The sequence below is a fragment of the Muntiacus reevesi genome, chromosome 16, assembly GCF_963930625.1.
Source record: "Muntiacus reevesi chromosome 16, mMunRee1.1, whole genome shotgun sequence".
Taxonomy (NCBI): Eukaryota; Metazoa; Chordata; class Mammalia; order Artiodactyla; family Cervidae; genus Muntiacus; species Muntiacus reevesi.
The window spans coordinates 285,826-420,920 of NC_089264.1; the positions used below are offsets into that span (position 1 = coordinate 285,826).

Below are 135,095 nucleotides of genomic sequence, written 5' to 3' on the forward strand. Positions count from 1 at the left end.
GCTCAGGTCCTGTGGACCCCAGGCTCCCAGGCGCGGGCTCGTGTGCTGCATCTCCCAGGGTCCGAGGGGCCGTCTCGGGAGCTGCCTCCCCCAGGTTCAAAGGCAACCAGGCGCGGGCTCGGGTGCTGCTGAAAACCAGTCTACGGGCTCACGTGCGTTTGCTCGGGAGCTGAACGCCCCAGTCTCCCAGGTTCCCAGGCTCCTAGGCGCGGCTCGGGTGCTGCCGACACCTGGGTCCCAGGCGCGGGCCGTGAGCTGCATCTCCCAGGCTCCGAGCGGTTGCCTTTGAACCTGGGGGAGGCAGCTCCCGAGCCTGCCCCTCGGAGCCTGGGAGATGCAGCCCAGGAGCCCGCGCCTGGGAGCCTGGGAGCCTGAGAGCCTGGGGCCCTCAGCTCCCGAGCAAACGCCCGGGAGCCCGGAGACTGGTTTACAGCAGCTCTCGTGTCTTCGCCTAGGAGCCTGGGAGTCTGGGGCCCCAGCTCCCGAGCCCGCGCCTGTTTGCCTTTGAACCTGTGGGAGGCAGCTCCCGAGCCTGCCCCTCGGAGCCTGGGAGATGCAGCTCACGAGCCCGCGCCTGGGAGCCTGGGGTCCGCAGCACCCGAGCCCGCGCCTGGGAACCTGGGGCCCCAGCTTCCGAACCCGCGCCTGGGTGCCTTTGAACCTGGGGGAGGCAGCTCCCGAGCCTGCCCCTCGGAGCCTGGGAGATGCAGCTCTCGAGCCCGCGCCTGGGACCGTGGGGTCCGCAGCACCTGAGCCCGCGCCTGGGAGCCTGGGAGCCTGGTGCCATCAGCTCCCGAGCAAACGCCCGGGAGCCCAGAGACTGGTTTACAGCAGCTCTCGTGTCTTCGCCTGGGAGCCTGGGAGCCTGGGGACCCAGCTCCCGAGCAAACGCACGGAGCCCGGAGACTGGTTTACAGCAGCTCTCGTGTCTTCGCCTGGGAGCCTGGGAGTCTGGGGCCCCAGCTCCCGAGCCCGCGCCTGGTAGCCTGTGAGCATGGGGACCCCAGCTTCCGAGCCCTCTCCAGGTAGCCTGTGAGCCTTGGGGTCCTAGCTCCCGAGCCCGCGCCTGGGAGCCTGGAAGCCTGGGAGTCTGGGGCCCACAGCACCCGAGCCCGCGCCTGGGAGCCTGGGAGTCTGGGGCCCCAGCTTCCGAGCCCGCGCCTGGTAGCCTGTGAGCACCAGTTCCCGAACCCGCGCCTTGTAGCGTGTGAGCCTGGGGGCCCCAGCTCCGGAGCCCGCGCCTGTTAGCCTGTGAGCCTGGGGGCCCCAGCTCCTGAGCCCACGCCTGGAAGCCTCTGAGCCTTAGGGTCCCAGCTCCCAAGCCCGCGCCTGATAACCTGTGAGCCTTGGGTCCCAGCTCACGAGCCCGCGCTTGGGAGCCTTGTGTCCGCATCACCCAAGCCGGCGCCTGTGTGCCTAGGAGACGGGGAGCCTGGAACCTGGTAGCCTGGGAGCCTGGGGCCCGCAGCTCCCGAGCCCGTGCCTGGGAGCCTGTGAGCCTGGGAGACCCAGCTCACGAGCCCGCGCCTGGGAGCCTGTGAGGCCCAGCTCCCGAGCCCGCGCCTGGTAGCCTGTGAGCCTTGGGGTCCCAGCTCACGAGCCCGCGCCTGGGAGCCTGGTGTGCGCAACACACGAGCACGCCCCTGGGAGCCTGTGAGCCTGGGGGCACAATCTCCCGAGAACGCACCTGTTACCCTATGAGCCTTGGGGTTCCCAGCTCACGAGCACGGGCTTGGGAGCCTGGGGCACGCATCTGCCGAGCAAACACCCAGGAGGCCGGATACTGGTTTTCAGCTGCTTTGTATCTTCGCCAAGGAGCCTGGGGCCCCCATCTCCCGAGGAAACGCACGGAGCCCGGAGACTGGTTTACAGCAGCTCTCGTGTCTTCGCCTGGGAGCCCGGGAGTCTGGGGCCCCAGCTCCCGAGCCCGTGCCTGGTAGCCTGTGAGCATGGGGACCCCAGCTTCCGAGCCCGCTCCAGGTAGCCTGTGAGCCTTGGGGTCCTAGCTCCCGAGCCCGCGCCTGGGAGCCTGGGAGCCTGGGGCCCTCAGCTCACGAGCCCGCGCCTGGGGCCTGGGAGTCTGGGGCCCCAGCTCCCGGGCCCGCGACCGGGAGCCTGTGAGCCTGGGGGCCCCAGGTCCCGAGCCCGCGCCTGGAAGCCTCTGAGCCTTAGGGTCCCAGCTCCCAAGCCCGCGCCTGATAACCTGTGAGCCTTGGGTCCCAGCTCACGAGCCCACGCTTGGGAGCCTTGTGTCCGCATCACCCAAGCCCGCGCCTGTGTGCCTAGGAGACGGGGAGCCTGGAACCTGGTAGCCTGGGAGCCTGGGGCCCGCAGCTCCCGAGCCCGCGCCCGGGAGCCTGGAAGCATGGGGCCCCAGCTCCCGAGCAAACGCCCGGGAGCCCGGAGACTGGTTTACAGCAGCTCTCGTGTCTTCGCCTGGGAGCCCGGGAGTCTGGGGCCCCAGCTCCCGAGCCCGCGCCTGGTAGCCTGTGAGCACCAGTTCCCGAGCCCGCGTCTTGTAGCGTGTGAGCCTGGGGGCCCAGCTCCGGAGCCCGCGCCTGGTAGCCTGTGAGCATGGGGACCCCAGCTTCCGAGCCCGCTCCAGGTAGCCTGTGAGCCTTGGGGTCCTAGCTCCCGAGCCCGCGCCTGGGAGCCTGGGGCCCCAGCTCCCGGGCCCGCGACCGGGAGCCTGTGAGCCTGGGGGCCCCAGGTCCCGAGCCCGCGCCTGGTTGCCTGTGGGCCTTCGGGTCCCAGCTTACGAGCCCACGCCTGGGAGCCTGCTGTCCGCAGCACCTGAGCCCGCGCCTGTGAACCTGGGAGCATGGGGGCCCCAGCTCCTGAACCCGCACCTGGTTGCCTTTGAACCTGGGGGAGGCAGCTCCCGAGCCTGCCCCTCGGAGCCTGGGAGATGCAGCCCAGGAGCCCGCGCCAGGGAGCCTGGGAGTCTGGGGCCCCAGCTCCCGAGCCCGCGTCTGGGAGCCTGTGAGCCTGGGAGCCCCAGCTCACGAGCCCGCGCCTGGGAGCCTGTGAGGCCCAGCTCCCGAGCCCGCGCCTGGGAGCCTGGGGTGCCCAGCACACGAGCACGCGCCTGGGAGCCTGTGAACCTGGGGGCACAATCTCCCGAGAACGCACTTGTTAGCCTATGAGCCTTGGGGTCCCAGCTCACGAGCACGCGCTTGGGAGCCTGGTGCACGCATCTGCCGAGCAAACGCCCGGGAGGCCGGATACTTGTTTTCAGCTGCTTTCGATCTTCGCCTGGGAGCCTGGGAGCCTGGGGCCCCCATCTCCCGAGCAAACGCTCGGGAGCCCGGAGACTGGTTTACAGCAGCTCTCGTGTCTTCGCCTGGGAGCCTGGGAGTCTGGGGCCCAAGCTCCCGAGCCCGCGCCTGGGAGCCTGGGAGTCTGGGGCCCCAGCTTCCGAGCCCGCGCCTGGGAGCCTGGGAGCCTGGGGCCCACAGCACCCGAGCCCGCGCCAGGGAGCCTGGGAGTCTGGGGCCCCAGCTTCCGAGCCCGCGCCTGGTAGCCTGTGAGCACCAGTTCCCGAGCCCGCGTCTTGTAGCGTGTGAGCCTGGGGGCCCAGCTCCGGAGCCCGCGCCTGGTAGCCTGTGAGCATGGGGACCCCAGCTTCCGAGCCCGCTCCAGGTAGCCTGTGAGCCTTGGGGTCCTAGCTCCCGAGCCCGCGCATGGGAGCCTGGGGCCCTCAGCTCACGAGCCCGCGCCTGTGAGCCTGGGAGTCTGGGGCCCCAGCTCCCGGGCCCGCGACCGGGAGCCTGTGAGCCTGGGGGCCCCAGGTCCCGAGCCCGCGCCTGGTTGCCTGTGGGCCTTGGGGTCCCAGCTTACGAGCCCGCGCCTGGTAGCCTGTGAGCCTTGGGGTCCCAGCTCACGAGCCCGCGCCTGGGAGTCTGGGGCCCCAGCTCCTGAGCCCGCGCCTGGGAGCCTGGGAGCCTGGGAGCCTGGGTCCCTCAGCTCCCGAGCAAACGCCCGGGAGCCTGGAGATGGTTTACAGCAGGTCTCGTGTCTGCGCCTGGGAGCCTGGGGGTCTGGGGTCCCAGCTCCCGAGCCCGCGCCTAGTAGCCAGTGATCCTGGTGGCCCCAGCTCCCGAACCCGCGCCTGGTTGCCTTTTAACCTGGGGGAGGCAGCTCCCGAGCCTGCCCCTTGGAGCCTGGGAGAAGCAGCTCACGAGGCCGTGCCTGGAGCCTGGGGTCCGCAGCACCCGAGCCCACGCCTGGGAGCCTGGGGCGTCAGCTCCCGAGAAAACGCCCGGGAGCCCGGAGACTGGTTTACAGCAGCTCTCGTGTCTTCGCCAGGGAGCCTGAGAGCCTGGGGCCCTGAACTCCCGAGCAAACGCCCGGGAGCCCGGAGACTGGTTTACAGCAGCTCTCGTGTCTTCGACTGCGAGCCTGGTAGCCTGGGAGTCTGGGGTCCGCAGCACCCGAGCCTGCGCCTGGAAGCTTGGGAGACTGGGAACTTGGGAGCCTGGGGCCCTCAGCTCCCGAGCAAACGCCCGGGAGCCCGGAGACTGGTTTACAGCAGCTCTCGTGTCTTTGCCTGGAAGCATGGGAGTCTGGGGCCCCAGCTCCCTAGCCCGCGCCTGGGAGCCTGTGAGCCTGGGGGCCCCAGCTCCCGAACCCGCGCCTGGTTGCCTTTGAACCTGGGGGTGGAAGCTCCCGAGCCTGCACCTCGGAGCCTGGGAGATGCAGCTCACGTGCCCGCGCCTTCGAGCCTGAGGTCCCCAGCACCCGAGCCCGCACCTGGGAGCCTGGGAGCCTGGGAGCCTGGGGCCCGCAGCTCCCGAGCAAACGCCCGGGAGCCCGGAGACTGGTTTACAGCAGCTCTCGTGTCTTCGCCTGGGAGCCTGGGAGTCTGGGGCCCCAGCTCCCGAGCCCGCCCCTGGTAGCCTGTGATCCTGGTGGCCCCAGCTCCCGAACCCGCGCCTGGTTGCCTTTGAACCTGGGGAAGGCAGCTCCCGAGCCTGCCCCTCGGAGCCTGGGAGATGCCGCTCACGAGCCCGCACCTGGGAGCCTGGGAGCCTGGGAGCCTGGGAGCCTGGGGCCCTCAGCTCCCGAGCAAACGCCCGGGAGCCCGGAGACTGGTTTACAGCAGCTCTCGTGTCTTCGCCTGGGAGCCTGGGAGTCTGGGGCCCCAGCTCCCGAGCCCGCGCCCGGGAGCCTGGGAACCGCCACTCCCGAGCCTGCGCCCGGGAGCCCGGGGGTCGCAGCTCACGAGCCCGCGCCTGGGATCCTGGGGGCCGCAGCTCCCGAGCTCGCGCCGGGGAGCACGGAATGAGAAGTTTGGATGATAAGGCAATTCATCAAGGCTTTTGTGTTTTTACGTGACTATCTGATCTCATAGCAGTAACGCCCAGAATTTTCACGGCTTACTTTACTTTCGATATGTTATAAAGCATAGTCAATACATACTCTGCTATCTAATGTGCTCAAGTGAAATGAACTGCGCTGATTGGTCATTTGGATTTGTCAATGTTTTAAAAATTAGTAACATAATTCTAAATTAAAAAAGACATAACGTTGGCAGTCTGATTAAAATGAAGGGTGAGACAAACCAACCTAGTGAATAGATTACTGGTGTTATGAGTAAGAAACAGGACCCAGTTCATATCTAGTTTTCAGGTTCAGTGAATGAGGTTCTTTCCCAGGTCATTTAGCAGAATTTGTTGAAGATGTCTAAGATATTAACCTTATTAACATTTCTCAGAAGGCTGGTTGAGGCTTGAAGCCTTCTTCTCTGCTTTGCCTCACAGGATTTGGAAAGGCTGATGAAACAACATTAGCAAGTTTCTAAGGACTTTGTGGGTAATGGCTTCGCAGACAAAGGCCTGGAGAGACTTCCTCTGTCCTGGGAAGACGCAGGTGCGCCTGCCCGGTGGGTGACTGGGTCAGGGTGAGGAACGGACCCCAGTGAGGTGTTGTCATCTTTCGGCCCAAGGATGTTGCTCCATTTCATCCACTCACCCTGGAGAGCAGAGTCTGATTGCTCAACCGTTGCTCAGAAATGCCTCGTTGATCCATTTCTTCTTAAAATTGAATGCTTATTAGCACCGTGCTAAACATTTTACAAACACCATCTGATTTAATCCTTACAATGAACCTATGAGAGAAGCACTACTCTTTCCCTTTTACAAATTAGGATCCTGAGGCCCAGAACTAACTTACCTGCACAAGATCAGACAGCCCGAGAGAGGCAGGGTGTGAGGCCTGTGCTAACTTCAGAGTCTGAACTCTCAGCTCAGGTTACACTGTTAACTGATCTTCACGGGTGCTGCCCAATGGGTGGGTGGCAGCAACTCAATGATGCATGTCTCAATTCCTTGACTTTATCAGACTACAGATACATCTAACTCCTCTGAGCTATTACAACACTGTCTGTATCATTCATTTGGCAAATACCATTTATTGTCTTATACAGTTTATTTGATTCTGTGTATAAACATATTTTAGTTTGCATTAATTGGGGATCTTCGGTTGCAAGCTACAGAAACTAACTTCAACTAACTTAAGGGCTCCCTACTACTCCCCGACTGCAATATGGGAAGAATATCGGGTGATTCACAAAATCAGAAGAAAAAAGAACCACTTCATCTTGGGAAGATCACAAACAAGGGCAACTTTGGAGATCTTTATAGAAGACATTTATGGGTGTTCTCTTTTGGTGTGAAACGGGGAGGATTTAACTCTAAGTACCTTCATTCAAGCAGTGTCGCCTGCCCAAGATTCACACTCCCGGCAGAGATGGAGAGCCTGATTGGCCCAGTTAGACCAATCATCTGCCTAGTCTTTGCAGAGCATGGGGACTGTGATGGATAATCTTTCAGGATCCAAATGATCCTACTGTGATATGGGAAGAGACACAATCCATGTCTAGATTATTGTGATTAATTTTATATCCCCTGATGCAATACTATAATTTTTCAGGCAGAAAAGACAATCTATGGTACAAAGACAAGGCTAAGAGGCAGGAAATTATTAAGACAAAGGACCCAGAGAATAAGCAGAGAAATCACAATTCTTAGAATGATGATGCCCTAGGAAGAGGCACATAATTTCAGCCTCCATCAGTAAAAGTTAAAGTATTCATCTATTATACTCTTAGCTGTACCTCTGCTCTCTTCTACTTTCAGAACTGTTCCCTGTGATAAATTTTATGGTTTGAGCAATCTTACAGGAGATTATTCCTCCTGAATAAACAAATATGGAAATGAATTTTTATGAACACAAGTTAGATGTAGTTCATTTCATTTATAGCTGTAGCTAAATAAACTTGGCTTTAAAAAAGCTAAGTAAAATTATAATGAGTGAATTTTAATACAAACCACTTCAAGATATTTTTTTTTTTCAAATTTAAATTTTGGTTGGGCCTACAAACTGCCTTAGGAAAGCAGGTGGTGTTTTGGATTAAATTTTGTATTATTCCACTACGTAGAAATCCTTTTAGAAAGTTCTATTTTCCCTAAGTGCTACAGTATTGACTGGTCAACCTGACTTCAAAGTAGTTGCAGAGGATCAATGTTGGCTTAGCTACAGCTTGGCAAAGACTGGGAGGTAAGATAAGAGCTGTTGGTCCAGAAAAACAACCCATGATAAAGCGTTCTTTTAAACTATAGCAAATGCATATATTCTAACAAAACAATACAAAATTTCTTCCAAACAACTCTCAGATCTCTCTGCACGTATTTTAAAATCATCTGCAAAACCATAAGGATCATGGTTGTGTGATGAAAATTCAATAGAAACCTCTAAAGATTAATAGTAACATATGGATAATCATTAAAGAAATTACATTCAATACCCTAAATTTTCAAACACTTGCACCTACTCTGTTTATATACATATTTTTTTGACATGCTTGCATGTTTTAATACACATATATCATTGCATGCTTTACCTTTTTCTTTGATGGCTCTGGTAATCCTACTTCATGATCACAGCAGCCATGGCTCTCATCTCCTATCACAACATACCAAGAAGGAAGAAGATATAGAGGCTAAAGACCCTGTATGTCTTATGAACTTTCTTTTTTTTTCAGGATGGACAATCTCTTTCGAGATCTCTTAGCAGACTTCCTCCTAGATCTCACTGACTAGAGCTGGGTTTACACAAATATGTACTCCTCAATCAAACCTAGGCAAAGGAGAGCTGGACTGTCATGGCCTGCTGAGAACAGGCCAAGCATGCTGCCCATTATGGTTTGGGAGGCTTGTAAGAACCTGGGCCTCATCTTCAGAGATTCATATTTATTTGGCTAGAGTAGGGTGCAGATATCAGGAGTTTTAAACATTTCCACAACTCTAATATGCAGCAGGTCGGGATCCAAGAGTCTATGCCAGCTTTGGTGTTTCACTTTTGTCTGGCCTGTTCCTACTCTGTAAAAAGCAGAGCTCTGTTAGCAGGAGGAGCAGGCAGACCCCACAGCTCACAGTGTCTACCAGAGGAGCTGACAGTAGATCAGGTACACGGCCTCCCTAAGAGAGCATATCTGAAATCTACAGAAGACATTGTTCATTTAGGCCCTTCATGAATTTAATTCGTCAGTCTTTATAGAATGTATACCACTGTGGAGACCCTGTATATGTATAAGGTAAAAACTGGGAGCAGAGTATACTTTATCTTGTAAGTCCAATTTCCTTGTAACAACCTTCACTCAGCACCTAGAATGAGATCCACATTCTAGTTACATTAGGTGCTAGGTTCAAGCAGAGAACAGAGATTCTGCCCTAATGCAACTTACTTTCAAGAATACAGTTGTGCTCTAAACATTGAAGAGAATTGTAAAGAAATTCATGCAATGGTTTCCTCCTTCCATGAGTTAACAATTCAAGGCTGCCTGTTCACTTTCTACTGTTTAAACTCAATATTTAAGTACGTACATGTTCTAGACAGATACTGTTACACAAAATAATCCTAGTCATAAAGACTGCAGGCTTAGATATAGGGGAGATATACTAAAGAAGTAGTATATTATAGTTAAGTGCCATGAAGGAAAAGAATAGGCTCTTATGAGAGAGTTACAGGGCAACATAATTGAAATGAAAGGAGATCCAGAAAGGCTAACTGTTTAAAGTGAGATGGAGACAAATTTAAATTCAGATTAAAGCACATTCCTTCCATTTCTTAATTTCTGTTTTACTACCTTCTCTTCTAGCTGACTACCTGGAACTTCTTGAAAGACTCACCATCTTGCCAGTGAAATTGATCGAGATGTTATCTCAGAGAAGCTGCTTTCTCAAGATTTTTTGGGCAAGACATGTGCTCATAGACTCATGTTTGTCTTGCTTGCTATATTCTCCATTGTTTCTTATCACCTGATTTCCCTTTTTTTCATATATTCCTCTCCCACCTTTCATCCGCCCCACTGTCTTTTTTCTTCCTCTTTTCAAAATATGAATTGCTCCTAAATGCACTTAGTACTCGGAGAAGGCAATGGCACCCCACTCCAGTACTCTTGCCTGGAAAATCCCATGGACAGAGGAGCCTGGTAGGCTGCAGTCCATGGGGTCGCTGAGCCGGACACGACTGAGCAACTTCACTTTCACTTTTCACTTTCACGCACCGGAGAAGGAAATGGCAACCCACTCCAGTATTCTTGCCTGGAAAATCCCTTGGACAGAGAAGCCTGGTAGGCTACAGCCCATGGGGTTGCAAAGAGATGGACACAACTCAGGACCTATGCATACCAGCATACCATATCATGGTGCTGCCAAATATTAAAAGCTGAGAACTCTTAAAGCCACAAGCACACATGTGAGCTGTCTTCCAAAAGACAAAACAACAACAACAAGAAACCCCAAATTATGTTAATTTGTTCAGAGGTATGAATGATGTAGCATACACCATTGTAATTGACTAAGCCAAAGCCTTTGACTGTGTGGATAACAATAAACTGTGGAAAATTCTGAAAGAGATGGGAATACCAGACCACCTGACCTGCCTCTTGAAAAATCTGTATGCAGATCAGGAAGCGACAGTTAGAACTGCACATGGAACAACAGACTGGTTCCAAATAGGGAAAGGACTACGTCAAGGCTGTATTTTGTCACTGTGCTTATTAACTTATATGCAGAGTACATCATGAGAATTGCTGGGGTGGATGAAGCACAAGCTGGAATCAAGATTGCTGGGAGAAATATCAATAACCTCAGATATGCAGATGACACCACCCTTATGGCAGAAAGCAGGGAGGAACTAAAAGGCCTCTTGATATAGAAACGAATGAAAATGAAAACACAACAACCCAAAACTTATGGGACACTGTAAAAGCAGTGCTATGGGGAAGGTTCATAGCATTACAAGCTTACCTCAAGAAACAAGAAAAAAGTCAAATAACTAACCTAACTCTACACCTAAAGCAACTAGAGAAGGAAGAAATGAAGAACCCCAGGGTTAGTAGAAGGAAAGAAATCTTAAAACTTAGGGCAGAAATAAATGCAAAAGAAACAAAAGAGACCATAGAAAAAATCAACAAAGCTAAAAGCTGGTTTTTTGAAAAGGTAAACAAAATTGACAAACCGTTAGCCAGACTCATCAAGAAACAAAGGGAGAAGAATCAAATCAACAAAATTAGAAATGAAAATGGAGAGATAAAAAAAAAAAGAAAGAAAATGGAGAGATCACAACAGACAACACTGAAATACAAAGGATCATAAGAGACTAGTACCAGCAGCTCTATGCCAATAAAATGGACAACTTGGAAGAAATGGACAAATTCTTAGAAAAGTATAACTTTCCAAAACTGAACCAGGAAGAAAGAGAAGATCTTAACAGACCAATCACAAGCACGGAAATCGAAACTGTAATCAGAAATCTTCCAGCAAAGAAAAGCCCAGGACCAGATGGCTTCACAGCTGAATTCTACCAAAAATTTAGAGAAGAGCTAACACCCATCTTACTCAAACTCTTCCAGAAAATTGCAGAAGAAGGTAAACTTCCAAACTCATTCTATGAGGCCACCATTACCCTAATTCCAAAACCAGACAAAGATGCCACAAAAAAAGAAAACTACAGGCCAATATCACTGATGAACATAGATGCAAAATCCTTAACAAAATTCTAGCAAACAGAATCCAACAACATATTAAAAAAAATCATACACCATGACCAAGTGGGTTTTATCCCAGGAATGCAAGGATTCTTTAATATCCACAAATCAATCAATGTAATACACCACATTAACAAATTGAAAGATAAAAACCATATGATTATCTCAATAGATGCAGAGAAAGCCTTTGACAAAATTCAACACTCATTTATGATTAAAACTCTCCAGAAAGCAGGAATAGAAGGAACATACCTCAACATAATAAAAGCTATATATGACAAACCCATAGCAAGCATCACCCTCAATGGTGAAAAATTGAAAGCATTTCCCCTAAAATCAGGAACAAGACAAGGGTGCCCACTCTCACCACTACTATTCAACATAGTGTTGGAAGTTTTGGTCACAGCAATCAGAGCAGAAAAGGAAGTAAAAGGAATCCAGATTGGAAAAGAAGAAGTGAAACTCTCACTGTTTGCAGATGACATGATCCTCTACATAGAAAACCCTAAAGACTCTTCCAGAAAATTACTAGAGCTAATCAATGAATATAGTAAAGTTGCAGGATATACAATTAACAACAGAAATCTCTTGCATTCCTATATACTAACAACGAAAAAATACAAAGAGAAATTAAGGAAACAATACCATTCACCATTGCAACAAAAAGAATAAAATACTTAGGAGTATATCTACCTAAAGAAACAAAAGAGATGGACAGGGAGGCCTGGTGTGCTGCAGTCCATGGGGTCGCAGAGTCAGACATGACTGAGCGACTGAATTGAACTGATACCACTGTAAAACTTTGCAATTTCAGCTGTGGGTTATAGGCCTGTAGCACTGATATTACCTGGGATCTTGCTAGAAATGCAGAGTCTTAGATCATACAAAACCTGCATTTCAACAAGATTCCTGGTTGTTTCATACGTACATTAAAACTGGGGACTTGCAGATGCAGAGGATCCTAGAACATAGAGTTATGAGAATTAATAATCTTACTTCCTAGACACCATTGTATATTTAACCTTCCTGGCATAGCCATTTTTGCTTTCTCAGCACTTTTTCATTTCTTTATATTCTCTAAGTTATCATATGTTGCTCTTCTCATTCCATCTGTAGCACAAAATATTACATATCTCTAAGATCTAGAAAATTGTAGCTGATCAGTCATCCACTGCCTTTTCTGTCTTCATTCAAAATATCTTATTTAATTTTGAAAAGCTGTATTAAACTTAGTTTCTAATTCCTTAGAATAAACAGATACTAACACAAATATAAACTGAGACATATTAATTAACCAATGTTTATCTTTAATAGGAATCATGTACATCTTACTTTCTCAAAATTTCTATCCAGTTATTTAGATAATTTTGTTATGTGACGTGCTTACTTTTCTAGATTCTTTTCTAAGAAGTATTTTGCTATCTGCCTTTTCTTTAAATAAGAGCCATAGCACCTCAGGTAAAATTAACCTTGGTCTGTTAACACAAACATTAGACAGTGTTTGGTCTTTAGATGTTTAAATATATTTATATCTGTAACATTCTGGAGAGGGAGGTCACTGTTGTGTGGAATATCAGCTCTGAAAATACTTGGCTTGAACCTCGAGCAATCCAACCAACCTTGGATCTTCTTTGTCTCCAGATCATCTACAAATGTTAAGGTTTTTTCCTATGTCAATAAAGAATATACACACACATATGAGTTTGATTTTGTTTTTAAATTAAACGTGGAGCTAATATAAAATAAGATTTATAAGGTATGTGTAAGGTATCAAGTATCATAGTACAATGAAATCCATGTAGCCACTGCCCAGTTTAAGTAACATAACATACCTTTAAAATCCTGCCCCTGCTAGATACCATAATCTTCCCTTCCTGCTCCCTAATCACTCTAGAATTTTATGATCATTTCCTTGCTTTTTCTCAGTTATACAACACTTGTAACTCTAAATACTGTTTATTTTGAACTTTTATATTAATAGAATCATATGATATATATTCTGTGACTTTTTTTTTTTAAACCTGACATTATTTTCCTGGTATTCATCTGCAGTAATTTTTGTAGATAAAATTCACTTATTCTCACTACTCTATTGGCAAATACTGAATACACCTTAATTTATCCATCTACTACTAATGGAAAGTTGGATTATTTGCAATTTTTTGCTATTACAACTGTACTGAGGGACTTTCCCAGCAGCCTAGTGGCTAAGAATCCGCCTTCCAATGCAGGGAATGCGGGTTGATCCCTAGCCCAGGAACTGGGATCCCATAGGCCATGGGACCTGAGCCTGAGCGCCACAACTAGAGAGAAGCCCACAGGCTGCAGTGAGGATCCTGACGTAACCAAAAGTAAAATAAATGTCAGAAAAGTGAAGCCGCTGCACTGACAGGGTCTTTGTGTTTATGCATTAAGGACACGAGTCTCTTTATGGCAGTGATTCAGTCCTCACTGAGTACCACTGACTGACTATGTTTTACGATAAATGACATGTAATAATTCTTCTGTATTGATTCTATAAGGACTTGCTTTCATACAAATGACAGCACATGATAAATTTAAGAATAATATTACCACATTTCAACTTTTTGGAAAATGTATTTCAGACTGTTACACAGAATCACATGATCCTCAAAATTCAAGTTTACAACTGATCTTCACAAGACCCTTATCCATATACACAATAGTTATTCAGAAGGAAAAATTCGATACAGTATTTTAGTAGTTACGTGATTTGTAACCAATACTGAATTACTGAAAGCCGAAGAACTCTCAATGAATTACATATAGGATAACCATTCTCAAATACAAGAAGCGAGACAATAAAGGAAAATTTTCTGTTCAGTCGTAGAAAAATGATAAAGGCATTTATGATGAGATAAATGCTTTAAGTTAGTACACAACCTACTGGGTGAATAAAACTGCCACACTGGTTGGTAGTTTTCCTCTTGAATATATGTGGTATGGCATCATCCATTTTGGAGAAGAAAACGGCAACCCACTCCAGTATTCTTGCGTGGAAAATTCCATGGACAGAGGAACCTGGTGGGCTACAGTCCATGGGGTTGCAAAGAGTCAGACACAACTGAGCATGCACACATTACCCAATTATCTGACATTAAGTAATACGTAAAATTTCAAGTCGGAGTTCTCAAAACGGTTGCTTGGTATTTTTGAATAGTGTCTGGTGTACTCAGAGTGTTTCTTTTCATTTATCTTTTCTTCTTTTATAAGGTTTAGTGGGACTGTGCAATGCTGGAGCAATAGTCCAGAATGTCCTGAATAGTGAATTCCATTGTAACACCAGATCCAGGATAACAGCGAGCTATCAAACCTTCAAAATGCTTGTACTGGCGAATGAATTCATCCTGCATGGAGTGCCACACCACCTACAAAATGAAAATGAGAGTCGCTAAACTGCAAGAGGAAACAATACATAACAAGAATGTAGAAATACTGTCAAGACATATTCTAAGCATTTAGGATAGCATAATTCACTTTCACACATTGGAGAAGGCAATGGCAACCCACTCCAGTGTTCTTGCCTTGAGATCCCAGGGACGGGGGAGCCTGGTGGGCCGCCGTCTATGGGGTCGCACAGGGTCGGACAGGACTGAAGTGACTTAGCAGCAGGATAGCATAATAGTTAATCACTGTGGATGGTGACTGCAGCCATGAAATTAAAAGATGCTTGCTCCTTGGAAGAAAAGCTATGACAAACCTAGACAACATATTAAACAGCAAAAACTTCACTTTGCTGACAAAGGTCTGTAGAGTCAAAACTATGGTTTTTCCAGTAGTCATGTAGAGATGTGAGACTTGGACCATAAAGAGGGCTGAGTGCCAAAAAACTGATGCTTTCGAACTGTGCTGGGGAAGATTCTTGAGTCCCTTGGACTGCAAGGAGATCCAACCAGTCAGTCCTAAAGGAAATCAACCCTGAATATTCATTGGAAGGATTGATGCTGAAGTTAAAGCTCCAATATTTTGGACACCTGATGTGAAGAGCCGACTCACTGGAAAAGACCCTGATGCTGGGAAAGATTGAAGGTGGGAAGAGGAGAAGGTGGCAGAGGATGAGATGGTTAGGTAACATCATCGACTCAATGGACATGAATGTGAGCAAACTCTGGGCAGTCCATGGGGTCGCAAAGAGTCGGACACGACTGAGCGACGGAGCTGAACTGGGAGAGAGTGAAGGACAGGGAAGCCTGGCGTGCTGCAGTCCACAGGGTCACAGAGTCACGTCTGAACGACTGAACAACAACAGTTAAGAATGTACATCCTGAAGGAAGATTCGTAACTCCTCGAGTGACCTTGAGTATGTTACACCACTCTTCTGTGCCTCAAGGCCCTCCTTATCTGTAAACTGGGTCGTGATAATAATACCTTCCCCACAGGTTCAAATGAGATTAAATGAGTGAATGTATGTAAAGTGCTCAGAACAGTGTTTGACACAGTAATGTTTATTACATTTCAGCTGTTATTGTATCTGTTCCAATAGCCAACACAGATGTGGCTATGCACTACTATGTATGAAATAAGACTAAGGATTAAATGAAACTTCACAGCAGATGAAAGTTTAATTTATCTAAAATTAAGGATGCAAAACACTTCTTGATGACATGGAGAACACCAAGATGAGTCAGACTAATCATGAGCAGTCAAAGGGATCTATAGTCTAGAAGTGGAAACTAAATTGCTGACAGATATAAGCAGAAATCAATACGACACTGTAAATCAACTGTACTTCAGTCAAGAAAAAGTAAACAAATGAACAGTCCCATCAGAAAATAAACCTTAGACAACTATCAAGGCAGAACCTGACACACACACACTGACACGGCAGCGCTGTCAATAGGCTACACTTACTCGACTTGTTTCACATCAGCACAGTGCAAAGGGCTTTATGCACGTATTATTCTATTTAAGTCTCATGACAACCTGGTGAGGGTGGGTACTATGAACGAACACCACTTCTATCTGCCAGTTCAAAGAGTGCCTTCTTCGAGGATTTTTCCTTGTAAATCCTAAATGTCACAAACCTTAAATTCCTAACAGTCAGCTTAAGACTATTTTACTAAACAGCTTTACTTACACTTTTTGCTTCTCATCTTTTAGCTCACAGTATTTCTTCCACTGGGAATGCCACTTCTATTTTATCTGTTAAGTTAGTATCTGACTTCCAGAGACTAACATAAATGCTTTCCTTCATGAAGCCTTCCATGATGCTAAAATCAAGAGTGATTCTTACTCATCTCTAACTGAGGTTTAAACCTGACTCTATCATACATTAGCTATGGGATCGTGGTCACATTACTCTACCTCTCCAAGCTCTGATTTTCACATGTATAAAATGGCAATGGCAATAATATTAGTGCCCACCTAGAGAGTACAGGTATTATTTCTGCTTTTCAAATAAGGAAACTGAGGCTCAGAGAGGTGAACTAACTTGCTCCAAACCAGGCAGTTTTACCTGGAGGCAGATTATGAACCCATATCCAGGCTCCCATGCTCACAATCACTCCACATTCCATTCCCTTACTACCTTCCAAACTAAAACAAAACACAGAAAGTCATGAAAAACCCGTCCCCAAACAAAAGCAAAACAACTTAATGTCTCAAAATGATACCACAGAAATATAAAATACACAGAGATAGCCATATAAACTTGTATAAATATTCCTTTTTTCCTCACAATTTACTAATCTTGTCTGCATTTTATATGGCGCTTTCCTCCTGCACTAAAATTAGAAAATGTATAGCATTTCTAGAGGAATATTTAGGGGAAAATAGATATATAAAAGGATGTGCAATCTAGGTAGGTTAAGAGAACTAAAGCATACCTGAAGTAAGTTCTCCTCTTCACATAAATGTTTATCAACCTTCTCGTAGAGGTTATCGAGACCTTTTTTCACTTCTTTTCCAGGAGACTCTTTAATAACTTTTCGGAGTTCTTGCTTGTTAAACGCAAGTTGATAGCTCACTTCCTCCTCTCTTATACCCTGTGCCACCCGAGCTTCCACACCTTCAAACAAATGCTTCAAGGAAATGAAAAGAAACAACGGCTAAGAACGGCTCTCACTACCACTTAAATTAAAAAAAAAAAAAAAAAATCTGATTATAAACTAGTATATATCCACTGTGTAAAAATCAGACGGTGTGTGAAAATATAAAGGATAAAATAATAATCAGCTATTATCACACTACTCAGAGATAAGTACTGTCAAAAGACTAGAATTCCCTCTAGTCTTTTGATGTGTGAGTATGAAAATGAGATTAATTTTGTATGCTATATTTTCCATTTAATATTTGATATGTTTTTCCCAAAGTATAAATTTTAATGGGTGCATCATGTTCCGTCCAATGACTATACTATGTTTATTCATTCCTTCAGTATTAAGTATTTAATATTTTTTACTTTTTCTCTTGAAGTTGGCAAAATCTACTCATCAAAAACAAAATCTATTATAAATACAGCTATAAATAACTTTCATACATAGGTATTTACCCACATTTTTGATGACTGTCCAGCATAAATTTCTAGGACTATAATTCCTCAGTTGAGGAGTGTAATTGTTAAGCATTCTGAAGACTCTTCATATACACAAATTGCTTCCCAGAAAAGTTCAGTTACTTTATATTTCTGTCAGCAGTATATGACACTATTTAATCTTATCATACTATCATCAGCATTATCATAACTAAAGAAAAATCTTTGTCATTTTGAAAAGTGAAAAAGGGGGACTTTCCTGGCAGTCCAGTGGTTAAGACTCTGCCCTTCCAATGCAGACGGCATGGATTGGATCCCCGGTGGACGGACGGGGATGGGGAACTAAGATCCCACATGCCAAGTGGTGTAGCCAAAAAAAAAAAGTAAGAAAGGTTTATTTGTCATTTTATTTCAATATTCTTCAGCTAGCAATGAAGTTTATCTGCTTTTCATATGCTCAGTAAGTACATTCAGAACCCATACCCATTTATATATTGGGATCCTAGTGCTTTCCTGACTGATTTTAAAAAGATCTTTTATATTTAGCATCCTGACTCTTGTACTGTTATAAATATTCTTCTCAGGCTGCCTTTTAAGTGTAAGTGGTTTTTTAACATGTATATTGGCAAGTCTTTACTTGAGCACAACATGATTTAATACTGACAAGTCAAATCCCCTCTCTACTATTCTCTAAAATTTTCTTAGCAATTATTTATTTATTCTTCATTAAATTACTACATTTTTAATAATAATTTTCTAGACAAATCTGTTCCAGATATTTAAATTTTTTTTCTACACAGATTTTAATTAATGTATTTATTTTTCTACACAGATTTTTAATTGGTTATTATAACATATAGGAAACAAACTGTTTTTTGATATATATATATACCTTGACTAGGTTAAAAAACCTACTTTACTTTACAAGATGAAATAACTCCCACATGTCACACACAGGTGATTGTAAGCCCGAGGGCCTCCCAGGTGGCGCAGTCACAGACTCCGCCTGCCAGCAGGAGACACAAGAGGCCCGGATCTGACCCCTGGGTGGTAGGATTCCGTGGAGAAGGAAATGGCAGTCCATTGCAGTATGATTCTCTTTCCATATGTCTTTATGTTTCGGTCTTACTGCATTGGCTAGAGCTTCTCTAACAATGTTACATAATAAAGGATTTATCAATGTGTCTGCTCTAAATTTGATTTCAAAGGAAGTTCCTTTATGTTGCAGTTACGCATCATGCAGGCTTTAGGTCTGAGACAGACCCTTTACCCTAAAGGAATATCTGCCTGTTCTTCAGTTTACAAGGCACTGGTTCTGCATTTGAATTGCTGACAACAGACAGACAATTTTTATTTGACTCTAACTTCAAAACAAAGATGACGAATCACACTGTGGACCTAATTTGTTAGAAGGGTCCATTTAAGCTTCTACTATGTTGCAAAGTTCTCTAAAACTACCATTTCTCATGTTTAAAGATCAGATTTGCTCTGGGGAATGACAAGTCAAGAAAGGAAGGATAAAGAAAAGGCAATGAATAAAACAATTTTTTATTTTCTTTTTATCTTGATAGAATTTTCAAAATCTTCATCTGAGCTAGGGATAAAGGTTAGCCATTTACGAGGTAAGAAATGGAAGACTGGTATAATGGAAAAGGCTAAATCTATGGTTAATCCCCCTGCTTTGCTACCTGTCAATTACTATAACTTTTTATTTACTTCCAATTTCTTCATTTGTAAAACAAGGATAATGCTATCTTACCCCACATCATCGTTTACAAGAATTAAAAGAAATAATGTATATAAAACATCTAGCAGTGTCTGAGCAGCTTCAATATCTCAGTCCATCCTTCCTTATCCTCCTGCACCCACCAATGAATGAGCAAATTTAAATGTCTGTTGTGTTACTCACATCTAAACACAGGTTCAAAACCAAGAAAAAAATACTGAATGAAAATATGCTGACATTTAGCTTTTCAAGAGGTTGTCCTAAAGAGTATATGACATAAGACTGAAGGTGATCTGTGTTTTTTTGTTTGGCTTCTTTTTTTTTCAGCTTCTAGACATGAGATTTTCAAACGAGAAAGTGTTGCAAAAATATGGTGGAAGTTTTCCATCATGAGGACATCCCTGGGGGTCTTCTGGCTTTCGTTCGCTACTTTCTCCACTAAAACAAAAATGGAAAAAATGTAACGATGACCTGGTATGACTATGACCACATTTAGCTATGGAAAAATTACATGATTTTTTTCATTTATAACTTTAAGAAGTAAGCACATTTCTGGACTTAATCAAATAAAACATACTGTATTGAAGGATCGACCTAAACCTAAATAAAAAATCATTCTAAAACAGTTATATATATATATATATATATATATATATATATATATATATATATATATGGCTAAATTTGGATTCCTATTTCACATCTTTAGCCAACCAAATTCTAAATTGTTCAAGTGCTTAAAATGTCAAAGGCAAATAAATGAATGCAATTGTAAGTACTAAGAAAAATAAACCTAATTAAAGAAATAATTCTGTGGTAGTACGAACTTTCTAAGAATGGCCCAAAACTGAGAAGTCATAAAGAGAAAGATGAATAAACTTAACATATAATTTGGAAGCTCTTACACAGTAAAACATACCATAAGCAAAACTGAATTATATCCTTCTAGGTTAACAAAGGATAACAAGACTGATAATACCGAGAAATACTGGGTCTTGAGGCAGATGTGACAGAAACTTTCACCAAACACTCAAAGGACCAAACTGGTATAATCTTTCTATGTGGTTATTTGGCAGAAACTCAACAGACACAAAACTTCTGACCCAGGAATTATTTCTAATAACTGATCCTAGGGAAATCATTGGACAATATACAGAAATATACAGAAAACTGGAAACAAACCAAATGCCTGTTAACAGAAGATCTGCTAAGTAAACAATGACAGATGGAACTCTATGTAATCATCAGAAGTGACTACGGTTATCTGTATCAGGAGACAAGGACAGACACTAGAATCACAGAGTCTAGCAGGTTCCAAACAGGGTGTAAGGTGTGAGAAACATTTCAAATTACAGAACACACAATATGTGCATGTCTGTCAGGGAGAGAGATATACTGAAAAGTTCACACAGGTAAAAATTAAATGTTAACCTTTGTATGATGAGATTACAAATTACCTTTAGTTTCTTCTTGATTTTTAAAGTCAGTGTGCTGATTTTGGGGGGTATGTAATGAGCATATACTACTTTACAATCAGACAAAGCAAAGCTACTTTGAATTTTAAAAGAAATATCAACCATATAAACATTCAATCATGTAATTTATCATCTTTCCCCTAAACCTGTTTCCACCAAAAATGTATTATCTCTAACTGTTGAGATAATTCTACTTTGGTCATTTTTTTTAGTTTTAAAAATTCCTGAATTGATGCAGTCAGATCATTTATTTCAAATTAAACACATCCACACTGTTTCTGTAACTTAACTGTGTGATCTGACATAGCTAGATGATGAATTACACTATTTTAGCATTAATTTGGGCTTCCCTGGTAGCTCAGCTGGTAAAGAATCGGCCTGCAATGCAGGAGACCCAGATTCAGTAACTGGCTCGGGAAGATCCCCTGGAGAAGGGATAGGCTACCCACTGCAGTATTCTTGACCTTCCCCGGTGGCTCAGATGGTAAAGAAACCACCTGCAATGTGGGAGGCCTGGGTTTGATCCCGGGGTTGGGAAGATCCCCTGGCTGATTGCACGGCAACCCGTGCCAGTATTCTTGCCTGGAGAATCCCATGGACAGAGGAGCCTGGTGGGCTACAGTCCATGGTGTTGCAAAGAGTCGGACATGACTGACTGACTAAGCACACACACATACAGACATCACTGTTGATCAGCTCAAGAAGACTCCTGCTAAAATGCGAATGTAATCCACAAGGTCATTTTTGTGTTTAAAAAATGAATTTCAACTTTGCATACTGATAGCCCATATGAACCCTAAAATATAAGTAGTTCCTGGTAAATACAAAAGGGTTTTACACACTGTTTTTCAAATTTAAGAAATCTTTATTATTATTATTATTTTTAATATATATATATATTTTTATTTACTTGTGCCAGGACTTCATCGCTGCATGTGGGATCTGGTTCCCTGACCAGGGATTGAACCCAGGTTCTCCACATTGGGAGTGTGGAGTCTTAGCCACTGGACCACCAGAGAAGTCCCAAATTTAAGAAATCTTTAATTTCAGAAAACTTAAAAAAGACTAGAGACTATGGAAAATAATGAACACATCTGTCTCCCAACTTCTAACTTAATCAGAAATAATGAAAACAACTGACCAAAAACACCAGAAATAAGGAAAACCACCACCAAAAACTTCTTCATAATGTAACAAAAGTTTACCATTAACAAATACTCCTCTGATAAGTTTAGTATATGCTTTATCTAGATCTCCACGACACTCAGCATTTTTAAAGATTGATTCTGCGAGTCCAGCAAATTCTTCAAATTCAGCAACAAACGGGAGAATTCCTACTTTACTCTTCTTTGAGATCTTTACTTCTTCCATTTGCCTTATTTGGTTACTCTAAAGTTAGGCAGAAAGCAAGGGAGAAAAATAGCTAAGCAACTTAGAAACAACGTACAATTAAAAGTAAATATATATACCACAAAGGCATGATGTAATTTAATACCTAGAACATTTCGGACATTTACTAATCAAAGATTAACACAATATGGATAACTATGAAAAACTATTTCTAGAGATTAAAAAGTACATAGATATCATTGAAGGAACTAAAATCAAGGGGAAAAATCCAAATTATTCAAAACAAAATGCACTCAAAGCTTGTGAACCTCAGGTCTTTGTTTCAAGTAAAAACAACCAATGAACACTTCTATCATTTATAAAAGGTAAGTATATAATGATTGCCCACTTTGGGGCAGAGCAGATACCAGAGCACACACAGGATCTCTCAAGATTATTTCTGGTTGGTGTCTATATAGTCAAGTTGAGAACCACAACCATTTCCAAATCCCATCAGCCTAAAATTTGTTTGGATAGAGAAGTTCTATGTTTTGGGGGTATGAGCACAGAGGAGAACAGGTACTTCTACTGTGGATTTGCATTATATAGTTTTCCATGTACCTATTAGTCATTCACTCTAAATCAGTATAGCAAAGTACTTGTGTAAGATGGATACAAAGTAACAAATAGACATATAGACAGAACATAGACACTTTGGTTCAAAATAATCAATTATGATTCTGTGTACTTCCAGGGGATCTAGTTCTATTCCCAGTAAGAAGTACACTGCCCAAGTGTTGAGTCATTTTCAACTCCTACCTAAAATTTCATTGTGCTGAGATTCTGGGGGTATAACCTGAAAACCATATGACATGTAGAGATTAGAAAAGTAACCGTTCTTTTGTTCAATATGGTATTGGAAGTCCTAGACATAGCAATCAGACAGGAAAAATAAATAAAAGGAATCCAAATTGGACAAATCATTCTAAAACCTGTATGGAAACACAAAAGATCGTAATGCCAAGGCAAGCTCAAGAAAGAAGAACAAAATCAGAGGTATTATGCTCCCTGATTTCAAACTATACTACAAAGTTACAGTCATCAAACAATATGGTACTGGTACAAAAACAGACATGTACATTAACAGAACAGAGCGCCCAGGAATAAACCCATCCTTATACGGTTAATTAATCTATGACAAAGAAGGCAAGAATATACAATGAGGCAGAGACACCCAGATCATACCATTTTCAAAGGTTAAAGGGTACAAAACCACATCACTGTAGTGTGAGGAATCCTGAAAAGCAAAGTAAATGCAGGTAAGAAATGTACTGGAGTGCAGTGTCCAGCTTGGTAGTACTTGATATGTTTCTAATTTTATCCCTAGTTCTTGGCAGGCTAATCTTTTTAGCCCTGTTCCTTGAAGAACACTTTGGGCTTGGCCACCAGATGAAAGTACTAAACTCAGATACCATCTATTCCACTTTCTGCAGTTGTCTGACATTCATTCTTTGGCTCAATACACAGAGAACCATTCACTACTCTTTCAAGGTATGCTTTAGGTCCAGATCTTGTCCCAAGTACCAAAAACATGTAACACTTACTGAGCACACACAACTGACGACACTGTGAAAAGACTTGATTTAAATTAAGAAACAGATTGATGATAACCAACAGAAGGAACCATCCTCTTCCCTTTAGTGACAAGGTCCATCTTTTAGAAATACATGCAATTTAGGGAAAAAACACGACTTTATACCTTTGTCTAGGTTAATTTAACTAAATTTCTTCACTTCCCAGTTTTGAGAGGAACACGAACATTCTTCAGCAAACTATTACTAATTACCACTATTGTTCCCTGGTGACTCAGATGGTAAAGCATCTGCCTACAATGTGGGAAACCTGGGTTCGATCCCTGGGTCGGGATGATCCCCTGGAGAAGGAAATGGCAACCCAGTCCAGTACTCTGGCCTGGAAAATCCCATGGACGGAGGAGCATGGTAGGCTACAGTCCATGGGGTCGCAGAGAGTCGGTCACGACTAAGCGACTTTACTTTCACTTTCATTACTGTCATCATCATCATCATCATCATCACCATTACAAGCAATTAGTTACAAGCTCTTATTCTGTACCAGGCAATGTGCTAAGCACTTCATTTGAACCCATGTCTACATCTCCCTGACACTATTATATCTTACACTTCTAACAATTACATTCAACTGGATTGAGAGGTATTATATTAAAGTTTTATATACTAGCTTTATTCACTGATAAGAGCAAGAAAATCTTCATATTCTAAAAATGTACAGTGTTCTCATGGTTAATGTTCTAGCTATTCTTATTCTATGTCACATAGGACTCATTATCTTAGACTTTGGTAATTCTTTATTTTCTTTTTGGCAATCAGCTTACAATCAGACCTTACAGGTTTATCATCACTTCTGAAGAAAGCTGGGCAGGGAAGAGGATAAGTGGCCAAATTTCATAATATTTCAAATGCCAGTGCAATCATTTGGTGGGGAAGGAGGGTTAACAAGTCTGTTGAGGTGACATTTACGTTTCTACGGATGGCTTTTAAACTTTCAGAAATCAGTAAGCATTATTTTTAAAAAGTATAAAAGATGAAGTGGATTTTAATCACCCTTAATATTTTTATTATTCTCTCATTATTCTATGGGCTTCCCTGGTGGCTCAGCCGGTAAAGAATCTGCCTGCAAAGCGAGAGACCTCGGTTCGATCCCTGGGTTGGGAAGATCCCCTGGAGGGAATGGCTACCCACTCCAGTATTCTTGTCTGGATAATTCCATGGACAGAGGAGTCTGGCAAACTACAGACCATGGGGTCACAAAGACTCAAACATGACTGAGTGACTTTCACTCACTCATTATTCTATGGCTATTCAAGCACTGGATTTAACTTAGAGGTTACATAGTAGAATAATTCAGATGATAAATACCTATTTTTACATATTAATACTAAATATATTCATAAAATGAAACTCTTTTTAGAACCTGGCCCAATCCTCTTCATATCTATAAGCTTACCAAAACCTAACAGAAAAAATAAAGTTAATGATTTTTTTCCCTATTAGGAGAAAAATGATAACTACCAAAAGTTGTCATAAGAACAATTTATTCTTAAAGCAATATGATTAAAGCTATTGAACTGAAAAAAATACTTTAATCAATTAAAATAACCCAAATATTAATTACCCTATTGTGATATATTAAAAGAAGAAAAACAATAAATTCAAGTTTCAGTTGCTTCATTAAATCTATGGTCACTAATTGGTCACCTGGGATTTCAGTTACTTAGTGGATCTCGGGTGTAATCGCTGCTGCCTCTGTGTCAGTCACTCCAGGACTGGCCATGGTTCACAGTGTAGACGGGACACAACTTGGCACTAGCCTGCTCCTGGACACTGCAGCCAATACCCTGCTGCAAGGCGTGGGGACAGGAACAGTAGGTCCCCTGGTGGGAAGCCAGAAGTCTTTGAAACACACACACACACACACACACACACACACACACACACACACACACACACAGATACTCTGCAATGGTTAAGAGTTCTAAGTTACTGAAAAAAAAAATACCCAACTTACAATACATTTGTCAAAGTTCCTTTTGACAGTCACCAAAACATTTCCCAGTGTAGTGCTCAGAAAAGAAGCGGGGTCCACTTTCTGTGCAGTCCACACATGGCGACTCATTTTGACTAGCATGTCAAGGGAGTTAAAGCTATCGATTTTGTCTCCTAATGCAATCAAGTTGTTCAGTTCTGGCTCAATGCAGCGAAATATTTTAATCATCATCTGGCGGATCATATCTTTCCTGTTCAGAAATACAAAACAGAATAGTTAGTACAAGCTTCAGGTGCATTTACCTTTAACTTTAATCCACTCGGTATACACAAATGACTAAAATTTGATATATCAACTAACACTGTCCAAATAGTTAATTATTCTAGAGTGGTTTCCAACATAAACATATTTTTTTGAGGTTGCATTTTTATCACTCAAAATAACGTCCTTTGTAGAACTGGGTCCTGAAATGTGCTTTGTGATTTCTGAGAAATACACTACAATTCAAATGCAACTTCCTACCAGCAAACATCAAAATTGACTGCATTTGTGTGATTACAAGAGCAAAGAAAAGCCAAAGAGCCATAAAGGGGACCAAGTTTACTTCATTGAGAAGCTCTGTAACACACTGGGCACACAGATCGGTGCTCTGAGTGTTGTCAGCTATGGACAGTAATCTGGACTCCTCACTGGGCAGCATTCCTTCCTGCTCAATTGAAAGTTTACTTTTTTTTCACAATAAACAACAGATAGTAACAAACACATACTCAGATGAAACAGGCAGCGGTGGGCCAGCATTATGTTGCCGTGACAAAGTTCCTCCATCTGTGTCCTCTGCTTCAGGCTGCAAAAATTATTCAGATACTTCACATAATAAAAGGCTAACAAATTGAAGAGTTTAGTTTATATAGCAATAGCCTGCTCAGTCTCCAAATTCTTAGGAGAGAATGTATGATGAGAAATAATGATTTTTAAAGGTAGTATTATCAATGAAATTATATAATTTAACATGTTGCTTCAGAATGTTCAGGAGAAGCTTTGTTTTCAGATTTTATCTGAGAATGAGAAGCTGTGTTTGCTTCTGAGCACATTTAGGGGGGGTGGGGCGGGAGAGAAAGGTAGAGGAGACTCAGAGGGAGTGCAGGAACGAGGGGACAATTTAATAAAAAGCTGAAAATATCTAGGGACATGTTCAAGGGAGAATTTTGAAAATTAAAATCATTCTAATAAAATTAATCATCCTAATAAAACTTGAGCATAAAAAATGCTGTCAGAAGTTCTTACAGAAACTAACAAATTTACTAGCAATTACCATCTACAAGAACAAACCCCCTAACCATCTGAAAGACTTAATTTTGAGCACTGTTTTTATATGTTAGTTCTTTTAAAGATCATCTTAATTTTAAAAAAATCACTCGATTTGCATTGTGTTTTTAAGTTCTTTAAAATACTCTAGCAAATGGCTCATTTTATTTTCTTACATTTATGCCACCAGAGAGCCATGTTCAATAGGCATTATTATACCCATTACATAGATGAGGAAAAGTAGGGATTAAATAATTAGTTTATGGTCTTGAAAGGTTGTTGCTGAACGATAAGACGCGGGATTCTTGGCCTCCGGAGGAGACGAATTCAATTCGGGGCCAGAGACGAGGCTGGATCGCTCAGAGCTTTTGTGTAATAAAGTTTTATTAAAGTATAAAGGAGATAGAGAAAGCTTCTGACATAGGCATCAGAAGGGGGCAAAAGAGTACCCCCCTCCTAGTCTTTAGCTGTATGGTATATAGTCACTCACAGTCCGTTAATGAAAAGAAAGGAATGTCATAAAATCTAGAATGGCACCAGATAATTCATCCCAGGCCATAAAACTATTGACTTGCACCTTGTACCAACAAATAGTTTCGTTTACATAGATTAGGGGAACAATACCTGAACAAGTAAGTTAGGCCCTTTGGCGGAACCAACTTGAAGATGGAGTCTGGGGTTCATTAACATAGCTTAAGACAACATTTCCATACGAAAAAGAAATGTATTGGTTAACTCAAGGTTTGGGAGTAGTTAGCTTTAGGTGAGACCAGGTGTCATGGCCACACAGAATGTTAGGAGAAACCTCCTTTTAATTTTGTATAGAGAAGGAAAAACAGATCGCTGGTTTGTTCTTTTCTGCCGGTTAAGAGAGATAAAAATGTCTGGCACTTACAGTCTCATACCTCCATTTGGAGACCCCTGGCCTTCCTGCCTGTTACTCTCTCATTCCCCCCTTTTCTTTTAGGAGAATTATGTTGCCTAGGGAAAAGGGGCGTCGTTTTCATTCCATAACTGCTTCTGAGCTGACAAGGGGCGTTGTCCCTAAATTGGTGAGGCAACATATTCTCCTAATCCTCATAGTGAGGATGTCTGATCCAGGGGCCCCAAATAGTAATCGGAAGAAGCTGCAGTGATAGCAGGAGTTTGAGCAACCATTTGTAACTTAAAAGCTTTCATGCGACTAGAAACAAATCCAGTTACACAGTTACAGATGCAGGGAGCAAAGAGCAAAAACAAAACAATCAGAATTATTGTAATTAAGATAGTTTTCCACCATGGGGAACTAGTTAATGTCTCCCAAAGTGAGGCGATTGAGGCTTCAGGAGTATCCATGGCCCCAATCATCTTGTTCATGTGTTTAGTAAAATGAGTAACATTAGTGCTCATATCAGGTATATATGTACAGCATTGAGTATGAATGATGGCACAAGTTCCTCCTTGTGCAGCAAAATAGTGATTAAACTGAGACAGTGTATAATCAAAATTAAAAGTCACATTATGTCCATAGTTAAGGTACAGAGTATTACACCAGTTCATTCTAGGGTTGTTAGATGTCATCAGACGAAGAAGAGGCATCACATGTGATTGTTGTCGAAGGTATTCGCAGACTTGGAGAAAGTCTTTTCCTTGAAGTGGAGATGTCCACCATGGGAAGCCTTCCACTGATGAAGAGGGGAGTGCTCCGCAGACCCAACAGTTAGACCGATTGTGGAATGCAGCATAGGAGTGAGCCCAGGACAGGAAGGCACTGTCTTGAGGATCAAAGGGCAGACTCAGGATTTCTGGAGTCAGCAGAAGTAGGCTCACATAGATTATCAGGCCCATCTGAAACATACAAAGTCAGAGCATAGAAAGTAAAAACAAAAAATGACATCACTTAGTTCTGGTCAGGGTGCCACCTCTTGACTCGAGTGTGATGTACCCAAGAATCAATTCCTGGCACTTTGACAGCTGTGGGAGAAGAAAGAATAACCTGGTAAGGGCCTTCCCAGAGGGGCTCGAGGGATGAGCCCCCAGATCCCAATGTTTTTGTGAGGACCTCGGTTCCTGGCTCAAATAGAGGCTTGCTGGATTCAGAGGCTGGGTCAGGAGTCGTCTCCCGGAGTTCTGTTAATGCCTGTTGAAAAGCTGAGAGCTGAGTTACATAATTAGTTAGCTCTAAGGCTTCAGGATCTATAACAATGTCTGTGCGTAAGAAAGGCCTTCCATAAATACATTCAAAGGGGGACAGTCCCTCCTTTTTGGGGGCAGTTCCAGCCCTCATTAAAGCTATGGGTTTCTTGAGTTAATTTGCGCAGATGTCTTTTGATAATGTCATTAGCTTTTTCAACCTTTCCTGAGGATTGGGGTCTCCAGGAACAGTGTGAGTGATACTCTATTCCTAGAGCTTTAGACACCCCCTGAGTTACAGCAGCTTTAAAGGCGGAGCCATTGTCACTCTGAAGGCTCCGTGGCAGCCCAAACCTGGGGATGATTTCATGGATTAAAATCTTTATAACTTCCTTAGCTTGTTCACTACGACAGGGGAACGCCTCAATCCATCCAGTAAAAGTATCCACCCAAACTTGTAAGCAAGAATATCCATTAGGTTTTGGCATATGAGTAAAATCAATTTCCCAGTCCTCTCCAGGATACTTTCCCTTTCGTTGTAATCCAGATTTTGCTAGCCTTTCCGTCTTTGGGTTATTTTTCTGACAAACCTCACACCGTTTGATAATGTTTTTTAAAGTTTTCATTATATTTTTACCTTCAAACAAACGAGAAGTCATCTGGCAAGTACTTTCTACACCCAAATGAAAACTCTGATGTAAACCCTTAAGAATTTTCCACTGAGCATTTTCAGGAATTATTAATCGTCCATCCTCGGACTGTAACCATCCTTTATCAGTAATCTTTGCTCCTCTTTTCTCATATCTTTTTAATTCTTCCTCAGTATATTGTGGTTTTTCTTGTTCTACAGGACCTGTCCATATCAAAGGCGTCTGTAGGGAGGGGGTTTCATAAAGTGCCGCTTTTTTGGCTTGAGAGTCTGCTAACAGGTTACCGGTGGCTACTTTACTCCCATCCCTGCTGTGCCCTTTGCAATGCATAACCGCTACTTCTTTAGGACAATAGATAGCAGTTAAAAGTCTCTGGATCTCTCTGAAATGCTTAATAGGTTCCCCTGTTGCTGTTTGAAACTGTCTTTCTTTCCATACTGCAGCATGAGCATGCAAAGTCAAATAAGCATACTTAGAATCAGTGTAGACATTTACTCGCTGCCCTTTGCTTAACTCTAGAGCTCGGGTCAGAGCCACAAGCTCCGCTAACTGGGCGCTGGTTTCCTGGGGGAGAGATTTCGCTTCTAAAACCTGTTCAGCCGTCACCACAGCATAACCTGCTTTACGCTTTCCATCCCGAACAAGAACTGCCATCTGTAAATATTTCCATGTCAGGATTGTCTAATGGGGTATCCATTAGATCTTCCCGAGCTGCATAGTTTAAAGTTAGAAATTGGGAACAATCGTGATCAGGTGTTTCATCTTCCTTCTCAGGAAGGAAAGTAGCAGGATTTAAATTTCTACAAACTTAAAGCTTAGTTACTGGTCCTTCTAACAACAGTGACTGATATTTAAGAAGCCTACTGTCTGTCATCCAAATGTTAACCTTAGAATTTAAGATTCCACTCACATCATGAGAAGTCAGTACAGTAAGGTTTCGTCCAGTAATTATTTTTAAAGCTTCAGGTGCTAATAAAGCAGCTGCCCCAATTACTCTTAGGCAGTGGGGCCACCCACGTGCAATTACATCTAATTCTTTGCTTAGATAAGCAATAGGTAGCTGGTGAGGCCCCCGGGGTTGTGTCAAAACTCCCAAGGCCATACCTTTCCTTTCAGTGACAAACAAGTTAAATTCTGACCCTGTGGGCAAACTCAAAGCTGGAGCTTGCAGGAGAGCAGTCTGAAGAACCTTAAAAGCCTTTTGAGTATCTGGAGACCAAACCAGTTTGTCAGTTTGGGCCTGCTGAGTTTCAGCTATAAGTTTATATAAAGGCCGGGCAAGTTCTCCATAACCCGGAATCCAAATACGACAGTAGCCTGTGATTCCCAAAAATCCTCTCAATTGCCTTAAAGTCATAGGTAGGGGATGGTTTAGTATAGGTTTAATTCTCTCGGGGCCTATGGCCCTAGTCCCTTCTGATATGATTAGGCCCAGATATCTAACAGATTGTTGACAAAGCTGAGCCTTTTCTCTTGATGCCTTGTAACCGCAGCCTGCCAGAAAGTTTAAGAAATCTTCTGAGGCTCGTGAACAAGCTTCCTCTGTCTCAGCACAGAGCAAAATATCATCTACATATTGTAACACTACTGCTTTAGAGCTATTAAAGTTTTGTAGATCCCGTGACAAACTTTGTCCAAATAAGTGGGGACTGTCACGAAATCCCTGGGGCAAAACTGTCCAGGTTAACTGAGAAGCTGGCTGAGTAGGGTCTTCAAAGGCAAATAGAAATTGACTTTCCTCTGCCAAAGGCACTGAAGAGAAGGCATCTTTTAAATCAATTACTGAAAAATATTTGGCTCGTTCAGGAATTTCAGACAGTAGCGTATAAGGATTAGGCACCACGGGGTGTAAAGGAACCACAGCCTCATTTATTATTCGTAAATCTTGAACTAATCTCCACTTATCATTTGATTTTTTTACACCCAAAATAGGAGTGTTGCATGGACTGTTACAGGGAACTAATAGTCCCTGCTCCTTTAAATTTTCAATGATGGGTTTTAACCCTTCCTTAACTTCAGGTTTCAGTGGATACTGCTTCTTATGTGGGAATAAGTGTGGGTCTTTGGAGCTTGACAACTACAGGAATAGCATTTTGTGCTCGACCCACAGATTTTCCATCAGCCCATACTCTAGGATTCACATTTTCTTCAACTAAAGGGAGAGAAAGGGAGGGCTCCATATTCATGAAAACAGAGGCATGGACCTTGCTCAGTATATCTCTCCCCAAAAGGGGTGAGGGTGATTCTGGCACGATAAGAAACTCGTGTGAAAATAGCACAGAATCCCAGTTGCACGATAGAGAATAACTGAAGTAATACCTTTTGGCTCGTCCAGACAGTCCCATTACGGAAGCGGATCGGGAAGAAAGTGGGCCAGGGGCTTCAGTAAGCACGGAGTAAGTTGCCCCAGTATCTAAAAGGAAATTGACGGATTGGCCTCCCACCGTTATCAATACCCGGGGTTCCTCAGGTGTAATTAGGACGGGAGCTTGTGTGGGGACCCCCGGGCACCTTCAGTCCTGATTGTCTTGAGAGTCAGACCCCTGAGACCTACACCTCTGGGGGCAGTCTCTCCTCCAGTGTGGTCCCTTGCAGACCGGACATGGAGCCGGGGGCGGCTCAGACGCCTGAGGGCAATCCCGCTTGAGATGCCCCTCCTTTCCACAGCCATAGCAAGCCCATCCCTTTTCACCTGGGTCCCTCTGGGCATTTTTCTCAGGCTGTTTAAGAACGGTTTTCATAGCCATTGCGAGGGCTTCCGCCTTTTCCTTCGTCTTTCTCTGCCTTTCTTTCTTTTCCTCATATTCCCTACCATAATAGACTGTCTGAGCCAGTTGTAACAGATTATCTACAGACTGATTTGGTCCATACGCCCGTTTTGATAACTTACGGCGAATATCTGGAGCCGACTGAGTGAGAAATCTATCCTTTAAGATCACTTTCCCCTCTTCACTTTCGGGATCAATCTCAGTGAATCTGCGAAGGGCTTCTCTCAGTCTGTCTAGGAATTTACCAGGAGCTTCCTTCTCTTCTTGTTCTATGTCTGCCAGTTTGCCATAGTTTAAAGGCTTAGAACGCGCCTGCCTGAGTCCTTCAAGAATACATCTGACAAAATGACTCTGATCCCATCTTCCTTTAGCAGTGTTAGAGTCCCAGTCTGGTTCTGTAGCTGGGACCGCCTGACTCCCAGTGGGGAGGGCAGTCATCTCGTCCTCCCTCTTTCCCACTGATTCATTACCAAGCCATTCATCTCCATAAGCAACCGCTTTACCCAAAACTCGAGGCTTTGAGTCGGCAGTCAACGTTTGTCCCAAGATATACATCACATCCTTCCAAGTAAGGTCATAATGCAGAGTAACACCTTTAAAAGCTCTAATACACTCTAATATACACTACTTCTACCCAATTCCCTTGCTTTTTACAGAACTGTTTTAATTGTAAAACAGTATTATACTTAAGAGACCCTCCAACTGGCCACCGTTCGCCATCCTCCAGTGGGTACCGCGGCCATGCAGTATCACATAGGAAGACCAGGTGTGTCTTCTTTAAGCCCTGGGGATCAAATCTATCCCAGTTTTGCAGGATACAGTTCAAAGGAGTGAGGCTGGAATTGTTAGCTCCCATCTGTAAGAGAGAAAAAAAGCGACCAGCGCCATTTTTCTACCGGAGGCGTCCCTCCCTGCTCTAGATGGGGGTGTAGACAGACATTACACCAAAAGCTTTTCCTTCCTGGTCGGACTTAGTCTGTCCCTTACCGACGCAGGCGTCACACTCGTCCCTCCCGGTTCTACCACCGAGACGGGGTGGGGATGCACCCAGGGTAGACCTGATGGCATCCCTGACTGACGTCCAGCTCTTCACCTCACTTGCCTCTGATGCCACCCAGGGTGCAATCAGAGTAACCTTCCGGAATGCCTCCCAAGCCAAGACCTCTGGGGGACACATTCGTCACCTGAGTGCCTGTGCACGACCCGGAGTATATTCCTGACCACAATAAGACTGATACAAACATGAAACTGAGATGTTCCTTCCAAGAGTCACCACACCGGTATAAGAGCCTCCTCTGCTCCAGTAAGAGCCAGTGTTACCAAAAGAAAAAAACCATTGCAGTTCCAATCCAAGTAACCTTTAACATCAGAGATGCTCTGGGAGTTAGAGCTCCATCTAGCTTCCAAACTTTCCATGCCTAGCGAGGCTAGGCGCTTCCTAACTACCAATCCAAGTTTGAGACCTAGACCACAGTAGAGTAGCAACATAGGTTACAAGTCTCTTGAAAGCCTAAGATCCGAGAGATAAGGTTAGCACTTTTAATTCCCAAGGAGTTATGAAATGGTCAGAGACCGAAAAGTTTGACCGAGAAAAAAGAGTTCGGTCCACATGCTTTGCCCGTTTCTGGTCGGCTCCCAAAGGGGACACTGGTTGCCTCTTGGCATTGGCAGGTCGGTATAAACCCCCGACAAGTTTCTGCCATAAGCCTTATGAGGTCGCCGAGGAAGCGCAGAGCAGGGCCTTTCATTCATTCACACAAGCACACCTTAGAGTTAGTAAAGAACAGCGGAAAACGTGTTCGCTAGGAGAACAAAGAAGTAGAGCTCCAAGCATCCTTACCTTGTCCTGAAGGATCCCGGACGAGCCCTCAAGATGAAAGGTTGTTGCTGAACGATAAGACGCGGGATTCTTGGCCTCCGGAGGAGACGAATTCAATTCGGGGCCAGAGACGAGGCTGGATCGCTCAGAGCTTTTGTGTAATAAAGTTTTATTAAAGTATAAAGGAGATAGAGAAAGCTTCTGACATAGGCATCAGAAGGGGGCAAAAGAGTACCCCCCTCCTAGTCTTTAGCTGTATGGTATATAGTCACTCACAGTCTGTTAATGAAAAGAAAGGAATGTCATAAAATCTAGAATGGCACCAGATAATTCATCCCAGGCCATAAAACTATTGACTTGCACCTTGTACCAACAAATAGTTTCGTTTACATAGATTAGGGGAACAATACCTGAACAAGTAAGTTAGGCCCTTTGGCGGAACCAACTTGAAGATGGAGTCTGGGGTTCATTAACATAGCTTAAGACAACATTTCCATACGAAAAAGAAATGTATTGGTTAACTCAAGGTTTGGGAGTAGTTAGCTTTAGGTGAGACCAGGTGTCATGGCCACACAGAATGTTAGGAGAAACCTCCTTTTAATTTTGTATAGAGAAGGAAAAACAGATCGCTGGTTTGTTCTTTTCTGCCGGTTAGGAGAGATAAAAATGTCTGGCACTTACAGCCTCATTCCTCCATTTGGAGACCCCTGGCCTTCCCGCCTGTTACTCTCTCAGTCTCATAGTAAGAAAGCCATAAGAAAGATTCTGATTTGAGGCTCTCCATTTTTCTCTTGCTTGCTTTCATTTATTTTTTAAGACCATGGGGGCTTCCCTGGTGGCTCAGCAGGAAAGAAATCTGCCTGCCAATGCAGGAGCCACGGGTTCAATCCCTGGGTTGGGAAGATCCCCTGGTGAAGGAACTGGCAATCCACTCCAGTATTCTTGCCTGGGGAATCCCATGGAGAGAGAAACCTGGTGGGCTACAGTCCACGGGGTTGCAAAGAGTCAGACACGACTTAGTGACTAAATAACAACAAATATACATTAAAACATCATTGTAATTTTTTAATTCTATTTACTTTTTCTTGATCACTAACACAATAAATTTGCTTTTTAAAAATATTTTTTGCCAAGTAAACTCAGACATTTCCCCCACTCATCAATTTGGAGAATGTTTAGGCCTAAGATAGTCTAGAATATTAGATTAGATGCCCAAACACTATCCTTTTTTTTATTATCTTATATGATAAAAATTACTTAAAAAATCCTTACAATGTAAATTCTTTGTTCTGATATTGAAATTATGACAACATAATGATTAGGCTAATTATGATATAGATCACAAATATGAGCTAGTAAATAAATGTCACCCATACCACAGTTCCAGGCATACTCTGATGTCGCTGTAGTTTGAAAAATTTACTTATGAAGTCTTGTTCTGCCAGACACAGGGGCTCCAGTTCACTCAGTACCTGTTCAAAGATCTGAAGAAAACCAAAATGATTCTACAAAGAACTGAACAAAACGCTTAAAATAACATTCCACATTTAATCACTTTTCTGCAGCAACCAGGGAAGCTTTATCTATAATCTTAATAGAATCCCCCAAACAAATACTTCCAAGATTGACAAGACAATGCAGTATTGATGAGGCATAACAGGATCAGAACATACCTAAAACAAAACTGACAACAATTACTCACTTGGAATCTGGAAAGAGGAACAGAGTGATAAAACTTTATTTAAACAATTTAGCTTCATAAAAGTTGTTTCCTCTTTGTAGTCACTCAAATAACTGGATTGACAATGCAAGCTCTTTATGATTTATAACAAATTTTAATAAAGCTGTTATGTCATTTAATTGATGAATCACATTTCAGTTGCCATTTGACCAGTTATTTTTTTTTTTTTTTTTAGATTCAGAAATGGAAAGTAAGACACGGTTAATTAAAAGAGTCAATAGAGCCCAAATCTTTGAACACAATTAAAGCAGTAACAAACTGGTGCTAGAAAACTGACAGTAATGTTTAAGAAACATGCGTCATTTTATCTTACCTTATCAAACCTGGCTCTGTCGGCGACATCGAGATCAGAGGCCGACATGTTTCCCATGTCCAGCAAGGAAGATGACTGAGACCGGTGGTTCCCGGAGCTCTGAACACTGAGCTTATTTAGACTGGAAGTAGACCCGGTTAATTTCCCGGAACTCCCGTGAAGACCTGGGAAATGATAAACCTTTAAAAGCTGTGACCTTCACGAATGAAAGGTTCATGGCATCCATCAGGGCTCCCTTCTGCTGTCCTGCTCTTCTGGGGCTCATATGGGTTAGGGCATAACTCTGCCACATGAAGAGGATGTAGAGTGTCTTCCTCTTTCATTAAGATTTGTGTTCTACTTCTGAGCCTATGTAAAGACAGGTGAAATCATACAGAATCACAGAATAAGACTGAAAGGGATCTTAGAGATCACACTGTGCCCTGCCCAGTCTCATCACAGTTGTCTGATGATTTTTCAAAAGTAGATGAGGAGTTCTTTTCCACTCAGAAGACATGACTATGGATGAAAGTCACTGACCCCCTAGAATACTAGCTAACATAATGATTGTATTTCTAGAAAAAAACTGCCATATTCCAATATTATTTGCCTCTACATTGAATCAACATATTAGGCTGAACCAAATGAAACTACCAACACTCAATTAATCTTGTCCTACTAAAAACGTCAATTACACATGACTCAACTTAATACATTCCTGAACTCAGACATTCCTGTTTTTTCAGCAAGTGAATTGATTAAAGTTCTTTTAAAAACTAAACAAAACGAAAAGAGAAAAACTAACAACAAAAACAAAACCCTGAATATTTGTTGTATTTAAAATACAACTAACATAACACATACATAGTTAACTATATTAATATGGGACATCTGAGTTTAGGTATAAACATAGGTATCTATCATAGCTATGAGGAAAAATGAGAACAATATGTCTGCACAATATCCTACATACACCAAACTATTAAAGGATTCTATTTTTACAAGAAAATGTGATGTTTCTATTCAGAATTAAATTTAAACAGTAAAACATTTTTATTCTTCTTGACTATTTCTCAGCTAAACCTGTATTATTCACTGATGGTCAGAAGGGACAAATAATAAAATAAGTGATAAAAAATATGATATACAAATCATATTTGTATATGTAAAGTAAAAAATAACAACAACAAATATGATATACAGTTAGTTAGAGACAAACTTTGGTTTCATTATGCAAAATCTGACCATACGTACAAGAAATTTTATAGTTTCTAAACACAGCCTGAAAACAAAAGTATAACGGTTAAGACTTTTTATAAGTTTCTGACTACCCACCATACATGTTTAACCATGCCACACATTTCTTGGATGCAGCCATCCCACTTCCTTTCTGTTGGTTTTCTTTCTGGCCAAACCCTGGCAACCCAGAGCAAGCAGTGTTTCTGGCGCAGCTTCTCCAGGATGAACGACTGGCTCCTAGACACACACACGCACTGAGAGCACCTGCTGACACGCCGAGCACGCCCACTCTCGGCTTCCCGTCTGACAGCACTGCCTTTCCAGGCAGTGTGGCTGCGACGGGTTAGGCTGCAAGCGTCACAGACAAAGACAAGTTAGCAAGCTGCAATCTGCACAAACCGCGCACAAGAGGAAGTTAAAGCTCTAGTTGAAAAGACACATGCAAAGAACCAGGAGCATCAAGCAACGAGAGAGGCAACATATGTTTAGTTGGTCAGCTACTGCTTGAGAAATTACATGACAGAAAAACCTTTACTAGTCTTTTAATGTACTATTTAATGCAAATATTCAGGTAAAAATATCTACATGTGTAAACCTCCCCCACACTTTTAAGTCTCCTAAGTTGATGTACTTAAATTTAAAGACTACACTTCCAAGTTCTGATTTCTGAAGAAAACAGAGTTCAAGTAAATAATTTAATACAGTGAAAATTTAATAGAATGAACTTGCACATTTATACATTAAATGCATTAACAATCCTGTATTCACTGAAAGCTCTTGGAAGGAATCTCCACTGTACTAAATAATTTTATACTCCCTCTGATAAAAAAAATTATGAGTGGAGTTTTAAAACCATTTTAGAAATAATAAGCTAAACTGTTTAGTAACTTAGCTGGCTCTGTGAACACTGAGAATAAAACACATGTATCAAAACACTAATTATTGGGAGATGGGTAGGTAGAAGGGTAAAGCTGAGAGACAGGTCTAATGTGGGAATTGGAGTTCTTTCAGGGTCATTTGGCATTTCCTTTATCTAAAACCTCTCTTTAGTATTTGTTCGATCAATTGTAGAGATCGTTTTGTGAAACATTCTAAACCCAAATGAGAATCTAACTTGAATGGCAAAGAAAGAAATTATAGAATAAAACAGAAAATTAATGAATATAACTCTAGAAATATTTAAGAAACGGAAAACAAGGTGTCAACTCCTGCCAAACAGGGATAGTGATAGTTGCTATTGCTAGGCAAAAGCTCGAGTATAAACTAGTAATTTGCCACACCAAAAACATGTCAATCTTCCTAGCCTTGTCTGCCTGAAGTTTAAAGGAATATGAAATGATAAGGCTGGACACACAGCAACCAGGAGCGGGGGATGCACTGGAGCCACTAGCTTGTCAATCTGAACAGTACCTGCTGGCGATCTTAAGGTGTCACTCTACTAAGTTCACCAGTTTCAGAGCAAAGCCTAATTCTGCATATAGTTTTCTTTTTTTAAAGTAGTTAATAAATACTACTAGTGCCCTATTTGGGCTCATAAAAAAGTCTATATTATTTATCAGCAAGAAGTAACAATATTCTGGTAAATTTTAAATATCCTTAAACAATTTCTGCTAGAGTACAAGCACCAAGAGGGTAGGGTCTTTGCTCATTGCTGCATTCTCAGTATCGAGCAGCGATTATCATGTAATAGGTAATTAATAAACATTTACTGAATGAATCATCCACTCAGGACTGAATGTAGTCTTGTGTTCAAGACTCCCTTTGGAGTCAACAAGATTTCTTAATTTCAGTGGACAAACACTGGAAAAAATGTGCTTGGCATATCATTTTTTAAGTTTTGGATTACTAAAGATAAGGAAGTTATTATGTAAATGGACTCAACTAATACTTGTGTGTCTTATCTTAGTAGTAAAAAGAAAAAAAATGGGCAATTAAAAAAATTATTACTAGATATCCTTTGCCTGTCTTTTCATTCAGTACATCTGAGGAATACAGAAGAAAAACAAAACACCAAAGTATCAATCTCGGGAGGACAATCCCACACCTCTGAGAGTATCAGGGTAACCTTCTGACCTTAGAAAGGCAAAGGTTTTATAAAAACCTTACCACAAAGAAAAAGTGCTTTACTGGCATTTTAACATTGTTTTAAATTATCTAAACTAAGTAGATGTTAAAGACTTGAGTAAAGAATGGTTCAAAAAGAGAGAATTCCCCTGAATCTCTATGACTATACACAATTTCCTTTTGTAAAATACATTCAATCTGACTTTCTATTCTTTTTTTTTTTAACCGCCCGCCGCTGACTTTCTATTTTTATTAGTATCTCGGATGCAGCATTTTCAGAGCAAGGAAAAAACAAAACAAATTTAAAATTTTATTCATAATTCCTTAATTTTGATCCATTGAAAATTTACCTTCCCCAAATTTTAGGTTTCTCTTTTAACTGTAATTACTATTAAGAACTGATTTAAACATAATTCGAATCCTTGAAAAGGTATCTTTAAAAAGTTTACATTCTATCTATTTAGAACTTCTGAAGTCATTTGTATTTAACTTGAAATTTATTTTTAAATGTTGACCAACAAGCTACATTTTCAAAGATGAACAAAATAGTTTTTATCCTCTGAATTCTGTTTATTATTTAGTTTTTCCTTTCTTGTAACTGATAACATCAAAGTAATAGAAACTATAATTTTTTGGTTACTCTCCTATTTCTTACTACTTAATGGATACATACGAGAGATGTAATTTTAACCCTGTTTTAAAAGTATCTTCTAAACTTGTCTTAGGTTAATTAAAAATTTTTTAACAAGATAATTTAAGAACTTCAAAAAATAAGAAAAAAAATTAAGGTTTTAGGTTAATGCAATGATACCATTAAGATAGTATTGTATTTGATTTAAATTATATTCCAATTATGTCATTTATCTCAATGAGAATCTTAAGCTTGATAAATTAATATTATGACAGGGGCATTAATAACCTCCCAAGGAGGTAGTTTTAGAAAGATTTCCCTTTTACTGCAGTAGCAAGTGATGACAAATATACTAAATGAAAACATTAAACATGTAACTGTATTAATATGTTGTTTACTAAAAAGAAAAACTGATTTTGTTATAGCCACGCTTTCCGGGAAACAGACTCACTCAGAAGGACAATGCAGATAGTGGAGTGCAGTTTATTACACCGGCGGGCCCAAGGCAGAGTCTCCTCTTAGCCAAGGACCCCGTCCAGCATTTGTGAAAATCTTTTATACCCCATGTGTACGTGTCCAAATCCACCACCTACCCCATGTGTACGTGTCCAAACCCCACCACCTACCCCATGTGTACGTGTCCAAACCCACCACCTCAATTCCGTTGAGACTTACATAAACAAAGGTAGGGTAAATACAACTACAATAACCCCATCATTCAAGTGTTGTGTGTTCAAACAGTCAATAGTCAATAAGCCCGGAGTTACATTCCAACCAGTTAATAATCGATAAGCCTGTGATTACATCCTGATAGATACAGGAAAAGTTTATGACCTGTCCGGAGACAGGGGTGATTACGGTATGCTTCCTCTTAGGCAATGAGCAACCTGGATGTGATCTTCAAGATTCCCCTGTCTGGAGGGGGTCTTATCCTTCCATTGTCGTTCCCACAGGCACTAAGCAGAGAGTTCAGAGTCCACTGGAGAGGCAGCCGAGCACGATCAGCACGGACAGGCCTGAGATGGAGTCCAGGCCCTATGAATTCCTTCTTCAATTTAACATATCCATGGTGAAACATTAACAAGGATATAAACACACCGTTTAAGAACAAGTAACCTTTAGGATGAGTTAGCATTTCTGTTTCCAAAAGCCTATTGTCCCAATATTTTTATCAGTATCTTTACCAAAGTGCAATACACAGATTCAAACCATTTAAAAAATCGGAACTAGTATCACCAATATATTAGTGTTGTATTAAAAACAAAAACAAACCACAAACCAGTGAATCACAAAATAATTACCCACTACTAAAGATAGTCTTCTTTGTCCTAAAGAAAAGAATGGAAAGACGAGCTATCAATTTCAATCAGGGCACAGGCTCCTTTCAACAAGCAAATGCTACACTCATGGTTCTAAAGGGGAGCTATGCAGACACAGAGGACACACTGTAGCCATTTAAGGCCAGGTTCTGACTCCGACAGGCACAGAACTCCATCCAGAAAGTCCAGAGATGGGTACATGCAAGAGCAGAACGTGGCCTCGGCAAATCATTTCCTTGCAACTTGATACTTTCACTGGTTATCCTTTTAAATCAAGTTTTTTGTTTATTTAACATATTTAGAAGCAACAAAAACCCCTCTTGTTTCAAAAATAACTCTTTGGAAAAATAAAGTATAATTACAGGAGAAATTTTGGTGACATTTTTACAGCCCCTTCACAGGGGAGAAAACACTTAGCAACTTTCTTTTTGATTCAAAATAGCCAGTGACAAGTAAGAAGCCAGGCATCACTTCACTTCCCTGTGGAGTGCAATGACTTAAGAGATCACAGACTTGCCTCCAACTGGTACAAAAGGTCTTTTAGGAAATCAGAAACTGAACTTCCAACATCTGTCTCTTAATCTAGTACTTTCTCTCCAGACTGCACTTCATTCTCTGGCCAACTGCTGCTGCTGTGACTATACACAGCTGTCCCTGGTATCTGTGCAGGGTTGGTTCCAGCACCAGTGGTGGACACCAAAATCCATGGATGCTCAAGTCCCATGGTTGGTCCTCCGTATTTACGGGTTCCGCGTCTGCGCTGTACTTTTATTAGACACGGCATGTATATACAATTGCTGTCAAGTTCACATACTGCAGAATTTTAATTAGTAAAAATAAGGCTTTAGAGACATACTTGTTCCATGAAAAACCTATAAATCAAACCAATGCATTAGATTTATTCTTTTACTAATTCTATTGTATCTCCTTCCACCTTGCCTAAAAAGTCTTAAAATTATGTGTCACAGATAAATAATTTTTAGTAGAAGAGAAAACAAGGGGACTGAGGTGCCTAAGCTTACCAAGCTTCTTGCTTTCTTTAGTTGTGCCAGTCATCTTGATCTTTGCAACTTCAAAGACATCTTTAATTTCTCTCTCACAGAGTCATGATAAATAATCCATGCAATTCTTAAAAGTGAAAACAACACATACTCATTAATAAAACAAGTATAACAATTTCCATTTCTCAATCCCCCCATATCCTTTGTGCTTGTTTTCAATTTTGTGGTCTTAAAATATTTGATGCATTTCATAGGACACAAGAAGGCTATTTTCCATCTTTTAAAAAAACTGAACTGGCATCATAATATTAACAGTTTGTAAAAATATGAAGTTGAATAATCACACTCACATTTTCACTTTTATACTTTCAGTTCAGTTCAGTTGCTCAGTCAAGTACGACTCTTTGCAACCCCATGGACTGCAGCATGCCAGGCCTCCCTGTCCATCACCAACTCCCGAAGCCTGCTCAAACTCATGTCCATTGAGTCGGTGATGCCATCCAGCCGTCTCATCTTCTGTTGTCCCCTTCTCCTCCAGTCTTCAATCTTTCCCAGCATCAGGGTCTTTTCAAATGAGTCACTTCTACGCATCAGGTGGCCAAAGTATTGGAGTTTCAGCTTCAATATCAGTTGTTTCAATGAATATTCAGGACTGATTTCCTTTAGGATTGACTGGTTGTATCTCCTTGCTGTACGAGGGACTCTCAAGAATCCTCTCCAACACCACAGTTCAAAGGCATCAATTCTTCGGTGCTCAGCTTTCTTTACAGTCCAACTCTCACACCCATACATAACTACTGGAAAAGTCATAGCCTTGACTAAATGGACCTTTGTTGGCAAAGTAATGTCTCAGTTTTTTAATATGCTGTCTAGGTTGGTCATAGCTTTTCTCCCAAGGAGCAAGCCTCTTTTAATTTCATGGCTGTAATCACCACCTGCAGTGATTTTGGAGCCCCCCAAAATAAAGTCTCTCACTGCTTCCATTGTCTCCCCATTTATTTGCCATGAAGTGATGGGACCAGATGCCATGATCTTAGTTTTCTGAATGTTGAGTTTTAAGCCAACTTTTTCACTCTCCTCTTTCACTTTCATCAAGAGGCTCTTTAGTTCTTCACTTTCTGCCATAAGGCTGGTGTCATCTGCTTATCTGAGGATTTTGATATTTCTCCTGGCAATCCTGATGCCAGTTTGTGCTTCACGAAGCCCAGCATTTCAAACGATGTACTCTGCATATAAGTTAAATAAGCAGGGTGACAGTATACAACCTTGATATACTCCTTTCCTGATTTGGAACCAGTCTGTTGTTCCATGTTCAGTTCTAACCGTTGCTTCCTGACCTGCATACAGATTTCTTGAGAGGCAAATAACGTGGTCTGCTACTCCTATCTTTTGAAAAATTTTTCACAGTTTGGTAATCCACACAGTCAAAGGCTTTGGCGTAGTCAGTAAAGCAGCAGTAGATGTTTTTCTGGAACTCTCTTGCTTTTTCAATGATCCGATGGTAATTTACACATTACCTTTCATGTATTTTAAACATAGCTGCATTCATACGATACTGGGTGTTTGGGGCAGCACAATCACGCTTTTCCAGGTCATATGCTAATGACTGCACAGTATTATGCTCTGCTGATGTTCAGTTTAGTAAACCAACCTCCTAACACAGACTACATAATTGGTTTTGATGTTTTCCTGTGATAGACAATGTTACAACAAGCTTTTCATCTCTAATGAACTGCTTTCTTGGAATAATTTCCTAAGGGTAAAATTACAGTGCTAAAGAATAAGGGAATCTTTTAACTCTTCTTCCATAATACCATGCTGTTTCAAAAATTATTATACCAACAGACAGGATCAATGACACTGAAGCAGGACACTGAGTTTTACCATACCTTGCCAGCATGGGGTAGTAAATTAGCCCCAAATAGGTTACTCTCATAAGAATTTAATTACCACATCTTACAGTTTTCATAATCAAATGATTTCTTTTTAAAAAACAAAATTTATTCTAGTTCAAATGAAAACATCTATTATTTAACATGCAAACTCATTCCCTCATCATCTATGCTTATTATCATACAAAAATATTTTATACCCTGACGAAAGAGTCAACAGTGGGAGGCCATGTATTTTTCCAAATCCTATGTTAAATGCCTTATGTAGAGTTTCACTAAATTTAAATAAATCCGCAGCAGAAAAACTCCTATGCCTAGTTATTCTTTTAAATTTATCATGAAATCTACACTTCAGTTTCAAACACATCCAGTTTTAGAACAGTTTACTTTGCTTTAAACATCAGATGTAACTTTCAAAGGTATATCACTTAAATTATTTGTATACTGACTCATAGTTCATTATTGATTTTTTTAAGTTATTTTATAAGTATATAAAAATATATTAGATATATTTATATATATTTAGATATTTTATTGATAGATACGTCCTTATAAAAAATTTTTGGATGAAACATAATATAGAGCCTTCTTTTTTCCAATTTGCATGCCACATACATTTCCCACAGATTCTCCGTAAGGAAAGTTAAATAGGAAATTTTTTCCTGTGATCTTTGTGTGTAGCTTTAAAAGCAAATCTAAAGCTAAACAGACACTAAAATTATTCCTATTTCGTTCAGCTATTTCACTTTTCAGCATCTCATTCATTGAATTTTAAATTATCACAAAAACACTGATCACTGGAAATCAATGTAAATGGCTGACCAATTTATAATTCATAAAATCTTCATTAGATTTCTACTCAACTCACTCAATATAACAGACTGCATTCCAATACCCAAACTAAGTGCACACTACTACCCAAGCAATTTAAACAGTCGCTATTTCTAAAACAGTGATTTGAGCAGACTACTGAAAATCACCTTCTTTTTCAATACAATTGAAATGACTGAACACCTTCCCCCAGGTGCTCAACAGAACCCACAGGTGGGGAAGCCCACAGACAGGCGTGACTCCCAGCTCATTCACTTACTGAATTCAGAGAGAAGCTTCTCACTGGGAGTATTTCTCTTAGCATCTTGTATACAGCACCTAACTTAAAATCCAACTATCTTGAGCTTAAATACTGTTATCTCAGGCAGTATTTCCAACTTTTTCTTGTGCTCACTTTAGAGTCTTACAGATAACACCATGTTTTATTTTCTATATTTACAAATATAGGACTGAGGCTGAGACAATGTGTGAGCAGTCTTAAAGACTGTCGGCCTCAAGGGGCTATTGGGAGAGGAAAGATTGTTCCTACCTAAACAAGGATAAACCATCTCCCTGCTCAACTGCTCTACATGCTCTACTGCCCCAGCTAGGCAGAAGGGATTCTGGGCAGCCGAGCTTATTACATGCCCAACGCACCTCTATTTTCCTTAGGCTCTAAATTACATACACCCCCAAATCAGGGGTTTGCTTAGATTCAGCCGTAAGTAGAGTTGGGGCAGGGCCTAGTTATTCTTTTCCCTAAAGAAATGAAGACAAGCTTTTCCTGGTCCTGCCAAAAAGTGTGAGCTGGGTACAAATAACCAAGTACAAAGGTGAGTGCTACGTCACTTCAATCAGGTTCAACTCTTTGCAGCCCTACGGACTAGAGCTCACCAGGCTCCTCTGTCCATGGAATTCTCCAGGCAAGAATACTGGAGTGGGTTGCCATTTCCTTCTCCAGGGGACCTTCCTGAGCCAGACACTGAAGCTGAATCTCCTGTCTCCTGCATTGGCAGGCGGGTTCTTTACCACTAGCACACACTACGTGGAAAGGATCAAGTACAAATAGCATCTGGATTTAATTATTATTTCTTACCAAAGAAACACTGATTTGTCAGGTTCCTTTTTTCATTCCTTTCCTTCCATTTCCTTTCATTCCTTTCTTGGTCATATTAATAAGATTCCTATTTTTGAAAACACTTGAGCAACCAAATTAGATTATCAGGCATAAAACTGCATGGTCTGTCACAAGTTCAAACACAAGATAAAGCAAGATTCTTTGGAAATAAGATAATTTCATTTAAAAAAGCACATCAATACTGTCAATTGAAAATATACCATGAGCAGAGAATGATTCCATACTTCAGCACTAGACTGGCTACTGGCTTGCTTCTTCACTTTAAATTACATTCATGAAGCTACATATATATAAAGATACGGCAATAATACTCACTGAGAACACAATCAGGCAAAAAGCTTATTGATTATTTTACTCATTTGAATATTCACTAGGGGACAAAGCACTTGTTGGCACAAAACTCTTAAGATGTAACAATATTTAATCATTCAAAATACAGTATTAATCCTCTTAAAACTTCAGAAGGCAAAGATTCCAGTCATGCAAATATTCTTCTGTAAACTATCTCCAAATCAGAATTCTGCTGACTCAAAACTAATCAGAATACAACACAACAGTAGAGTCCTGAGCCCAAGGGTTCCTGCTACAATGGCCGTTTACTAAATGAGAGCATGTCATTCTGCTACTCAAAGCCCATCAACACCCCTCCCTCATCTCTCTGCAAGTAAAAACCAAATTCCAACACCGGTGCCCAGTCCCTTCCAGATCTGCCCTGCCCCGCCCCCCGCCCCCCACCGCACCTCTCACGCCCGCCCTCCCATCCTGAACCTGACTCGCCGTGCTCCCACCACCACGGCCTGGTTGCTCCTCCAGTGCTCCAGGTTGCTCTTGCCTTGGGGCACTTGTGCTGTGCTGGGAAAGCTTTCCTCGGAAATTCCCACTGCGCACCCCTGCTTATCTTTAAAATTTGTGCTCAAATGTTGCCTTCTCGGACCACCCTTTTTGAAACCGCAACCTTTCTGATGTCCTAGCATTCCCTGCTTTATTTTCTCTAGAGCTCTCAGCAGTACCTTCCAGCAGACTATGAAGTTGACTTTTATGTTGGTCCTTCTCCACTGGAATATGTACTCTGAACAGGCAAGTGTTCGCCTGTCTCCTTCAGCGCCGTTCTCTTTCGTGCATACAACAGTGTCAGCACACAGCAGATGCTCAGCGCGTTTGCTAAGGGAACGTGTGAATGGCTCTTTCTTGTCCAGCTGTGGCCATCCGTGTGTGTGTGTGCTCAGCCACTCAGTCGTGTCCCACTCTGCGACCCCACGGACTGTGGCCACCAGGCTCCTCTCTCCACGGGATTCTCCAGGCAATGGTACTGCAGTCGGTTGCCATTTCCTTCTCCAGGGGATCTTTCCAACCCAGGGATCAAGCCTGCATTTTCTACATTGACAGGTGGATTTTTTTTTTATCATTGCGCCACCTGGGAAGCCCAAGTGGTATTTATCACTGTTTTAATCTCTGCGTCTCACAAGTCTGGCACCATCCTGTCCCTTGTTTTGGGATTCTCTCTTGTGACTTATAATCTCCATTCCTACTATCATCTTCTTCGTCCAAGATTTCATTTCAGTTCATTATTGTATTAGGTTCTTAGTTTCCCCTATCAAGTCTCTTCCTGTGTCTGAAGAATGCTGCTAGGACTCACGACTCAGATTTTTCAACCTAACTTCTCACTCTTCTAGAATATGGAATTTCAGCTTCAGTCAGGCTGGTCTTCTTAAAGTCCCGGGAAAAGAGTCAAGTCCAATGTTTTCTATGAAGTTTTCTCCTGTGGCTACAGGTCATGAATTTCCTTTCTCTAACATGCTATACATTTAAACTCATATCCAGTTCAGCACTTAACTCTGGCCGGCTGCTAAGGATAGTTGCTCTTCCCGGGCAGACCTGACGCTCTCTGGAAGTAGGAGCATGTGTGGGAGCCACTTCTTATTCTTACATATGGATTAGTGAGTACAAAAGAGGCACACAGTGAAAATCTGGTGAGTGACAAAGAAATGTACCATAATATGATAATCCAATTTTTCCAGCTAGTGTGTCCCACAATCAGGAACAGAAATACCCATGTTCCTCTGTGCCTGGAACAGTGGAATGTCTGCTTAATAAAGAGGCACACTGCATGTGCTTAAAAGAACAGATTACAGGTTCTTATAAAGCAAATGCCTCATTGAAAATATAACTTCATACTCTCTAGTTTTTATATTGCACATAAAGCAACTCAGGAAATAATTATTTAACTAACTAAACTAAATGATGCTTCAAGCTACAGTACGGCCTAATACTATACTGAAGTTCAAATTTTAGCTGTTCTCCATCTAAGTACATAAAATAAATGTTCTCCAGAATTTTAGACTCTGTGGGAGAAGGCGAGGGTGGGATGTTCAGAGAGAAGAGCATTGAAACAAGTATACTATCAAGGGTGAAAGAGATCACCAGCCCAGGCTGGATGCATGAGACGGGTGCTCAGGGCTGGTGCACTGGGAAGACCCAGAGGGATGGGATGGAGAGGGAGGCGGGAGGGGGGATCAGGATGGGGAACACATGTAAATCCATGGCTGATTCATGTCAGTGTACGGCAAAAACCACTACAATATTGTAAAGTAATTAGCCTCCAACGAATAAAAATAAATGAAAAAGAAAAAAAATGTTCTCCATAGCTAATGAGCACTAAGAAATTCAACTACTTGCTGCTTTTTTAAGAACATACAACAGTGCTTCAAATGTCACTTGCGGAACTGAACACACGACCTCTCGATTCTAAAAGATAATGCTCTATACTCAGTGAGTAACTGACGTCAAATCCATACCTTTGTTAGTCCCTCATATTTTCGATAATCCGTACTCTCTAGCCACTCCATCAGCTTGGCATATCGGAGTAAGTCTCTATGAAATGCATGATGATTAGGTAAAGTCAGTTCAATAGAGCGCTGAGCAAGAGTTGAACTCTGATCACGACCCTAGAGTGAATAAATAAGGACATAACTATCACTGACAGTATAAAGAAACATTGTTGTAACTAAATATCCTTAATAATGATCAAGCATGGCCAAGCAAAAACAACAGAACATAGAAATATAAGAACTGAGTACTTACTTGTCTTTTTTTAATCATCCTGTGTATACAAACTGAACACCACCACCATAAAATAGTCATAAACACACAAGAATGACTCTCTGATAAATCGACTCATTTTATCTTTTAGAGTAGTTGAGAATGAATAGTTTAATCAACTTTACCTCTCCCATAACATTTTACAATTGACTAAGCAAATAAATATCATGATATAAACTGTTACTAAGAAACACACACCGAACAGGGGAAGTCATTCAAAACAAATTGTCTCCATCTATGATATCTCCATTAGAGTCTACGATATTTAAACAGCAGGTGAAAATGCACAGGACACAGAATGTCAGAACTAGGAAGGACTGCAGATGACTGCTTCCTGGGCTTTCCAGGACAGCGCTCAGTGCTCAGTTGCTGGATCATATCCTATTCTTGGCCAACCCAATAGATTGTCTGTAGCCTGCCGGGCTCCTCTGTCCATGGGAGTTCCCAGCAAGAGTACTGGTGTAGGTTGCCATTTCCTCCTCCAGGGGATCTTCCCCACCCAGGGACTGAACCTATGTCTTCTGCACTGCAGGCGGATTCTTTACCACTGAGCCACCTGGGAAGCCCTTTCCAGGATAACCCCTAATAATAATGTAATTTTAATTTTTCCATTAATTTTCTACAGAAGCAACTATATAATTTTGTTTTTAATCCTTGACATGACTTATATAAATGAGCACGTTTTCAATCAGCCTGAGGCAGACGATGCATCCTGACTTTTGTTCTAGAGTATATGGATCCAGTAGATCAGCTGACCCAACGGAACAAACTGAAATTCAAAGGGCTAAGTGATCCACACAGGCCACACAGGCGGAAGGCTAGAATCTGAACCTCAGCCATGTGAGTCTCACTTCTGTTTTCTTTTAAAAACATGCCAAACAAAACCATTCTAACCAGACTCAAAAACTGCTGAAGGTCATTACAAACATTACATTTCAGAAATGTTTACCACATCAGAAGGATGACTGAGATTCCACTGACTCACAGATATTAGATACTGTACACAGAGAGAGATTAGTTTTAAGTCTGCTAATGTCTCCAAATTGTGCCTTAATTAAGTTACACTAACTAAAAGGAAGGAGTAATTGACAAACTTGTTATTGCTGATAAATGTTTTCCAAATATTTTACCCTTATTAATAATAATATTAGATATATTTCCATTATCCTTCCTCATTAATTTTTTCAATAATTCAAGACTCAAAATCATGGTTTATGTTCTTCTATAGCTGTTTACTCAGGTCACTGCATGTTAAGTTGTACTATTTAATTTAATGTCAGGAAAACTCTTCAATTAAAAACCTTCATCTCTCCTGCAAAATGGAAGAACCAACATTTATAGAGAATTTTACGGTTTACAAAGCTCTTCTACATATATTACTATTCAAAACTTTCTACTGTAAGTAGCATTTCCAGATCATCATCATGTGAAAATTCACTGATATAAAAACATTATTACCTTCAGACTATTAGGATATATTAAATATTGTTAGTGTTAACAGAAAGATTTTAAGAGAAACTGGTTTCAAAATATATAGGAAGGAGAAAAAATACTTAAATTGCTTAATTCAATCAATAATATAGATAACTATCATATCTAGAATTCAATCGTGCTAAGAATTTTACTCTTTATATACTTTAAAAATTAAGACATTGTTTAAAGTTTCTTATTAGAGATAAATAAATTAGTAATGATGACTGAAAACCTTTTGAAAAGGACTGGCCATTCTAGATGCCTTTAAGAACACCATGATTCATGAGAAGAGGTCAAAATATCAACATTAACAGGAGTTTTGGAAGAAGCGGATTCCAACCCTCATGAATGACTTTGAGGGGTATGACTTCAGTACAGGAAGTAACTATAGATGTGGTAGAAAGCAGAACTAGAATTAGAAGTGGAGTCTAAAGATGTGACTGAACTGTTATCATCTCATTTAACAGATATTTAATGGATGAGAAGTTGCTTCTTACGGATGAACAAAGAAACTGGTCTCTTGAAAGAGAATCTACTCCTGATGAAGATGCTGTGAAGGCTACTGAAATGACAACAAAGGATTTAGACTATAATTAATACATAAACTAAGTTGATAAAACAAGTAGCAGGATTTGAGAAGACTGACTCCAATTTTGGAAGAAGTTCTACTGTGGGTAAAATGCTATCAAACAGCATTGCATGCCACAGAGAAATTGTCTGAGAAAGGAAAAGTTGATCATTACAGCAAACTTCACTCTTGTCTTATTTTTAAAAATTGCCATAGCTACCCCAATCTTCAGCAATCACTGCCTTGGTCCTCCAGCACCTTCAACATTGAGGAAAGACCCTCCACCAGCAAAAAGATGATGACTCAGATGGTAGGCTCAGAGGGTGCTTAGCAATTTTTAGCAATGAAGTATTTTTAAAATAAATGTGTACATTCTTCTGTTAGACATAATGCTATTGCACACAATAGGCTACAATACTGTGTAAACATAGCTTTTTTATGCACTGGGAAACCAAAAAATTTGTGTGACTTGCTTTACTGACACATTCACTTCATTGTGGTGTCCCTAAGGTAGCCCCTATACACTGCTGTAGAGTTTTAAGTACATTACCTTTACCACATCCTCACAAGCATCTTGAGGGTAGCAGCCATTTCTTACTCTTACATATGGAGGACAGTGAGTCCTGTCACACAATGTAACACACAAATCAGACACACAATCAAAATTTGATGGTGAACAAAGACATGTAACCCAGTGCAGTAATCGAATCTTCCCAGTGTGTCCCACAACCAGGAACAGAAATCCCCTTGTTTCCCAACTCTTTGCTAGGTGACACGAAGTATTCAATTTAACACACAGAAAATCTCTTTTCTGCACTTGGGACACTGTCTTTCATCTTCATCAGCACATTCCAGGTTGTTGCAACATTCTGGTTTTTAACATGCATTACTCACATGTAACAATGCATATTAGATTTTCAGAACTGGGATGCATTCATTTTAAACAAAGCCATTAGTTTATAAGGCAAGGAAGCAAAAATCACAAATAATAGCATGTTATAACAAACAATTAAGGGTGGAGAAAGGATTATCATTTAATGACTGCTATTTTCCATACCATTTACAAATGTGGACTATAGCCTGTCAACAGGATAATTTAAAAAAACTAGGGAATTGTGTAAAAATAGATATTATTGAAATAATAGTGTAAGAAAAATGTGCATTAGTATTTCCTATGTGATTCCTAGGTTTACTTTTTTCCTGAAGCTTTTCAAGTCAAGTGGAATGTTAAGAGAGTCTTCCCCTGGTTCCCCCTTGCACGGTTAGTTAGCTGATCTTCCTTTACTCCCATGGTACCACCATAACATACACCCTCCCTCAGTCTGTTTGTCGCCCTTCTCTAGATCGTGAGCAACTAGAGCAAAGAATCAGCCTCTCATCTATTCCAATGAAATGTCTGGAATGCATCTTTAATCACTTGGCAAATGACTTCCAAATAAAGGAGTGAGTGAGTGAATGAAAGAATGACAGAAAGAAAAGCAAGCAGAATGAGATTAAATGCCTTTGGATCTAAATAAACTTTCTGTTATGGGACATTAAAAAAACTGCCACAAATATGGTTAACAGGTAGCTCAAATCAGTAAATTATAACTATAAAGATTCTGCTGCTATTAAGCTTAGTAAACCTTACAGGGGAAAAAAAAGAATCGGAGAAGCTGGAGCCAAAGTTGATGTACTCACAGGCACGGAAAGAAAGTAGGACCTGTTATAGAGTTGAAGGAGGGCCTGAGTAAACTAATCAGAAATAAAATAGAGTAAATACAATTGTTTCAGAATACTACAAAGTGAAAACAAAATAAGAACCTGGAATATCAGTCAGCATTTCTTGATGAACAAAATTTCACTCAACTTTTTTTTGGCCCCAAATCCCTATTAAAGAGATCATAAATACACAAAATCTAATTTATGACACCTAATTTATTCAAGAAATATTAAGTCTAATTTATTATTTATTAAAAAAAGCACCTTCTAGTCAAATCCCTCTAAGGTATACTTAACAGCAACATTTATATCATTGCCACAACCTTAATTATAACACCCTTTCCACATAGAAATAGAGATAAAGGTTTTCTATAAGATTAAATCAACTAGAATTTACAATTGAGTTAGTCATTTTTCTCATATTTATAAGTATATGGAGCCAATGAAATACTGAAAACATGGAATCAAGTCCCTGTTCTCACTTGAAAATACTGAAAAATAAAACAGGCCAAACATTAAAAACGTAACAAGTTTGGACTTATTTTTAGAAACAAGATTGTCTAAATGGGGTATATGTAACATGCAAGCACAATTATTTAAAACTTAGGGAATTTTGACTAAAAGGAACTGTCTTCATAGGAGACCACTGAGGCCCCCAAAACATCTATGAGCAAATACATACATATCTAAAAATATTAAAATCAAATAAATATAGAAAGGAACATATTGTGCTCCCAATTAAATACATTAAATTTTTTTTCTGTGACCATTTCATTTCAAGCTACAGGAACATGCCAGTACTATAATAAGATAAAATTACCTGTCGAACAAAAACATTGTTGAGGTGACTGGCCAGTCTCCGGGCAAAATTCTCTCGCAAATCACTGAAACGCTGCTGCTGCTGCTGCTGAACTGCCAGAAGCACATCATGGCCTGAAATCGTGACAGCTTATTCAACGGGTTAAAGAGCTCCCGGATGTCTAAGGAGTGCATTTATAACAGAAGCCGTATTTCAGTTCTGAAGAACTCAACCTTTTGCTGGTTTATGCGTGTGTTTATAAAAGAAAGGTAAGGGGGAAAAACAGTGTAACTCAGCGATCCTCACGCTGCGGTCTTGCCTCAGCCTCACCTGGGAACGGTCAGAAACATGGATTCTAAGGCCTCAGAGCGGACCTACTGCTTCTGAGCTGGCCCCTAGCCGTGATCCCGATGCAAGCTCAAGTTTAGGAACCGCTGGTCTAGCAAAGCCTTACGGCATCTACTTTGTGCTAGGTCCTGTGAACAGCGCTGAAGAAAAATGCTGGTGTTAACGTAGAGTCACTGATGGTCAATCAGAAGGTACCGAAATGAACAAGTTCTTCGTGCCGATATAAATTATGTTTGAGAGTAAGTGAAACTTGTTTCAATAGCTAATAATCTAACCCTAAACCACCTGCCTCATGGACTTCTTGTCAAAAGCTTTACACTAAGTCAGAAGCTTAGTCCCAGGTTCTTGGGCAGATTTTATGGTCATACCTGGTCGAAGAGCTACATTCACGCACTGCAGCAGGGCATCTGCAGCATTGGTGCAGGCCTCAATGCCCCTGGAAGAAGAAAGATCTCCTTCCTGAAGTGCCTTTATATGACCTTTGGCCAGGTCCATGTGGCTCTGGAAAGTAAACAAACACACCATTTGTCTGTGTACTCTTAGGAAGTTTACAGGTAAGATGCTACGCAATCCTATTACTGGGTGTTTGAAACTTCAGTATTTTTAAATCTTGCTCTCCTAAGGAAACTAGAAAATACTTGCAAATGGGCTTTAGAGATCATTAGTTTTGTTTTTTTTTTTTAATTGTTGCTAGTAGTTTATAACCATGCTTACCACAAGAAACTCTATCTCAGACAGGAGTTTTACGTTATTAGTGTTACTGAGATGAATGAGGTGGTTGCTTTCGGAGATCTGATCCATCTGTTCTTTTACACTTTGGAGCATTTCCTCATAACTGCTCAGTTTCAATTCAATCTGATCCACCTCCTTGAGAGGCTCATCCAGTAACTTCATTAGGATGTTGACTTGCTTTTCAGAGGCCATGATAGACTGGATGTTGGCCTACACAGTTAAAAAGAGAAGTAATACTTCATATTCTTCAAATGAAATATCCATAAATCTTTGACAGCAGCGTGACTCAGCAGCAGCGGCAACAAAGGCTGACACACACATCTACACGTCTACTTTAATTGGCTGCTTTGTGTTTACACTCCACTTTTTCACACAGTATTTCAGGGAAGCACACGTCCCCTTATGTGGAGGTTAGGGACCAGATCTCAATACCGCATATTTAGGGCATGCGCCATGATGTATCATCAGCAATGGTGGACTCTCATTAGTGCCGTTAGGTTATACCATCTCTGACGCTGCTTCCAGCTCTATCAACTATAGACATTTTCTATAATCTGCAACATTTATGTAAAACCCTAAACAAAAGCATAATAATCACCTATGCTAATACCTTAGTTAAGAGGGTAGCAGTAGCATGCCAGTCTTTAACAGATACATGGAACTAATTTATAACTGTAGCATGATTTGTACTAATAGGATGTGGAAGAGTCTATTGCCATAAGATAGCTCCTTCTACAATATTCTTTCTTTTCTCTTTCATTTGCAACTACTTTTTTTTTCCAGACAAAGTAGCAACAAACTACCGACCCCTTATTAATATTTTCTAAAGACTCTATTGATTCTCAATTCCCTGAAATATGGAAGCTTTCAAACCCAAAATTAAGCTGCAAAGTAATATGATGACTTGAAACACAGAGGCAACATTAACTAGAAAATACAAACCACAAAGCCACATTAAGAAGGCAGATAACATGATATGAGGAAAAAATTTGGATAAAGAGTTAAAATAATATCATTGTATGGGTGATGCTAAAATTTCACATGTTATTTTATATACTATTCATAATAACTCCCATGGAGGTGCAGCCCAACTGTAAAGCAGCAGAGCTCTGACCCACTGAATCTTAAGCAGCAGAGCTGTGACTTGAACTGATCCAGGACAATTTTCACTTCAACATCTTGAAGTCTCTTCTAGGCTTTACTTCCAGAGAGTTCTACAAATTTGTAAGCTTGGGCTATTGGTGTAATCTCTGGACCTCAGTTCAACCTTACAACTTCTGTACCTTTCATGTATAAAATGCCAACACTCTTTTAAGTCTTAAAAACATTCCTTATTCTCAGAGTTTTTCTTAAATTCATACTTTGCCTAACAAAACGACACCCCCCTCACAAAACACTCTCATTTTAGATTTTTCTCATAAGACAGGTGCTACTTGTAGCTTTTTACTTCCTAAAGATGTACATGTAGGTACAAGCTCAGATATGTGCATACAAATATACAGCATCTATTCCACAGCAGTTCAGAGGAGTCGTCAAACATCCTTTTGCCCTGGCTCTCCTGTTTTCACTACACTATTTTGCTCTCTTTGGGTAAAGGATTCGCTTCTTTCAGCTCACTCTCTCTCCTTCTAACTTGTACCTATTTTTTTCCCCCCAAACCACAAAAATGTTATTCTCTTGCCTTGAACTATTCTGAAGTGTTCCAGAGGCTGGGGGAATCAACCCCCAGGGTGGTTTCAGGTTGGCTACTTTCTACTTCCATCACTTCATATCAAGAACCTCCCCAAATCCAGAACCTCAGCCAACTGCCTTCACTGGCCTAATAGGAATGGTTCTGTCTCTGGACCAAGAACAGTGAAAGACAGAGGGAGGCAGCTGGTGATGCGCTTCTAGGGAAAGACAGCAACGATCCCACCGTCTAGGCTCAAAGGCAGCGGCAGCAGAATATGAACATCACCAGTCTCCTCAGCTTACCACACATCACTAGCCACACGTTACAAGAAAGGCTGACCCCATCTAACACCTGCAGCTCTCTGGACAACCTTTCTGCAAAGGCCTCGGCGCTAGAAATTGCATATTCACAGCCTTCCATCATTATCTCAATATCCCGCTCTTCTCTTGCATTTAACTCTTGGCATTCATCCACTGCCTCTTCCTCACCTCCTGTCACACTCTGATTTTCTCCACTTGGAACAGATTCTTAAAAGAGGGTAAAAATTAAAAATAAAGTAGTAAAAAACTAGGAAGGACAACAGCATTGTACTTACAGGTAAGGTCAGTTATAAGCACAGGTCACATTTAGAGGCTGAAAAATAGGAAAAAAATGATTCAAAATATATGAAAAAAAACTTATTTTATGAAGAACCGCATATGTTAACATGTCTATTATAACAAAAGCATGCAGTCTAATTTATTGACTTGTGTTAAAACAGGCCTTAGTCACACTTTCCCAAAACATAATTAAACTATAAAACAAATATACAACCGGAAACGAAACACGTGTACAAGCCTAACCTTTTTTTTTCTCTACCTGAGATAACTGTTGCTCTAATACAATAATGCTTATAATTCAGGACACATGAGGAACAATTTGCTTTCCTTTTTTTTCCAGGTAACACCTTCTTCTGTTATTTTTGTTCTTTCTATCTTTGTTATGTTTTGTGTTTTCCTCCAAATAACTTTCAATTGAAATTTTAAAAATGCATCTACAATTCATAATTTATTTTGGGCAATGAAAATATTAACTGAACTTTCCATTTCTCTCTGTAAAAATTTTTCACATGTGTTTATAAAATTTCTAAGGATCAGCTAATAGAAACTTTCTCAATATCTGTATAGTAAGAACAACATCATGGCTGTGTAAAACTACAAAAATTTCAGCTGTCTTCCTGCTTCAAAACAAAAGACCAGGAGGTCAGAACTGAGATGCTTTCTAGATAAATGTTTCAGTTCACTTTCTGGAAAGAACAGACTCAGCATATGGGATTTTACATAAATCTTGAGATCGAGAGATAAAATGAAAAAAATAATTTTACCCTTAAATAAACCTCGAAACAAAGTTACTGATTTTCAACAATTCACAGGACACGCTTTAAAACACAAATTCCAAGTGTTTTAGATATTCATTATTTTGTATGAAAATGAGAATCTACATTCAGCATGACTTGACATATGTTAACTTGTCCTTGAACAAAACACACCTAATTCAAAGTAACAAATGATTTACTCTTAAGAATGCTAATTAGCCAGCTTTAGATAACATGCCAGAAAAAAAGAGGGGCTAAAACTTTCGGCACAGGCAATTACAGACTGCAGTACACAAACGCAAGTCCCTTAGAGCGGCGTCTCCCAGCTCTCAGCCCTTTCCAAGTCACTCTGGAAATGTTAAAAGTGTTTTGTGTGCAGCTTTTTAGCCACTAGGGGGCAGGGGATGCCCAGTTCATTCTGCACAGCTCCTTACACAAGTAAACATTTAAAATAAACAAATATTTTAAATGATCATAATTGTTTCAGAAGGCATCTTCTCACATAAGCAAGGTCATGAATCACTGTCAAGTAAAACTGAAGTAGCACCAAATCAATAACAAGAAACATTTTTATGGACTTTGAAACTTTAGAAAGCATTTGTATGTTCATTATCTAATGTAATCCTCAAATAAATTCCATGAAATAGTTATTATTTTCCCATTAGAAATTACCACATACTATGTCCTTAGTGACTGCCCAAGAAAAGCTGAAATCTTGAGTGTTACACCTATTAATGCCAAGGTCCCCGCCCCACCCCATGGGAATGCTGGATGCTAAAACTGACAGGGATTTTCAGCTCAAGATGGCAGACTAGGACACATTTACTTTCTGTTCCTTCTGAAACCATACTTAAATAAAAGTGTAGAAATACCAAAATTAATAAGCCAGTAAAAGCCAAGAGGTTGTGGAAGTCATCAACTACAGAAAGATTTCAACATATTTCGAGAAGGCAAAAAATGAAACCGAGTGATGAATAAAATAACTAAGGAAAGACTGTCCTAAGGAGGGTCTGCACAAAGCCAGTTAGCTTTCAGTGAGTTCTGGTTATAGCAAAGGGCAAGGAAAGAAGAGGAGCTGAAAAACAAGGAAATTAAAGTTATTTTAGGGAAAAAAGTTACTTGTATGAGCTCCAGAGACCACTCAGCCTGCTGCCATATCAATCCATGGATTACAATGGATTGTTGGTAAGCAAGACAAGAAAATAAGGAAGAAACAAAAATGAAGAGATTGTTCCTTACTGAACTCTTCTCAAATGAGATCAAGGAATTATGGTTAAATGCCACAGCTGTAAATCATTTCTGCTCCTAGAGAGGTCAGATAGGGCTTATGATATTTCTCGCTTTTTTCAGACATAATTTAGGTCTGAGAAAAACCTTTTGTGTCCTCCAATCTCAAATCTTCTTGGGGATGGAAGTCCAAATTTACTCTGACATACTATAAAAAGAATCTCAAGAGCAGAGGGCAAACTAATTTATAATATATGAATTATGTCCAGTGTTATTTTAAATAGATTTTAAACTAAAATATATAAATAAAGTTTCACTGATCAATACAATTCTGGGTTCTGAAACCTCTACATGTCACATGCCTGCTGTGTAACACACAATGTCAGCCCAGGAGAAAGAAAACACTCCAATGAAGTAAGCCAAAGAAACAAGATTCAAACTCGATAAAGCCATGTTAGACTAGGAGTTTTCAGTCCTATCCTATTCTTTTGAAGCTTCTACCTTGTGAATAATAACATGTCTCCCTTGTCCTAGACACCCAAGAGTGTGACTTCTCTCCTGGGCATAAGAATCTTTAGAATTATATATGGTAGTAAAGAGTGGACCCAGCTGACATGCTCACAGTGACCAAACTGTACTGACTGACTGAAGCTGACACAGGGCTCCACTATGAACCTGCAATAAGTGATGTGTTTGCTTTCTCAACATGAATGAGCTGCCTTACTGAACACACTCCAGGAAGGCCACAGAAACAGGCTTCTAATCCATACAGAATAATGCACTGGTAAATTTCTTTCAGGAAAGCCCATGATTTATCTAGACTATCATCTTTACATATCTGGATCCTTCAAACTATACCAAAGGGAAAACCTCCGCTGGTGCTATGCTGACAACTGGTGGTCCTTAACCTGCCTCTTCTGAGATCAGAACCCAACGCAGCAGGTGATCAATTCATGAATTGAGCAAAAGAAAACCTACAGGGTAGGATATAGACTCATTATAGGTATGACACTTAGGGCTAAGTGCCATAAGGAGGACAAGAAAAGAGCAGTAACACGTGAAGCATGTATGGCGGAGAGGCACCACAGCCCAGAGCAGGTTTGGGTCACAACCTGGCTAAGCCATTACCATCTGCACACCCTGAAGAACAGTCTAAGATTTAACTGTTGTACCAAATTTCTAAAAAGAAGTGAAGAAAGAGGCTTACCCGCCAGAAAAGGACGTGGTGGGGTGCAGCACCTGGTCAGGTGAGGGCTCTGCATTCCGGCTGGTGATGATGGCAGAGGAGCCGCGGCGGAGAAGCTGCTCCTGGCTCCTGGCCTCGCAGAGAAGCTGGAGAGGTCCCCACAGGTGCTGGACCACCCCCGGGAGGGTGGGTGGCTCCTGCAGTCAGCTTTGCACAGGTCTCTGAGACCCAGGCAGGGAAGGGCCGGCAGATACACACGCAGGCACCAAGGGGGCTGCATGATGAGGAGCTAGATGGGATGAGCTCTGGAGAAGGAGGCCCCCACGGTCCTGAAGAGTCTGCACGGTGGCCCATCTGGTGCCAAACACCTGCCACCCACAGTGGGAGGTCTCAGCGGCTAGAGAGCCCGGGAGGGGTCGTGCACTGGGGCCCGCCCTTTGCCCCGGAATTTGCAGTTTCTCTGTGACACGTATACCATGGACGCGTCACAATTGCCAGGCTGAGTCCTCCTCTCTCCAGGGCGTGTTTGACCGCGAGAGGAGTAAGAACCTAGGGAGACGCTCTCGCAGTTTCACATTCTATTCTCGGGTTATTTGGCGCACAATACGGGCAATTTACTGTGTAAACTTCTTTCTGTGCTCCGCCGCCGGCGCCCGCTGGGCCGGCGCTCGCTGGTTTTGCGCCCTCGGGGTGCCACCACATCTGGCCGGGGTCACCCCGCCGCCCCAGCTCCTGCTTTACAACCTGGTCGCAGGCTGCTCAACCAGGATCCAGTGCCCTCATCGTCCGGGTTTTACAGCATGCCGAAAAGGTGGTACCCAATCCAGCAGGCTGGGTACTCTCCCGTGTGGGCGGGCTACCCCTGGCGAACTTGAGGGAGCGGCCGAAGCAGCAGCCCGTCCTGTCCACTCGTAATTCCATGATGTTCGGACCTTCGAGAACCGTCAGAATTCCTCCACCGGGGCGCAAAATTACTCTCCTGCGTTCACTCCCTGAGCTACCTGTTCAGGTAGCCAAGGCTGGGAAGCCGGTACCAACCAGTCACCGCCCACTTCCTCGCGCAAATGAGAGTAAGGCCATGGTCCAGGAAGATCAAAGGGAAGGCGTGACAGAGGAGGAAGGTCACACAGAGGCCGAAGGAGAGGACAACGGAAAGATGAGTCCGGACCGCAGCGGGGCTATGACAATGACACCTAGGCCCCAGGAGACCGGCGGGCTCCTCCCGCCCCTCCACTGCCCTCCCGAGCCTCCAAACCTCCTTCCGGGGCACCCAGGAGGCAACTTCAGTGAGAAAGCCCAGGTGTCTCGGACGAAGTCTTCCTCCCAAAGCCCCGCCATCTGCTCAGACGGCACTGCTGGAGACGGCCGGCCTCCCTCGCAGCCTGGCCCCCTGGCCACGGTGCTCTCTGCCCCAAGTCCGCGCTGCAGCCTGCTGCCCGAGAGGCCAGGAGAAGTGGTGCTGGGTGAAGACCACCAACCCGGCTGCCCAGAGTCACCGATGTCCGGGAAGGCGCTGCAGCGTGAGCCACCTTCAGACACCCCGCGGAGAAGCTCTTCTCCCCTGGGAGCCGCCGGCAGTGGGCGCCCCCGCAAGAGGACGATGCCCCCGCCGCTTTTTCTGCCACTGCCGCCCCCGCTGCCGCCACTGCCGCCCCCGCTGCCGCTGCTCTGGGGTCGCAGTGACCTTCCCCCGCCTCCGAAGCTTCCAGCCATGACTCGCGCCAAAACCCGGGGCACCCTGAAACAAAACAGGGACCGTCAGAGGAACAGAATCCTGAGGGATCCAAGGCAGGCCATGCGACGCCGCAGCGCCGCCCCGCCTGCCCCAGGGACCACAGGCTCCCTGCCTCCGGTCAGTCACACGTTGCAGGTCCCTCCTACCACCACCAACTTGGCCGACCTGTCCTCCAGATTCCCCAATCTGGCTGGCCTTCCACCTTGCCTGACACCTTATGTGGATCGGGTGGCAAGACACACAGCCCCCGTGGACTCTCATTCTGCTAGTCCTGCAGATGCTCTGCCTCCAGTTTCCAATCCCACTGTGGGAACTGCCCTCAAGGAGGATGCGGGCACTGCGTGTGCAGTCAGAGCAACACCACCTTCTATTTCTGACCTCTCCACACCCCTGAGCACCCCAACCCTCCCCTTCCAGCCACCCTCCGACAAAAATGAATCCCCAACACCCATGTGTGTAGATTCTCCCCCTCCCTCATACTTACTCACCCCTCTTCCAGACCGCCCCATCGCTCCCCCTGCTACAACTTCTACTGGAGTCCCTTTTACCACCACAGTCACAGCATCTCCAAGTGTAACCTTCCTGTCTCCTTCAGATCAGGACGTCACTGACATGGACACTACTCCCCCGGCTCATGCTGTAACCTTTCAGTCTCCCCCAGGTATTGGGGTGGAGCAGACACGCACTGCAGGGAGACCAGACACCACCAGCGCCATTTGTGCCGACGGTCTCCTGCCCTGCTTCAATCTTTAACTATGCCTTTCACTCCCAAACCAACCCTCACCCTACATCTGCAGCCACTGATGGGCAGCAGAGAGCCTCTGTTTTTCCCAAGCCCCCATCTGGGGCTCCGGCTGCTGTCTTCCCCGGGCCCCCACCTGGGGGTCAGGCTGTCGTCTTCCGCGGGCCCCCACCCGGAGGTCAGGCTGCCGCCATTCCCGAGCCCTCATCTGGGGCTCCGGCTGCCGCCTTCCCTGGGCCCCCACATGGTTATCAGGCTGCCGCCTTTCCCAGGCCCTCATCTGGGGCTCCGGCTGCCGTCTTCCCCGGGCCATCACCTGGATATCAGGCTGCCGCCTTTCGGGGGCCCTCATCTGGGGCTCCGACTGCCATCTTCCCCGGGCCCCCACCTGGGGGTCAGGCTGTCGTCTTCCGCGGGCCCACACCCGGAGGTCAGGCTGCCGCCTTTCCCGGGACCCCACCTGGGAGTCAGGCCGTCGTCTTCCCCGGGCCCCCACCTGGGGGTCAGGCTGCCGCCTTTCCCGGGCCCCCATCTGGGGCTCCGGCTGCCGCCTTCCCCGGGCCCCCACCTGGGGGTCAGGCTGCTGCCTTTCCCAGGCCCTCATCTGGGGCTCCGGCTGGCGCCTTCCCCGGGCCCCCACCTGGGGGTCAGGCTGTCGTCTTCCCCGGGCCCCCACTCGGAGTCAGGCTGCCGCCTTTCCCGGGCCCCCACCTGGGGCTCCGGCTGCCGCCTTCCCCGGGCCCCCATTTGGGTATCAGGCTGCTGCCTTTCCCAGGCCCTCATCTGGGGTTCTGGCTGCCGCCTTCCCGGGCCCCCACCTGGGGGTCAGGCTGCTGCCTTTCCCGGGCCCTCATCTGGGGCTCCGGCTGGCGCCTTCCCCGGGCCCCCACTCGGAGTCAGACTGCCGCCTTCCCCGGGCCACCACCTGGGTATCAGGCTGCTGCCTTTCCCGGGCCCCCACCTGGGGGTCAGGCTCTCGTCTTCCCCGGGCCCCCACCTGGGGGTCAGGCTGCTACCTTTCCCGGGCCCTCATCTGGGGCTCCGGCTGGCGCCTTCCCCGGGCCCCCACCTGGGACTCTGGTTAATGTCTCCCTTGGAACCCCATCTACGGCCTTGGGTCCTGTCTTCCCCGGCCCCACTGTGTAGGACTCCAGCCAGTGTCTTCCCCATCCCTCCATCTAGGGTTCTGCCCACTCTCTCCCCTAGCCCCCCATCTACAGCTTTTGGTCCTGTCTTCCCTGGCCCCCTCTCTAGGGCTTTGGCTCTTTCCCTCAGTCCCCAAATTATGGCTTTAGGTCCTGCCTCCCCCAGCCCCCCATCTATTGCTTCAGCTCCTGTTTTCCCCAAACCCCCATCTATGGCTTCGGCTCCTGCCTCCCCCAGCCCCCCACCTATGGCTTCGGCAGTTATCTATGCTTCAGCAGTCAGCATCTCTACAGATGTCAAACCAGTCTTTGACATCAAAGCTATGGATGCACCTCCTCCTCAGACTTTACTTTCTAGTCTACCTCTGACTCCAAGGACAACCACTACTCATACCACATGGCTCTTCCTGGTTCTGAGAACACAGCACCCAGTGGCAGCGATGCCTGGACCCGAGCCTCCACTTATTTACCTGTGGACGTGGTCAACAGAGGTACCCATGTTTCAAGTGAAGCTTGAAACCCAGAACTCACCATTGAACCCACATCTGGGGCCAACAACAGGAAGAAGCCTAACAAGTCTATTCCACTGGGAAACCCATTAGCCCTAGCACAAGATGAAAAGCTAACCTCTTCTGCAGTCCAGCCACCCAGAGGAAGGATAATGGATTCGGGTTTACCAGATCCCCTGTCTTCCACCACCACCATCAACATGCAGCCGCCCTCTGTCTACAGCTCAGGTATTTTCCCCAGGGATGTATCTGCTACTTCTGGTTTTGGAATGGATACCACAGTGCCCAGTCCTGGAGACAGTAGCTTGTTGTCTTGCTAGTACCACATGAGGCCCACTGTTGATGGGGCTGCAGCCTCTATGGCTGGTGGGAGTTTTGGGTTGGTGTGAATGCCCTAGGCCTCACTTATTCAGAAGCATCTGGCCCACCTCACTTTTGCACAGAACTGTGTGGGACACCCAGCACCACCTGTGTTCCTACTGTGGCCAGATCACCTTGGGCTCATCTCATTGCAGCTGGCTGCTGCAGTAGGAACAGCAAGCCCCCATCCCAGCATCCGGGCACATATCTGGTTCCAACTTGAATCCAAACGCCTGGGGTCTCCTTCAGCCAAGTCCAGGTGGTAGAGTCACGGCAGGGGAAACCACCATCCTTATGGTTAGAGGTCGGGGTGTTACCACTTCCCATCACTGCACCCAGGACCCACATGAGTGTAGACAAGCTACAGTTACAAATCCCATCACCATGAAGAAGAAATTTGTGTCAAGGGACAAGTCAATTTCAACTTTTCACTAGAACAACACTGCATCCATTGGATTTGCAACTGTGAGACCCACCCCTGGCTTGAAACCCACTAGAAGTTCCACCTGACTTCCAAACACAAGGGGTCCACCTGTCCAAGATCCAAGTGGTGGTGGTATAGGAGGGAACGTCATCATTCCCAGGAATGGAGGACCTGGTAGCCACACTTCCCATCAGTACAACTGGGACCCACCTGGCCAATACACCATGGGTGAACACATGGAAGGAGCCACATCTCATCTCGGATGGGAGGCCCCAGTGTCAGCACCTGCCACTGGGCTCGGAACTCATATATGCAAAGCACAGAGCGGGTGACGGGGGCCAGCACCTCACCCGCTGTGACTGGGTACACTTCTGCTGTCCCATTCACACAAAGCACCCAGGCCTCCCCAGCCCAAACCCACGTAGTACGATGGGGGATAGCACCATATATATTTAGAGAGGAATGTCTGCACTCAGAACTCCTGGGACCCCAACTCAGGGCACCCCTCTGACTTTGGAGGAGCACGATGTTGCCTTTAGCAGCAATGAGCCAAAGGACCACACGCTCAGCGATATGCACGAGTAGGTGTGTGTTGTATGTGCATGGGTGAGGAAGGTGGGTGTGTGTGTCGTGCAGGCTGAGAAGTATCTGAGCCCAGTTCAGAACTACATACCAGAATTGAGAAGTTCCATGTGGAGGATGGAAAGTAATCTGCATGTATCATCCACTATGCCATCCCTGGTTTGACTGTAAACTTGGCCGACCCAAACTTCTGGATATTTTCCCTACACTTGGAACTGGCAAGTTCTACAGCTGTCTTTAGCTGCTTCCTCTCCCCCTACCCATTTGCCTCAATGGACACTTATCTTTCCCAGCTTTATGGACAAATATGTATATAGGTAATTTATATATAAGTAAAAACTTATTCCTGTTAATCTACTACTGTTTGTGTGTCTTTACCCATTGATATATATGAGTCATGATGTGTTGAGGCAGACTTAAGGTTGCAAAATTTTCTGGGTCCCAGTGACTGGGTTGTGGAGCTAGGCATACATTATGACCATGTGTGCTGACTTCTGAAATCTGCTTTGAGTGTAAGGAGTGACAGTCCAGGAAGAACTAAGGTCCAGAGGAGGCAGAGACAGGGCAGCCCATCCTTACTTCTCTATGTCTCTCTCTCTGCCCCTGCACCACTCGAACCACACCAGAGGCCAGACAATCCCTGATGTGTGAAGACGAAACACACTTGATGGTTTTCGTTTATGAAAACGTTTAAATGTCTCTTTTGTGCATCTTTTGATCCAATTGAAACTTAGGCCAGTCATCTCTGTATGTTCCCACTTCACCCAGAGAGGATGGACTTTGTATCCAGGTTCATGTGTCTGGAGAAACAAAGGAAGAGTCCATGCCTGCTCTGTAATTGTTGAAAATTTAAGTTTACTTCAAGTTGATCATACTGCTTAAAGTATCAGAAAAGATTCTCTTCAATAACTGGCTTGGCTCTGAGATAGGCTGCTAAAATACCAAACATAAGAGGTATAACTGTGTCCAGTTCTTGCAGACCCTAGAGTTTTGCTGGGCCTCCAGGAGGTTCAATAAAGGCAAAACTCCTGACTCTCTGTAGCCTATCCTGTAGTCAGAGGGGAGAACAGAAATCAGTGTAAATTATCTGACAAGCTGGTGGTGTGGTTTAGTTGCTAAGTTGTGTCAGACTCTTTGCAACCCCAGGGACTGTAGCCCACCTGTAGGCTCCTCTGTCCACAGGATTTTCCAGGCAAGGATACTGGAGTGGGTTGCCATTTCCTTCTCCAGGGGGTCTTCCTGACCCAGAGATCGGGCCAGGTCTCCTGCATTACAGGTGGATTCTTTACTGACTGAGCCTCCAGGGAAGCCTAGTAACAAACGCAACAGAGATTGAGCAGTGTATGGGCAGAGAAACAAGGTGTTCCAGTTAAACAGTAGAACAGGATAAGTCTTACTGGGAAGGTGGAGTTTGAACAGTGTAGCGGGAGGGAACTGAGTCAGATATCTGAGGAAAAAGCATTCCAGATAATGGGAATAACCTCTCCAAGGCCCAGAAGAAGGACACCAATGCCCTAAGGGAAAAGCTAGTAAATAATGCGGCTGGAAGAAAGTCAGAAAGTGGGAAGGGAGAAGAGAAGAGGAAAGGAGGGTGGAGAAGATGTGGATTGAATTGTGGCATCATCATTTATTGATTGTGTGATCACAAAGTTAATCCAACCTTCAAACGTTTCAGTGAAATCAGTGATTTTCCTATGGCCAATTTACCTCACACGAGTTTTGGAAGGATAAAATAACACAGGGAAATGAATTATAAGCCACTGTTATTATTCTACACATAAAGACAGATAGACAGACAGATATAGAGAGTTAAGACAATTTTTTTGTCCCCCTCCACAGATTCATATATTGAAGCCCTATCCCCTTATGTGTGATGGAATTAGGAGATGGAGTTTTTAGGAGGTAACTAGGTTTAGAAGAGGCCATGAGGGTAGAGCTGTCATGATAGGATTAGCTCTTATAAGAAACAGAAAAAACACGAAAGCTTTCTCTCTCCACCATGTGAGGAGGACACAGCAAGGAGATGGCCATCTACAAGCCAAAAATGGAGGACTCACCTGGAAGTGTTTCTGCCTTGCTCTTAAGACTTCCCAGAAGTGTGAAATGTCTCTTGTTTAAGCCACTTAGTCTATGCTATTCTGTTATAGCAGCCTGAGCAGACTAATACAGGCAGGTGAGTAGGGAAAGGATAACTGATAGCTACATAGATGGAGATAGAGCATGCGTATGTATGCTTAATGAATTACTTCAAATGTCCTCACCAGGCAATTCAAATAGGAGATTCCCATTTTAAAGGGAGCATAAAAGTGCTTGCTTTCATGAAGTATACAGATGGAAAAATACTGCAGCCTAAAAATGCACAGCACTGAGCCTAATGCAACATTTCTGAGATTAGTCCTGCAAAACAAAGAACACCATCACAGAGAGGCCGACAGCCTCCTCCCGGCACCCTGCCGCCTGATTCATTTACTCCAAGTTGTTCCTCCCGACTCCAGAGGATCAAAGCTCCTGTTGCCTGACTTCAGACACTCTCCTTCCCTACCAGAAGCAGGGCTGAAATACAGTTTGCTTCTAATAGTTCCACACCTTCTCTCGGCCATGCAGGACAACATCACCAGGGACAATTTTTAACTTTTAAAATTTATAATGCTTTTCATTAAAAAACAAAAATCCTTCAAAGCTGAAAACAACAATTCTGATAAGGCAAGCACTTAGCAAATGTATGAGATATAAAGATGATTTTGAATTTCATGTTTTAATGCATTTACACAGTTGAAGCTACATCTAAATAAATGGAAATATTGTTATGAAAATACTATGTGGACATGATAGCATCTCAAATACAGAAATTCAACTTTTCTAACCCCAGTTCCCCTCTCCAGAGACAGTTTTTGGCCACAGGAATGTTGCCCCCATAATTCTAGACATTATGTTTATCTGCTGTATCCATTGTAGATCCATTTTAGCACCCTAGCATGAGGCAGGAAGATAAACTCCTACCCCCACTACTTCTCATCCCTCTTCCCTCCAATACATCATATTCATTTCATCACTTCTGCTGCCTCTCTTCTGTAATGCCATGCAATTTTTGCTGGCTTTTATTGAAGGGAGAAGTAGTAGCCTAGTGGCTAAAAGCCTTGGTTCTGGAGATGGACCACTTGGCTTGGAAGCTTTGTTCTTCAGTATATTAGCTCTGCAATCCTGAGCAATTTACTCAACCTTCCTGGGCCTCTGTTTCCTCACCTGTATGATGAGGAACTGGATGATAACCACCACTGCGTGGAGTTGCTCGTGATGATGCAAATAATAACACATCTGCAGCCTTCAATGTCCAACACACGGAAGCTCTCAAGAAATATTAGCTATAGGACATAGCTACAGTACTCACTTTCACTCTAATCTCATCATTTTCTTTATGCCTGAGACTGCTTGTGCCCCCAGTTCTGTCTTTCCCCTTGTACAGCTCACCTTTGGGCAATAGCATGTTTGCTTTACCTGTGATGATAATATTTATAATTTGTTATGCAAACACAACAAAGTGTCCTGTGTTTTATTTACAGGTTGATGCTATGGGTTGAAAACCAGTAAGTTAAATTAACTAAGTTCTGCTCGGTCCTGGGGACAACAGAATGGTAGAACTGTATTTCCCTCTCTGTAGGCATGATGCTCCTACTTCTGTCTCTATCATCAACTGTTTAAACTCATGCTGTATTTCAGTTTGCTTTTTCCTTCAACTGCTATTTTCTCACAAAATGTCATCACTTCTCCTAAAATCTGACCCACCTTCTTTTGTTCTCTTGAACCATTTCCCCAGAATAAACTATTTTTAAAATGTTCAAAGGCAACACTGTTTCCTTGCCTGGATCCCCTCCTCTTTCAGAACCCTTGCCCCTCCCCCTCCTCAGTTTGAAGCTCTAAGACCAAAGGAAGCATAAGACCCTGAAAGAAAAGAGACCAAATTGCTTTCAGGTTAGACTGGAAATAACCACTAGTTACTGATCATGAAAACGGCATAATTCTGGCCCCATCACTCCTAATTTCCTTGCCTTGTGGGAGAGTTAACAATCTGGATTTCAACCAGTACTTCAGGTCATTATGAGCCAGGTAGTCCTTATTCCATACTGTGCCCAATACTGGTCTAGGCCACGAGTGAGATCTCACCTAGGGCCTCTTACATTTCTTAAGATTAGAAATTTTGTGTGGAACTTCAGGCTAAAACTCTCGTTATTATCAAGCAGGGCATTTTCCCCACATATACCTCTCAAGAATTAGCAGGCGGCTTGTGGAAGATTTGAGAATCCCAGACTCATGAATGCATGTCTTTCTTGTCGCCGATATTTTCTTCTCAGAGATCCAGAAACACCCTTGCCTATGCTGAGCCCACCCAGGCCCTCCCTGGACCGGGCGCTGCCGTCACCCAGGGTGACGAGAGGCGAGGGGCTGCCTGAGCAGCAGCTGACGCCTCACGTGAGACGGAGCCGGGCGCGGTCCCTCAGCAGCCCCGGGACAGGGGTGTCGCCCTCAGACGCTCCTCTCAGGCCTGGAGAACGCCGCGGGTGCTAAGTGTTGAGGCCACAATGTGGACCTCCCGTATTTGCCCAAGGTGGAAAGGCTAGGAGAGACAGAAAAACAAAACAACCTTGAGAAACAGAACCAGGCTTGAAAAGTTCTCTCTCTGAGACAAGTGGCACTTTTGTCTTAAATTCACGCTAAGTTGGAGATCACACACCTTTGGTTTTTAAACTGGCAGATACTTGTTTTACAATGTTGTGTTGGTTTATGCCATACAACAAAGCAAATCAGTCATAATTATATATACATATATAATATATACGTTATATATAATATAAACATATAATTATCTATATCTGTATCTCCCCTTCCTCTTGAGCCTACCTCAGCCCTCCCCTCACTCCCCTCCAGGCCATCACAGAGTACCAGGCTGGGCTCTCCGGGTTATCCGGCAGCTTCCCACTAGTAGCTATTTCACACGTGATAGTGTCTATATGCCAATGCTACTTTGTGGCGACATGGATGAACCGAGACACTTTCTTAGAAGTAGGTTTTCAGAACATGGAGGAAAAATGAAAGCTTATGTCCAAAGAGATGGGGATGTGTGTGGGGGAGGCGGGGGGACAGTGAGATAAAGGGTGCAAAACATAAGCTCTGTCCATTTTTAATTTGCTGCTGGACTAGCCCAGGCTGTTGTACAGAAATCTGAAAACACTAAATGTGGTGAAATAGCCACATGGACAATTGCTCAAAAATACTTTTCTGTTCCCCTTGAAACAGAATGATTTTACTGATTTCATCAAATACATACCTCAAAGTGATGACAGAAAGTTGAGTAAGTTATGTGCTGGGAATTGCACTTATGATTATTAGCAAGCACAATTACAGTGCTTACACTACAACAAGTACTATTTTAAGTGCTTAGCAAGTGCTTAAGCCCATTTAATCCTCACAATTGCAATCTTAGGTAGGTATTATTTATAATACTGACTTATTTTTTTGAAACTGAGGCCCAGAGAGGTTAAAGAGCCTGTCCAATGTCGCACAGTAAGTAGATGGCAAAAACCCAGGATTAAAACAAACCATCTATACTTTCATCACTTTGCTATGTCACCTTATTACAAGTTATGTTTAGGGAAGGGACAAAAATGACAAGACTCAACTAAAAGGAAAAGGGAGAAATGAGAAAATGACTGATCCTAGAAGCTAGGCAGGGTTTAGGCTCAGGAATTTCTGGTGATGAGGTCTGGAAATAAGAATAAGAACTTTTGGGGAATATTAATTTGGGGTAGTATCTGAATCCATTGAGAAATGACTTTGTTTTCTTTAAAATTTATAAAGACCAGTTGGATGAAGAGTCATAAAGGAGAGGAAAAGAAGATGGTGGCTTAAGTAACGTCTTACTTAAGTAACCTCTTCCCTCTCGTTAGGACTTCCTGGGTAGCTCAGTTGGGAAACAGTCTGCCTGCAATGCAGGAGACCCCAGTTCGATTCCCGGGTCAGGAAGATCCCCTGAAGAAGGGAAACTGCCCACTCCAGTACTCTTGGGCTTCCCTCGTGGCTCAGTTGGCAAATAATCCGCCTGCAATGCAGGAGACCTGGGTTCGATCCCTTGGTTGGGAAGATCCCCTGGAGCAAGGTATGGCAACCCACTCCAGTACTCTTGCCTGGAGGCTCCCCATGGACAGAGGAGCCTGGGGGGCTATGGGGTCTCCAAAGAGTTGGACATGACCGAGCAACTTTTACTTTCCTTCTAATTAATAGAGGTGAGAGGACCTGTGGAGAAGGACAGAGCTCTCTCTACTAGCTGTCCAGACATGTTACCAGGATGAACAAGGAGAAAAACGGCAACCACTGTACTGGATCTGATGATCCCGCAAAGCCAAGGATTCAGGTTTTTAAGAATGGCTTATGATGGCAAACCTGCTGCATGCCGCTATTCCACTAAGTGTGCTTCCAGGCACACATCTTAACTGGGGTAATAGTTCCTAAGAGGTGCACATTTGTTCGGTACGGTTGCTGTAATATTACTACAAACTTGGTGGCTTAAAACGAAACACATTTTCTTACGGTTCTGGAAGACAGAGGTCCAAAACCAGTTTCACTGGACTGAAATCAGGAGTTGGTAGGACCATTCATGCCCCCTCTAGAGGCTCTAAGACAGAATCTGTTTTCTTGTCAGCATTCCTTGGTTTCTGGCTGCATCAATCCAAACCTAGCTTCATCATCACTTTCTCTTTGGAGTCAAATCTCCCTCTACCTCTCTCTCGTGAGGACACCAGTGATGACTGAGTACCCATCCAGGTAACCCAGGAGAATCTTCCTATCAATAACCTTAATTTAATCCCATTGGCAAAATCCCTTCTGTCATTTAATGTGACATTCACAGGTTCTGGGCATTAGAATATGGATATTTAGGGACAAGGGTATTATTCAGTACACAACAAGGAAGATACAGTTATGTTTCTCGGTTGCAGGAAATGAAGTTTAGGAGAGCAATTTTTCCCAGGTTTTACAATCTCCAGAGTTGAGGTTTAAATCCTGGCAGTCAGAGTTTAGGACACACTCTAAACAATTTCAATCTGTGTCCTTAACTACTGCATACTACTTGGTTAAGAGTCACACACAGGTATCAAGACCCAATTGAATAAAACATGATGTACTGTCTCATCTTTCACTTGTGTATTTCTGAATCTGGCCCAGCGCAGAAGAGTCCAGAAAATTGTTAAGCAGGGTTACTAAGAGAAAGCATTTCCTGTCTGATCTGCACTGAGTAATGAAAGGTTGCTATTTTTTTTTAATTGAATATGCCACCAAGTAGTGTTATCACCATTTTATATACTCAAACAACCAAACAACAACAAAAAGCTATGGATGCAAAGGTGTCAGGGTCATGTCTAAAGGCATCCTGCTGGAAAAAGAGCTGGGTACCAGATGCCGAGACCCGGATTCAGCCCATCCGTCCTGACTAAGCACCTATTCAGAGATTGTGACTCACCACCCAGCACCTGAGTCTTTATATCCCAGCTTCAAGATGGAAATTAGTTGAGGGATCACAGACACTTGTACTAATCACCAATTCATAATCTGCTAACCCCTTCCTTTGTGGGAGAGAACCTGACATTTCTAAAATCCTTTTCTGCCTGAGAGTGAGCAGAGCTGCCCTTGCTCCTCTGGCCATGACCTACTGTGCTTTGAAAAGGAGATTTGGCAAGTGCAGCTGCACACACATCTCCAATATCACACATCTATGGAAAATTCCAACCAGGTTTTAAGCCCAGTCACATTACATTTTTCTGAGGATCAGTAATGATTTGCTGCCGGGGTCCAGCCTCGGCAGGATCCAGGGGATACCCTCAGGATGAACGGCGTCGGCGAGAGAGAGAGGAGACGTGAGACTAGCATTGATAGGGCCAAGTCTGCGAGAGAGAGAGAGAGAGAGAGAGAGAGAGACAGAGAGAGAGAGAGAGAGAGAGAGAGAGAGAGAGAGAGAGAGAGAGAGAGAGAGAGAGAGAATATGACCAGACGGGGATGCAGAGAGTCTGGAAGAGTCTGGCAATGCTTTATTTTTTACCATAGCTTTTATACCCTAAGTTTGTACATTTCTAAGGGGAAGATAGTTTAACATTACGTCAGCTTGTCCTTCACGAAACCAGGGTGTTTTCTGCATACTTCTTTGTTTATGAGGGTCTTGTACATTATCTTCTGGCCTTGGGGCCTATTGACATTTTATGACCTAGGTGAATGCAAAGCTGTTTTCCGTAATCTATTCTTTAATGAACACAAAGGTCAATCCTTTTGCAGAAGTTATCAGTTAAATTTATCTAAAAGGTTTACCACACAAAGACTCTGCAGCTCCAGTGAGGCAGCCCCTGTTTAGCATTCCTGGTTAAAATTAACAAATTTAAACTCTTATTTTTCTAAATCTTTAACTATAACCACTTTTAGAATAATATTTTTATGTTCTCTCATAGGGCTTCCTCACCCCCGAAGGGCTCTGTGCCTACTAAAGACTTTAGGTGATCAGGTTCTTTATGCTGTTTTATGATTAGGATATTATAAGCAATCATGCATATTAGTACCAAGGACCTAAACGCATTTGCCAAACAAACTAAAATACCAGCAAAGGAGTTTAAATTAAAACACTCCTTTCACCCTAAATAATCTCATAAAATACCACCACCTGGGAAACTTATTGATTAAAATTCTAAATTGATTCTTATTTGGGAAGAGATCGGGGAAGGCCTTCCTGCCTGTGTCAGAGAAATTAGGGAGTAGTCCATTGAGGCAGGCATCAGAAAGACAGATATCATCTTTAAGGTGAGAGCCGGGGGCAGCTTTCCAAAACCCCTGAAAACCTGATTCGCCTTGCCCGTCAGGTTTTCTCCCCTATGGCCTCTTTAGGGGTAGGGTCTCGTGTGTTGGCTCCCGGCAATTTGCTGAGGATCAGTAATGCTCTCCGTATGCTAGCTGACAAGGGCATGATCTCTGTGCTTATTATATTCCATTTGTCAGTTCCTCTCTGACACAGTTGTCCGCAGGATTCCTTAGGAATATTTGAGTTATTTAGGCACTATTTCAGGAGTTGCTCCTGCCTGTATCCTCTCATTTCTTAATCAACAATTCCCAATAAGTAATTCAGCTGAGGTAGGTTATGAGAGGCATTCTTCCCTACTCCATGTGAATCTACACCCTGGACATCTGAATCTTCATGCCCTGTAAGTTTCAGATATGTGACATCTCATCCTCCCCATCATCACTATTTTCAGGAGTCAGGACCACAACGGTGACTGGCAAGTTCATCAACCTTTCCATTTCTTTCCCTCTTGATTGTTTCAGAGTGATTGGCGAGAGACTGTGCGTTTCGATTTTTTGAAAAGCTCAGTGGTCCAGAGACAATACTAGAATTCGGCTCTGGAGAAACACACATTCTGCTCATTGTTCTCTCTCTCTTATAGAACAGAAAAGAGACTCACCCATCACACAGTTACGCAAGGTTTACCTGCGTGCACTGCTAAGGATTTGGATAAGACTGCTAATACTCCGTGTTTCCTACAGGAAGATACTTTGCATTCCATAAAATTAAATCCACACCATATGAGAAATTTAGTCTAACCTCTTATCTATTGATTCATGAGGTTTGGCTCACTGAGATTTCCCCCTCATTCTATGGTGAAAAAAGGGAATTGCTGGCCAAAGACATCATCAAATGTTTATGTTTCCAAGTTTGCCAGTTATCTTTAACTCTATTTGGGTTGCCTTTTGCTATGCAGAATTCTTTCATTTTTCTGAAGTCAAAGCAACTCTCTTTTTTCTTTATATCTCAATTTCACACTCCGCTTAGAGAAAGACTTCCTCATAACAAGATACAAATTCTCATCCTACAGGCCTCTAGGTATTTGTTTCTTACCATGGGACATTACTCAACATATGCTATACAGGCAGTTCTCACTCTGAACAGTTTGCTCATGCATGAATTTCAGTTCAGTTCAGTTCAGTTCAGTCGCTCAGTCATGTCCGATTCTTTGCAATCCCATGGACTGCAGCACGCCAGGCCTCCCTGTCCATCACCAACTCCCAGAGTCCACCCCAACCCATGTCCATCGAGTTGGTGATGCCATCCAACCATCTCATCCTCTGTCGTCCCCTTCTCCTCCTGCCCTCAGTCTTTCCCAGCATCAGGGTCTTTTCAAATGAGTCAGCTCTTCGCATGAGGTGGCCAAAGTATTGGCGTTTCAGCTTCAACATCAGTCCTTCCAAAGGACACCCAGGACTGATCTCCTTTAGGATGGACTGGTTGGATCTCCTTGCAGTCCAAGGGACTCTCAAGAGTCTTCTCCAACACCACAGTTCAAAAGCATCAGTTCTTCTGCACTCAACTTTCTTTACAGTCCAACTCTCACATCCATACATTACAGTTATTTAATTAAATAATGCCTATCCCACAACAGAACAAACAAATTTCAGATACCGGCATGTATTAACTGTGAGGAAGTGCCAAACTTCACAGCTGTTATCAAGTTCACAAACCACCACGGTGATGATAGATGTATATCACAATTAGAGAACAGTCAGGCCCCATCTTTCAAAGTCTCTGGGCTAATTTGGCCTTGGAGTACAGAATGAAACAGGGCAAAGGCTAACAGAGCTTTGCCAAGAGAACACACTGGTCAGAGCAAACACCCTCTTCAAACAACACAAGAGAAGCCTCTACCCATGGACTTCACCAGATGGTCAATACCAAAACCAGACTGATTATATTCTTCACAGCCAAAGATGGAGAAGCTCTATACAGTCAGCAAAAACAAGACCAGCAGCTGACTCTGGCACAGATCATGAACTCCTTATTGCCAAGTTCAGACTGAAATTGGACAAAGTAGGAAAAACCACTAGACCATCCAGGTGTGACCTAAATAAAATCCCTTAGAATTATATAGTGGAAGTGACAAATAGATTCAAGGGATTCGATCTGATAGTGGCTGTAGAACTATGGATAGAGGTCTGTGACATTGCAGGGAAGGCAGTGATCAAGAACATCAACAAGAGAAAAACGCAAAAGGCAAAATGGCTGTCTAGGAAGGCCTTACAAACAGCTATGAAAAGAAGTGAAAGACAAAGGAGAAAAGGAAAGATATCCCCATTTGAATACAGAATTCCAAAGAATAGCAAGGAGAGATAAGAAAACCTTCCTCAGTGATCAATGCAAATAAATAGAGGAAAACAATAGAATGGGAAAGACTAGAGATCTCTTCAAGAAAATTAGAGATATCAAGGGAACTGTTCATGCAAAGATGTTATAAACAGTGACACATCCCAGAAAAGTCAAGTCAGAAGCACTTCTAGAATAGGGATGTGAGGAACTCTGTGGATCCTCTTCCCAATAAAAAACAAATGATCAAAGTATGGAAAACAATTTAAATATGTCTGGAAGCCATCCTAAGGTCATATAACAAATGGAGAAATACTAATTCAAGAAAACCTGCTAACTTTTAGAAGAACAGAGTCAGTGCCATCTGAACCATGCCTTGCCCCCTTCCTTTCCCAGGTATAGTGACAGGAGGTCTAATCTAGGCTTGGGAAGTTAAGAAGATGGAGTAAGTCTTTCATGACAGTCCAAGCCTAGGGTTATGGTATCTGCCAAGAGGAGCAGACCACCTATTTCTCATCCCTTCCTCTCCCAGCTTCATGTGGCTAAAGCTCTATTTCAGGCAAAAATGACTGAGAAGGTAGAGGCTCTCTTCCTCTACCTGGGCCTTGTTGTAGGACAAAAGTTCCACAGCAGCCATGACAGGCTGAGAATACTAGACCTTAAGCATCCTCGTCTTAGTACACGAGTATAGCTGAGGTTCCATGTTAGGAGGAGAAAGCCAAGACGACCATACAGTATCTTTGCCTAGAACTCTGCTCATAGAACATGGGTGTCTCTGCAAGAGAAACAGGGTGCTGTCCTCACCTTAAACTCTGAAGCAGTAGCAGGTACATTCTGCCCGGGAAGAAGAGGAAGCCTAAAAGCACAGAGCACTCCATACTTCTCCTTAAGAGGACTCATCTTATATTGAATGGAGTGTGGAGAAGTTCAAGCCTAAGGACACTGGAATCACCAGTGGTGATTTTGGTGATAAGTAAATTAGTTGGGGCTTATAGCTCTGTAACAGCAATACGAGAAAAGGCAGAACAGCTAGAAGGTTAGTAGAAATAACTGAGGAAAGAAGTAGCAGGGTCCTCCTGGGGGTGGCGGAAGCCTTAAAATGTGACCTCAAAGACAACTCCTACAGAAGTTGTAGAAGCACTGGAATCAGATTGTTTCTGTTCAAGCAGAATCAGATCAGACTTCAGAGTAATTTATTTACCAGGGTGTTGTCAAAACAATAGAGCAATCAGCTAGAAATTAGCATAGGCTAACTGTGGCATCTGATACCAATGCAGATATGTCATCTGCAACTAAAGCAGTATCCTCAAAGGGAGTTCACTGAAAGAGATAATCAAAGAGGACAGAGATAAAACCATTTTAACCCAGTGGGGTAGGAGGAGTCATACTCAAGCCTGCACTCTCTAAGCTCAACATTAAGGGTTGCACATTTGGGGAAAAACTAATTTCACTCAGCTAAAACAAGCGACTAACTAGAAAATAAATGCCAACAAACAAGTAGACTAGTTAACAATCATAGTCCTAGAAATAGGGAGTTAGTATCAGAACTGCTACAATGTATTATCAAATATCCAGTTTGGAACTAAAAAAGTACCAACTATGAGAAAGGCAAATAAACAAGAAAGCATAGTTTCAGGATTTAAAAGAACAGGCAAAGGAAACTGCATTTTAGAGAGCCCAAATGTACTTTGAGGAGAGAAACTCTAAAGTAGCTATTACAAATACCTTCAAAGAACTAAAGAAAGTCACACTTACAGAATTAAAGGAAGATATGATGATAATGTCTCATCTATTAGAAAAGATCAATGAAAAATAGAAATGATAAGTTGAACCAAAAGGAAACTTTGGAGTTCAAAAAGCCCAATAACCAAGCAAAAATTCTGCTTCAGGGGTCAACAGGAAATGGGAGTTAGGAGAAGAATAAACCAGTAAACACGAAGACAGGTTGATAGAGATCACAGAATCTGAGAGCAGAAAAAAAATAAGAATGAGGAACAATGAAGAGAGCCTTGGAGAAATGTAGGACACTATTGAGCATACTAACGTACGGATCCATTCTGCATGGATTCTGCATTTGCAAATTTGACGACTTGCAAAATGTGTTTGTAACCCCCCAAACGGACACTCAGCGCAAGTTCACAGTCATTTACAAACTTATATAAAAAGTAATGAATCATCTGAGTCACCCAAAACATGTTCTAACTGAGGTCAAATCAGGCAACACACTGCCCTGTCATTTCGGCTCTCACACGGAACAAGTTTCTTTTCTGACGTATACTTAGTGTCAAGTTTTTCATGTTCTTGTGCTTTTTTTGTGATTTTGCTATTTTAAATGGCCTCAACTGTAGTGAAGTGCTGTCTACAAGCACAAGACGGCTGTGATGTGCTTTTCAGGAAAAAATGTGTGTTAGATAAGCTTCATTCAAGCATGACTTATAGTGCTGCTCACTATGAGTTCAATGTAACAAATCAACAATACTTTACGTTCAGGAAAAAGAAGAGGGGATTTGTTTTGTATGTGACACTGCTCCATAAAGTGCTAAGGTAATATCCATAGTATGTGATGAAGCTACGGAAAGGTAGAGTTTTACAGATAAACTTTTCAGATAACTTGTAGATTTGTGAGTTGATGAACAATTTTTTAAAAATGCAGTGTACAGATTGCTTTGAGGCTGAATTCCAAAGAATTTTATGGTCAAACAGTTAATGAAAACACGACCAATTCCTTACACAGTCTTCTAAAAAACAGAAGAGGACAGAATACTTCTCAACTCATTCTATTATTTCAATTTACCCTGATGCCAAAACTGGACAAACACAAGAAATACCCATACATAATTTGAGATAATGTGGGTGTGGGATTTGATCTATTCTCAAGAATGAGGACTATTTCTGGCTTAGAAGTGAACCACAGTTCTGATGATAATAATTCATATTAGTATGTGTCTGTGTTGTAGTGCTCAATTGTTTAATCTTCAGTCTTAAATATTGTTTCATGGCTGCAATTCCATCAAACAATATGTATATAATAAATTACCTGCCCCCCAATAGAGAAGAAAATCTTAAACAGCTGCAGTGATTATTATCAGAAACTTTATATGCAGCCATAACATCAAACAGTGCTGCTGGTGTTTAGTCGTTCAATCATGTCCTACTCTTTGTGCCCTGAAGGACCGCAGAATGCTTCCCTGCTCTTCACTATCGCCCAGAGTCTGCTCAGACTCCTTGAACTGGTGACGCCGTTCAACTGTCTCATCCTCTCTGGTCTCCTACTCCTCCGGTACTCAGTCCTTCTCAGCATCAGGGTCTTTCCCAAAGAGCTGGATAGCTCAAACAGTGATACATATATAATTTATCATGTGATCAGATGATAATAGTCTTCTTCAGCCAAAGCTGATAAATCACAAAAACGAAGGACTGAAACCTGATGCCAAAATAATTTTCTCTTCCTGTGTTAAACAATACAGAGACTGAGCAAACTTCCTCTGACTATGTTAAACAATACTGAGAATAAGCAAAGTAAAATTAGGTTTTTGCTCCAGGGAATACTCCCTCCTAGAAGAGAAGGCTGAGCAAATAAGAGCAGTTGACTTGTGGAGACGAGACTTACTTGTCACACCGCACTTCAAAACCCTCACTTCCCTGTACGTGCCAACCCAAAGCAGTTACAGCATAAACTCTGCCCGGTCCCAGCTGGTTCCCTCTCTTGCAAGATTCACCTGAAAATTACTCTCTAAAATTCTAAAACCATGCAACTATTCCCCACCTCCCCGGTTTTCCCCTTCAGAGATGTTACCAAGAGTGTGACAGCTATAGTGTATTTTCCCTTGTTGCAATATGTCAAATAAATTTAGCTTTACTGGATTCAGGATTTTCTGTTGATCTTTAGGGGCTGTTGGCACACCCCTTAAGATTTTTATATTCTATTGGACAGTGAGTTTTTAAAGACAGGCTCTTATACTCTACTCTCCAAGTATATGTCAGAAAGCACCTCCCAAAAGAATGACTGCATTCACCAGGCAGTTAAGAGAAACCTATGAAACTGAAACACTGCCTTTTATTTTAAAAATAACTGTAGTGGAAGAACAAATGCACTACAGTCTCATGCTTTAGAGACTAAAAATAATAGTATGTTTTTCATTGCTTTCTAATTAGTGTAGAAATTATCTAAAATGGAAAAATGAAACTCAGAGGATCATATATCAGCCTAGAGAAGCAGTAAAATTTGCCACATTTTATAAAGACAGCATTTTAAAGAGAAAAACAGAGGAACATGTAGAAGGGCTTTGAACTAAATCATTCATAATATGATAAGTAATCTACTTCTAAAAGAGGTTTAAAGGTATTTGACAGTATGGGAATGTACTTATTTATTCAATAAATATGTTTAAAAAAAATTTTTTTTAATAAATATGTTTTAATAACTACTATAGGTTGAGTCAAGTTTTTGGAACTGGTGCATAATGGTTAACAAAGCGAATGTTCTCTAAGTACATGGGACTTGTATTCTAGTTGTAAGAAGGCAAATCTTTCAGAAGTTAATGCATACATAAATATAGAATTAACCACTTGCGGGAGGAAAAACAAAAGTGAAATTTCAAGTATCTTAGATAATGGAAATAATAGATGACAGGAATGAGATATGTTTCATCGATCTTAAATAAAACAACACACTCGATCTGAGGAGGAAGGACTGAGACCATGTGAAACTCAGCGCTCCACGGGGCCACAGAGAGCTGGACAAAACTGAGCCCACGACGCACAGGAGACACAGCTCAGCGCCCGAAGCTCTGTTTCCACACGGCGTCTCCAGAAGCGTCAGACAGAGTGACTCTGAGAGAAGTTGCAGCTGGGACTGGTTATGGAACCCTAACAGAGACCAGCTACTGCAGGAGACAGCATTCTAACTCACTGACTGCACTGGGCATTTTCAGTAAACACACATCACAATGCTTACCTAGAATGTACAGGACATAACCTGGTCTGCATTAATACATTTAGGTATCTAAACTCCAAAAGAACACACAAGTGGGATAAAAATCACTTAAGCATGAAACATACACATTTACCCCATCATAATTCAGTACTAAATAAAGAGTTTGAGTTGTCTCAAGGCCCTCTGTGCTGAACTAATTCTTAGAAATGCACATTTTCCCAAGTCTGAGTCAGGAAGAAATACAAAATAGGAACAGGCCAATTGCCAGTAATGAAACAGAACAGATAATTTAAAAACTGCACCCAAAACAAAATGCCAAGACTAGATAGCTTTTACAGGTGAATTCTACCAAACAGAGAAAAGTTGTCATCTATACTTTTCAAGTAGACTCAAACACTGTTAGCCCACAGGCCATACTTTGAGCAACAAGTGTGTAGGGACTATAGCGATAGCTATGTGTAAGCCAGTGTCAGTCTCCAAGGAATTTCAATAGCAATCAGCAGGAAATGATTGAGCAGGTCCGCAAATCATTTTCGACTCTTCCTGCAGAGGTCTTAATCTTCACTGGGAACATGCAGGTACCCAGAGTCTCTGTCCTGGTCTAAGTAAGGCAGACCAGAGGAAACAGGCTTTACGTAGCGCAAGCTCAACCACCATAAACGCTGCGGATGAGGTCGGCAAGAGTCGGATTTTTCTGTTTGTTTTCGTTTTATTCATCTATATATGCACAGTCTCTGAAACAGAACCTTCCTTTAATAAGAGTTCAATAAGTGTTTGTTGAATTAGATTGGAAGTAAATGAAATCTTTCTGGTCTTATTTTCTAGTTCACCTTAAATATTAAGACTTCTAGTGACATATGGGCTGATTCTCAAAGAGTGTATTTGCTGGAATTATGCTTTCAGATTCTTGCTGTTCATACAGATAAGAAATGGCTCAATATCTTTACTAACTTGAATTCAGCAGCTTACTCTTACTGGGTTTCTGACATCAGAAATACCTAACTTGACTACTTTTCAAAATCATAACATGGATAAATCTAAAGAGCTTTTCTATTTAGTATATCATGATCATAAAATTCTTGTTGGAAAGATTATTTATTAACAATCCAGCAGCACTCGGTAACCACATTAACACTTCTTAATAAAAAGTATAATTAAAAAAGATTTTAATGATACTAGTATCTCCTTAGAATTTTTAATGTGATAGAAAACTCAGTGCCCTGAGTTTATCATGGAAGCCTAGATTAAAAGCCTAGCTGTCTCATTCTTCAGCAGTGTAGACCCTCTGTAAAATAAGAAACAAATATTATATATATGCATATATATTGGTCAGGGCCCCAGTGTCTGACACAGATCTCTTGGACTTGTAGAGAGAGATACTATCATTACTCTTTGACCCAAGTTCCTGACACAAAGCTCTTGAGACTTTCGTTAATTTACTGAGTGATGGGACCATCTGACACAGAGCTCCTAAGTCCTCTGTGATTTCCTAGGTGATAGGAATATCTTTCTGTTCTCTTGGATGGAGGATGGTCACCAGAAAGAGCAAGCTGGGAGCAGAACTTTGGGACTTTTGGTCCCATCTCCTATTCTCCAGGAGGGGAAAAGGTTGGAAGTGCAGTTTGTGATCATGCTAACATTAGGAATCCTCCATAAAAACCCTAAAAGTACTGGGTTCAGAGTATTTCCCCGTTAGTGAACACACCTACGTGCCTGGAGGACAGCGCATTTCAATTATAAAAGGTAGACTCTTGCACTCAAGACCTTTCCAGACCTCATCCTATGTATCTCTTCATCCAGCTTTTCATTTGTAACCTTTATAAAATATAAAATCAGTGAACTGTTTTCCTGAGCTCTATGAGCTGCTCGATCAAATTACTGAATCCAGGGAGGGTACTGTGGGAACCTCCAATTTGCAGCCAAGTTGGTCAGAAATTTTAGGCAACCCGAGGATCTACTACTAGTGATTAGTATCTGAAGTTAGGGGTTGGGGGAGGGGCAGTCTCACAACCCTTAACCAGCAGCCTCTATGCTACCGCTGGTTAGTGTCAGAACTGAATAAAGGATATCAAGCTGGTGTTGGAGATTCAGCGTGGGAAAAATCCCAGACATCTGGTGTCAGAAATCTTATGAACGAGTTGGCCTCTGCTGCTGTTGTTGCTATTTAGTCGCTAAGTCATGTTGAACTGTTTAGAGATACCACCAGGTTCCTCTGCCCATGGGATTTTTCAGGCAAGTACACTGGATTGTGCTGTCATTTCCTTCTCCAGGAGATCTTCCCGACCCAGGGACTGAACCTTCAGCTCCTGCCGTGTCTCCTGCATTATCAGTGGGTTCTTCACTGCTGGGCCACCAAGGAAGCGCTCAACACCCACATATCAAGTGGAAATCACAGCTCACTTGAGACTCTCATGTCAAGCAAAAATAATCACAAAAGTCATTCTAAAAGTCAACAGATGTGAAGAGTATACCAAACTCACGGGGGTGGCACAGGAGTCAAAGCTTTTTTTTTTTTTTTTAGCTTGCAAAGCACTTTAACATTCCTTATCCTGTTTGAATTACCCTAAGAGCATTTTCTAGTGCCAGTGTAAGGGAAGGAACAATATGAACAACCCTCTTTATTTGTGAATATACAGATACAAGCATACCTCATTTGACTGTGCTTAGTTTATCAAGCTTCACATACATTGTGGTTTTCACATATTGAAGGTTTGTGGCAAGACTGCGTTGTCAAATGATGGTTAGCATTTTTTAGCAATAAAGTATTTTCAACTGAGGTATGTACTTTTTTAGACATAATACTGTTGCACACTAGACTACAGTATAGTGTAAGCATAACTTTTTTGTGCACTCAAGAGACCAAAAAAATTCATGTGACTCACTTTATCATATTTGCTTTACTGCAGTGGTCTGAAACTGAACCTACAGAATCTCTGAGGTATGCCTATATATAAATACACTGAAGCCCTAAAATCCTAAGGCTAAGGGCAGAGGACTTCTCTTTGAGAATTATAGCATTTTGGTGTTTTGAAACATGTGAGCAATGCCTTGTAATTAATTTTCCCACCATCATTATTTTATGTTTAAAAGCTTTAATGTGTGCCCAGATTTCTAAGGTCAATAAACAAATAATATATTCTAAAAAGAAATGGCCCTGAGACAAAAACTGCTTGCCAGTTTGTTTTCTATCATTGATATCTATTGACAAATATGCCAATGGTTGTGCTAATCAATGTCATTTCAAATTTGTATCCTTCCATTCTCAAACACAGACTTGAGTAGACGTTTTATTCATATAAATGGAATCTTTTCAAGTACTTTTAAACTTGAAATCATAGGACTTATAATAGTGAGAAATCTACAGTTTAAGTAATTACAACACAATTCATTGAAAACCTTTTTTGAGAAACTCAATTTTTTGAAATGTTAGTGTGAGAATCATATAAATCAAGCTCCCCTCTCCTGTAGAATTTTGGCCTGGAGTTTTTAATAATTATTTCAGGAAATATGATAAGTGAGAGAAAGTATAAACACATTTCACAGAACTTCTTATATATATGACATTATAGTATATCAAACTAAGAAAACGATTCTGCAACAATAAGCAATAGTCTTATGACTTGAGATATGCTTACAGATCATTTCCGATCAAGTATGTAATATTTAGTATTTTGATAACAAGAATGGTATAAGACCATCTCTGTTCCTCTCTTAAAATGGAAAATAAAATATTATACATGTCTCCTTCTTATTTCTGTATAATGCTTCCCCGGCATGCATTGCGGAGCCAAAACCTGACATGAAAGTTTATGACAGAGTGAGATTGTAAAAATGCATTTTTTATCTGAGACGATTTTGCAATAAAAGCACATTTCAGTCCTTTAAAATAACAGTCGACAAGATTTACTGTATCAAATGTAAGTGTCACACCTCAGTCAGTGGTTAAGATTTCAAACAAACCCCAGCCGCTAAGCTGAAATTGGCTTTTAAAATCTTTAAGTTAGTTTGTTCCCAGATGAACATTTTTTTTTTAAACATGAAAAACCACACTTATCATACAGCTTGCAAATTCTCTGGTTTCCATTTACCCATTTTATTATCTTTTTATTACTGACAGAGACAGGAGCCAAGTCAGAGCTACATTAATCCAGAAACCAAAAGTAAGTAGACGACAATATTGTGAATATTAATGCAAGGTGGCAGCTCTTATTTTTCACCATCCCATCGTATTTTTCCTTGGAACCAATTTGTACAAAATGTATTTAAAAATCAGAAAGTTAAAGACAACCAATTTTCAACTCATTGACCTACAAATTTGTCTGATTGCAGGGGACTTCTGTTGTAGCAGGGAGATTAGGAGTGGGTGCTTGAAACTTCAGGTCCCTTGGGGAGGGTGTAATCACTGCTGACAATGCACCCGAGCTGTTTTATGTCTGGGGTAGAAATTGGAGGACATCTAGCCAGTTTATGAGTCCCAAGAGAGGGGGCAACGGATGTCCATAACCGTAACACCTCACTCTGTGGGGAGCCTGTCTAGTTTGTGGCAAGAATTTTAAGCTTCATTTTTCCTGGATAGCGTTCCCTTCTCTCTTTTTCTTTCACTCTCTTGTCTAAGTAAATAAAAGTAGACCTAAAAGTACATTCATACACACACACACACACACACACACACACACACACACAGAAAAGAAAATTAAATGAAGAAAATCTCAACAAATTCGACCTTAGATTTGTTTCAGCTATTATGAACACTCAGACTTAGCACCCACTTTCTTTGCAAGTTTATCCCTAATAATGACCAATATTTGTGTACTCCCCTTAGGATTACCAAAGGCATTCACAAATGTAACATCTGCACAATTAAAAGTTTCTGCAGCAGGAATATAGCTCCATCACGCAGATTGCAAATTTTAGTCTTGAAGATGGTTTTTTTGAAACAAAGTCCCTGAGATAGAAATTAAATCTACTTTTCCAGAATTCAAAGTCCAATGATCTTTTCTGTATACTAAATTGATATTTTCAACTTTGAAATGTTTATTAATTGTTTTAATATTGTATATAAAGAATAAATTAAAATTAGACTTCCTACATTCAGCATACTCAAAAAGGTAAACCTATACAGAGTATCCAAGGAGTAAAAATACCAAAACACACAGTGTAAAATCAGATAGAAGGTGGATGCCAAGGGTCCTCTGGTTCCCTTTCCTTTAAGAGTCCGACCAGCGAAACGTGAAGGGCTGGGACGCAGGGGAGGCGGCAAGCAGGAGACACTGCGCCCTCTGGTCCTGTCACTTGTGTGCTCCCTTGGGAAAATGTGGGACTCACTGAGTATGATTATTTCCAATAAACCCAAAGTGAAGACTACCCAAGTGCCCGTGAGTAGAAGGATGGATTAACAGATTGTGATTTACACAAACAAGAAGAAAACACAAGCAATGAAAAAGAATCATCTTCACTTCACCCAACAGTGAGGCTTTCTTAAATATGCTAATCAGCCAAAAAAAAAAAAAAAAAACAAGAGCCAGACACCAAAGAATACACACTATATTACCAAATTTATATAAAATGCAATGCAGTCAAACTAGTCTCTAGGTTAAAGGAGGCGAGGAGCTGCTGAAAGGAACTAGTGCAGGGGGTATGGAGGGCTCCGCCTTCATCTGCATGATGGGTGCACAGTTGTGCTTTATTTGTCACAGTCTTTGAAATGAAACATTCATGATATTTGTACTTTCCTCTACATAGAATACACCTCAATAAAACTTGCAAAGGAAGGACATAGTTGGACCTTAAGACTGCATCTGTACCACCATGGATCTCTTGGATTAACTAACTTGTAGGCTTTTTCAGGCTGAAGAACTTTGGAAAAGTGTGGGCTTTGGATCCATTTGCCTGAGTTACAAATCTCCACTGCACTGTGACACTCACTGGCAATGTGTTCTAAGGGAAGTCCCCTAAACCCTCGGTTTCTCCAGTAAAGTTTTTATGGATTTGTGCCCCTCAACTCCCCAGTGGGGACAAACAGCATAAACAGGACAAAAACATAAATGTAAACCATATAAACTGAGAGACTGCAAACAAACTGATGGTATCATTCTTCCTCAGCCCTTAAATATCTTTGAGTTAGTGCTATCACTAGCAAAAAAAAAAAAAAAAAAAAAAAGGAAAGAAAAAAAATCAAATTCTGTATTAGGAAGGTCTGGTAATAATTCAGTACGGCCAGCAACTCTCCACAGTTTAGTGCCTTCACACAACAGATGTTATTTCTGACACTTGAATGGCCAGGTGGGGTTTCCTCATTTAACGGCCTTCAGAAATCCTGTCCTCGGCTCAGTCTTTGGGATCCTCTCACTGTGTATTTGGAGAAAAGAGACCTTAGGAAAGGTGCATCTGTCCTTAACTGCTTTGGCCCTGAAGATGTGTGTGTTGCTCTCATTTACATTCATTTTAGGGGGAAGCAGCCACAGGGCCCCATCTCTCTGCAAACAAGCTCAGGAAAGTATGACTTTTCATTATCAGTCCATTAGCCACATCTGCCACATTGTCCTTATGTTCTCCTACACAAACTACAGGTAATTTCTGAGGCTCTATCAGTTAGGCATTTCACAACAAAGTCACAGAAATCCCAGGATCATTTGATCTACAAACGCATGTAACTTTGTGAAATATATATTCCAACTGGTTGACTTTAAACTCAATCTAAATACCAACGGATCTACTCACATTTCTGAGAGACAGCTTACATTCATTAACAAATGTTAGTTAGCCTGAGTCTCAACACCAAGGTGTCAGATCAGATCAATCTGAATTGAACACACTTTACTTTTTTGATCTTCAAGGTGAGAGATATCTTGGTGTTGTAGAAAGTACCCAGCACTGGTAACTGGGGTCATGATCCACCTTCTAAATTTATAATCAAATGTCAATATAATCAAATCTAGAGGGAATTCTTATATAGGACTTTTAAAAAATCTTCATAAACTTAAACCCACTGTAAATATTGTTCTCTAAAACTTTGGAAATGGAAGTTTTACTTTTACAATAGAAGGCTTATATAAGATACAGGACTTATTCCAAATCACAAACTTGGAACCAAAACTTGAGGCTCTATATTACCAGTCTAATATATATTTTCTTTCTTAGCAAAGCAGGAAAATGTCAAAAGGAAAAATGTAATAATGGTTGCATGTAGGAGACACTAATGATCAAGTTTAAGAAAAAATTTGATAAATCTGATAAGACTGTTTTACTGCCGAAATTCTCCCTGCTCCTTGATAGTTGACCCAAGTAGTACCAGGAACTGCAATTATATCAATAATCATCATAAACTGTATCTATTTCTCACTCTTCAATCTTTTTTTTGTACTTGCAGGCTTAGGATTGCAAAACATAAGGCAAAAGGTATCACTTTGAAGAGTTTTCATCATTATAACCTTTTGGTCCCAGGAAGTGGTTATTTCATTTTAATAGTCCTCTTTCTATATATATAGGTGTCTTATGCCTGAAATGAATTTTCAAGACTGTCTTTATGTGAAGTATTTGGCAATCCAAAAACTACTGTTTCTGAAAATATGTATAGACCAGGAATGAAGTGTTCCATTTTTACAATGAGATGCAGATTTCCCATTAAAAAGTAAAGCTTTCATCTCCAATGCTATCAAGGACAGTATTTGAGTTTTGGTGAATTAATTTAAGAGGCTATAGAAGTCCTATAAAAGAATTTTTGCTAGTCTATTTATTACTTACTGTTGATTATAAATTTGAGCATTACTATTAGTGTCCAGCTTGTGACTTTGAATAGTAGCAGATAAATATTGCTAACTGGTATTTAATCATTTTCAGTAACACTCTTTTCAATTAAACTTAATCTCATACACGTTTATACAATTTTACAATTTAATTATACAATTATCTCATACTATTTGTACAATTTGAGGGATCAATTATCAAAATGCATTGATACTATTTTTTTACTTGTCTCTATCTCAATCACCCTGTTTACTGTTTTAAGTGCCCTTTCTTCCTTAAAGCAAAACAGGACAAAAAAAAAAAAAAGAAAGAAAGATAGATACAGGAGAAAATGTGGAGGTTATTTCAGGGCTGAAGTAAGATATGAAGAATTGTTCTAATCTTTCCTCCAGCTTTTAACAGTGTTTCAAACTCTATCAAGTAAGAATAGATGACTGTTATGCGATGTAGGGCATTGTGGGCCTGGGGTCTTCAATATTTCTCTAAGTTTGTAGATCTCATGGTCACAAGTAAGCACAAGTAGTTAATAAGTTCTATGCACCATCTTCGCTAACCCTACATACCTATGAACCGGCACAATGCCTAGTACATAATACTTGATTAAAAATTAATGAAGTATGGTTGGCAGCAGTTCCTCTATCTCTTGGCCAATCCTGACTTGTACATTCTTCTCTCAATATTATAGGTAAGCCAAATAAACAATCACCCTGAAAGCTCTTCAAATGGCTAAGAAAACTTCTGTCCCAAACTATACTGTCATCTGAAATTCCACTTTTGAGTTTCATTCATTTAGCTAAAAATGTCGGTCTTGTTAAAATGCAAAACAAATGCAGCAACACGGAGTCAATCACACTTGAATCCCTTTTAAATTATTTAAACTCATGACAGATGAATATCAGATTTGGTTTTCCCTAGTGCAGTCTGGCCAGAGGAGGGAGTCATTCTGTGGTCATAGAAGTAGGATGAGAAAAACCCAAGTCAGTAAGATGAGTTTAGATGAGTCAGAACAAAGAAACTTATCTCACACTGTTGCCTATAGATGAAATAATACTAAGAGCATACATATTATCTGATTATTACCAGTACTCATACATAATGAAAGTGAGATCCACTGCTGTGAACTAGTTAAAAGCTAATCATTGTCAGAGTCAAGGTTAGTTTCTAAGAGACTTGACTTTTAGTTTTGTGCTCCTTCTTTCAACTTTGATTACTTCTTTATAAATGCGAATCCTACTTCAAAGTAACCTAAACCTTATAAAATATTTTGGAAATTCAAAAGAACCTTAAAAGGAGTATCAACAAATTTCCTGCCTCTGTAATTTTCTATAGTATACATAAATAACTACTTAGGCTCCTTAAGAGTGATTCAATTTTCCAAACATGTAAACTATGATTAATTAAGTGTGAAGGTTTATGATTATGTAATTGGAATTTGGTTTAAAAATATTCTCCATCATTTTCATCAATACTAAATCAGCTAATTGAAATAATCATTGGGATCTACATCTATAGCAAAAAAGAAAAATCTGTATTGCTGCAAAAAAGAAAATATCTTTCCTCCTACTTCAAAAATGTATTCAATAAGGTAATTACTGCTAAATAAAAATTATACCATCTTCCATAATAGAGTGCTGAGGTCAACAGAGTCAAAATTAAGAATATCAGGCAATGCATTAGAGTTCTCGAGAGAAATGGGACCAATAGGGCATAAATATGTATATATCTGTGTTTATAACAATATATGTATATATTTATACACAAACACATTCATTACAGGGAATTAGCTCCCATGATTAGAGAGATGCAGAAGTCTCAGTATTTGCAGGGTGGTAAGTCAGAGCTGAAGACTCAAGCCTAAGTCCACAATTCTGAGAATCAGGAAAGCCAATGATGATGTTCCATTCTAAAAACTAGCAGGCTTGAGATCAGGAAGAGCTAATGTTTTAGTTTGAGTCTAAAGGCAGGAGCAAAGTCACTGTCCCAGTTCAAAGGACACAAGTTGGCAGAATTCCCTCTTCACAGGGGAAGGTCAGCTTTTCTGTTCTATTTAGGCATTCAGATGATTAAATGAGGCCCACTCACATTAGGGGGGGGGGGGCAATCTGATTTACTCGATATGCCGATTTAAATTTTAATCTCATCCAAAAACACTCTTAGCAAATACTTGGTGTCTTAATCCACTTGGGCTGCTGTAACAAAATACTATAAATTGGACAACTTATAAATAACAGAACTTTCTCAGAGTTCTGAAAGTTGTACATCAAAAGATCAGAGTGATAACATGGTTGGCTGCTGACTTTTTCTGGATTGTAGACTTCTTATTGCATCCTCACATAGCAGGAAAAACAAGGGATCTCTGTGGGGCCTCTTTTATAAGAAAACTCATCTCATTCATAAGGGTTCACCTCTTGACTCTTAAGTCACTTCCTTACACCCTTAACTCTTGATACTATCATTCTTGTGGGTTGCCATTTCCTCCTTAGGGGAGCTTCCTGACCCAGGGATCAAACCTGTCCATCTTATGTCTCCTGCTCTGACAGGCGGGTTCTTTACCACTAGTGCCAGCTGGGGAGCCCCCTACGGTGCCTGGCATCTACATTAGTCAGGGAGCACTCTAAGGGAGCCCTCTGTGACATCCTAAAACAGTGGGGGCAGCAGGAACATTGTTCATAGTAGGGTGACTGAGTCAAAATTTTACGTAGTGAAATAGTCTACTGATAAATCCATTTTCATTTTGTGTTTTACTGCTCTGTACTCACAAAAGCATATAAAAATGAGCTTCCCTACAGTCTCCAACCCTAACTCCCTTCTCTCCAGAAGCACAGTCAGCCCCACAGTTCTAGTTCTTAACTCTCCATGTGACAAGGTGCATAGTAGACAGGATCCTCTTCACACCTCTTTAAAGAAATCAGACCCAGGACCATGGACCACGATGCTGTCAGTTCTTACAACGGCTCTTTCTGGGTGGAGACTGGGGACACTCCAGGTCTTCCCTGGTAGCTCAGAGGGTAAAGCATCTGCCTGCAGTGCAAGAGACTGCGCTCCATCCCTGGGTCCGGAAGACCCCCTGGAGAAGGGAACGGCAACCCGCTCCAGTGCTACTGCCTGGGGAATTCCATGGCGGGAGGAGCCTGGCAGGCTCCAAGAGAACCTAAGGAGAGAAAGACAAATGGTAGTGTACTACAGAGAGCTCATATTCTCTTGCTTATCTTTTTCAGGAATTTTGTGTTGTCAAATACAGTCATCATTAAAATTTAAATGATATAAACTTACTGTGAAACTAATTTTATTAACAACAATACTAACGGATATTCAAAACTCATCACTTCCTAATTATTATACTGCATTTTATTATAATCTGTGCTCTTTCTTGAGGTTATTTACATGTCTTAAATTTGTATGGTGGAAATAATAAAAAAAATCTGTTCCCAACTCTGCCTTCACTGACATCATGTTGGTAACATGAAACTGACCACCATGGGAGCAGTCCCACTACAGAAATGGGCAAACACTACACTGTGGCTTCAGTTTCACAGTGAGTCCATTACGAAGCTGGCATATCACTTGGCTGACAGAGTGAGTGCCAAGGTCTAACAAGGATGGTCTGACCCTAGCTATTGTGAGGTCACTGAGGATGAAGCAGAGGACAGTGGTTACAAATTGAACATGGCACCCATGTATGGAAGGATTTCTAAACGTGCTCTGTCTATGGAGTGGATTCTAAATCATGATATTCTGGAATCCCCTCCACCTTCAAAGGGATCATTCCTGGTCTGATCAAAAAGTATTGGCAGGCATGACCTTTGCAAATGAGGACCAAGTCTCTCTTCACTTTTTCTGGTATAGAAGAAGCCTCCGATCTCTTCTACAAAATAATGGAAGGGTTTCCCACTATTAGATGACACTGTACATTTGCCCAACTAGGTGGTTTGTGTCTGGATCCAAAATAAATGGTATTTATATGAAAAATCTGATATTACTTGTACCCCTACGATTGTGTAATGATTCATGTTTGTTATTGCATGGGGAAATGCCTTGTTAGTAAAAATTAAATGTGGCAGTAGGCATATCTCATAGGGATATTGATTATAAATTGCATTTATTACTAAGTTTCATATAGGCCAAATATTTGAAATATTCATATTGTCTTAGAAAAAACAGGTGTGATTAATGTTTTAAATGTTTGCATCTGATTCCAGAAACTATGTTGCAGAGTTATAATTCCCCCTCTATCCCTCAGATTTTGTGAGACTAAGAAATGATTATACATGTGACATTGGAAGGAGAATTGATGAAGTTGGTAGAAAGGTCCTACAACCTTTCTCAAGACCCCCCAAATCATGCTACCTTAAAGATACTCTAAGGATGGCTCAGATATTACAGTTAGTCAAATGCAGCTAATGAGTTAGTAAAATTAGGATATTAATGTTACTGGGAATTGGTTGATCCTCACTGATTAGTGAGTTAGTCATGAGAAAAACTGCCCTATCCATTGTATCCCAGGGGCTAGCCAAGGAAAGAAAACCATTTTACAAGCAAGATTAAAGGGAATTAAGTACAGAGAATTGGTTATACCAGTCATGGAAGAGCCATGAGACCAAATAAGGGATGTGTGCAATCCACAGATTATCACCAACAGAAGACTACTATTCTCTTAGGCTGGAGGTCAAAGGAAACAGGTGATATCACCAAGAGTCAAGACAGCATCTATGGTCACCTGGCTGACAGGCTTTTTAGGACCTGGAGTCAAAGAGTTGAAGACATTCCTGCCAGAGATGCCAGCAAGATCAAGATAGAGAAAAAGACTCTGGTTTCTCCCTTCCTCCTGCTCCTCAACTACATATCAAGGATTCTCATTAAATCTAATCATGTGAATAGTATGTGGCTTCTAGGGGTCAGCAGAGCAAGAAAGGGAGAGGGAATACATCTGAGGGGAAACAGGTACAGGAATAATAAATCTAGCAAATCCAAAATATGTATCTATATCTAGATGGATAGACAGATAAACACAGACTCCCCCCAACATCCATTAATGCTATGACAAGGTAAAGAAAAATAGGGTTTTTTTCCCCTTACCCAGGTATATTATCTAAAGGAGCACTTAATTAGTTACTGAATTAGAAGTTGGTACATTCTACTGCTATTTAGCGTCCTAAATGAGCACAAGATTGGCCAACTATCATGAGAGTCTATTACTGATCCAAGAGACTCTTTTTTTCCCATTATTCCAAAGCTCTCTATCTGTTCTCAAACTGGGAGAGGTACTATAAAACAGAAAATGAGACTGATCTGACAGTTAACCCACTCTTTTCACCTTGCCTTCTTTTAAATATGCTGAGAAAAGTAAAATGGTCAAAAGGAAAGGAGGAGGAGAGGCACAAGTATGCTCACAAACTAGGTGATGGATGGCTGAGAGCTGACTCTTTCTCAAGTGCTTTTATTGTCCCACGTGCTTACCCCTGCATCCCAGGAGACAGCTTGATGTAACACGCCAGTATTAGTGTCACTTCCTTGCCATATCCTCTTTTCACCATCACAAAGATAAGAGTCCATCAGAAAATACATGTTTCCTAGGGTTACTTCTGTTTTACGCAGATCCTCTTTATGAAGCTATTCTTAGAGTCCTCTTCAGTATCATAAGCTTCAACTAAGAAAACTACCTTTCCTTCCTTTCTGAACATTGTTTCATGAGGAATGAGTCCTGTTACTTACAAAGATAGGCAGAGGTCTCTCAAAGCAGAAAAGTCATCTCTTTTGCTTGCTTTCCACGTGCCATCTAGGTACTACAGTTAAGAACTTCAAGCACACAAATTTGTTCTAGAGAACTGGCAACTCAAAAATACAAATAATCTTTATAGTATTCAAGTAACCCTTAAACTTTTTGAAAAATAACCTTGCTTTAAAAGTCAGAGTGCAAAAAAACTCAAAAGAGTTGGCACGTCCCTCCAAAAGATTCTCTAACGTTTAGCAAAACTGAATTCACACTAAATCTGTTTATGAGTAAAAGACAAGTCAACTTTAAAACCAATCATAGATGACAATGTTTCTTTTCAATGTGTCTGCTTTGGAGCCATATTTCTGCTAAACACTCAAAAATTTCTTCTTGAGTATTTAGTGATATATTAGAACCAGAAATAAGGGATGTTAGTGCTAGAAGGCAGTCAACGGTCTGTAATTTAATTCACATATTCCTTCTGCACCAGACTCTGTAAGATCACTGAGTCAGCTTAAGAACTTTGAAGCTGTAGAGTCCAGGGCAGGCCATTACAGTATGCCGATATCACTGTCCTCCTGCTCTGACGTTCTCCACTGAGTGACAGGGGAAGGAGAAGGAAGCGCAGTCACCATCAACTGAGAGTGATGAGACTGGAATATTAAAATTCAGGCTTATCTGAGCTGACTGAATTGGCTGGCAGAATGTTCTCCAGTTAAAGGTGGGGAAAGGTTAATTCTGCACATGACACCGCTACTGCATTTATACAAGTCTCCTAGGACAACTGTTTGCCTTGAATTGTTTTCTTCCTTTATTTCAGTCAGACAGTTGTGTTGACTGATTTTTCTTTTTGATGTATGAAATGACTGTTTGACTGAATTTACCATTTGATTTCTACTAACGCACTGTAAAAACAATAGTCAACTTAGACTGGCAGGTATGAAAAATTCTACTGCAGAACCAGACAGAAATATTGCGTTCTATAGGTACATATGTCATATGCCCTGGGTTTTGGAAAATTGTTCCAATTTCAACTATTTTGCCCCATGTTTCAAAAGAGTGGGGCCACTGATTTAATAGTAAAAATAAGATTTGTGAAGTTCATATAAAAATAATTTTGTGTGAACCTGAGAATCACATAATGGGATCAGAAAAGAACTATTATGAGAAATTTTACTGTTTCTTACTTATCAAGAGGTGTTTCTATGTCAAACTTTTCAGTCTTCTTCTAGAAGATGTTTAGGAACAAAAGGTTTGAATATATTCATAGCAAATCCTTATTTATAGTTTTGTTTTCCCAATAATTATAGTTACTAAGATAGGACATGGAAAATGGCCTATCTCATGATTCTAAGCTCCTATTGAACATGTGGGAATTGGTAACATGAGTAGAAAAGTGAAGCAACTTTTGAGATTGTTACTGAGTAATGCTGATTTTATAATGAGTGCTTCCTTACATATCTGACTAATTTATCACGGTGCAGATGGCTGATTCCCATGCTTAGAAATGACAAAGGTCTTAAGAAATTCTCCATATTCCATTCATCAATCTGTGTTCTTCTTCAAAGCAAAATTAATCCCTTGACTATTAACATAGTAGCTTAATTATAATTTTTAATTTTAAAATTAACTGTGAGAATCGGAATTTCTGGTAGGAAAAAGTGATGGAAGATGGGACAAAATAAAATAAATCAAAGAATTCATAGAAAGCTAAAACAGAATTTTTCAATAGTAGGTAAGGACTTCTGCTTCCAACTATATCAGTTTACCTTAGGAAACCATACCAGAAAGGTCAGATAAATCATAAGCAACATTTGACTGTGAGCATTATAAAGCTAATGAGGTAGCCATGACATAGAAAAATAAAATAGAAAAGAAACTCATAGAAGTAAGAACAGTATTCTGCACATGCTTTATCTAATCCAGTCATTTAGAAACTATTGATGAAAATCAAAAGCATGAGAAACCAAATATGGCTCCTAAGAGGCAGAAAAGCCAGTAGATCTTAGGACAATATTGGAGGACTGAGGAGAGAGCAGGGTTGGACTTTAGAAATAACAAGGCAGCTAGAATTTTAAGGATCAAAATCCCAGAGATGGGAAAGATTCAGAGACTCGAGCTCAATTCAGCAACAGTGGTCCCTTGACGTTATCACATTTTCCACGTAGGTAGACAAGGCAAGATGTTAAGAAGTCAAACAAAAGCTAACTGAAGTCAAAACAAAGACTCAGGAGTCTTGTAATGCTGAGGAGATAAAACTGAGGTTCAGAACCCACCAAAGAATAGTGGCCCGGTGGAAAGCTAATGATATGAATTAGGACACTGGAGGTTTCTATATGTATCTGTGTCCACGTGAATGTGTGTTAGGAAGGTTGATGAAACGGCTACCTTGATGGAAACATCTATAAAGAAGGAAAATGAGTATGAAGCTTGTGCAATGACTGAAGATCAATAAGCTGATCTTTCCTTCTGCTCCTTACCTGGGAATAGGAAATTCTCTCTTGAAAAAAGGACAGTTGACCGTTCAACAATACAAGACTTAGAGACACCGACTCCCTATGCAGTCAAAAATTCACATATCACTTGATAGGCGGCCCTTCCTATCTATGGTTCTGCATCTGAGGATTCAACCAACCACGGATCATGCAGTGCTGCAGTTGTTGGGAAAAAATCCATATATAAGTGGATCTGTGCAATCTAAATCCAGGTTGTTCAAAGGTCAACTGGAATGTCATTATGATTCTCTACAACTTGTCATATCCCAAGTCTGGTGTTCATCAAAGAACCACCAAGACTCCCAAGAAAAGGAGAATTAGAATAAAAAACAGAATCAGAATCATGGATGACCTAGATATTAAAGTTCAAATATATTTTGATAAATATTACCAAGTTCAGGAAAATAGATGACAAGGTAGAGAATTTAACTAGACAACTAGAAACTGATTAAAGTTGAACTGACAGAATTCAAAATTAAACTCAGTAGTGGGCCGAACACAGGTGAAGAAAGATAAATGAACTGGAAGACAGAGTAGCAGTAAAAATAGGAAGACTAAACGTGGAAAACAAAAAGGATAAAAAAGTACAGAAAAGAGCATTTGAAACATATGGGCCACAGTAAACATTTTCATCATATGTTTACATTGGAGTCCAAAGGGAAAAGAAGAGAGAGATTCGGGCGAGAACAATATTTAGAAATAATAGCTGAGAGTTCTCAAAAACTAAAAAGAATATATCAAGCCATAAATTCAACAAGCACTAAAAAACGCAACAAGAGTAAATATAAAGAAACCATATCTAACACCACCAGAGTACAATTTACAAATAGCAAAGAAAAACAGAACACCTTAGAAGTAACCAGAGGAAAAACAACAGTTGACCTTTCAACAATGCATGAGATTAAGATTACTGCTTACTTCTCAACAAAAATGATTAATACTAGAAAATAATGGAAAGTGCTAAAGAAAATAACTGCTCACTGAGAATTCTAGAGGCAGAGAAAATGTTGTTTGGAAGATGAAATAAGGAAATCTGCAAACAAACAAAATTTAGAGAATATGTTCTCATCAGAACCAACTGAAAGGGAGACCCGCAGGCAGAAGGAAAATTATCATAGAGGAAAATAAGGACTTGACAAAGGAATTAAATAGAACAGAAAGGAAGCGTAAGTGAATAAATCTGAATAAAATCTAACTGCACATAAGAGTAATAATGAAATATATAAAAATTAGAATGCATTAAAACAAGAGGAAGAGGAAAAAGTAATAAAATAAATTTAAGGTCTCAGCACTGCTTGAGAAGCAGTAAAGGAGCTAATAAGTCACGGTGCATGTGTAACTGCTACCTATATAAGCATTGTGAGCTAATAAAGGGAAAATGGAGTTTGATGAATTTAAAAGGAAGAGCCAGAGGAACATAAAAAGGAAGGACAAGCAGAAAACAAGGAGTAAAAGGTCTATAATAAGATACGTTAACTGTAAATAGTCACATTAAAGGGCAGAGATTTTTTGAAACAAACAAAAATCTTAATTCTATGCCCCTTACAAGACACCATAGTCAGACTGCAAGTTAAAGGATGCAAAACTTATGTCATAAAAACAATAAGCAAAACTGAAAAAAAAATAATGGGAGATTTGAAAGCAAAAAGTATCACTGGAGATAAGACAGGATAATAAAACCAACCATTACTTTACAAGGAACATGTCATAAAACTAAACTTCGAGGCAATATATGAAGGGAAATTCTGAAAACTAACTAGAAATAAAATCTAAATTACCTAGATCAATAATTCAGAACAACAACAAATCAGTAAACTACAGAAGATCTGAATACCATTGTTAAAGTCTTTGGCCTATACACCCCGAGGAAACCAGAATTGAAAGAGACATATGTACCCCAACATTCACTGCAGCACTATTTACAAAGCTAGACAAGGAAGCAACCTAGATGTCCACCAGCAGATGAATGGATAGGAAAGTTGTGCTATATGCACACAATGAAATATTACTCAGCTATAAAAAGGAATGCATCTGAGTCAGTTCTAATGAGGTGGATGAACCTGGAGCCTATTATACAGAGTGAAGTAAGCCAGAAATAGAAAGACAAATACTCTATATTAATGCATATAGAGAGAACTTAGAAAGATGGTACCAACAATCCTACATGCATGGCAGCAAAGATGACACAGATGTAAAGAACAGACTTTTGGACTCAGGGGGAAAAGATGAGAGTGGGATGATTTGAGAGAAGAGCATTGAAACATGTACATTACCATATGTAAAATAGATGACCTGTGCAAATTTGATGCATGAACCAGGGCACCTAAAGTCGGTGCTCTGAGAAAACCCAGAGGAATACAGTGGGGTGGGAAATGGGAGAGGAGGTTCAGAATTGGGGGGGACACATGTATACCTGTGGCCATTTCATGTTGACCTATGGCAAAAACCATCACAATATCCTTAATGTAACTATATCCAATTAAAATAAATTAATTGAAAAACTCTTTGGCCTACATTTGCATAAAACACTGCATTAACAAGAATGAAATGCACATTTACATACAAATTTTGAGGTGTACATGGCACACTTTTAAGTTGACTGAATGCTGGGTATAAAACAAGACTCAGAATAATCAAGAAATTTTAAAATGTATAACCAATATTTTATCAAATATTTGGACATTAAAAACACACTTCTGGATTTCCATGGTGGTCCAGTGACTAAGACTCCATACTCCCAATGCAGGGAGCCTGAATTCCATCTCGAGTCAGGGAACTGGTTCCCACAAACAAAGAGTTTTCATGCCACAACTAAACGACCTTGCATGCTACAATGAAGACTGAAGATCCTGAAAGCCACAACTAAGACCAGGTGCAGCTGAATAAACAAATTAAATTAAAAAAAAAAAAACCAAAACATACTTCTGATAAATATGGATGTCAAAGATAAAGTCATAATAGGAATTAGAATTTCATTAATTGAATGATAATGAAACACTGACCTAGAGCCAGACATCCTGGAATATGAAATCAGGTGGGCCTTAGTAAGCATCACTACGAACAAGGCTAGTGGAGGTGATGGAATTCAAGTTGAGCTATTTCAAATCCTGAAAGATGATGCTGTAAAAGTGCTGCACTCAATATGTCAGCAAATTTGGAAAACTCAGCAGTGGCCACAGGACTGGAAAAGGTCAGTTTTCATTCCAATCCCAAAGAATGCTCAAACTACCGCACAATTGCACTCATCTCACACACTAGTAAAGTAATGCTCAAAGTTCTCCAAACCAGGCTTCAGCAATACCTGATCCGTGAACTTCCAGATGCTCAAGCTGGTTTGAGAAAAGGCAGAGGAGCCAGAGATCAAATTGCCAACATCCGCTGGATCATCGAAAAAGCAAGAGAGGTCCAGAAAAGCATCTATTTCTGCTTTATTGACTATGCCAAAGCCTTTGACTGTGTGGATCACAATAAACTGTGGAAAATTCTGAAGGAGATAGGAATACCAGACTACCTGACCTGCCTCTTGAGAAACCTGTATGCAGGTCAGGAAGCAACAGTTAGAATTGAACATGGAACAACAGACTGGTTCCAGAATTAGGAAAAGGAGTACGTCAAGGTTGTCTATTGTCACCCTGCTCATTTAACTTACATGCGGTGTACATCATGAGAAACGCTGGGCTGGAGAAAGCACAAGCTGAAATCAAGACGGCCTGGAGAAATATCAATAACCTCAGATATGCAGATGACACCACCCTTATGGCAGAAAGTGAAGAAGAACTAAAGAGCCTCTGGATAAAAGTGAAAGAGGAGAGTGAAAAAGTTGGCTTAAAGCTCAACATTCAGAAAACGAAGATCATGGCATCTGGTCCCATCACTTCATGGCAAATAGATGGGGAAACAGTGGAAACAGTGGCTGACTTTATTTTTCTGGGCTCCAAAATCACTGCAGGTGGTGACTGCAGCCATGAAATTAAAAGACACTTACTCCTTGGAAGGAAAGTTATGGCCAACCCAGGCAGCGTATTAAAAAGTAGAGACATTACTTTGGCCACAAAGGTCCGTCTAGTCAAGGTTATGGTTTTTCCAGTGGTCATGTATGGAAGTGAGAGTTGGACTATAAAGTTGAGCACCAAAGAATTGATGCTTTTGAACTGTGGTGTTGGAGAGGACTCTTGAGAGTCCCTTGGACTGCAAGGAGCTCCAACCAGTCCATCCTAAACGACACCAGTCCTGGGTGTTCATTGGAAGGACTGATGTTGAAGCTGAAACTCCAATACTTTGGCCACCTGATGTGAAGAACTGACTCATTTGAAAAGACCCTGATGCTGGGAAAGATTGAGGGCAGGAGGAGAAGGGGACGATGGAGGATGAGACAGTTGGATGGCATCACCAACACAACAGATATGGGTTGGGGTGGACTCTGGGACTTGGTGATGGACAGGGAGGCCTTGCATGCTGCAGTTCATGGGGTCGCAAAGAGTCAGATATGACTGAGCATCTGAACTGAACTGAATGAAAATATACTGTAGCAAAACCTGTGGGCTGCAGATAAAGCTGTGGTCACATAGACGCTTAAGTATTAGAATTATATAATATATGTAATCATATACGTGTGTGTGTGTTGTGTAAATGGAAAAAGAATAAAGCTTCCAAAAGATACCCTATTACCTTGAGGTAGACAACTACTGAACTATACCTAATAGTGGAGGCAGGGCAGACTTCAGAACTTCAGGAGACCAGCAGAAGGCAGCATTTGGAAACAGGAGTAGCTTCCAAATTAGGCAGTTTGAGAGCACAGTGAACGCCAATGTCAGAAGCAGTCTCCAGGAAAAAGCATTTAATGTATAAAGTGGTGGAGAAACTAAAATATATTTAAGATTTGACACTCTAATTCCTTTTAAGGATGATTTATGTTTCTAGGGAAAAAATAAGAAGTACTTGATGTAGAAGGTGAATAACTTTATAATTTCCAGGAGAATCTTGGTACCAGGATGACACAATGAAGAACTTGGGAGTCCCCTGACTAATCTAGCAGCGAGAAAATGAAAACAGAGATGAGAGAGAGAAATAGAAAGACATATTTGTGCAACTGGGCACTGCTGCACTTTAAAGTCTAGGTATGCACTCCAAATCATAAACAAATGCCACCATGTTCAGAGCTAACCCTGAGACAGTGATTAGTGTCTAAGAGATTAATTAGGGACAACTCTTGGCATCAACAACGTATGGAAGAAAAGGACATCAGATTGGGCAAAGGTAGAAGTAAAGTTGTGTTGCAGCCTCAGGAAACCTCAGGTGACCCTTTGGGGGAGAGTTCTTAAAATGAGATGACCCCTTCAGGGGGATGTCCCAATTCAGGAGGATGTCTTAACTTTTATATTCTTACACCTGTCATTGGATGAAGGGCATTGTACGAAGGGGTGATGTGACCCTGGGCTAAGTGGCTCCCTTTAGCTGAGATTGGCTGTCTGCAGCATTTCCAGGGCTGGGGCAAAAGCTCTAGAATCTGAAAATTGTTCAACTTTCCTTGTCTGGGTTGCCAAAGTAAAAAATACAGGCAGGGTATATTACAAATAGTTCTTTAGCCTGGAGAAGAGGTCTTGAAGCTGTGAGCCACTCACTGGGAAGCAGCAGGACATGAAGGATTCTTGAACAGATCGGAAGCTACTGGAAGGTCTTTCAGGAGTTCAATCCCATAATAAATACTGTACCTTCAGTGTAACTTTGCCCTCTCTGCCAGTCTTCCTCAGTTCCCATGTGGGCCCTTTTTTGGACTTGAACTTGGTGTTCCCAGAACTTGAGCTGGAGACTTCCATGAAGTCTGCTTTCCATCTACTGGCTCAGCTTTCTTGCTCTCTCTGCTCCAGGCTAGTCTCTTCAAACTGCCTTTTCCATTTCTGGCAATAATACCCCTCTCTAGACCTAACTAATGCTTTTCTGGGGCAAAAGGAAGAGAATTAATAAGGGTAACTTTTATTTCTAGGAGGGAAGTTACCATATTCCTTCAGAGTATTCATCTCCTTGATTATTTAACTTTTACTCTAGATTACTCATGGGTATTTCTGCTCCCCTACCTTCAACCCAAGGAGGTTTTAGAACATTGTCCTCTCTCAGCATCAAGTCTCTCTCCATCCTCCCTCTCTCTCTCTAAGACCCACCTTTATCCACACACTCACAGGCTTTCTGGACCTCCGAGGAAGATAAGCACTTCACAGAATCTCTGCTACAGGACCAAACATACTGAAATGACTTTTTATGAAGATATTGAAGCAACAGAAAAAGAATACATGAGGATTGTTTCTCCTGAGGGTTCAATTATTTAGAGGGCCTTTATCACACTTCGATTGATAAATCTAACCTTTCCTTTCTTGACTACAGTTGATCACACTGTGATGAAAACAAGGTAGAAAATGGAAAAATAATACTTGGATTTTAATGAAATAATAAAAATGCAGGGCCTATCTTTGACTTTTGCCAAGAGAGAAAAGAGTTCACATTTCGACTATGTGGTGGCAGGAGTCCCTTTTAAAACAGGGCCAGTCTGCATGATGCATTGAAAAATCAACCTTTTCAAATATAGCCATAACCCCTCAAGATTGTTTCATTTCTTGGGGCCAGGCAAACCAAACTTCGGGTTTGGTTTGAGTGGTGCCCTGTATACTAAAGTGATAAACATAATCTGGAAGCACAGCACAGGCTAAAAATATGGAGCTGGCAGCCTTTGATTGAAATTGAAATATTTTTCTGCTTTTAATTCACTGCATAAAATTTTAACTGTCCAAATTCAATCAGGTAGGTCGTCCTAATGATCATGAGCTTCAACCCTGCTAACAACTAAGCCTGCACTGTTAAACTCTACTTTATCTGTTCCAGAAACCTCCTGGGTTTCTTTAATGCCTCTGTTATTACTTGCTTTGCATCATTCTGCGTTTCTTTAAAAACACAGCTGTGTGACCTCTGGAAGTTTTATTACTTCCTTGAGACTTGGTTGCCTCCTCTATGAATATCTGGGTATATATTTAGTATTGCTCAATAGAATTTTTTATGATAATGAAAATGTTTTGTATCTGTACTAGCCAATGCAGTATTCACTAGCCACATGTAGCTAATAAACATCTTTAAAATATGGCAAATCCAACTGAGAAACTGCAGTTTTAATTTTAAAATTTGTTTAAATACAAATAACCTCATGTAGGTAGCATCTACTGACAGTATAAATCTATGTAATATTTTAAGGATATTCTCCACTCTAAAACTCTACCATTCATTAGCTCAACCTAAATATTTCTGCCCTTTGACAAGCAGAAAATAATTTATGCCGCCCTTGAAATTATTTTTCAAGACCTTTGTCAGTTTGGGGACATCATATTCTTAAAAGTGACTTTGCTTTGTGAAACTTTAATAACGTTGACGTTTCCTGCCCTTGGAAGCACCTCTGTTATTATGGGAAATGTTGTGGACGAACAAGGACCATTTCAAGAGATGTGGGAAAACTCCTTCTGGACTTAATTTCATGATGAGGATGCTCAGAATGTCAAAATGCTAAATTGCTTATAGTAAGAACCATACCTCTTTCACACTATTTTCTGCATGTAGCTGGAAAATGTTTAAAATATTTTAAAATAACTGCACATCTATTTCTGAAGCTGATTTGGCTGTTCAAGGCTTACTAGAACTTTATCCATCTCACTATTTCACTCAGTAAACAAATGCAGTTGTTACATATGTGTCTGTGTTCCCTTCTAGATTATGTGTTTATGAAGTTAGAAACTAGATTTATGTCACAGCCCTTATGTATAGCACAATATTCATTGCTAATTCAGATCGTATTTTAAGATGAGACAAAAGTTAACATTTTTAATGTAGTCACAAATATCTAGCAAACCAATCAGAAAAAAAAAAAACAATTTTTTTAATTGGTCAAGAACAAAAAGAGAAATACTTCATGCAAAATCATATCTCTAATAACTACCACTGGAATTAGAACACACACATGCTAAAATTATTTTAAAATATCTTATCAAAGACTTTAAGGCTGTACCTAAAAAGATTATATCAGAAGTGAACATAATCACGTTGTCTGACCAGCGTGAATCACGCAAGGCATATTATATATAAAATAAACAATAAGAACCCACTGTATCGCACAGAGAACTTACTCAATACCTTGTAATAAACGGTAATGGAAAAGAATACACACACACACACACACACACACACACACACACAACTGAATTACTTACCTGTACAGCTGACATACAACACTGTAAATCAACGACACTTCAATTTTTTTAAATAAGTGTAAAAGGTCGTATAGCTTCATAAACTCACCTCTGGTACCCAAGGGACTACCTGAAACAACAGCAGCTACCACTTTCCTGGAGACAGGACATGGCCAGCAAACTGGGCTGTTACACTCGGTAATAGTCATACCTGTAAAAAATATACAGGCTCATTAACACATAGGAATTCCTCATTTTTCTGGCAGTATTAGGCAATGAGGTATGCATATGAGAATTTTTTAAATGACAAATTTAAGAAGAGTATTTTAACCTTCACTCATTAATTTTTTCTAAAATTAAGAAATGTATTCATCAGTGTATTTAATGTTTCCTTGATGACTTGGGGTCATCAGTTCAATCAACGTTTGCATGAATAATACAAATGGAAGCAAGACAAGCACTCACACTGAAACTGAAGATGACATAATGTTCTATCAACTGGAATAACTGATGAAGGAGTAAGAAAAAAAAGACAAAAATGAAAACAAACCATGATCAAGAAACAGTCACGTTCTGACTTCTTCTATTTAGTTTCAAAAAGTGAATTGAAAGTGCTCCGTTGTGTCCGACTCTTTGTGACCCCATGGACTGTAGCCCACCAGGCTCCTCTGTCCATGGAATTCTCCAGGCCAGAATATTGGAGTGGGTAGTCGTTCCCTTCTCCAGGGGATCTTTCCAACCCAGGGATCGAACCCAGGACTTCTGCATTGCAGGTGGATTCTTTCCTGTCTCAACCACCAGGGAAGCCATTTCAAAAAGAGACCACAAATCCCAGTGGTATCTCCAACATTATTAGCTGTCTTTATCCCTTGTTTCCATTTTCCTTTCCTTTTTCTTCTACCCTAGAGGGGTTCCAGGAAATGTTTATAGCTGCTCTCAAGACAAATTCTAATACCTGCTTCTTCTCAAAATTTCACAATGTGTCCAGGAGATAAACAGTGTGGAGGTCAAATACAATTCACCACAGGGAGATCTGTGGTGAAAATAACATCAGAAACTAGCTCCTAAACATGCAAAGAGCAGAGTATGGTGTCAGGCACTAATTTCCTTCCAAATACCTCTCCATTTCTAAACGATGTCTTTATTTATTTACCAAGATCCCTTTTTATTGGTTCCCTCTTCCAGACTGCTTCACTTCACCTGTCCTCACATTAAAGACATTCACACTCTTTTTGATTCCAGTTATTTGCTCATTAAGTAATCATAGAACACACACATGCTAAAATTATTTTAAAATATCTTATCAAAGACTTTAAGGCTGTACCTAAAAAGATTATATCAGAAGTGAACATAATCATGTAGTCTGACCAGCGTGAATCACGCAAGGCATATTATATATAAAATAAACAATAAGAACCCACTGTATCGCACAGAGAACTTTGGAATTAAATACTGAGTAAAATTAAAATACTGGAATCACTTGGAGGGTTTAAGCACTTCCACCAATGAATACTGGGTGTGGAATTCAAGAGGCTGCACTTGACTTGGCCTTGTCCAAGTTCTTTCTTAAGAAGTATGTAAGATAAACCTAAACTCAGAGTTATTCAGATTGGACTGCTTTCTCAGGTGGACTAGAATTCACTGCTCATTCCACCCACTCTGAGGTCAGTGGCACTTTTCGGAGATGGGGTGGCCTCCTCTGCCCACTGCGGAGGCTCAGTTCCCCCTGGGCCCACTCTCTGTCTCAAATCCCACACTGAGGCCAGATGCCAGCCTTCCCAGAACATTAGTGGTCTCCTTTCAGTGTTTGAACTGCTCAGACTGAGTCCCCGTGGACTCTTTCTCAGCTTGAAACCTGATCTTCAACCCCTTTACCTGACCTGGATGGTCACCTTCCTACTCTAGGCTTCAGCTGCTTTAGCTGTAAAATGATATATCTCTTCTTAGTTCCATGGAGTCGCAAAGAGACCGACACAACTTAGCAACTGAACAATGACGACATGATATTCTTTATGATACCCTGTATCGCAGGACCTGTTTCTACGGCTCCTGATGCCAGCTTCTTTCACAATCATATCTTGTTCATCTCTGAAAGTGGAATCCAAATCAATCATTTCCAGGCAGCTTTCAAATCTAGAATCATTCCCTGAACTTTCAAAGCAGGTTCTCTTAATCCCTTTCTCCTAGGATGGCAGGCACTTCATACTCTGTCTTCTCTCCTGAGGATTCACAACTCCTCCAAGATCAAGATGCTGCTCAACCAATTCTCAGGTCACACTCTGCACAGCGCTTGGTGTATGGCAAACAGCCAATAAAGATTTGAAAACGAATTAAATCGAAATGAATGACTCACGGTTGCTGACAACTTTAATTGTTCTCCCTTCCTGGGGAGAACAGTTGGAAGAATCCCCAGTCTCTCTTGTGGCCACAGAAATGGACTGTGGCCAAAACAGCAGCAGAGAAACTGACCTGGATCCTTCCAGAGCTGGCTCATCAGAAACTTCCATATGCATTTCTCCATATTCTTGACCCCTTCTGCTGATGGATGCAGATGGGGATGAGGTCTAAGGGAAGGGAGACGGTATAGGATGGGAGGAGTCTGGGTTCCTGAATGACCATCTGAAGGAGTGCAGTCTCCCCAAAGTGAATACCCACCCAGGGCTGTGATGTGGGAACCATAGTGCTGTGCTGCTGAAATTTGGGGAGTTGTGTGGTAATTTAGCATAAACCATTATACGCACAATTATGCTAATTATACGATCCACTTAAATGGCCCTCAATCTAGTACATTTAAAATGACAGACATCAATTTGTGTTATTGACACTTTTACCCTCCAATTTAACCCTGCTCTTCTGAATCAGTCATTTGACCTCAGAGAATATCAATTCCTCAACAGATTTTACTCTGAGATTCATACACACTGCAATCAGAATTACAATATTTGAAAAATAATGTTGAGAAAGTACTTTCCAGAGAAAACTTCAGTAACTTTTAATTCCTTGATCCTGCTTTGAAAACACAGCATAGTAAACTACTTGCAGTTTATCCATATTTATTGCTAATTCACAAAGTATTTTAGTTGGGATTAATTTTTAACAAATAAATAGCAGGTTTCTTGTCCACATCACAGCTGAATGACTAAATTCTCTCTCTGGAAGATTTCTTGACTGACCTTTATTTGTACTCAGTCAACTGATCTGGGTCAAATACCAGATATTAAAAATCTTCAGCATGTTCTTTTTCTTTCATTACTTTTCATCCAATAAGCATTTGACCACGTGGATTTTTCTCTGGTCTGGAGTATTTTTACTAACAAGCTACATGATGTTGCAAAAGACCTTAAGGCCCAAATGCTGGTATCTAATGAGTCTGTTCCTTTGAAGAGACTGATTTACTTTTGCTCCAACTTTTGGAAAACTTGCCCCAAAAAGCTCCACCACCCTCCTATTCTGCCCACTTCATCCATTAGAGAAGACGATTTTCTCAGTGTTACTTCCAAGGTACAGGCAGATGAACGCTTATACAACGGATTCAGTTACCTGCCTGGGAACTGAAAGGACCTTTCCCATTCAAATATCCTGGTTAGGAACCACGTTTTTTAATTTCTCTGGGAATTAAGAAACAGCAAGGAACGAGGGTACGTGGTTGATAAATGAACGTCAGTTCTTCTGAAAATCACTCTGTCTCCTCCCGTTCCTCTTGGTGTTCAAGGTAGGGAAAGAACCCTGGTCATCACCATGTGGTTATCGCTCTCCTTCTCTTCGAAGAGACAAGCCGTTTCATTGAGGACACTAATTCACCAAACTCAAGGCTCGAATTCCTTTTATGTACCCGATGCCTATCTTTATAGTATATGCCATTATCTTCAACAGTGAAATGATATGCTTTATTCCTCATTACAGAGACCAAAGTGCTATAGCAAAAGTCACTCCTGAGAGTTTTACGTGGAAATTTACTGACTCAAGAACAAATTTCTGTAGAAAAAGACAACCCATCTCTGTGTTACAAAGCATTGTTCCTTGCATCAACCACCAGTGTTAACTACAATCTATTATGATTTGAAGCATGCTAAATAAGCAGATTGTACTAAAAAAGAAAAGCACATAAAAAACCCACAGAACAAAACCCAAACTATTCTCAATAAAAATATCCATTTGCTGGAGCCAATCTGAGATTTAACCAGGATTAGATACTTTAAACTGCAACACTGCATACCAGAACACCATGAAATAAACATTTCTCCTGATTTGGATACCATCTCCTCCTGATGCAAACTCTACCCCGACCCAAAGAAATCCAAAAATCCCAAAACCAGCCAACCAACAACAAAAAATAACCAAAGACCCAAAACCAAACAAAAAACCAAAGAAACCACGCCCATTACTATAACTAAAATTCTCAAATATTTGAGCGTCTATGGTAACTGCTCAAAGAAGTATTTTTTAAATGCTCATTTAACTTAGGAGCTTCCCTAGTAGCTCAGTTGCTAAAGAATCTGCCTACAATGCCAGAGACTCGGCTTCGATTCCTGGGTTGGGAAGATCTCCTGGAGAAGCAAATGGCAACGCACTCAAGTATTCCTGCCTGGAGAATTCCACGGACAGAGGAGCCTGAAGGGCTACAGTCAGTCCACGGTGTCCCAAGAGTTGGGACATGACTTAGCGACAATACTGTCACCATTTAAGAGCAGTGCAGCTCCGCCAAAAGTCACCAAAAGTCGTTAGGCTTGAAAAGCCTAACGGAATCAAGAAAAACTCTTCACCATACCCCAAAACATACAAAGGCGGGAATAGTTTTATTTCAAACTTTGCTTAGATGTTAGTATGTCACAAACTGCCCTCCAAGACGCGCTCTTAGAGTCAGTGACCGTCAATAAAGCCTGAAAACGCTGAAAGTGAACGTTAATAACCTTTTGTAGCCTATCCTCCAGAAGGCTTTAGCAAAGAGCACGGAGTCCCACCTGAACACCCGCTGTTGGCGGCCAGCGAACAGGATCCCGAGCTGGGCGCCCCCATCACCGGCGCGCATCCGGGAGCAGAGACCTCTTCACACCCGCGGACCCAACGCGCCCGACGCGCACCCCGCGGCCCCGACTTCGGGCTCCTCGGAGGCACCTCCCCTTCCCGAACCCGCGAGCCCGCGGCGACCGGGTCCAGGCGGCGCCCACAGACCCAGAGGCCGCCCCCCGCGGTCGAGGGGCGCCGAGTTAGGGAGGGCTGCGAGCGCGCGGGGCGCCCACAGTTCCACGACCGTCTTGGGCCCCGGCCCGGGGTCCTCACCCTGCGGCCGGTGGCGGCGACCCCGGACCCGAGGACCCAGCGAGGCTCGCGCTCCGCGAGGCTGGAGGAGTCGGGGGCCGCTGGCCGTTGGGCAGGCGGGGGCGCGCGGTGAGGGGCTGCGGATAGAGCTGCACTTACTCGTGTCTGCGCTGCTCCCCGGTCCGGGGCCTTTCGCAGTGGGGACCGACCCAGTCTCCACCTTCCCTCCCCTCAGGAGCGGTCCGGGAGCTCTGGCGTCCCTGTGCCTCCGCCCACTCGCCTGTGGCCGCTCGCGCCTGCGCACTCGCACCTGCAGCCTCTCGCGCCTGCGCACTCGCTCCAGGCCCAGTGGGGGCGGGGAGGGGCGTTTGTCAGCCCCAGGACTCCTGGCTGGAAAATCCTGACTTTACATTTCCTTAGAGTGTTGGACTTGATATCAGTTGTTTAAAAAAATAAATGTCAAGTTTTCTTATCCTAATCATCATTTCATGACTATAGATTCTGTCTTTGTAAGATTTAAGAATAATAATTTCTACTTGGTCAACTGAGTCAGATAATAGGTACCAAACTTATCTATTGCTTCTATAAATTTTCAGTCAATACGTTTTAGCCTGTGAAGTTTTATTTAGTGTGTGTGTGTGTGTGTGTGTGTGTGTGTGTGTTACTACTAATCAGCCTCGGCAGGGGCAGAGTCTTGAGATGAAGGGAGAGTTAGGATCTCCTAGGCTAGCGCTGTCTCCCTGCCACGTAGTTTGCCGTGGGAACTAGAGGTCCTGAGACCCCAGGATATTTTGGCAATGTGGAGCAGATTCTCTGCGTGTGCACACAAGTACACACTGACATACGTCAGAGGAAGGGAGCATAGGCAGTGGGGTCAGGGGAGGGGTGGACCTTGGGGTGGCAACGGTGACAGAAACATGCGTCATTTCTCCTGGACTGAGGCAAAGACCACCTTGTTGGACCTCGTATGGAATCAAGGTCAGGACATCTGCACTGGCTGTGGTGAGGAGTCCTGAGAAGCGAATGAGACACCCCCCGGCTGAAGTGGACAAGAGGAGGCTGAGGGTCCTCTTCAAGGTCCCTCTCAAAGCCCCTGCTTCCTGTGGATCCTCTCACATTCCCTCCTGGGGCCCACGGAATGCTGGTGTCCTGAAGTCTCTCAGAGGTAGGGTCTGTGCTGTGCTTTCCCTGCTGGGTGTGCAGTATGAGAGGTTCCCATCAAAGGGGTCATGTGTCCAGTGCGGGGGCGAGGAGAGTGGCCCTTGCACTCCTACACATTCCCCTGCCCCTGACCTGGCCTATACCTCCTCCTACTAGCATCCGAGCTTCTCAGTGGAGGAATGGAGCCTCTGATCTATTCACTTACCAGCTGTGCCCTGAGCATTCAGTGGGGGCTGTGATGAAAAGAAGCACCAGGGTCACAGGCTGGAGGGGGAAGTGGAGAAACACAGGCCCTCGTCTATCAGATCTAGTCCGTTAAATCTATTTCTCACTTCCACTGTATAATCATTAGGGATTTGATTTAGGTCATACTTGAATGGTCTAGTCGTTTTCTGTACTTTATTCAATTTCAGCCTGAATTTGGCAATAAGGAGTTCATCATCTGAGCCACAGTCAGCTCCCGGTCCTGTTCTTGCTGACTGTATAGAGCTTCTCTATCTTTGGCTGCAAAGAATATAATCAGTCTGATTTCAATGTTGACCACCTGGTGATGTCCATTTGTAAAGTCTTCTCTTATGTTTTTGGAAGAGGGTGTTTTCTATGACCAGTGCATTCTCTTGGCAGAACTCTATTAGCCTTTGCCCTGCTTCATTCTGTACTCCAAGGCCAAGTTTGTCTGTTATTCCAGGTGTTTCTTGACTTGCTGCTTTTGCATTCCAGTCCCCTATAATGAAAAGGACATCCTTCTGGGTGTTAGTCCTGGAAGGTCTTGTAGGTCTTCATAGAAGCGTTCAAGTTTCTTCTGTTCTTCTGCTGAAGAAACTCTTCAAGTTCAGTTTCTTCAGCATTACGGTTTGGGGCATAGACTTGGATTACCGTGATATTGAATGGTTTGCCTTGGAAACAAACAGAGGCCATTCTGTTTTTTTATGAGATTGCATCCAAGTACTGCATTTCAGACTCTTTTGTTGACTATGATGGCTACTACATTTCTTCTAAGGGATCCTTGCTCACAGTAGCAGTTATAATGATCATCTGAGTGACATTCACCCATTCCAGTCCATTTTAATTTGCTGATTCCTAAAATGTCGACGTTCACTCTTGCCATCTCCTGCTTGGCCACTTCCAATTTTTCTTGATTCATGGACCTAACATTCCAGGTTCCTATGCAATATTGCTCTTACAGCACCAGACCTTTCTTTCATCACCAGTCACATCCACAACTGGCTATTGTTTTTGCTTTGGCTCTGTCTCTTCATTCTTTCTGGAGTTATTTCTCCACTGATCTCCAGTAGCATATCGGACACCTACCGAATGGGGAGTTCGTCTTTCAGCGCCATATTTTTTGCCTTTTCATTCTGTTCATGGGGTTCTCAAGACAAGAATACTGAAGTGGTTTGCCATTCTCTTCTCCAGTGGACCACATTCTGTCAGACCTCTTCACCATGACTCGTCCATCTTGGGTGATCCTACTTGGCACAGTCTATAGTTTCATTAAGTTAGACAAGGGTGTGGTCCACGTGGTTAGAGGAACCATGTGATTAGACCTGGTTCATGTGGTTAGATGCACCAGTCTTACTGGGGTAAGCTTATAATCCATGTTTATAATTCTAAATTAGGTGAAGGATACTGGTTGTTGTTTTTTTTTCCTCACAACATTGATTATACCTATCATATAATTGTTACTATTCCTAGGTGAAGGAGGCCATAATTTTTCCTCATGATGTTGATCATATCTATCATTTTTCCTCATGACATTGATTATACCTATCATTCCTCATGACATTGATTATACCTGTTATAGACTTCTTATATCTATGCCTACCTAAATTAAGTGTTACCATTTGTTTAATACCTGTTTCTCTTACTTGTTAAAGATATGGTCATGTCCATTTCATCTTTACATTTTCTAAAACATTTCCAGACATTATATTAATGTCTATCAATGGGGAAATCAATACATATTTCTTGACTATTACATTGATATATCTTGTTTGTCAAACATTTTAGGCAAAATTCATAGTACCAAGAGTAAATTTTTCTTCCTTAAAATTATTTTACAAAGATCATTTACTTATGTAGATCAAATTCACATTTCTCAACCGTGTACCCTGCCTACATAATCTTAACATGCTATTAAAATGTGTACTATCCACGAGATTTCTCTAGTGTTCCTTGGTCCTTTTAAGATGGTGCTCTTGATGTGCAGGGGAAAGTATGTAAGTGACTCATTTGAAATGGAGCCCTTTTCAAAGAGCCAGGATTCATTGGATATATCTTATAAAAGCTCCACCCTTACCGGGGTCTAACAGCTTTTGTAAGCCTTTTTCTGATGCTCCTGCTTAAACATTTTCAGCATTCAAAATGCTTTAAACTGTCATCATTTTTTTTACACATTGACACTTATTTTACTGTGCGACTTTTAACTTCTTGGCTTTTACCTCACTTCTATCAACTTTGTTTGAACTGTTCACTGACATGGCATAGAGGGACTCCTCATAGAATTTAACTTAACCCTGACCTAACCTCAGTCCAAAAGTTGTTTCAAGTGACATCATCCACCTTTAATTAAGTCCCATCATTCTTCTCCCATGAATTGGCTCCTGTGACACTGCAGGCAGGCATAGTTAGCATCCCTCCATTCTGCCAGGGCATTGGCCGCATGCGATGTTAGCTTTAGTTCAGACGCCTTTTAAACTTCATTTTGCAACATGGGGAGTCGCTTTAATTTTTTTACACCCCTTAGTGTATGTTCCCAGTGTAGTTCAGTGAGAATGATTTCTTGATTTCTCCCCCTTTTTCAAAAAGAGAGTGCAATTCCACCTTAAATGTAAAACATGTTAAAGAATAATAAGTATAATAAATATAGAAATGTTCACAAGTGGGGCTTGATCAAGACAGGGAATTTTTCTTTTCCTGTGGTTTTTCCACAATTATAAGAACAATGTTGTTTTATGAGCTCAAATTCTTAAGAGCATAAAGACCGAAGATGAAGTAGTAATTGCCAACTAGGAAGTGCCAGATTAAAAGCATCTGAGAGGTTCCAAAGTGCCTCAGTGTATAAAATAACAATGAACTCTGGGATTAGAGGAAAAGAGGAAGCTGCTGAAATTATGTTCCTTTAATTCTGCCTTCGAAACAGCTATCATGTTGAATCAGTAATATCATGTTTCTTTTTCAGTCTTTAGAGGAATATGACATTTTTTTCCCTAATACCCTTCAGATGGTATACCAGAGAGGTTCATCCAACAGAAATGATCGATGAGCTTTTAATCTGAAAAAAAAAAAAAAAAACCAAAAAAAAAAGTCATGATCCTTGGTGGTGAAGAAATTCATCAAAAGCTCCACAGTTCTGTAAAAGTACAAGTCTTTCTACAAAGAGTGAAGCCAGAAGGGAGCCCCGCAGAGGGTGGGAAAATCATATTGATAAGTGTGTTCATGTTTATTTCTTCCTTACTGAACTTCTAGACCAATTTTGGAAGGTCCTAGATCTATTTTAGCTAAGGAATTCCTTTAGAATGTCAGGGCAAGCCTAAAGTTGGGCTTCTGGCAATTCTGCCAACAGTGACCACTAGTTCCTTGTACTAAAGTTTATATCAGAGCTATAATTTAAAATAACTGCTATTTCACCCATAGCCTATTCTTATGACAATCAATAATATCTCCAAGATTATCAGATGTCCTTTGGGGAACAAAATTGACTCATGAAAATGTGTAATGTCAACCTTTCTTCTTGTCGATATCCTTATGTCTGTTTACCCATTGTCCATCTGTCACAGACATCCTGAGACACACCAATCCTGAACACTCAACATTTTATCTTCTTTATTCCCATTGCTGGGTTTCTGAGTGATGCTTAAAAAAACAATCACACAATGGTTTCAACATTTATCGCTGCCTAGCCAAGTGTCCTTGTTTCTTTACTCTTCACTCTTCAATTCTCTATAGCATCTGTTGAAATAGTTACCCACTCTTATTATGATTCCATTTTGTCCCTCATCACCCACCTTCTAATTCATGGAGAAAATCAAGGCATCAGAAGATAAGTCTCTCAAATTTCTGTCCTGGAACCTAAGAACATATCTGCCTGACATTTTCTCTCTTTATATTATTAAAGAACGACTCTTCTTCCTGTCCATTGATAGCTTCTGCCTATGCCATCTCCAGCCCTTCTCAGGACCCTTACTCTATGAATTATATAGTTAACAACATTTATGAAGTTTCAAACATGTCAGCATAACACAGTTTCTTTTTCCAGTTATTTATTTACTCTTTCCTGTCTCTTAATAACTTTCCAAAATTAAATTTGTATCACCCCATCAGTGCCATCCAATCATTCCTCAAAGAGCTTGAACACATTTTGTGTTCCTACGAACATCTCTAGCCAATATCTTCTTATTTATTATACTTCATAGCAATATTTTGCCTCTGTTAAATTGCTTAAAAGAATATTTGACAGTCCTGCTCATCTTAAAGTTTTCTACTTTTTTTAACACTACAGATTCCTTTGATTTTATTTTAGTCCTATGGATATTCTCTCTTGGGATCCTTGCAATGGTCTTCTACTCATACAAGTTCATGTTCCTCGGGGCTCTCTTCACAGTGCCTCAGCTCATTACTTACATCTTTTGTATTGTTTTAGCTGCCTTCTCATATTTAATCCCACAGGTCTACCTTGATTCATGCAGTTTTGAATGAGTTCTATAGGTTGTCTTGCTCAGACTAACATTTATGTTAGTTCCTAGAATCTGATTACTTGTTGTAACCCCCCCCCCCCTTTTTATTGTATTCTGCCATCTTTTTACCTCAGTTTTTTCTTTCTCTTTCTTTGCCAACAAGTAAATATTTTCATGTTTCTGCAAGGTTAGGGCCCTCTAAGCAAGGAATTAATGGAACAAGAGTTAATAAGCAAGCCATGGACGTTAAAGATGTGTGACAATATGTAGTTTTGATCACCACCTCCTATATAGTCTTATAAACCTGTCCATACATACTTCTTTCAGGCATTCTAGTGAGAAATCTAGAAAGCTTTTGTTGTTCATCAATGAGTTGTGTCCGATGCTTTGTGACCTCTCAGACAGTAACAAGTCAGCCTTCCCTGTCCTTCACCATCTCCCAGAACTTGCTCAAACTCATGTCCATTGAGTCAATGATGTCATCCAGCCCTCTCATCCTCTGTTGTCACCTGCTCCTCCTGCCTTCAGCTTTCCCAGCATCAGGGTCTTTTCCAGTGAGTCAGCTCTTCACATCAGGTGGCCAAAGTACTATAGCTTCAGCTTCAGTACCAGACCTTTCAATGAATATTCAGGACTGATTTCCTTTAGGACTGATTGGTTGGATATCTTTGCTGTCCAAATGACTCTCAAGAGTCTTCTCGAACACCAAAGTTCAAAAGCATCACATCTTTGCCACTCAGCCTTCTTTATTGTCCAACTCTCACATCCAAACATGACTACTGGAAAAATCACAGCTTTGACGAGACAGACTTTCGTTGGCAAAGTAGTGCTTCTGCTTTTTAATTGACCATCTGGGTTGGTCATGGCTTTTCTTCCAAGGAGCAAGCGTCTTTTAATTTCATGGCTGCAGTACCATCTGCAGTGATTTTGGGGCCCAAGAAAAGAAAGTCTGTCACTGTTTCCATTGTTTCCCCATCTACTTGCCATGAAGTGATAGGACTGGATGCTATGATCTTCATTTTTTTGAATGTTGAGGTTTTTTTTTTTTTAATCCATTTATTTTGAATGTTGAGTTTTAAGCCAGTTTTTTTCACTTTCCTCTTTCACCTTCATCAAGAGGCTCTTTAGCTCCTCTTTGCTTTCTGCCATAATGGTAGTGTCATCAGCATATCTGAGGTTATTGATATTTCTCCTGGCAATCTTGATTCCAGCTTGTACTTCATCCAGCCGCCTGACATTTCACATGATGTACTGTGCATATAAGTTAAATAACCAGAGTGACAATCTACAGTCTTGATGTACTCCTTTCTAAATTTGGAACCAGTCCATTGGTCCATGTCTGGTTGTATCTTGCTTCTTGACCTGCATACAGATTTCTCAGGAGGCATGTAAGGTGGTTTGGTATTCCTGTCTCTTAAAACATGGTCCAGGTTGTTGTGATCCACACCTGAAAGCATGTGCATAGTCAATGAAGCAGAAGTAGATGGTTATCTGGAATTCTCTTGCTTTGTCTATGATTCAGTGGATGTTGGCATTTTGATGTCTGGTTCCTCTGCCTTTTCTAAATACAGCTAAAATATCTGGAAGTTTTGGATTCATGTATTGTTGAAGCCTAGCTTGGAGAATTTTGAACATTATTTTGCTGGCATGTGAAATAAGTGCAATTGTGTGGTAGTTTGAACATCTTGGGGATTGCTTTCTTTGGGATGGAATGAAAGTTGACCTTTTCCAGTCCTGTGGCCACTGCTGAGTTTTCCAAATTTGCTGGCATATTGAGTTGAGCACTTGAACAGCCTCATCTTTTAGGATTTGAAATAGATCAGCTGGAATTCCATCACCTCCAGTAGCCTGGTTTGTAGTGATTCTTCCTCAGGCCCACTTGACTTCACACTCCAGGATGTCTGGCTCTAGGTGAGTGATCACACCATGGTGATTATCTTGGTCATTAAGATCTCTTTTGTGTAGTTCTTCTGTATATTCTTGCCATCTACTCTTAATATCTTCTGCTTCTGTTAGATCCATACCGTTTCTGTCCTTTATTGTTCTCCTCTTTGCATGAAATATTCCCTTGGTATCTTTAATTTTCATGAAGAGATCCATAGTCTTTCCCATTCAATGGTTTTCCTCTATTTCTTTGCACTGAACACTGAGGAAGGCTTTCTTATCTCTCCTTGCTGTTCTGAGGAAATCTGCATTCACCGGAGGATATCTTTCTTTTTCTCCTTTGCCTTTCACTTCTCTTCTTTTCTCAGCTATTTGTAAGGCCACCCCAGACAACCATTTTGTCTTTTTGCATTTCTTTTCTTGGATATAGTTCCACCTCCTATATAGTCTTACGAACTTCTGTTCATAGTTCTTCAGGCACTCTCTCTCTCAGATCTAATCCCTTAAATTTATTTGTCACTTTTACTGTAAAATTATAAGGGATTTGATTTAGGTCCTACCTGAATGCTCTAGTGGTTTTCCTACTTTCTTCAATTTCGGTCTGAATTTGGCAATAAGGAGTTCATGGTCTGAGCCACAGTCAGCTCCTGGTCTTATTTTTGCTGACTGTATAGAGCTTCTCCATCTTTGGATGGAAAGAATATAATCAATTGGATTTCGGTATTGACCATCTGGTGACCTCCACATATAGATTCATCTCTTGTGTGGTTGGAAGAGGGTGTTTGTTATGACCAGTACATTCTCTTGACAAAACTTTGTTAGCCTGGTTCATTTTGTACTCTAAGCCAAACTTGCCTGTTACTCCAGGTATCTCTTGACTTCCTACTTTTGTATTTCAGTTCCCTGTGATGAAAAGGATATCTTTTTTTTTTTTTGGTGTTAGTTCTAGAAACTCTTGTAGGTCTTCATAGAACTGTTCAATTTCAGCTTCTTTGGCATTAGTGGTTGGGGCACAGACTTGGATTACTGTGATATTGAATGGTTTGCATTGGAAACAAACAAAGGTCATTCTGTCATTTTTTAGATCACCTCCAAATACTGCATTTTGGACTCTTTTGTTGACTGTGAGGGCTACTCCGTTTCTACTAAGGGAGTCTTGCCCACAGTACTAGATACAATGGTCATCTGAGTTAATTTCACCCATTCCGGCCCATTTTCGTTTACTGAATCCTAAAATTTCACTGTTCTCTCTTGCCATCTCCTGTTTGACCACTTCCAATTTACCTGGATGTGTGGACCTAACATTCCAGGTTTCTATTGCAATATTGTTCTTTACAGCATCAGAATTTACTTTCACCACCAGACACATCCACACCTGGCTGTTTCCACTTTGGCTCATCCTCTTTATTCCTTCGGGGGCTATTACTCCGCTCTTCTCCAGTAGCATATTGGGCGCTGAGCAAAATGGGGAGTTCATCTTTCAGTGTCATAGTTTTGGCTTTTCATATTGCTCATGGGGTTCTCAATGCAACAATCCTCAAGTGGCTTTCCGTTCCTTCAGGGACCACCTTTTGTCAGAATTCTTCACCATGACCCGTCCATCTTGGGTGCCCTACACTGCATGGCTAATAGTTTCATTGATTTAGACAAGGCTGTGATTCATGTAATCAGTTTGGTAAGTTTTCTGTGATTGTGCTTTCCATAAAGAGAACTTTACCTCCCCAAACTATATATTTACATTCCAAAAGGGAAGGAAACCTGGAACCTTGGGTGTATACCAGGATATATAAACCTGGAGACACTTGACTTACAGTTCGTCTAGAGACCACTACTTACTTCCCACAAGGGAACTTCCCTTTCTCTACCCTAGGAGAGTTTGTTTGCATAAGGGAGAATCATTTCTCTTCTCAGGAAGGAAGGATGTTAACTGGACAGCATGTGTATTGAATCCCTGATTCTTAATTTCATGGCTTCTCTCCTGTTATGTGACACCCAAACACACCAGCTTGTCCATATAGCATCACCCCAGAAGAAGGTAGAAACTGTTGTGTAGTGAACTGATACAAGTATTACTGTCAGTAATAACAATCTGTCTTGATCCAGAAACCTCATGTTTGAATTGATGGTAACATAAACAAATATAGACATTAAAAACTTAATCGTCTTTTCCTTCTTTTTCATGAAAATCATGCCATTTTATTTACTACAGGGATAGTGAATAATTTTATTATCATTTCTTTTGTTTTTTTCTGGTATCGTTCTTCAAACACATAGAAAAGGGACATTTGAATCAGGGCAAACTTGAGTGCTCATGGGTTCCAGCTATATGTCAGGTTCCCCCTGGTTACTCTGAGAGCTGAAAAGAATAAATTTCTGCCACTTGTAGTCTGCGTGCCACATCTAGATGAGTGCCAGCACACTGGCTGTAATCTTGGCTATAGACACTCATCTCGAATCGTATTTATTTTCCCTTGTCGTATGGAAATTTCATAGCTCACGTCTTTGTTGTTATTGTCATTTTTCTTTGTGACACCAGATTCTTGAAGCAATCCATCCAGACCAAATGCTTTCCCATGGACAGAGTTATGTGTGTTCTCAGTCTGCTGTCTCCTGCCACAACTACAGTGCAGCCCTTGTTGATACATCCCTCAAAATGTATTGTACCAGTAGTGGCCACCGCTTTCCCCTTGAGTTTCTTCCTTTCTCCCTTCAGTCATTTCTACTTTGTTTCTTGTGTGTGTGTCCATGTCCATCTGTCTCTCTTTCTTGTGCAGAAAGTCAGAGCATCAAAGATCAGAGGAGAAGCATTAAACTTTAAGACAGGCATAGACAGCATTCTTCCCCCCTCAAGAAACTGACCATCACATGAAAGGATGACTTTCCTGTATTTTAGGAGAAATAGACTGAATGGTTCTAAACGAGGAAGAGAAAGTGAAGAGGAACATGGTAATTTTCCTGCTTTGATTAGTTTTTAAGCATTAGTAGACAAAAAACACAGAGAAGGGATGGGGATGTAGCTCTTCAAACATTCTTTTATTCCAGTAAAATTATTCAATGAGTAGTTCCCTTATTTATTCTCTTCAAAACTACTTGACTGGAAGAATTCATATGGACCACCATCCTACCAATGTGGAGCTCCAGGTTCTTAACATCTCAGTGTTTCAAATAATCTAAATGTGGGATATATTTTGGCATGTTGTTTTTCCAACTACTTTGAAGCATAAATATTTCTAGTTGACATTCTACTATGCCTAAAATTAAATGTTAACTGATTTTATGCTCTGTAGGAAGGGTCTTGGAGGGTCTTAAAGAATTTTAATTTGTCACAATTTGTTTTGAAAGAATCCAGAATTGTACTTGAGTTATATCCCAATTTTCCAAGTATTGAATGAAGTATTTTAAAATCAAAATGCAGTCTTATTATTTTAAAATGTGTCCTCATCAAATTAAGAATAGATAATTTAATGATTCTGCTTAGTGTTGGTGGGGAATACGTGTAAGTCTATGGCTGATTCATATCAATGTATGACAAAACCCACTGAAATGTTGTGAAGTAATTAGCCTCCAACTAATAAAAAAAAAAAAACATTTAATTTTTTTGAATTACTTCAATATTAGAATTGGGGAGGACAATCTGTTAACAAAGAAAAAGAAGTTGTAATTATTTTATAGTAAGCATTTTTTCAGGTATATTTATTAAGTTACTACTCTGAGAAAGGCAGTATGCTAGCTCTTCTGGTATATCAAAATGAATATATAAGTCAAAAGGGAAATATGGGCTTCTCAGATGACTGAGTGGTAAAAAATCTGCCTGCCAATGCAGGAGATTCAGGAGATGCAGATTCGATGCTTGGGTCAGGAATATTCCCTGGAGAAAGGAATGATTATTCCCCTGAGTATTCTTGTCTGGAAAATACCGTAGACAGAGGAGACTGGTGAGATACAGTCCATGGGGTCACAAAGAGTTGGACTAGACTGAGCACACATGTATGCAAAAGAGAAATATAATCTCAAATTATTTATTGAAAAACTACTTTGTGTGTGTTGTTACTTAATCTTAAGTTTATTTGAAGAAACTAAATATACACAAAGAATTCATATCCATTTAAAGTCACATAGGGGATTCCATGGCAGGATTTTGGCTGCTTTAAAATCAGGTCATGGTGGAGAATTTTGACAAAATGTGGCCCACTGGAGAAGAGAATAGCAAACCACTTCAGTATTCTTGCCTTGAGAACCCCATGAACAGTATGAAAAGGCAAAAAGATAGGACACTGAAAGATGAACTCCCCAAGTTGGTAGACGCCCAGTATGCTACTAGAGATCAGTGGAGAAATAACTCCAGAAGAATGAAGAGATGGAGCCACAGCAAAAACAACACCCAGTTGCGAATGTGACTCATGATGGAAGTCAAGTCCGATGCTGTGAAGGGTAATGCTGCATAGGAACCTGGAATGTTAGGTCCACGAATCAAGGCAAATTGGAAGTGGTCAAACAGGAGATGGCAAGAGTGAACACTGACATTTTAGGAATCAGTGAACTAAAACAGACTGGAATGGGGTAATTTAACTCAGATGACAATTATACCTACTACTGTGGGCAAGAATCCCTTAGAAGAAATGGAGTAGCCATCACAGTCAACAAGAAAGTCCAAAATGCAGGACTTGGATGTAATCTCAAAAACAACAAAATGATTTTGTTCCTTTCCAAGGCAAACCATTCAGTATCATGGTAATCCAAGTCTACGCCCCAACCAGTAATGCTGAAGAAGTTGAAGTTAAACAATTCTATGAAAACCTACAAGACTTTCAGGAACTAATACCCAAAAAAGATGTCCTTTTAATTATAGGGGACTGGAGTGCAAAAGTAGGAAGTCAAGAGATATCTAGAGTAACAGACAAGTTCGGCTTGGGTGTACAAAATGAAGCAGGCTAGTGGAGTTTTGTCAAGCGAACACACTGGTCATAACAAACACCCTCTTCCAACAAGACAAGAGGAGAGTCTACACATGGACATCACCAGGTGGTCAAAACTGAAATCAGATTGATTACATTCTTTGCAGCCAGAGATGGAGAAGCTCTTGTTAGCAAAAACAAGACCCGGAGCTTACTGTGGCTCAGATCATGAACTGCTTAATTCCAAATTCAGATTTAAATTAAAGAAAGTAGGGAAAACCTCTAGAACATTCAGGTAGGACCTAAATCAAATCCCTTAAAATTATACATTGGAAGTGAGAAGTAGATGCAAGGAATTAGATCTAACAGACAAGAGTACCTGAAGAACTATGGATGGAGGTTCTTGACATTGTACAGGAGGCAGGGATCAAGAACTTCCCCAAGGAAAAGAAATGCAAAAAGGCAAAATGGTTGTCTGAGGAGGCCTTACAAATAGCTGTGAAAAGAAGAGATGCAAAAGGCAAAGGAGAAAAGGAAAGATATCCCCATTTGAATGCAGAGTTCCAAAGAATAGCAAGGAGAGATAAGAAAGCCTTCTTCAGTGATCAGTGCAAAGAAATAGAGGAAAACAATTGAATGGGAAAGACTATAGATCTCTTCAAGAAAATGAGAGCTACCAAGGGAATGTTTTGTGCAGAGATGGACACAAGAAAGGACAAAAATTCCATGGACCTACAGACACAGAAGATATTAATAAGAGGTGGCAACAATACACAGAAGAGCTATACAAAAACATCTTCATGACCCAGATAATCAGAATGGTGTGATCACTCACCTAGGGCCAGACATCCTGGGGTGTGATGTGAAGTGGGCCTTAGGAAGCATCATTATGAACAAAGCTAGTGGAGGTGATGGAATTCCAGTTGAGCTATTTCAAATCCTAAAAGATGATGCTGTGAAAGTGTTGCACTCAATATGCCAGCAAGTTTGGAAAACTCAGCAGTGGCCACAGGACTGGAAAAGGTTAGTTTTCATTCCAATCCCACAAAATGCTGACAGCCACACAATTGCACTCAGCTCATATGCTAGCAAAGAAATGCTCAAAATTCTCCAAGCCAGGCTTTAACACTACATGAACCTTGAACTTCCAGATGTTCCATCTGGATTTATAAAAGGAACAGGAACCAGGGACCAAATTGCCAACATCCGCTGAATCATTGAAAAAACAAGAGTTCCAGAAAAACATCTATTTCTGCTTTACTGACTGCACCAAAGCCTTTGACTATTTGGATCACAACAAACTGTGGAAAACTCTTAAAGAGATGGGAATACCAGACCACCTGACCTGCCTCCTGAGACGTCTCTATGCAGCTCAGGAAGCAACAGTTAGACCTGGACATGGAAAAAAAGACTGGCTCCAAATTGGGAAAGGAGTACATCGAGGCTATATATAGTCACTCTATTTATTGAACTTATATGCAGAGTACATCATGAGAAACACTGGGCTGGATGAAGCACAAGCTGGAATCAAGATTGCTGGGAGAAATATCAATAACCTCAGATATGCAGACGACACCACACTTATTGCAGAAAGTGAAGAAGAACTAAAGAGCCTCTTGATGAAAGTGTAGAGGAGAGTGAAAATGTTGGTGTAAAACTCAACATTCAGAAAACTAAGATCATGGCATCTGGTTCCATCACTTCATGGCAAATAGTTGGGGAAACAATGGAAACAGTGAGAGACTTTATTTTGGGGGGCTCCAAATTCACTGCAGATGGTGATTGCAGCCATGAAATTAAAAGATGCTTACTCCTTGGAAGAAAAGCTATGACCAACCTAATAAGCATATTAAAAAGCAGAGACATTACTTTGCCAACAAAGGTTCGTCTAGCCAAAGCTATGCTTTTTTCCCATCAGTTCAGTTTAGTTTAATCAGTCGGTTATGTCTGACCTACTCTTTGTGACCCCATGAACTTCAGCGTGCCAGGCCTCCCTGTCCATCACCAACTCCCGGAGTCCACTCAAACCCATGTCCATCGAGTCAGTGATGTCATCCAACCATCTCATTCTCTGTCGTTCCCTTCTCCTGCCCTCAATCTTTCCCAGCATCAGGGTCTTTTCCAATGAGTCAGCTCTTCGCAGACATGTATGGATGTGAAAGTTGGACTATAAAGAAAGCCGAGCACTGAAGAATTGCTGCTTTTGAACTATGGTGTTGGATAAGACTCTTGAGAGTCCCTTGGACTGCAAGGAGATCCAACCAGTCCATCCTGAAGGTAATCAGCCCTGAATAGTCATTGGAAAGACTGATGCTGTAGCTGAAACTCCAATACTTTGGCCATCTGATGCGAAGAACTGACTCATTGGAAAAGACCCTGATGCTGGGAAAGATTGAAGGCGGGAGGAGAAGAGGATGACAGAAGGTGAGATGGTTGGATGCCATCACTGATTCAATGGACATGAGTTTGAGGGAACTCCGGTGGTTGGTGGTGGACAGGGAGGCCTGGTTGCTGCAGTCGGTTGGTTCGCCAAGAGTCAGACATGACTGAGCGACTGCACTGAACTGAACTGACAATTCCTAATGAGGTAATTGTTATGGGAGTAGGAGACCACAGGGACCACAGGCGCCAGTGAAGCCTTTGTATGGAGGAAATAAAATGAATTAGACTTGAATAGGCTGAAAGGGCGGAGACAATCCAAAGAGGGCTGAGACTGATGTGAGAACAGAATTTTAAAAGCTCATTTGGAAACTTGCTGTGAGTAGAGGAATGAAAGTGGGAAATGGGGGACAGATTGACCATGAATGAATGAAAGAGTCTTGCTGGAGTGACTAATGGATAGAGTTTGCTTCCTGATGTTGACTGTTTTTAGAAAGGATGAGCCAAAATTCCAAAGAAAGAAAAATGTGGGCTTGATGCATCTATCTTTTAGGGATCATGGCTGCTGGAAATAATTAATTAAAAGTAAATTTTTATTCAAGCAATTTTGCATTTCAGCTTTTCTTCTATTTTCTACTTTAATATGATGCTAATAAATCCCACCTTCATTTAATTCTTTCTGTAGCAGCTCCCTCTTTCGTGTATTCTTTTAATATTGATTCCGTGAGCCACTCCTAATACCAGTTGAAAGATTTGAAAAGGAATAATTGGCTAAAGGCAGAATTAATGAAAGAGTATATTAAATAATCCCAGAAAGTAGTGATTACAGAGGTTGGAATATCTGGACAGCTTGAAATCCACAAAGATGATTTCAACATTTCATTTTTTACTGTGTGCCAGTTTAAAAAGTCTTCTATAGGTATTTACCTCTAATTTTCGTTAAACATTAAACCTTTTTTTTGTTCTAGATATTCCTTCCTAATCCTTTTTTATATTTCATTCCATTTTCTCCTCAATGCTTTAGTTTCTACTCCATACCTTTTCTAAATTTTCTAAATTGGAAATATTTAGTATTAGCCACTTCTGTAATTTCCTCCTGTTTCCCCTTTGACTTCCTTGTGTATGAAGTTTTTAATTAAGTTTCTTTTTCTCTCATCATTTTCTTTTGTTTGCAATTTTTAAATGTCTATTCCTGGTTATTTTTTCTGAGACAGTAAATTAAGTGAAAGTCTTTCTCTTAAAGGGAAGGCTCTTTATAATCTAAAATACACAAATACATTAGAAAATTATTAATACTGTATACATTCTCTTGATACTAAGAGCATGAGTATTATAGTGAGAAAAATTATACACAGTCATATATTATACTATTATTCTAGCAGATGTATATAGTTTTCATTAGACTGTTCTACCCATATCTTAAGCGTTTGGTTCCATGATCCTCAACTGGGGGCAAGACTTGTTGCAAACAAATATCCCCTTTTTAATAAATTAATGCTAAGCCCTCTTTGCTCTTTGGGAATGTAGTTTTGTTCAGAAAGGAAATTGACCTTGTTTATTGCTTTCTTTCTTTTGCTGCCCCGAGTGGATTTTCATGCTTGTGAAAATGAGATACTGGCAGGGGCCAGATTAAAAGGAGGAGGATATTGGGCCCATTTCCTCCTCTGACTCTGCCAAACCAACTGCACTCTTATAAGTAACCGTCCTGCTCTTCCAGGCTTGAGCCTCTCCTGTGCAGAAAATTAAGACAGCATCTGAGGAGGTCTAGGACAAGGACAACCGTCCACCAGGGACCAAGCTAAGATTGGCAGACCAATTTTCACTTGTGAACAATGCCAGAATTCAACCCATACGTCTCCCATGGTGAAGCACTGTAGCATGTCATTAACCCACTGAGCCACTTAGCAGCTTCTCTCTGCTTGCTGTCTTGTGAATTAACATCTCAGCTGCCACCACACAAGACCCCGGGTTGATTTCTTTTAGGAGTGTGGCTGAATGAATAGCAGTTCTCTGTAACAAGTGATCAGGGCATAGCACTTTCAAATTTTCAACTGAAAGCAATAGCAATTTGCCATTCAGTCCTATCTTGTCATCATCATTAGGTTGGGAAATCGCAATCCTAAGGCTCCTTGCAATGTGCTGTCAACCTGATATCTTGTAATTTTAATATGTCTCTGGTTAATAATTAATTACTTTAACTCAGTAGGTGGGATCTGAATTTGGCTTCGAAAAAGAAATCCCTCTGAGCTGAAATATTCTTTGAGACTCCAACATCTTTTGAAGTTCCCCCTCAATCAGCCTCCTTGCCTTCTTATTTAAATGATCTGCCATATAATAAAAACTGCATCAAAAGCTCCAAGCTTAAAATATACAACAAAAAGCTGCTTCTGGGTGAAGAGTTTGGATCTAAATCAAAACGTTTCTGTGTGCTGGCCATTATCACATGCAGTTAACTGCTGGGAAATACTGATGTTCAAAAGATATGGGGGAAAAAGGCATCTGCTTTCTCACGCTGGTGTATATTTGTCGTCTTGATAAAAACGCAAGGCAGCATATGCAGAACTTGTGCGGAAACGCCATTCACAGGTCATTCCTTTGTATTTGAATAATTTCTTTCCAGGTGCTGGAATGAATAGCAGACTCGGGGAGGGTTTGAGCACCTCCCTGTCTTAAGTTCTTCCATGACCATATTTTAGTGTCTCATTCATTTTTTGATCAAAGTAAACCACTTTGTCAGGTCTTCAGAATGAAGGTACTGTCCCTTGACTTTCCTGGATCATAAGCTATAATGTAGAAAGGTTTCTCACATTTTTGTCTGATGAATTACTGAAAATATAGCCAAGGTAAGAACTTACTAACTCTTTCTCTCAGCCCAGATATTTGGTCTACTACATTTAACAAGTGGAAGGATATGTGGGTAAATTAAACGATGCCTACCATAAATCAAGCCTGTGATAAATCTGAGTGATATTTCCACTTGCAGGTTCCAACTGTGCTCTGCATTCCCATAATATTAGGTGCACTGGCTGCTTGCTCTCATATATACCTGCCCAATGTTGAAATTCAGGAACTCTGAGCATTATTTTATTTCTATCAAGAAAAGCTTAAGACTTTTCAAAAGTTATTCTGGAACTATACAAAATCCTTAAAAAGTCTACAGCATGTTGAAAACAGAAAAAAAGTCTATATGTAAATGTCTATGTGATATTATACCCAGAGATGGTCCCAAGGCTTAATCTCATATTCAGTTACAATTAAGTACTAGTGATGTGCTTGAGGATCCACGTTGAGGCGGACAGGCTATGACCAGCCTCTGAAAGTGCAAGTTCATTGGTAAACCAATGGTGTTTGTTATTTAGTAGAAGGTGGAACTATAGCTCATACCCCACAGCCTTCACTCGGACCCTAGGAAACTGCTTGTGATAGACCTGTGGTGAAGTGCATATGGTAACCAGCTGGCAAAAAGAGAATTTCAAAGTCTCAATACATATTTTTTTTCTTAAATTCGTCAATACCTCCCCTCAACCAAGTCTTCTCAAATCTCAAAGACCCTTCAGAGGTAGCCAAATTGTTCTTTTTCTGCAAGAGGCACTTTTATGACTACGTATATTCTTTTTTTTTTTTTTATTTTAATAAAGATATATTAAACATTAAAATATCTACATTAAACATTACATTAAAGTATCTCATGAACTCTGGTAAGAAACATGATTCATCATCATCCTAAAAATGCTGACATAAATATGACAATAGTGATGATAAAAAAGATTAAGATGAAATTTCTTCTATAGAATTCCTTTACATATTTGATCTGTTGAGAAAAGATTAGAGATCAATTAGAATTACTCTGAGATTTAATTTATGACAATTTAACATTTTAATATCTTTGAACTTTAATTTTGTGAACAAAGTTTTAATTATACTGTTTGATCAATTTGCATTTATTGAACATCTACTATATAGCAAGTACTATACCAGACTCCCACAAAAAGCTTAAAAGAAATGACCCCTGAAATCTTAACTCACATTAAAACATCCCACAAAGTAATTGACAAAGGAATAATATGGGGGGAAAAGTTTTCTACAATGGAATATTACTCAGCCATAAAAATAATGAAATAATGCCATTTTCAGTAACATGGACGGACTAGAATTTGTCACACGAAGTGAGGTAAGCCAGACAGACAAAGACAAAAAGTCATGTGATATTGCTTATATGTGGGGTCTAAAAAGAAGTGATACAAATGAACTAACTTACAAAACGGAAGTAGAACCACAGGCATAGACAACAAACTTTTGGTTACCACAGGAGAAAGTCGGGGGATAACTTAGGAGTTTGGGATTAACATATACACACTACTATTTAAAAAAAAATACTGCTAAGCATCTTTTGCAGCACAAATACTGCCAAGATAATAACAAGAGGATATAACACAAGAAAATTAAATGCCTTTTTAAGTGGAAAAATTCAGAGAACTCACAGTAGCATATAAACTCTACACAGGGCTATTATGTTTTCTCCTGCAACGTATAATTTTTACAATGTGTACAAACCCACAAGTGATAGTTTAAGGCAGAGAAGCTGCTTCCAAAGTGAGAATAGTAAACTGAACTGAGATTTACTACTTTGGTAGTCATAATGCTGAGGTTAATGCTGCCTGGGATGAAAGGAGTGTGCTCAGTGAACCTTCCAGGATACCCAGGATGCAACGCGGCTTTTTACAAGAATGTGCACAGTGCCTCTGATGCTAGGAAAAGACAGACTCACACCACGTGCTTTACCTATTGGCGCTGACACATTTACTGTTTTCCCAAGCACTCCATATTTATAAATACAAATGGTTTACAAGAAGACTCTCAATTAAATAAAACATTTCCTATCTGGAAGAGTAAATACTACAAACAATCTGAAGCCTTAACTCAAATGGGGACAAGCAGAGGTTACTTGCTCCAGTAGCAGCTAGAATTCTGGGGAGAGGCTCCAGAGCAAAACAGGAATACATGAAGAAGGCAGGAAATAGTAGGAAGGCAAAGAAAGGGATGTGGAGAGGTACTGAAATTCCATGGATGAGGCTGTACTGTTAGCTCTTCCTACTTCCCTGTTCTCTGACAAAGCCCTGCATGTGATGCAAGGCCCAGCAGAGATTTGGTGCTGCCAGGCTGCTCCAGCCACTGTGGCCTCATCTTTTCTCTGCCATCACTGTGGCCCTCACCCAGATTCCTTTCTTGTCAAACTTGTATACAATCACCCAAGCCCTGTGAGTCTATGACCTCTTGGTCAAACTGTCTGTTACCCAGGACACAAATAGATTGAGGGTGTCAGATAACATGGTAATTTGGTGAGGGAGAAGACAGTTGGAGCACAGTAATGCCCCTTTCCCCCACCATATGCATCCTTTAAAGTATCAATAAATGTCCTTTATCCATCTATGTTTCTCTGTATCTCCAAGTCACCAGAGGGCAATTGAGTGTGATTCCTATCTTTTAAAAAATTCATTTCCTTTGATCTGTTCATTCTCTCTGGGAAGCTAATGGCTAGAACATTTGAGTCAATTCTCTTTGTCTTGGGGGAAGAGGAGTAACACAAAGCTGGGTGATGATAAAGTGGGCTGTATTGCTCGATGGGCATCACAAAGAATGTCGTGTGCGCTGAAGTTAGAGCTGTGACACTGCATGAAGCAATGGACATCCTGCAACCACATCTTAAATTCAAAACCATTTCTTCTGGAACTGATTAGTACCCAACTAATACATACACATAATAATACTCCCACATGCTTGATGCCTGCTGACTCTCTGAAAAACCTTGTTCACCCGTGTCTCAGCTGCCACCCTCCCCCACCCCTGGAAACTCTCGGGATCACTATGAACACACTGAAGGAGAAGCAGTGGCCTTTCACGAAGCTAGGACACGACCGTGAGAGTAATGGAATGATGCAGGGTTCACCCCAGACACCCAAACCACCACAGCCACTTTATCACACACCCAGACACAAAGATTTGGGTGAATGCTCTCAGTAAAAATTATGAGCTCATACGGTGGAGGTGGGGAGGGGAGGGAAGTTTACCTGTTCAAAAAATATTTTCTGAGAGGTTATTATGGGTCAGGCACTCTATTTTGAGTAAAGCAGCTATTTTACATAGAAATAAACCAATCTTCTTAAGAGGTTCAAGAACTGTTGTGCACGTTGGTTGGCGATTCCTGAAAGCTTTTGTAACATCACATCTTTCTCCTGCTTGTACCCACTTTATCTCTTTCCTTGAATCGGGGAGAGAGAAAGGAGTCAGAGAGGCAGAGACAGACATACAGAAAGGGAATCACCTTTGCATTCAGGGATTTGCTAACGTTTTCAGGTGAGGGCACAAGAACTCAGGAGGTGCACCGCTTCTCCAGCTCTTGTTATCTTCTTGCAAGTTCTGTACATTGGACTGGGCACGTGGATCTAACACGCAAGTCAGTACCCTTGTAACTTTCTATCATGTATGTTTAAAGAAACAAGAGGTCTGAGTAGGAAAACGGCTGGACCGGGCGAGTGCGGCTTGCGGTGGGACCTGAACTTGGGATTTCAGCCCGAAACCTCTGGCCAGGGCTTGCGCGGTTTCAAGACTCGGGACCGGACACCCGCCCCTTGCGCCGCCCACTGCACGCCTCCACTCGGGCCCAGCTCCCGCTCAGCTCCCTGCACACCCAGCCCTGCCTCCGGGGTCCACCTGGAGGCGCCGGAGCTGGGGCTTGATCTCCGGAATCAACCGCTCAGCCTGGGCGGTCCAGATCCCCTGGGCTGCGGCTCCTCCTGGAACCGTAGCTGCTCCCACTAACCTTTGGAAGAGAGAAAAAACTGTTCCAGACCTTTCTGTGTACCTCAAGTGTGGGAGGAAAGGACGTGAGCTTGTGTTAGAAGGTGTAGACATTGGGCTCCTCAAGGAGAGAGACTGATCCGGGAACTCTGAGCCCTGCAGCCCCCACTAGACCCCGGCCGCCGGCAGCCGTCCTTGGGGAAGTGGCCGCCAAGGAGGGTCGGTGCGTCGGACCGGTAACATGGCTGAGGCAGCACTGGACGCCGAGCTCGCTATAGGTGCTCTTTCCCAGGATCTGATAGATGATTCATTTTTATACGTAATGTTTTACCCCACTCTATAGCTCCGACTGGTTAATGTTCAACCCCGGGGCTTCGAGGGGCAGCTTGGAGGGAGGCAGCCAGGGAAGACCCATTCAAGGAATTGGCTGCTTGGGAGGAAGGCGAAGAAGCCCCAGAGAGGGTGAGGGGGATGCGGTGTGGCGGGGTCGGGGGGCTCTCCTCCGGCCAGGGCCTCGCTAAGCCGCCTCCCAGAGGGCAGACAAGCAGGCGGATCCGCGGTCAGAGCCCAGCGCGCGTCCCTGGAAGCGCAGCCGGGAGGCCGCGCCCTGGCCGGCCCGACCGCCCACGACGCCGCCGCCCAGGCCCTGAGCGGCGCGTGCAGGGGCGGCGGGCGCTTCGGCCCAGCGGGACTCTGAGGGCAAAGCTGCGGCTCCCGGGCCGCCTGGGTCCGACGCTCGCCGGGGGCGGCAGGCAGGCTAGGCACGCCGCGGGAGGCGGGGTGGGGGTGGGGGGCGGCGGCAGCTGCGGATTAGATTCCGGTTTTGTTGTCGGGAGGGAGCCGAGAAGAGTCCCCGGAGGTGCGTAGGATGCCCTCTGGGCCGCCGCTTCTCCGGGTGCCTCTGAAAATACCGTCAGGGTCGTGCGAGGCGGCACGTCTGGCCACCGCCCTTCTCCCACGTCGCCGGCCAAAAAAGTGGAACATCAAGATAAAGCAGCTGTTGTGGTCAATAGCAAGTGGTGCCGGAGCCACAGTTCGGGCGGCAGGGAGGCCCAGGGTGATGCCGCCCCCCGGCGCGCGTTCGGGTGGAGCGGCGGCTCCGCGGGTCCCCCGCAGGGCTGGGCCGCGTGGCCCTGCAGAATCCAGGGGTCCAGAAGGCCCGGGCCAGCTGTCCAGGCTGGCACTCCGGGCGCGGGGCGCTTGAGGCAAGCAGGCTCCGGGCTGGGGAGGGGAGCTTCGCGCCGGGAGCTGCAGCCCTGAATTTGCAGACCGGAGTTTTTCGCCCCTGTCGGAGAATCTGACAACCAAGATCCTGCCTCATCAGATAAGAGTGGCTCCTGTGATTTCACGGGTTTTAGGCTGGGGTGGAGGCATTGAGGTTAGGAGAGCCCTGTGAATGAACATCCCCCGGAGGCCCAGCGCCCGCCTAAGAAGGGTTTTATTTTACTTTCTTTTGTTGGATATTATCTTATTTCCTAACAAAGTGACCTGTCCTCTGTCGCCCTGGGCTCTGGCAGTTGGCAAATCCCTTTCTGTGGCGCTGGGGACAGCCGGCAGGGTCTCCACCTCTGCCGTGCCCACATGCAGGGGTGTATCAGTCAGACTCACGGTCCATCCAACACGGGCGGCCGCGTGAAGTGACATTGGAGAAGGCTGTGCCAGTTCATCCGGG

General features: G+C 41.7%; 2 protein-coding genes and 1 non-coding gene across 3 annotated transcripts; all 3 read right to left on the reverse strand.

The window, feature by feature from the left end:
- Positions 1-12,335: 12,335 nt before the first annotated feature.
- Positions 12,336-61,522, reverse strand: LOC136148109 (exocyst complex component 1-like). The gene is given in 19 exon segments (XM_065907576.1): positions 12,336-14,442; positions 16,900-17,094; positions 19,510-19,593; positions 19,595-19,710; positions 21,953-22,136; positions 25,683-25,911; positions 26,429-26,505; positions 35,692-35,799; positions 36,370-36,533; positions 42,624-42,729; positions 49,238-49,387; positions 54,104-54,216; positions 54,799-54,931; positions 55,145-55,372; positions 57,174-57,361; positions 58,389-58,411; positions 60,623-60,747; positions 61,220-61,356; positions 61,441-61,522. Coding segments are annotated over 19 exon segments (2,595 nt in total). The 3' UTR covers positions 12,336-14,289.
- On the reverse strand, positions 21,694-21,766 carry TRNAG-CCC (transfer RNA glycine (anticodon CCC)). Its single transcript has one exon. It is a non-coding gene; the product is annotated as a tRNA-Gly (tRNA).
- LOC136148110 (uncharacterized) lies at positions 60,676-112,556 on the reverse strand. Its single transcript, XM_065907577.1, has 4 exons — positions 112,472-112,556; positions 111,790-112,020; positions 106,481-106,582; positions 60,676-62,339 (listed from the first exon to the last, which is right to left on the reverse strand). Exons 1-4 carry the CDS (start codon positions 112,554-112,556, stop codon positions 61,885-61,887), a joined length of 873 nt encoding a protein of 290 aa, XP_065763649.1. The 3' UTR covers positions 60,676-61,884.
- Positions 112,557-135,095: the final 22,539 nt, after the last annotated feature.

What these genes read in the sequence shown, in the direction of transcription:
- LOC136148110 (XM_065907577.1), bottom strand. Translation starts at nt 112,556, where the DNA reads ATGACGCATGTTTCTGTCACCGTTGCCACCCCAAGGTCCACCCCTCCC. An exon ending in GCTCCCTTCCTCTGACGTAT is followed by an intron (nt 112,021 to 112,471) that starts GTCAGTGTGTAC and finishes AGGATTTTCCAG; the next exon opens with CCAGGAGTCCTGGGGCTGAC. An exon ending in TAGTCCCTTGGGTACCAGAG is followed by an intron (nt 62,340 to 106,480) that starts GTGAGTTTATGA and finishes GTTTTGTTTCAG; the next exon opens with GGTGCCCCGGGTTTTGGCGC.